The 144179-nt window shown below is 40.2% G+C and overlaps 1 protein-coding gene across 1 annotated transcript; it reads left to right on the top strand.

Annotated features, from left to right (window-relative positions):
- The first annotated feature begins 9424 nt into the window (after positions 1 to 9424).
- LOC126106218 (uncharacterized) lies at positions 9425 to 90738 on the top strand. The gene is made up of 6 exons (XM_049912448.1): positions 9425 to 9584; positions 9664 to 9809; positions 10942 to 11027; positions 38956 to 39341; positions 72060 to 72167; positions 89856 to 90738. Exons 4-6 carry the CDS (start codon positions 38974 to 38976, stop codon positions 90736 to 90738), a joined length of 1359 nt encoding a protein of 452 aa, XP_049768405.1. The 5' UTR covers positions 9425 to 9584; positions 9664 to 9809; positions 10942 to 11027; positions 38956 to 38973.
- Positions 90739 to 144179: the final 53441 nt, after the last annotated feature.

The following is a 144179-nucleotide window of genomic DNA, read 5'->3' on the forward strand; positions in this document are numbered from 1 at the left end:
ATTTCAATAAGTATTTTGTTGGGCACACATTATGAATGGTACACAATTCTTTTTGTAAGGTCTATTTTTGAATAGATCGCTTTAAAAATGTTTGCCTTTAAAATTTATACAGTTCTGAATGCATTCAAACCGATTCTAGAAACATTTAATTCTGCTCAAAAATCTGGTTTTGGAATGGTATAACTGCTTCTCGAACTGATGGAAATCTTTGTGCATCTTTTGTTTGAAGTGACAAAACAGAAAGAAGTCATCCAATGATAAAACAGGTTAATATCAGCAATGAGAGTGATTACATTATTTTCTATGTAAAATAATCAATTGCTTGAGATGCCGTGTAATGGATGGCATTGTAAAGATGAAGAATGATGTGACATTTTCAGTCATTTATTCTGATTTTATCAATGACTTGTGGCAAATAAATTACTGTACCATTCAGCATTAACTGTTTTTTTCATCATCGAAATCACTGCGGGCAAATAGTGACCCATTTTTGTGTAACAATTTTATACCTTTTCTGAAATGCAAAATCATTTTAAAACATATGGTCCTCTACTGGGCTCTACTTCCACAAAGTGGCTCATGAACCAAAACTACTGGTCACCCCTGATTTAAAACAATGATCGTGAGATGTCCACTGCAACAAAAAAAAAGAGTAACCATCTTTTCTGAAAGTGCTCCTCTAACGAATAACTTTTGTTGGTTTCAGGTATCTTTTGAACACCCAAACCACTGAATGCTGCTTAGTTTCAGGTTCATATAAAATGCTTTTTTCCAAAATGAAAATAAGTAATCAGTAGCACAAAATTTTTTTAATTTTACTTTTGTGGTTTCAGCAGATTAATCTTCTTCAGAAGTTTGATATGGGCTTAAATCACCGTTTCATTGGCTGTTGAGCACCTGACCTAACATATAACTGTCTTTTTACATGCTTATGTTAAACACCTTACACGGTTTTAAAAGGGTCTATGGATGCAAGCACTCCTATCTCACATATAAGCGTGATCATTTCACTTAAGTTATCAATCTGTTGGTTGCTGTTCATTGCATATAAAGGATATGCAATGCAGTCAAATGGAAATGAGACAGTGTGGAAAGTAAGTAAGTAAACTGTAAATTATTTCAAAAGTAATCACCATAACTTTCAATACATTTATCCCACTGTGAGACAAGATAGTCAATGTTTTTGTGGAAAAATATTTGCAGTTGGCTATGGAATCATGATTGTTCCCTGGTGTGCACCTCGTTGTCTGAAGCAAACGGGCAGTCACAAATGTCTTTCTCAGGGCTCCAAAAATATGAAAATTGTGTGGAGAGATTAGTATTGTATGGGATATGTGCAAGGGCTTCCAGAGAAAATTGTGTGGCATAGTCAAAACAGCCTTGGCAACATGTGGACGGGCATTATCCCGCCACACAGAATAATGCTGTTCATCAACATTCCTGGGCATTTGGACTCGATGGTGCTGCAGAAGTTTTGCTAGGAAGCCTTTACACATCCTCCACACACTCCCGATCTCTCACTGCGATTTCCATATTTTTGGAATGCTGGATAAAGACTTTTTTGTTGTCAATTTGCTTCAGACAAACAGGTGCATGCCTGGCAATCACAAACATTTTTCCATAAAGGCACTAACCATCTTCTCTCACAGTGGGATAAAGATCACTTTTGAAATAATAATTACTTTGTTTTCCATATGCCTTATTTTCATTTGACTGCCTCTTGCACTTTTTGCAATGCGCCACAGTTTACTATTCTTTAACAAAGGTATACGATTTTTCTAATGTTCACCTAATGTAGATTCATGTCTAACAAACCTTTTTACTTTAATGATTCTCAACTATTATTCATTTGCTTTTAACAATCTTTTACATATTTTTTACTTGGTTTCTGTAGGATACCTATAATCTGACCCTTATTTTATGTTGGCTTACCTATGATTCAAGACTGTATCAAATTTCTGAAGATAACTGATTAACCTGTTGAAAATGGTAGACTGAAATTAATAATTTTTATGCAACTGAGAACTAATTTTTATTTTGGTGAATAATACACACCGCAGCTGCTGAACAATTTCTATGAACAAATCAAAAATATATAGAACTTTTTGTCTCCTGTTACAATGATTCGTAAGAATTTTTCATTTCCACAACCGAAATGTTTGAGTTTCAGTCAATTTGTGCAGAATCAATTAGGAATGTATCTTTTTCATTCATTCAAAATCAACAGTAATATCCTCTTCAATACCAATGGGGCTCCATCCATCCCACATCATCAAGTTGCTGATTCTGAGTGTTACAAAGGGCATCACTGTTTCCTTTTTTGAACAATGAGTGATTTTGGTTAAATTTCACAAAATTCATTGCTGACAGAAGCAAAAAGAAATTCTGGAAACCAACGGTCAGCTATCTTTTCTGGAGATAACTGATTACTAAAAGTTGAACAAAGCAATTTGAGACACTTGTCTGCATGGGCCTTTACAAAGAATGTAAAAATGTCAACCAACAATGTTACATGGAATTTCCAGTTTTTCACAGCACTTGTTTCTTGAAGTGCTCACTGTACACAAACTATTGGACCAATGTCTGAGCTGTCATTGTTTTAACGGTCTCCTCCCTACAAACCAACCAACCAATCAATCATTGTTTTAACAACACATTTTGAAATGATGATAACGTCATATCACAATAGTACCAACCAGTCATTTGTAAAATCTTAAACGGCTACGCTGTTATGTAATGAACATAACTTAGGCTATCTGAACATGAGAAAAAAATCTTTTCAAAATAATTTGTGGTTGGTTGTGGTTTCAATAATCTTTAATGGTATACCAGTCAAGGAGTTCATCGACATCTATCGCAAATAAAAATGGTGCCCCTGACACTGTCAAACTAAATTATGAATTGCAGTGCTATAATATTATTCTCGAAACTTGCTCAACTGCATTCTTCCTGTTGACCCAGAAGATTTAAATCCGCAAGAGGTTCTTGAACAAAGAACTTTCCAAACCTCTGAAGAAGCATCCTACACTACACAAAATGCCCAGTGGTGAGAATGTGAGATGGATAATTTGGAGGAGGCAGAATTGCATCAGAATGGCCACTGCGCCAGTAAAGGGAAACTGGATCATGTAGAGCCTTAGAAATAAACATGGCAACAGATGAGATTGAGGCAAATGTCAGAATATGGAACTTCTCCTGATCTGTCCCAACTATTCCAGTAACTATGCATTCAATCAAATATGGCCGTGGAGCAAGGAAACATTGGATGCACCCCAATTTTAAGGTCAAAAACTTTGCTCTCCGGACACAAAAAAGTGCAGCATTAGCCAACTTCAAGAAATGATTCAGTAGGATCAAATTTGTGTAATGAAGAGCTCATCAATTTTACACAACCTAAGAATTGTATTGTAGAAAGCGACCACAGTGTGTGGTTGCCACGGTTGTATTGGCCTTGGAAACCAAAGACTGTGGTCACGTGTGTGTCAATTGAGTTTGCATGTCTGCATGCACTGTTTGATTCTTTTTGGCTGAAAGTTTACTCATTTGATAGTCTTTTTGTTGTGCTTATCTGCGACTCCACATCTCTGCTTTATGGTGAGTAGAAATCTATCCTTTTCATAATATTGTCATTATCCCATCCTGGATTTTTCATTGTTTGATTCAACAAAGCTTATGCTGTTTTTGCGACCTAACTAGTTTTTTTTCGACTGAAAATATATCACAGTTGCTGGACCGGGGACACAGAGTGGGAGAATTTATAAATTACATACAGAACATAGTATTTAGCTTTTCTGCTTCCTATTTTAACTGCAGATGGTATGGGGGAAGAATTTCTACCAGTAAAGTGCCCTGGAAGCCTTTCCTGATGCATACTGTCCTCCAAATGCCAACTTGCACTAAACAAAAGGAACACATTCTTTCTGATGCGACTTAGTACTTCTGCGGTAACGTGAGATGGCACAGGAAATCTACCTGTGAAAAGCATGGGAAGCTAACTATAAGAAGTGGATGCAAGTGTAAATATGTTAAAGAGAAGTTCTTGACTTCTTAAGTAATAGAACCCAGTACGTTGTCCTCGATGGTGAGTGTTCATAGGAGGTGGGGGTATCATCTGGAGCGCACCAGGGAAGTGTGGTAGGTCCGCTGTTGTTTTCTATCTACATAAATGTTCTTTTGGATAGGGTGGATAGCAATGTGCGGCTGTTTCCTGATGATGCTGTGGTGTACGGGAAAGTGTCGTCGTTGAGTGACTGTAGCAGGATACAAGATGACTTGGACAGGATTTGTGATTGGTGTAAAGAATGGCAGTTAACTCTAAATATAGATGAATGTAAATTAATGCAGATGAATAGGAAAAAGAGTCCTGTAATGTTTGAATACTCCATTAGTAGTGTAGCGCTTGACACAGACACGTCGATTAAATATTTGGGCGTAACATTGCAGAGCGATATGAAGTAGGACAAGCATGTAATGGCAGTTGTGGGGAAGGCGGATAGTCGTCTGGTTCATTGGTAGAATTTTGGGAAGATGTGGTTCATCTGTAAAGGAAACCGCTTATAAAACACTAATATGACCTACTCTTGAGTACTGCTCGAGCGTTTTGGATCCCTATCAGGTCGGATTGAGGGAGGACATAGAAGCAATTCAGAGGTGGGCTGCTAGATTTGTTACTGGTAGGTTTGATCATCACGCGAGTGTTACGGAAATGCTTCAGGAACTTGGGTGGAAGTCTCTAGAGGAAAGGAGGCGTTCTTTTTGTGAATCGCTACTGAGGAAATTTAGAGAACCAGCATTTGAGGCTGACTGTAGTACAATTTTACTGCCGCCAACTTACATTTCGCAGAAAGACCACAAAGATAAGAGAGATTAGGGCTCGTACAGAGGCATATAGGCAGTCATTTTTCCCTCGTTCTGTTTGGGAGTGGAACAGGGAGAGAAGATGCTAGTTGTGGTACGAGGTACCATCCGCCATGCACCGTACGGTGGATTGCGGAGTATGTATGTAGATGCAGTTCTGGTGGAATGTAAATAATTTAAGGAGTAAAGGTAAAAGGCTACTGAACTATAGAGATGTTGAGTCATGAGAGAAACAAGGAGATAGGGAGTGGAGAGGGAGGTTTGGAGAAGGGTGGCTGAGAGTTGGGAAAGGCAGTAGGTATAGGAATGCAGCACCAATGGGCGTGTCCTGATCACAGGCAGGGTGAGTTGTGCGCAGTCCACAATGATGTGGAAGAGAGGATTGGGGAGGGTAGATACAATAGAAGAAAGGGGAGGCTGTGGGTGCAGAATGAGTGAAGTTTGGGTCCTGGGGCACAGTGGAGGTGGGAGTGGACACGGGGCTTGTGGAGACTATAACAGGACGATTACAGGATCAAAGGACATGTTGCGAGTAAGGGCCTAGATGGCATGGGCCGTGTAGCAACCACTGAAATCACTTTGTTCCCACCAGCTTGTCCTTCCACTGGGTGGTGAACACTGTTCTCTGAAACAGTTTGGTGGTGGTTGTTCCACATAATTGCAGCATACAATGCAGAAATTGCAGCATAGCTCATACATGTAATGACTGCTTTCACAGGTGGCCCTGCCCCTTGACAGGGCAGGATAAGTCCTTGACGGGACTGGAGCAGAATGGAATGGGTGGGTTTAGCAGACAGGTCTTGCAACTGCATATTCACACGGCTGTGACCCCACACGGAAACGGACTGGGAATCGGTGCAACTTACGAACAGACTAGAATACTGAATAGATTAGCTGACTATTGGAATACTATTTGGGAGAGGTGGGAAGGATTGTGGGCAGGATCACCCACATCATGCACTGCACACAATCTCCCTGCCAGCGGCCAGAACTGCTCACCAGTACCACATGCCCATTTCGAGGAATTGCTGCCTCTCCCTCCCAGCTGTCAGTCACCCTTCCCCTACCCCACCCTCCCACCTCCTTTCACCCCTCACCCACTCCACCTGACAATCCCCTCATCATAGACACACTTTAGGGTGGGATGGGACGGTGTGGCAGAGAGAGAGAGAGAGAGAGAGAGAGAGAGAGAGAGAGAGAGAGAGAGAGAGAGGGAGAGAGAGAGAGAGAGAGACTGCATAGTATAGCTCTGAAAAAGGATTTGTCCCAAAGATAGAAAAATTTCCCTTGGTCAGAGTAAGAGCTGATCAGATTGCTTAGCTGTTGACTATAAGCTGGAAATGTGATGGGTTCTGTAGGAAATGGAAGATTTGTTTTAACTATCTCATGAGATGCAAGAAAAAAGGTGATGTGTCTTTAGCACAGAAACTGAAAACTGGCCTGGAGATTGCATTTAGGAAACTTATCTGTAGCATAATCTGAGGACTGGGTTAGGTGGGTAACGTGACAATTTGGTTATGGGCTTGCAAACTTTGACTACACTTACCAAATATGAAGGAATTACATTTTCCTGGAGACATATGAGTCTCAACTTTACCTTCGATAAAGATAGAAGCTGAAGCAATGAATTAAAATTTGTGCCACAGCAAGGACTTTAACCTGGGTCTCCTGCTTACCAGGCAGATTTCTAACCACTGCAGCACCGTCACACTGGCCACAGCAGCTGCATGGGCTACCCTAGTCAAACACCCTCCCTGGCACAAAACTTCACTTCACACCTTTAGCCCACTTTCCGCTTCTTATATTGTCAGTATAGCCAAGTCTCTCCAACACTGGAATAGCACCTCAGCTTTGTACGTAATGGGGCAATGGACTAGTTGCAGGTGCAGCTGTGGTAGCCACAATGCTGCACCACTGTACTGGTTACCACATCTGGTTGGTACGCAGGCAACCCAGGTTCACTCCCAGTCATGTCACAAATTCACTACTTCAGCTTCTGTACTTGCCAAACAGTTCGAGTAATGATTTCATACAAAATATTTAGATTTTACTTGTTTCTCACTTACAGTCATCGTTACACTAATGGCGATTAGGTCAGAACTCATTCGAATCCCTTATTAGTTCTACTCTAGCTGCTGCAGACGGCTGACCACCATGTTAGCAAATACTTTGCACACTGTGAAGTTGTGGTCATGTTTAGACATGAGATGTTAGCTTAAAATACTGTCGTCTTATTTTACACTTCGTTCCTGTCATTTTCGAGCATTCTGGCAACCCCACAGTTTTTGATATTTTACGATGTGGAAGTTTAATTCTCAGAGTGCTACAAAATATATCCTCCTCCTGTGTCGCGACTCCACGATTAAATTAAGTAAGCAATTACAAAGCAACCTTAGTTTCAATATATGGAATAATGGAGCAACTAAAGGGTGCAAGAGAATGGTTTACAGCTACTGACAGTGAGTCCTATTCCCACTTTATTTTAGTCTGGGAGTGAGAGACAGAAACTGTATCAAAAACTCACTACAAATTAAGTAACGTATGCACAATTATCACACCCTGAGACTCGCTTTCTGTGTCTATGAAATGTGGGAGAAAGTATTGGGAGAAGAGGTTACTTACAATTTGGCCTACAGTGGGGTTTGCAATATCACAAGGCAGTATACTACCTAACACCCATTACACCAATAGTGTTCCATACCTCCCAATGATACACTATGAAAATTTAGTGTTAGTACGTGTATGGTACAAACTATTTAGGCCAAGAAATTTTTCACAGTTCAAGAGGAATGTTCTATACGGGTCATCGGCTTTGGCCAGTGACAATATTTAAAGGCTGTTGTCACGTCACTTTTTCGTGCATATATTCACAGTTTTGTTTTTCATTAGGGAAGCGATCAAATACAAAGCAAAAATTGGATGTGGTGATGAAGCTAAAGTTGATTGTGGCGATATAATGAACTGTCTCTCAGCCCGAGGAATAGGTTAGGTTGGGTGGTAATAGTTTGGTTGTGAATTGCCAAAGACAACGAAAGCAATACAAAAAAAGCTGGTTGTGCTGAATGACTGTTTTGTAGCTTAGCCCATTTGAAAAAAATCACTAACAACATCATGTTATAGTCGCTGTATTGTTTACAGAATTTGTTGCATGTATCGTGCGTCACATGCCAAAGCTGACAACATGTATCAAACATTCCTCTATATCCATTTTTTTTTTTAAATTGGTGGGCCTATTAGATCTCAATCTGCAAACGCCTAAGATGTCTGACATATACCGTATAATTTTCTGTACACATATTGGCAAACTTATAAATCTTGCAATATAGTGTGGGCCCTGTAATAGATACTATGTAATTAATGCCGTGTAGTATGTTTACTGTTTATTCATTTCTTTATTTGACTCGAAACTAGAAAAAAAAAACCTCTTGAACTTTATACCCAACAGAGGATGTAACAGATTATTTTATTTTAAATTACTAGAAGCTTGTGTCTTAAATAAAACTGCTAGCGCTCTGACACACACACACACACACACACACACACACACACACACACACACACACACACACACACACACACAAACGAGAGAAAATACTTATCTGTGTAGTTACTGGTTCTGCATAATTTCCGAATCTCACACTACTTAGTAACTTATGTAAAAACTTCGTATGAGCACGTACGAAGGTATTAAAAAAAAGTAAACAGAGCTATCACTACAGTGCTTTTGTCTATCACATTAATAATAATGCATATTTCAGTTGTATAACAACTCGAATAAATGAACCGAATGATGATTTACTGATTACTGCAGACAGTAAAATTTAAAGTTTTAATTCACCCTCTAACGTGGAGGTTGGTAACAATCGGCATATGCTTCCTTCAAGTGCACGTTTATTATCTTATTTTTCAATATTAGATGCAACAGCTCCTGTTTTGAAAATCCATATCACTAATTCTTAATAGTGTCTATACAACAATCTAAGTTTAATACATATTAACTGTTTCAAGATATAACATACCTTTTCTGTCTGGTTTCGTACACCTTTTCACCAGACGGATTGAATCCTTCGCAAATTGGCGTCCAGGTTCAATAAACTTCGTTACTTGATCCATTTTCTTTAATAATGTAGATCCTGCTAACAAATATTTCTATTTAGTGACTATACTATGTACCACGAATGCGCACGAAAAGTAGAACGCAGAAGCCTCAAGTAGAACGCAGAAGCCTCAACTTCCCTTTCACGAACGGCGACACGCTCCTACAATACGCTTCCACGTCTCGACAGCTTTGGCTAACGTCACTTCCTACAGCTGTGTCAGAGATGCCAACTAACTACACATCTGCACTTGAGAGTCATTGGATCAGCCACAATAAACAAGGAAGCATCAATTGACGTTAACCGTAGTTACTACCACAAGCGGTAAATGTAACAAATTGCAGTGTCAAGTGAATACTGCATTACGGATGGTGAAATCTTTAACAATGAAGAGGTAATAAATACGGAATAGGAAACTCAAGCTTACAGGGCGGCGAAATTATTTAATTTCTCCGAACCCATTTCCTGACTACATGAAATAGTGGGTGTGATATCTGAGCAGGATATAAGGATTGTAGAAGTATCAAGAAGTAGTGAATCTAGATTCGGTTTTGACTTTTTATGCGCCTCATTTTTCCACTCAGAAACAGTCGTTGCAGATAATGTTCTTCGATTGTTTATCGGACAGCGGTGAATACAGTAACATAACTAATTATTTATTGCTGTGGTACGGCTAGTTGATGCTCTCAATATACGCCCTTTTTTTTAGGTATGGAAACTCGGATCTAAGTTCGACGAAAGCAGTTCTAAGAAATCGAACTGGAAGCACGTCCTTTTTTATTTATTTTTTTAAGTGTCGTTTGAACCTAAAGGCAACAATAGTTGCGAAGAATCCACAACCATGCCCGTTTCCCGGTAGGTCGTTCCGTAAGGAAAGTTTCTTGTATGAAGAAAAGAAATGTCATCATGTATAAAACAGAAGGAAGTGGCGTAGCAGGTTAAGCCTGTAATATTTTGTTACTGTCAATCAGTATTTCGGACCCCTCACGTTATTGCAAACACTATGAGAACGGTCCAACCACACTTGAATGCAATCAAGTGATCAAGTCGCGTATTGTGTGCCAGTATTCTTACTGCTAGGTGTGTGTGTGTGTGTGTGTGTGTGTGTGTGTGTGTGTGTGTGAATCCTTTGACAAGTTTGTTCTTTCAAATTCTCAGCTCTTCTACTCAAGAAGGCTATCTACATTTATTACTGATCACACAATTTTGTAGGAAACTGGATGTCATTGCATAAGACTGCAGTTTTCATGAGTGACTGATTATATTACTAGCTCAATAGACTGTTTCTTGAAGTTGATCATAGTTTATTACTTATTTTGGTAAAAATGGGGTAGTGATCCTCCCAAAAATATTGGTTGTGATGACATACTGATTTGTAGCAGAGCTTGAGGTCTACGTTTGGTTGGAAAGTGGTAATTCGGATGAGTTGGGTGAATTCAATGAATGTGAATGCAAAATAAAGATTGTCGTAACATATTGTTCTGGAGTATAGTCCAGTCCATGTCTTCATTCAGTATGTAACACACTTTATCTTGTGGGAATTCAAGCCCTAAGGTACGAATACCATGCAGTCTTTGACAGCTCACTGAGCTTGTTTGAGTTTGATACTACTATGAGTGTCTTTATAGCATCTGATTATGTCTCCAGTTTTCAGCAGTGAACTGTTAGGTACAGAAACATGCCTAAAGCCCATGTAAGAACAATCACAAGGCTACAAGGTAAATTCTGAAAATTTGTGTAAGATGACAGGCAAATCTGTGACAGGTATTTTGGTGCATGTCATTCACATATATAACTCTTAACAGTCATTTGGAATTTTGGTTTTTGGAAGTGTGTTTCATGTTGGTGTCAAAAAGTTACAAAGAATGGTGTAGAGTACACTAGATGTGTAGATATATCCAAAAATATGTAGTTGTGTACTATATTTGTATATTCTACATATTCTGATTGGATACTATATTTTGATTTTGATCCATATCTCTTTCAGCGAATGTGAATGGGGACCGAGTGGACAGAAAGTGGTGGACATTACCAAATCTAGGAAGGAGAAAGTATAGCTGCCAAGGTAGGACTGTAAGTAAAGAAAGAAAGGGAAAAAAAGACAGAGATCTAGAAAATAATTTTTATCATGAGATGTTTTATACTATCTGAGAGGTCTTTGTATAATTTCCTTTAGATCTGTTAAGTCCTTGTTGGGGGAGAGGGGGGGGGGGCAAATATTAGGTTGTAGTTTTTTGGTCAGGTATTCCTGTGCAGAAACATTTTCCCACTCTAAGGCTCAGTGCTACAAAGCAAACGCACATTATTGGAGCTAGGGAAGGAGTATGGAAGATCTAGATTTATTGGGAAAATTCTGGGAAGGCATAATGCGTCTGCAAGTTACTGCTGCAACCTGCTCCAGCACTTGTAGACAATTATTAAGTTGACCTGACAGCAGTTAAAGAATTGTTGAGGGAACTTATGTGGGGATCACAGGGAAAAAGGTGTGTTGTTCCCCATGAAAATGATTTACTTGGGACATTGAAGGGCTCTCAGAAATGGGGGTGGTTGCTGATAACCCAAGTATGCTGATAAAGTGCCCAAACAAGACCATTCCAGCCACAGCCAGAAGGTGAGTGGAATGTCCTTCCAACTGGTTCATAGCTAACAGCTTAATTCTTCATCTTTTAGGCTCATATCGAGCAATCTCAAACGCAAGGCTGTATAGTTACTGAAAATAGAGATCAATGAGCACACACTGGGTGTGGCTCATTGTGTGAAGTTCTTAGGCATCTAGATTGGTAATGAATTGAGGTGGCACAAGCACATGGATAGGCTTACCACAAGGCTCAAGTCTGCTTACTTCGAACTTGCTTATCTTTCATTGCATTGTCTTGAAGACATGACTGTTACCATACTTTCACTTAGTACTGTCCTATGGTATAATCTTATGTGTAGTGCAGCTAAAATAAATAAAAAAAATTTTTTTTGTACAAAAGCTGTAATTGTTATTGAATAGCTTGCAGAAGCCTCCTCAGGGATCATGTGATTCTTAACACTGATGTGCCATTACATTTTCTTCATAATGGTATTTGTGTTTAATGACAAGAGTGAATTGAGGATGAACTTCAAATTTCAATTACGATACTAAAAGTATAAATAATTTCCATATAGACAATACATCCCTTTCTAGGGCCCAGAAAGGAGTTGTGTGTTCTGATACAAACATCTAAAACAGGTTGCTGGTAGATGCCAGGCAGAAAACTGAAAGTCCTTAGATACTGAAAAACAAAATAAAAGAATACATAGTTAGCCACTACGTCCACCATTTATGAGAATATTTGGCCTCAGGGATCCAAATTCCACTTAACAATAATGTCTGTATGAAACAGGTCATAACTCTGTTAGTATAAAAATGTTGATAGCGTTCTGTGTCAAGAAATGTAAATGCTTTTATTAAAATATTTGGATAAAACAGCAACTCATTAGCTTAAGAGGAACAGGCGTGACTTTTTAAAGTAATTGTTTTTCTCCTAACAGCAATATGATTTGGGTAGATAGCTACTCACCACTTAGAGTACACATCAAATGGCAGACAGACACATTCAAAAGTAGACTAAGCTATCAGACACAGGCATCCTTCAGACATTGAAAAACTTGGACAAATGCATACTCGCACATGTGCCCTCGGTTATATCTGGATGCTGAGGTCAAGCTCGTGTGCTTTGAAATGTGTATGTCTGCTTCTCAGTGCCTCCTGAATGTTGGGAGTAGCACTCTGTCCTAATTTATAATGTTGTTATTACGTTGCAGATTTTTCATTAGTTGTTTCTTTCCTAATATATGTAATGTAAAGAAGATCCCTTTTCATACCAGATATCACCTTCATTCCACATTGCAGTGATGATGTGGAGTGTGGCATCATAGTGTTCAAACAGAAAGGAGACCACAGGAATGACAATATTCATTTTGTGTCTGTTGTATAGGTTTTAGAAATGTAGATTGTAATGACAGATTGAACTGTAGTATAGTCAGGGGTCTACGTAAGTTTGGAAGATGATAGTGTGACTGGGTGTTGGTAAAGCCAAGCCCAAGCCAATGTGATAGAGATCTTGTGTGTGTGTGACATACTGATCTATAGCATAGCCTGAGATCTAGGTTAGCTTGGATGGCATGATGAAGTGGCATTAAATGCTTCAGGTATTCAATATCACAATTATCAAGGTGAGTAGACCAGCATGAATCACAATTTGTTGTTTGTATACTTGACAGAAGTAGCCAGAAATGGCTGCTGTGTAACTGGACTTGTTCCACACCCCTTAGTGCCCTATTTCTTGCTGAGATTTACAGAACACGGCGTGTGAGTGATGAGTAAATGAAAATAGCGTGTCTATTGTAAGAGACTGTAAGGTTACAACAAGAGTAGAAGAGGGAAGGATGTGGCGAATATGACAGCAAAGTACCCTCCATCCTTTACTGTACACTCCAGCCTTTACGGTACACAGGATTGTAGAGTTTATACTTTTTTTGTTTCATTCATACGTGGAGCCTGGGATATGTAACACTTAAATGTCTTGTCTCTGTATGCCCTGCAGTCTGGTGGTTGTAGTCAATTCATAGATTATTCACTTAATACATGGTGTTCAGACTTAGTAAGTAGTCTTTGGCGGGATAATTGGCTTCTATCTTGAATTCCTGCTGTTATGTTGACACTGTATCGTGGCAGTTTTAGGATGGCGTGGTTTAATCAAAGCTCACTTAAGATATCAGTAGAGGTCGTGCCTAAACTGCCACATTCTACCATTGCCGACCTCAGCAAGTGGTTGCACAGTAGCTGTTAGCAAGTGCTGCGTGTATTCTGCTTTGCTATGCATTGTTCATTGCTCGCCTTTCTTTTGCAATGAATGAGGAGACCAGTACTGGTCCATGATGGGGTTCAAATACAACCCTCATGACACCATTGTAATGACTGTTATATCAGTTCTGCTTCCACTAGAGCACAGAATTTGGAAGTAGACCACCAGTGCTGTGAGAGGAAGGTGGGGCTCGTGCTCTGCTGCACTTCTTTTCCCTTGGGCAGTGCACGTTCTCATTTGTTTACACCGTGGCAGACTGACACAATATACAGGGTGTTACAAAAAGGTACGGCCAGACTTTCAGGAAACATTTCTCACACACAAAGAAAGAAAATATGTTATGTGGACATGTGTCCGGAAACACTTACTTTCCATGTTAGAGCTCATTTTATTACTTCTCTTCAAATCACATTAATCATGGAATGGAAACACACAGCAACAGAACGTACCAACGTGACTTCAAACACTTTGTTACAGGAAATGTTCAAAATGTCCTCCTTTAGCGAGGATACATGCATCCACCCTCCGTCGCATGGAATCCCTGATGCAGCCCTGGAGAATGGTGTATTGTATCACAGCCGTCCACAATACGAGCACGAAGAGTCTCTACATTTGGTAGCGGGGTTGCGTAGACAAGAGCTTTCAAATGCCCCCATAAATGAAAGTCAAGAGGGTTGAGGTCAGGAGAGCGTGGAGGCCATGGAATTGGTCCGCCACTACCAATCCATCGGTCACCGAGTCTGTTGTTGAGAAGCGTATGAACACTTCGACTGAAATGTGCAGGAGCTCCATCGTGCATGAACCACATGTTCTGTCGTATTTGTAAAGACACATGTTCTAGCAGCACAGGTAGAGTATCCCGTATGAAATCATGGTGGTGAATCGAGGAAGTACAGTACATACTGACGAAACTAAAATGAGCTCTAACATGGAAATTAAGCGTTTCCGGAGACATGTGCACATAACATCTTTTCTTTATTTGTGTGTGAGGAATGTTTCCTGAAAGTTTGGCCGTACCTTTTTGTAACACCCTGTATTGTCAGGCTTCTCAGCATTTCTGTGGAGCTCTCCCAGGAATCAAACTAACTACTGACCCTTGGAGCTGTGCCTCTTTGTACATATTCAGTATCTATTGTTAATCCTGATATGTACGATCGCTCACATTTGGGCAGTGTTATGTCACAAGTATAAGAATTTGGGGAGAAAAATGATGTGGATGGGATGCGCAAATGTTTTGTAATCAGTCGCATTTGTGAACAGATTGCAATTTCCCAGCTTTGTACCAGTGAACTGAATTCTGCCTGCTGCTTTATTTACAACTAAACCTTTGTGATAATCTCATTTTATATTCTCACATATTGGTACATCCAAGCATTTGGGTCATTCTCAAAATCATTCATATTTTGTAAAAAAATTATTTTTTTTTAAATTTTGAAAGTAATTTTTATACATTTTTACATTAGCACAATCAAGTAAATCATTACTTCAGTAGTGATTCCAAAAAAATACTTTTTTTTTTTCAACTAAAAAATTTATCAGCGCAGCTGGAGGGGAGCTTGGTAGTAATGGAGGTGAGAACTGCCTAAAATATCTGATTATTGGGTAAGTTAGAGGGTAGTAATTGTCACTGAAACATAAAATGAATCATTATTTATTGTTTATACTCATTACAGTACAAATAGTTCAAGATACAAATAGTACATCAGACCAAAATATTACAATTTTTCAAAATCATCAAATTAATACTTTTCTTGGTTATTGATGTTTGGCGGATTTAAAAAGTCATGATTTCACATCATTCCATATGAGAGACATCCTCTTTTTCAGGGAATACAAACAAAGTGGCCTAAAAATCTCGACCTATAGCTTGAAGCAAATTTGTGAAAGCAGCAAACAGTTTTAAAAACTAAAAAAATTAATGCAATTTTGTCATATGATGACATGTTGGAGACCGTGGCTGTTGTTTGAAGACAAATGTTTATGGTGTTAGGACAGCAACCAGACACAAATTTACTTTGAGTTCCTTTATTCAAAGGAAACCGTTACCGGTTTCGAATCGTTGTGATTCATCATCAGACGGTTTACACGCTTTCTTTCTGACATCTATAAAAATACACCAAATGTCAGAAAGAAAGCGTGTAAACCGTCTGATGATGAATCACAACGATTCGAAACTGGTAACAGTTGCCTTTGAATAAAGGAACTCAAAGTAAATTTGTGTCTGGTTGCTGTCCTAACACCATCAACATTTGTCTAAAAAAATTAAGCTACTATATGAAACATTAATGTAAACCTTCTCAGCAAGCATACATAAGCTGCATAATTCCAGTACTACTTTTTGAAAAGTAAATAAAGTAGAATCATTTCAATGCATGAGGCTAATCTTTTAATATTCTGAAAATCATAAGTTAGAGCTTAAGCCATCTTTTAAAAAAAATGTCACTGCCTAGCTAAAATATAAATTTCTCATTTATATATGGACATAGCTTTTCTAATTTGATAAATACAAGAGCTTATTTTTATCATTTAATCACTAATGAACACTCCATTACTACATTCTCAACTCTGTGAAGATCAGTTTTCAGTGAGGTGTGAGTAATGGAGGTGACAAACATTCACAAAATTAGATGTTTAGCTGCTTCTTTTGAGGCTGGAATTTCCTATCCCCTTAGTGTTAATTTACAGCTAATGTGTAATCGGTTTATAAAAATAAAAATTATAAATGACTATAACTTAAACAAAACAATAGTGTAATGGAGGTGATGATTATTAAAGTTAATGTTTCTTCTTGGCACTGTAATAACTTAACTCAAACTCTACAGTCATACAAGCCACACTATAACTGCCCAAGAATTGACTATTTTCTCATGTTAAAATTATTGTTCAGATCTTTATTATTCTGATTGATTACAACATTTAAGTAGAATATTATTACAAAATATGTTATTTTTATGTAATTAAAGCTTAAAAACTATTAACTATGAAGATCTGGTCACTTGATCAAAAACAGTCTTATATTGGCTGATGCTCTGGTGACGTCACAGGCTAGGAGTAAGATGAAGCTATACTTGTGTTACAGTAGCTTTAACTCAAGTTACGACATTCTTATGTACTTTTTCTACAAATAGTTTAGCTATTTAGTGATGTAAAATGCAATTACAACTTTTAAGTAACAGTTGAAAGGAATTTTGTGAAAGCTGATATTGGAAGCCTTGCGAAGGTTGATGCGTTTATGTTCCACCCATTTAGAGTGATGACATGCAATGACAGACATTCTTTTTCCTGTAACATCGTTAAACTCACTTAAAACTAAGGAACTGTAGAACTTTTGCTAATGAGTCCATGTATTATGACTAGATTGTTGACTATCGGTCATAAGCTACGACCCAAAGCACAAATTGTTCTTGGTAAAACTCAGTGTTGGTTTCCTTTGTAGGAGGCACTCACCAGAGATACTGCATCTGTCAGACATTCTGTGGTGCAACAGACAGCATATTCGACCGCCGTGCGAGAGGGCCCATGTTCAAATCCTGGAAGGGTCATACACGAAATAAATGTCCGCCACTCGTGGTCTCACTGTAGTGTTCTCGCTTCCCGAGCACGGGGTCCTGGGTTCGATTTCTGGCGAAGTCAGGGATTTTCACCTACCCCGAGATGTCTGGGTGTTATTGTGTCGTCTTCATCATCATCATTATTCATCCCCATTATGGCCGGAGGAAGGCAATGGCAAACCACCTCCTTAGGACCTTGCGTAGTACGGCAGTGCGGGTCTCCCGCATCGTTCTCCTATGCTCTGTCAAGAAGCATGGGACTACATTTCCATGCGAAATACAAAAATAGCATTAGCAAGAACTGATTGTAACAGTTGTTAAGATTGTCGGCTGTATTATACATAGCTTCTCATTAGCCTTAGTCTGAGAAAAGGAGAACAGGATAACTGCATTTGCTTTGCAAACAATTCACTTTTTTGGAAAGCATTGCTAGTAGTTAAGATATAATCATGCAGTATTGAACAGTAGCCACAAATTTTGCCTGTGCTGTGCAGTGTCTTCTGTGATGTTAAGTTTTCTCAAATCCCTTCTTGTCTCTTCCAACCACTTTGTAGTGTTTTTTTTAATTTGGAAATGAAATTAAAAATTTTCTTCGTTATCCTATTGTCATTCATTCTACAAATTTGCCTGTTAAGCAATAAGGATCTCAGCTAAACAGTATGAAGATAAAAAAACATAGTTTGTAATGTAGTAAAATGTGTGTGGTCGTATTAACTAGAAAATACCTTTTTGAACGTGATGTGGGGGAGCATATCTTGGAGATAAGTTAATGGTTAACTTCACAGTCCAACATATTTTTAATTAAGTTAGCGAACTTGTGTGTTGACATGGCGGCGGTTTGCCGGTACAGCGCAATCACATTTTAAGCATCTTTTCATTTTCTGAAACACTTAAAAACAGTGTTTCAGGAGTTTCTGTAGATGTATTTGTACAGTATGGTACTACACACCATTTGTGACCAATTTTCCAAAATGTAAATTCCAAAACATGACATCAGCGTGAATTAGCATTATGACACTAGGCGCAAAGAGCTAGCCAGTGATGTCACGAGCATCACGTGACTTGAATGAAGTGTTTTAGGCGACATTCAAATTATTTGAATTTTATTTCCATTTTTATAAAAGAATACTAAAATTCAAGATGAACAAAAGCATGTTAGGAACAAAAAAATGACATAATTAATCTTTTAAGACAATTTCCAGAAAACGGTCAAATATCCTAGTGAGATGGCTGCTTGCACTTCCCCTTATATGAAGAAAAAAGCTACTAGAACACTGTATGAGACATTTATTGAACTAATAACTCTCAATCAAGGAGGTGAGGGCTGTAGTGTGGGACCGGGTTTGAAAATTTCTGAAAGAACTTTAAAAAATACTTTTTTAAAAAAATACAGTAATACCATGTTAAAATTTTCTAATTGTTAAACTGTTTAAAAATTAAAACCCATTATAATGCCTTATACAATTTAACATGATGTGATTAAGATAGGTGTAGGGAACAAGTAATGGAGGTGAGATCTCACATACTGTTGTTCAAATTTTTAATAAAATTGAATAATTTTATTTAAAAATAAGTAAATTAATGATTTAATATAGCTTTAAACTAAATTCAAGATATTTGAAAAAAAAAAACTTAAATGCATTTAAATAAAGCATGTTATGACCTGAGACCCAAATACGCCCGATTTTTGAGTATGACCCATTTGCGTGAATTGTCCGATTCCAATTGTAGTCATAGACTGCTACTTGCTTGTGTATTATAAAGTGCATAATTTTATATTTCTGCACATTTTAAGCAAGCTGCTAATTTTTGCATCTCTTTGGAATGTTATCAAGATCTGCATGGAAAGATTTGCAACTTTCTTTTATTCATGTAGTACCTCACTGCACATAACTCTGTCATCTGTAAAAGGTCTTAGGTTACTATTAGTATGGTCTTCCAGGTCATGAAACAGTGAGCTGGTGAGGAGGGAAAATAGCTGGTTCAGAGTTTGTATCCTTTCAGTGTGAGTGTGACTTTCCTAAGTTAATCAATTGAATTCCACAATGTTGCATCATATTATTAATTTTCTTTTCAGGTAATCAATCTTCTGACTGGTTTGAAACAACTCACCATGAATCCCTCTCTTGTGCCAAATGTTTCTTCTCAGAGTAGTACTTGCGTGTGAAGTCCTCAATTATTTGTTGGCTTCATTCCAATCTCTGTCTTCCCCTTTAGTTTTTATTCTGTACTGCTCCTTCTAATAGCATGGAAGTTATTCATTGATCTCTCAACATGAGTGCCACCTTCTTGCCCTTTATCTTGTCAGTGTTTACCATATATTTCTTTGTTCGTTGATTCTACAGGGAATCTCCTCATTCTGTACTTTACCAGTTCATCTAATTTTTCAATGTCCTTCTGTCTCGAATGCTTTGATTCTCTTCTGTTCAGGTTTTCCCACAGTTTGTGATTTACTACTATAAAATGCTGTGCTCCAAATGTACATTTGCAGAAATTTTTTTCCTCAAATTAAGGCAGACGTTTGGTACTAACAGAATTCTCTTGGGTTGGAGTGCTATCTTGGTGTGTGCTAATCTGCTTTTTATGTTGTCCTTATTTTGCCTGCTGTGTTATTTTGCTTCCCAGGTAGCAGAATTCCTTAACTTCACTTGCTTTGTGGTCACCGATTTTTATATTTAGTTTATTCCCAATCTCATTACTGCTGCTCCTTGTTATTTTTGTCTTTCGTCAGTTTACTCTCAATCCACATTCTATATTCATGAGATGGTTCATTCCATTCATCAGGCCTTACATTTATTCCTCAATTTCACTCATGATAGCAGAGTGATATCTTCTCTTTGATGTCTTTTCACTCCAAATTTTAATCCCACTTTTGAATCTTTCTTTTCTTGCTGTAATTGCTTCTTTGATGTATATACTCGACAGTGGGGACAAAAGACTGCATCTCTGTCTTACACCAATTTAATCTGAGCATTTCACTCTTAGTCTTCCATTCTAATTTTTAACTCTTGGTCCTTGTATATATTGCATATTACCCATATGTCCCTATAGCTTACTCCTATTTTCCTCAGAATGTTGAACAACTTGTACCATTTTACATGTCATACGACATGGAAGAATTTTGGTACATCCAGTTGTTTAAAAAGCTAAAATAATCTTAGGAAAAGGATAGATTGCTACTCACCGTAAAGATGACACGTTGAGTTGCAGACAGGCACAACCAGTTGGGTGCATCGGCAGAGGATGGCACACAGTGAAGTTGAGGGGACATGAGTGAGGAGAAGATGAAAGGACAGGGGGAGGCGGAAACTGTTGGGTGAGAGGTATGGGGGCACAGCACGTTGCCACAGGTTGAAGCTGGGGTAGCTGATATCAGGAATGAAGAATATGTTGCAAATAACTCCCATCTGTGCAGTTAAAAAATACTGGTAGTGGAGGGGAAGATTCAGATGGCCTGGATTGTGACGCAGCCATTGAAATTGAGCATTTTATGTTCAGCTGCATATTGTGCCTCAAGGTGGTCTATTTTGCTCTGGGCCACAGTTTGGCAGTAGCTGTTCACCCTGGTGGACAACTGGTTGGTAGTCATACCAGTATAAAAAGCTGTGCAATGGTTGGAGCAGAGCTGGTATATGATATGGCTGCTTTCACAGGTGGTCCAGCTTTTGATACGGTAAGATAAGCCTGTAACAGGACTGGAATAGGAAGTGCCTGGTAGGCAGATTTGTCGAGTCTTGCACCTAGATCTTCCACAGGGATACGATCCCTGTGGCAAGGGGATGAGATTTGGAATGGGATAGGGACAGACTAAGGCGTTACGGAGGTTGGATGGGCAATGGAACAATGCTTTAGGAGCAGTGAGAAGGATCTCGGGTGTGATGTCCCTCATTTCAGGAATTGATGATAGGTTATCAAAGCCCGAGGAAGGACGTGGTTCAGTTGGTCCAGACCAGGGTGGTATTGGGTGAAAAGGGAGCTTACCTTTGTGGCTGGTTCTTCGGGGTGGCTGGAGAATTGGGGTGTATGGGGAAATGGCATGGGAGATCTGTTTGTGAACTGTGTTTGGGGGTTGTGCTCGCTTGTGATGGCCTCGGTAAGACCTTTGGCGTACTGGGCAAGGGAGTTCCTGTCACTGCAGATATGCCATCCCCAGGTGGCGAGCCTCTGTCAGTGCTTTGATTACCTATCGTCACGCCCTGAAATGGGGGACATCCTACCCGAGACCCTCCTTACCCTAACTAAAGTGGTGTTCCATCGCCCATCCAATCTGCACAACATCCTAATCCAGCCCTGTGCCACTCGCATTCCCAATCCCAACTCCTTGCCACAGGCATCGTCTCCCTCTGGAAGACCCAGGTGCAAGACTTGTCCAATCTACCCCCCAGAACTTCTTATTTCAGTCCTGACCGAGAGCAAAGGAGACCGACCTGTGTATGCAACTATATGCAGCTGTACGTATTGTGCTTGATTTAAATGACTGCTTCAGTACCTAGACCATCTGGATCCTCACCTCCACCACCAGTTTTTCAGAACTGCGCAGACGGAAGTTATCATCACAACTCATTCTCTGCTTCCGAACTTAGTCGTCCCAGCCTCAACCGATGGTGACCTACTGTCCCCACACCTCCCACCCGACAGTTTTGGCCCCCACTGTCCTACCACCTCCTCCCAATTCGCATCCCCTCACTCTCGTCGTGTGCCGTCCTCTGCCGATGCCCCTGCCCTACTTTCCCTTTCTCTGCTCCTCGCAAACAAACCAAAGTCTGCTGGTGGCTTTACCCACAGTTGAGCCTGTGTGATCGTTCCATTTCACTTTGGTAAAACTGTTATAGCCGAGCATTTGTACGAAGTGTCTAATTACAGATGCGATTAATTGATGTTGTACTCGTAGGATACTACTTTTCTTCGTCTTGTGAAGTCTTTACATTTAAAACAAGTTGTAAATCTTTGCGCCACAATGAAATCTTTTCAAGACTGACTGGGTATTAGTGCAGCTTGCAGCTTTATTTGCGTACTACTTCGTTATAGAACACTGTATCAATTGTAAAAAGTCTGAAGTTAGTACTAATATTGTGTGGCAGGGCATTTTTATAAATCTCAAACAACAGTATTCCCAACATACTTCCCTAGGGCGTGCCTCAAGTTACTTCTACTTCTTGAGATGACACTCTACCCGAAATAACATGCTGCGTCCTCCTTTTGCAAATATCCTCAAACAAATTACAAATTTTGTCTGACGTCCCCACATAATTGTATATGTATTAATAAATGTTGCAGAGGTATTGGATCGAATGTTTTTTTTTTTTTTTTTTTAAAAAAAGGGGTGTTATGCAAGAACAGTGCAAGTTAGGTTTTGCCCAATCAGTGTTTTCAGAATTTGTGCTGGGTGACCTGGAGACTATAATTCTCTTCAAGGTAGGGAGCTTTCTTTTGGGAGCCAGGGGAGAACTTCATCAGGCCATTTGCCACCCATTTACTAATCTGGTTCATGTCCCACCTACTGCTGTAGTAACAAATTCATTTTCCTCTGCAGTCTGTTCCCTGTTTTCCTGTCTCTCGTGGGAATTCCCAACGTTATCCCTCCATTGCATGCCCAGCGAGCTTCAGTTTTTAAAGAGTTTTCACATTAAAAGCCCAGGTCTCACTATTGTAAATAAAATCTGGTAATACACGCTGATTATAAACTTTCCTTTCTGTAGGCATTGAAAACTTGTCTTTGAAAGATCTGTTTAGTTTAGCAAACATATTGCAGGTAATTTGTACTCGTATGTTTACTTTCTTACCATTTCAGTCAAATTCTTGTGACTGAACAGTACTATCTTTCACTATGATGGCTCGCTGCCTACTCTGTGGACTGTCGCTGCTTGTATTGATAAACAAACCCATTATTGTGGCCTGATATGCACTTTTACTCTTTCTTGTAAAACTGCCAATGCAGTTGCCCTCTAGTCTTGTATGCTGTAAGAACAGTAATCTTATGACAGGCTCTATGACTTTGTTGGTATTTTGTACTATTTTCTTTTCAGTACAGTGATTACATATTATTTTACTTGTATTGTAATTTATTTTCAAGGCTACTTTCAAACACCACGTAATATTGCCAAATTAATTGCAGCACCTTTGATACAGTTAAGGTTTTTTTCTGTTCCTCTCATCAGTATCCCTCTCCTTCATCTCGGATTAACACTTACATCCAGTGTCTTCAATTATGAGGGCAATGTGAAAGTTTGTGGAATTAGTGCTAACACAATGAGTTTCCCATGTAATAATAGTTTATCCTCCACGAAAAACACGTGACACGTCAGTGCTCTTGACGGAGATCTGTAATGCGGACATCTCTGCTGTTGTTCCTGTGTAGTGATATGTGAAGACGGCAAAAAAAAAAAAAAAAAAAAAAAAAAGATTTGAGCAGTGGTTAAGTACCATGTAAAGCAAGGTACGGAAGCAAACAAAATCCATGACAGTTTTCAGAACACAATGGGGGCTGCTCTTCTTTGTATTCAACTGCTGTCAAGTGGACAAATGAGGTTAAATTTGGTCAGGACATGTTACATGATGATCTGCATAGTGGTCTGCCAGAATGTGCCACTACCCCTGAAATTCTTGCAAAAGTACATAAAATGGTCACGGAGGATTGCTGACTCAAAGTACGAGAAATTGCTGAAACTGTAGGGATGTCATCTCAACGGTTTTATCACATTTTAACAGTGGAACTAGATACGAGAAAATCATCTGCTGGATCCGGTGCCGCAAATATTGATGCAGGATCAGAAATGCTTCAGAATGGAAATGTCCAAACAAGGTTTGACCAATTTTCAGAGTAACCGACAAGGTTTTTTGCGCCAGTTTATGGCCACAGGTAAACGTGGGTTCGCTGCTCTATGGCAGATACACAACAATAGTCAAGGCAGTGGAAATGTGTTGATTCACCACCACCAAGGGAAGCAAAGGAAATACGGTCTGCCGGGAAGGCCGTGTCAGTTTTCTGGGACGTGGAAGGGACTCTGCTTATAGATTGTCTTCTCACCCATTAAACAATTTCGAGACAATATTATGCTAATCTCTTGTATCTACTACACCAAAAGGTAAGTGAAAAAGACCAGGTTTGGCAAGGAAGAAAGTAATCTTTCTTCGAAACAATGCACGCCCACACACAGGTGTCATTGCTGTGGGTAATACACAAACTAAGATACGAAATGTTGCCATAGCTGCCTTATTCACTGGATTTGACTCCATCAGACATCCTCTCTTCCTGAAGCTCCAAATTTTTCTCAGTGGATGGAGACACTCTTCAAACAGAGAACAGACAGCCAGAGTCAATAGGTGTTTTACAGTCTGTAGGAATCTGACTTTTGAGTTCGGATTGGGGCACTGGAACATTGTTGGGAATGAGTGAATTAGTGTACTGGGAGACTACATTGAAAAATGAAGTTTCACTGAAGTAAGTAATTTGTTCTTGAAGGAAGTCATTTGTTTATATTCTATTCAAATAACTTTTCAAATTATCCTTGTATTTGTTTAGTGTCTTGCAATCTCTATCTTCCCCTACAGTTTTTACCCTTTACATCTCCCTCAATAACCATGAAAGTTATTCCGTGATGTCTTAGCACAAGTCCAATGACCCCACCACTTCTTCTTGTCAGTGTTACAAATGTGTTCCTCTCCTTGCTGATTCATCTCTTGGTCTCCCTCTACGATTTTTACCCTCCACTCTGCCCTCCAATACTAAATTGGTGATCCCTTGATGCCTCAGAACATGTCCTTCCAACCGATCCCTTCTTCTAGTCAAGTTGTGCCACAAGCTCCTCTTCTCCCCAATTCTATTCAGTACCTCCTCATTAGTTATGTGATCTATTCATCTAATCTTTAGCATTCTTCTGTAGCACCACATTTCAAGACACTATCCATTCCGTTCAACTGCTCTTCCAAGTCCTTTGCTGTCTCTGACAGAATTACAATGTCATCGGCGAACCTTAAACTTTTTATTTCTTCTCCGTGTATTTTAATACCTACTCCGAATTTTTCTTTTGTTTCTTTTACTGCTTGCTCAATATACAGATTGAACAACATCAGGGAGAGGCTACAACCCTGTCTCACTCCCTTCCCAACCACTACTTCCCTTTCATGTCCCTCGACCCTTATAACTGCCATCTGGTTTCTGTACAAATTGTAAATAGCCTTTCGCTCCCTGTATTTTACACCTGCCACCTTCAGAATTTGAAAGAGAGTATTCCAGTCAACATTGTCAAAAGCTTTCTCTAAGTCTACAAATGCTAGAAACGTAGGTTTGCCTTTTCTTAATCTAGCTTCTAAAATAAGTCGTAGGGTCAGTATTGCCTCACGTGTTCCCATATTTCTATGGAATCCAAACTGATCTTCCCCGAGGTCGGCTTCTACCAGTTTTTCCATTCGTCTGTAATGAATTCGCGTTAGTGTTTTGCAGCCGTGACTTATTAAACTGATAGTTTGGTAATTTTCACATCTGTCAACGCCTGCTTTCTTTGGGATTGGAATTATTATATTCTTCTTGAAGTCTGAGGGTATTTTGCCTGTCTCATACAGATGGTAGAGTTTTGTCAGGACTGGCTCTCCTAAGGCTGTCAGTAGCTCTAATGGGATGTTGTCTACTACCGGGGCCTTGTTTCGACTTACGTCTTTCAGTGCTCTATCAAACTCTTCATGCAGTATGATATCTCCAATTTCGTCCTCATCTACATCCTCTTCCATTTCTATAACATTGCCCTCAAGTACATCGCCCTTAAATAGGTTCACCTAATTTTCAAAATCCTTCTGCAGCACATCATCTTAGATATTTCAACTCTCCTCTCTTCCGTATTTCTCGCAATTCGTGATTCACATCTATACAATGCTGTACTATAAATGTACAGTCTCAGAAATTTCTTTTACTAATTAAGGTCCACTGAATAGCAGACTTCTTTTGGCACGGAAAGCCCTCTTGCTTGTAGTAGTCTGCTTTTCGGTCTTCCTTACTCTGCCCGTTGCATTATTTTGTTTCAAATATCAAATAATGGAAATTCCTTAATGGAATGTAACAATATTATGAGAAGGAAAGTTGCCACTCAGCAAATAGCGGAGATGCTGAGTTGCAGGTAGGCACGACAGAAATCCTTCCGTTTGTCTACTTAATGGTCACCAATTTTGGTGTTAAGTTTGTTGCCATTCTCATTTCTGCTAGTTGTCATTACTTTCATCCTTCTTCAGTGTACCTTGAATCTAAAGTATGTGCTCATTAAATTGTTCATTCCGTTCAACAAGACCTGCAATTTTCCTCATGTCCATTGAGGATAAATTTTGTACTTAGCATATTCTCGTCTCCTGGTGTCAAATGAAATAATATTTCGGAGGAAGTCAGGTCGGGCACAGAGGTGACTTTTGGTCCGAGAAGTGTCATCTGGATAGAATGCAAGTAATGAAAGGAGTAGAGGTAACAATGCAGTTGAGGCACTGAGTGGTCAGTAAACATATGAACATGACTGAAGACATTGCTAAGCTTTTGGGCATCTTTCTTCTCTGTCCTGCTCTACCCTACACAATTCTTCGCTGCAATCAAGTTGCAGCAGTGGTACACTGTAGTCGCTCAAAATAATACCATCGCATGTGTGTATGCCGTGTCTGTGTTAGCTTGGAAGAAAGAGGTTGTCAGAATGCTAGGTGACATTTTCAGTCTCATTCGTGTGCTTATCAGCTGCTAACTGCCTCAGCCATATCTTGTATCATCATCTTATTCCTTCCATTATTTATATTCCACCAAAGACTTCCCATTGTCAAATATATGGTGTTAATTGAATAATCTCATGTAGACCACTATTTGATGAGCTGAGAATACTTTCACTCATGCCATAGAAAATATGCTTTCTAATTAGGTTTCTTGTGTGAAGGATAAACAACTGCTTTCTAATTAAATGAGTTGTGTGAAGGAAGCAGATACATTCACAGAGTTAATGCAAGACAGAGGAGCAGTTTGTGTGCATGGAGGAGGGGAGGGAACGGTTGCTTTGTTTTTGTAAAATGTGTATCACTTTGTAGCATACATTTTGAATGAGCTCTCTCGAGAACTGGTGACAGTTGTAGGAAAATGTCCTACTTTCATGCTCAAGTAGAGACCTTTCCTGTAGACAAACTTTATTCTGTCTGCAAGGATACTTAGTCATTTCAGTTGTGAAATAATTATGACAGACTAAAACTGATGGAATCCAGAAAATATTGTTCTTCAAATAACTTAAGGGAATGCAGCCATGTGACATCTTTGACAATACCAATATTTTGACAGGTGCACACCCCATTATTTTCAAGGCTAAAATGCAATGAGAGAGCGCTGTGCATGAAATGTAATACCTCGGTATGTGGGAAAACAACACACACACACACACACACACACACACACACACACATCTTTGTTGGCAGAAATTTATTCAATAGGTGACAAAATTGTATAGCTGATATTTTTTTATATAACTGACACAGTGAATTTGAAGACATATTGTACACCAAGAGTTACATCTGGCAAGAAGCTTGATAATCATCCAGTCATAGTGTAGTTAAAGTTTTACCAGAATGAAGAATGCTCCTATCATAGCCCAAAAACATGTGAATATGTCCTCATCAGAGTTAGGTTTGTAAAGAAAATGAATGAGCTTTTTGACGTATTAGGCAGTTGCAAAGACACTTAAATCAAATCATCTTGACATATTTGTGCTTTTTGATGTATTGGTATTAGTATCCGTGTCATGTAATATAGTGCATCATGTCAAGTAAAGTAATATTATACATGATGTCATGTCATCCAACATGGTATTTGTCATATAGTGCAGTATGACACAATGTGTCATTAAAGTTAAGAATGCATGCATCCCCACTCCAGGATACTTCCTATTATACCATATTGTACGCACTGTAAAACACAGTTTTCTGTGAAAAATTACCTCCAAAATTCAGGTGCTTCTTATATTGAAATTAATATAAAAATCTCCAGTTGAAAGTGAGAGGTCATCTGTATGAACACTTAAAAAAAAGAAAGACACTGGTAAATTTCAGTTACATGATGAATTGCGCAAATCTAAAGACTTTAAACTCAACTAAATACATGGAGATTACAATTACAAATAACTTGAAATGAAATGATCACATAGATAATGTTGTGGAGGAAGCAAACCAAAGACTGCAATTTAGTGGCTGAACACTTAGGAAATGTAACAGGTTTACTAAAAAGACAGCTTACATTACACTTGTTCACCCTCTTCTGGAGCATTGCTGTGCAATGTGGAATCTGAATTGGATAGGATTGACAGAGGACATTGAATAAGTTCAAAGAAGGGCCACTTGTTTTGTATTATTGTGAAATAAGGAAGAGTGCCAAGGATGTGATACGTGAACTGGGGTGGTATCATTAAAACAAAGGTGTTTTTCACTGCAACAGGATCTTCCAGAAATTTCAGTTGCCTTCTTTATCCTCAGAATGTGAAAATATTTTGTTAGTACCCACCTACATTCGGAGAAATGATCATCATAATAAAATAAGAAAACCGGAGCTCGCACAAAAAGATTTAAGTGTTTGTTTTTCCCACATGCTGGTCGAGAGTGGAACGGTAGAGAAGTAGATTAAAGGTGGTTGATGAACCCTCTGCCAGGCACTTGATTATGAACTGCAGAATAATCGTGTTGATGTTGGTGTAGATGTTAAGCACAGGCCCAGTCCAGATATGATAGAACAGAGTGAGGAGTAAACAGGTGGAGAAATAAAACGCATAGTGCAAGTAACATGTAGGAGGAATCAGAGTTGGAGTGGGGCCAGGGTAGATATAAGAAAATGGGGAGAAATGAACATGAAAACGGAAAAGCAATATGGAGTTCAGGGCAACTAGCATCGAATGGGAAGAACCAAAGCTGGCCGCTGGTGGCCGAGCTGTTCTAGGTGCTTCAGTCTGGAACCGTGGGACCGCTACGGTCGCAGGTTCGAATCCTGCCTCGGGCATGGGTGTGTGTGATGTCCTTAGGTTAGTTAGGTTTAAGTAGTTCTAAGTTCTATTAATATCAATGGGGGCTACTGTGGGAAGAAGGTAGAGCTGGCAGAGGCTGCAAGTAAGATGGGGCTGGACGTTTTAGCGGTTAGTGACATTCGGGTAAGGGGTGAGAAAGAAGAGGAAGTGGGAGAATACGAGGTCTACCTGTCAGGAGTCAAAGCAGGAATAGCACAATGGGGTGTAGGGCTTTACATCAGGATAGAAATGGAACCCAGCGTAGTTGCAATAAGGTATGTAAACGAACGACTGAACCGAGCGAGGTGGCGCAGTGGTTAGCACACTGGACTCGCATTCGGGAGGACGACGGTTCAATCCCGTCTCCGGCCATCCTGATTTAGGTTTTCCGTGATTTCCCTAAATCGTTTCAGACAAATGCCGGGATGGTTCCTTTGAAAGGGCACGGCCGATTTCCTTCCCAATCCTTCCCTAACCCGAGCTTGCGCTCCGTCTCTAATGACCTCGTTGTCGACGGGACGTTAAACACTAACCACCACCACCACGAACGACTGATGTGGATAGATTTGACAGTGTCTTGCAAGAAAATTAGGATTGTGTCAGTATATTCACATTGTGAAGGGACAGATCAAGATAAAATGGATAGTTTTATGAGGCACTCAGTGATGTAGTTGTTACAGTAAAGGACAAGGACAGTGTTCTGCTCATGGGTGATTTTAACGCCAGGATTGGAAATCGAACAGGAGGGTATGAAAAGGTTATGGGTAAATTTGGAGAGGATATGGAGGCCAACAGGAACGGGAAACAACTCATGGATTTCTGTGCCAGTATGGGCTTAGTAATCACAAACTCCTTTTTTAAACATAAGAACATTCACCAGTATACTTGGGAAGGCAGGGGAACCAGAACTGTCATTGACTATATAATAACAGATCAGGAATTCAGGAAGGCTGTGAGGGACATGCGTGTATTCAGGGGATTCTTTGATGACACTGATCATTATTTAATCTGCGACATCTATTGGCGAAACACAGGAAACAGCACATAGCGGACAGTGGACTGCTAGTCACGTAGCGACATCTATTGGCGAAACGCAGGAAACAGCACATAGCAGACAGAGACAGACGGAAGAGACACCTACAGGATCTGAGAAGAACTTCAACGGAGACATCGGTGTGGGTAGCTTTCTGGAAAAAGCAAAAAAAGACGTAAATGGGAGAACTTAGGCATAAAGTGGAGGAGATAACTGATTTCCTAAAAAACCAACTAGGGATATTAATAAAAGAGCAAATAAAGAAAACTCTAGAAAAGGAAAGCCACCTAGACGCAGAGAAAACCAAAACTGATGGAAACAACATACAAACTAAATACAACAACAAAGTTAAACCAGAGGGAACGACAATATACAGAAATCCTCTGCTCCAGCAACAAAATCGGCTACAAGTCCAAATCAATGCACATGAGCAACATAATAAAACCCGAAATCAGGTTAATGAACTAGAGGAACCGACTTGGAGTACTGTGGCAGGGAGGAGCTGGTACAGAAGAAACCAGAGTAATTATAAAACCATAATGGGTACCAAAAAAGACGAAGAAATGCAAGCAGCAGAAACAACAGTGTGGCTATACATCGGTAACTTAAAGAGAACCACCACAACTGCTACAGTAGTGAAATACCTTAACAAGAACGGAATACGGGGACAACTAGAATGTGAAGAACTGCGCACACTGGGCGACAAAAAAGCTTTCAAAGTAGGCATTCCGTTTGAAAAGCTACAAATCACACAAGAACCGGAATTCTGGCCAGAAAACATGAAAGTACGTCGATTTCGTTTCCCAAGCCGATCAATGGAAGAGGGAGCAGAGCTCAACTAAACTAAGAAGAAAACCAGAAGAGCAGTAGTAAAAGCAGTCTTGTGGAATACAGAGGGAGTAAAAAGTGCTCTTAACCTAACACCAACAGACATTCTGCAAAACTCGGATCTTGCAATTCTAACAGAAACCTTCCTGATAGACAGCTCGCAACATAAAGATTTCTATAATTATCACCTAATGGCAAAGAAGGGAGAAAGAGGACAACCCATGGGAGGAATGTGTCTCCTACTGAAACCCTGGATGACGCCCACCAAAAAAATCATAAAACAAGAAAATAGTATGCTAATAGAAGCGGCAAACATAAATATAATTGCAGCCTATTTTAATCCACGCACAAATGCTGTAGAAATAATTGACGAAATAGTCACACTCATCAAACAATGCGACAGCAAACCCATCATTATTGCAGGCGATCTCAACTGCAGAATAGACACAGAAAACTATAAAACAAAACTAGTCGTTGAAACCCTAGAAGAAGATGGTTTCACCCTACTTAACGATAGACAAATACCTACATACATATGCCACAATGGGAAGAGGACAGATACCTACATACATATGCCACAATGGGAAGAGCACCATTGATATCGCATTAACAAGAGGAGACATAGGAGGAAGTATTCAACCAATATGGCATGACTCCATTACTCCTATACGAAAGCACATTCCAATGAAGATAAAAATAAATATCGTCACGTCACCGCCAGCAAGAAAGACCCACCAAATCACGCAAAGAAAAATTGATATAGAAAAATTAACAAACCAGCAAGAACAATTAACACAAATAGAAACTTTCATAGAGGAAGGAGACCTTGAAAAAGCAACAGACCAAATAGAAGACCTCCTAAAAAATTCAGTGATACAAACAATCCCCAAAACAAGGACGGCCAAAAGATGGTTCGATGCTGAATGCTACAGCAAAAGGAACACTGTTCTAAGAACCCTCCACAGACTAAGAAACCAGCATGATGAGGAAACATACAAACTGTACGCAGAAGAGAGGAGAATCTACAAAAAACTAATAGAAGAGAAGAAAAAAGAATACATAGAAAGAGAGGCAAAAAGAGAAGTGGATGAAGCAGAGAAAGACCCATACATAGCAGCAAGACCAAGAAAAATGGCTCATACACCAAGTATAGACCTGAAGGAGTGGGAAGACCACTTCAGTAAGATACTGAACAAACGAGGACTCAAAACACCCCCAAAGAAAGAGAAACAACATCAAACTAAGGAAAAAGACAATACATGGGAACCCCTAAATGAAGATGACGTGAAAGAAGTAATAAAAGCACTGAAGAACAAGAAAACAGCAGGACGTGATAATATATATAATGAACATATAAAAGATGCAAAAGAGGCCCTCCAACACATATGGACCAAACTGTTTAACAAATGCCTGGAACTTGGAAGAATTCCGACACAATGGAGACACTCGACAATAAAAGTTCTCTATAAAGGTAGAGGAGACCCAATGGACCCAAACAAGTACAGAGGCATATCCCTGGAAAATACTCAATTCAAGATGTTTTCAAAGATAATAACACAAAAAATCCAAGCCTCTGTGGACAGTCATCTCCCAGAACGACAAATGGGTTTCAGATCTGGGAGATCAACACTTATGGCAGTCAGGCTTCTTCTAAACAACATCGATGATGCGCTACAAAAGAAACAAATGTTCTACACAGTGTTCGAATACAACTTAATTAAAATACCAGACAACCTCTCTTTTTCGAACCCCATTCTGCAATCAAACAGAGTCTTACAGGGTGACCCAATGAGCCCTTTGCCGTACATTCTTGCCACTGAAGAAGTACTCCGAATTGGAGAAAATGAAGAAGATGTGTATGTATATGCATACGCTGATGACATAGCCATAGGTTCAACAGATATACAGAAGCTGCAGAGAATCATTGAGAGAATAGACAGATGGTGCAGTGAACACAAACTACACATAAACATAACAAAGACAGAAATGGTAATTTTCAGAAAAGGAGGCAAAACACCCAAGAATGCGGAAATCAGTATCAGAGGACAAAAAATAAAAATCTCATCAGACTTTAAATACCTAGGAGTGACATTGCAACCAACAGCCAAATGCTTCACAAAACATACAACAGAACGTGCAGCCTAAGCAATAATAGCAATACAGGACATCAAAAACATCCGCCTACTCAGTCTAGAAACAGCCATGAAATTATTCAACACAAAAATCTTGCCAATCCTGGCCTATGGGATGGAGGTTATATGGGACCACCTGACAGAAAAAAATCTAGAAACACTAGAAAAGGTAAAATCGACCTATCTAAAAAGAGCACTAGGTCTCTCAAAGACAAGATCTAGACTAGTGTACCTGCTAGCGTGAGAGACATTCCTAATTGAAGACATCAGACTTCGATATATGATGCCACACACCAGGGCTTCCAGAAAGCAACTGAAGATCATGGAGGACAAACGAGAAAAAATATGGCCGGAGTTTTATGGCACCGAAGCAATGACGAACCGCTCATGGACAGCACCAAACTTCGAACAGCGACACGTCGTAACTAGACTTTCTATTCACGGCTGTCATCATCTAATCTGCAAAAACAACACTTATCATGACCCAACTGCAACATGTGTATGTGAACTGTGTAACGAAGCCTGTGAACAATATCACATAGAACTGTGCAGTAAAAGAGTGAAATCGATAAATGAATATGCAAAAATTTAAAATGTAAATGTAAATGTAAAATGTTAAGCAAAGTAACTGTATATGGCTATTTGGCTGCAATTTTATTAAATAAAATTTAATCTGCAGTGAAATTGGGATTGTGAGGCCGAAAGTGCAGGAGGTCAGGTCCATATGTAGGAGGATAAGAGTGGAGAAACTTCAGGATAAGGAAATCGGGCACAAGTACATAACAGCGATCTCAGAAAGGTACCAGTTAGTTGAATGTAGTCAATTACAGTCATTGGAAAAGGAATGGACAAGGTACAGGGACACAGTACTAGAAGTGGCTAAAGAATGTCTTTAAACAGTAGTGTGTAAAAGTAGGATGAAGCAAACAGCTTGGTGGAATGACACAGTCAAGGCAGCCTGTAAAAGGAAAAAGAAGGCGTATCAAAAATGGCTACATACTAGATCTCAGGTAGACAGAGAAAGTTATGTTGAAGAAAGAAACAAAGCCAAACAGATAATTGCAGCATCCAAGAAGAAATCTTGGGAAGACTTTGGAAACAGGTTGGAGACTATGGGTCAAGCTGCTGGAAAACCATTCTGGAGTGTAATTAGCAGTCTTCGAAAGGGAGGTAAGAAGGAAATGACAAGTATTTTGGACAGGTCAGGAAAACTGCTGGTGAATCCTGTGGATGCCTTGGGCAGATGGGGGGAATATTTTGAAGAGTTGCTCAATGTAGGTGAAAATACGATCAGTAATGTTTCAGATTTCGAGGTAGAATGGGATAGGAATGATGATGGAAATAGGATCACATTTGAGGAAGTGGAGAAAATGGTCAATAGTTTGCAGTGCAATAAAGCAGCTGGGGTGGATGAAATTAAGTCGCAACTCATCAAATACAGTGGAATGTCAAGTCTTAAATGGCTACACAGGATAATCGAAATGGCCTGGGAGTCGGGACAGGTTCCATCAGACTGGACAAAAGCAGTAATTACACCAATCTTTAAACATGGAAACAGAAAAGATTGTAACAACTACAGAGGCATCTCTTTAATCAGCGTTGTGGGTAAAATCTTCTCAGGTATTGTTGAAAGGAAAGTGCGAGTATTAGTTGAGGACCAATTGAATGCAAATCAGTGTGGGTTTAGGCCTCTTAGAGGTTGTCAGGACCAGATCTTTAGGTTACAGCAAATAATGGAGAAGTGTTATGAGTAGAACAGGGAATTGTATCTATGCTTTATAGATCTAGAAAAGGCATATGACCGGGTTCCTAGGAGGAAGTTATTGTCTGTTCTACAAGATTATGGAATAGGAGGCAAACTTTTGCAATAAAAGAAATTATTCAGGTAGTGAAAGGAGACGAAAATTTAATAGTCATGGATGACTGGAATTCGTCAGTAGGAAAAGGGAGAGAAGGAAACATAGTATGTGAATATGGATTGGGGGGAAGGAATGAAAGAGGAAGCCGCCTTGTAGAATTTTGCACAGAGCATAACTTAATCATAGCCAACACTTGGTTCAAGAATCATAAAAGAAGGTTGTATACCTGGAAGAATCCTGGAGATACTAGTAGGTATCAGATAGATTATATAATGGTAAGACAGAGATTTAGGAACCAGGTTTTAAATTGTAAGACATTTCCTGGGGCAGATGTGGATTCTGACCACAATCTATTGGTTATGAACTGCAGATTGAAACTGAAGAAACTGCAAAAAGGTGGGAATTTAAGGAGATGGGACCTGGATAAACTGAAAGAACCAGAGGTTGTACAGAGTTTCAGGGAGAGCACAAGGGAACAATTGACAGGAATGGGGGAAAGAAATACAGTAGAAAAAGAATGGGTAGCTCTGAGGGATGAAGTAGTGAAGGCAGCAGAGGATCAAGTAGGTAAAAAGACGAGGGCTAATAGAAATCCTTGGGTAACAGAAGAAATATTGAATTTAATTGATGAAAGGAGAAAATACAAAAATGCAGTAAATGAAGCAGGCAAAAAGGAATACAGACGTCTCAAAAATGATATCGACAGGAAGTGCAAAATGGCTAAGCAGGGATGGCTAGAGGACAAATGTAAGGATGTAGAGGCTTGTCTCACTAGGGGTAAGATAGATACTGCCTACAGGAAAATTAAAGAGACCTTTGGAGAGAAGAGAACCACTTGTATGAATATCAAGAGCTCAGATGGCAACCCAGTTCTAAGCAAAGAAGGGAAGGCAGAAAGGTGGAAGGAGTATATAGAGGGTTTATACAAGGGCGATGTACTTGAGGACAATATTATGGAAATGGAAGAGGATGTAGATGAAGACGAAATGGGAGATAAAATACTGCGTGAAGAGTTTGACAGAGCACTGAAAGACCTGAGTCGAAACAAGGCCCCGGGAGTAGACAACATTCCATTTGAACTACTGATGGCCTCGGGAGAGCCAGTCATGACAAAACTCTACCATCTGGTGAGCACGATGTATGAGACAGGCGAAATACCCTCAGACTTCAAGAAGAATATAATAATTCCAATCCCAAAGAAAGCAGGTGTTGACAGATGTGAAAATTACCGAACTATCAGTTTAATAAGTCACAGCTGCAAAATACTAACACGAATTCTTTACAGACGAATGGAAAAACTGGTAGAAGCCGACCTCGGGGAAGATCAGTTTGGATTCCGTAGAAATGTTGGAACACGTGAGGCAATACTGACCTTACGACTTATCTTAGAAGAAAGATTAAGAAAAGGCAAACCTACGTTTCTAGCATTTGTAGACTTAGAGAAAGCTTTTGACAATGTTAACTGGAATACTCTCTTTCAAATTCTGAAGGTGGCAGGGGTAAAATACAGGGAGCGAAAGGCTATTTACAGTTTGTACAGAAACCAGATGGCAGTAATAAGAGTCGAGGGGCATGAAAGGGAAGCAGTGGTTGGGAAAGGAGTAAGACAGGGTTGTAGCCTCTCCCCGATGTTATTCAATCTGTATATTGAGCAAGCAGTAAAGGAAACAAAAGAAAAATTCGGAGTAGGTATTAAAATTCATGGAGAAGAAGTAAAAACTTTGAGGTTCGCCGATGACATTGTAATTCTGTCAGAGACAGCAAAGGACTTGGAAGAGCAGTTGAAAGGAATGGACAGTGTCTTGAAAGGAGGATATAAGATGAACATCAACAAAAGCAAAACAAGGATAATGGAATGTAGTCAAATTAAGTCGGGTGATGCTGAGGGAATTAGATTAGGAAATGAGACACTTAAAGTAGTAAAGGAGTTTTGCTATTTAGGGAGTAAAATAACCGATGATGGTCGAAGTAGAGAGGATATAAAATGTAGACTGGCAATGGCAAGGAAAGCGTTTCTCAAGAAGAGGAATTTGTTAACATCGAGTATAGATTTAAGTGTCAGGAAGTCGTTTCTGAAAGTATTTGTATGGAGTGTAGCCATGTATGGAAGTGAAACATGGACGATAACTAGTTTGGACAAGAAGAGAATAGAAGCTTTCGAAATGTGGTGCTACAGAAGAATGCTGAAGATAAGGTGGGTAGATCACGTAACTAATGAGGAGGTATTAAATAGGATTGGGGAGAAGAGAAGTTTGTGGTACAACTTGACTAGAAGAAGGGATCGGTTGGTAGGACATGTTTTGAGGCATCAAGGGATCACAAATTTAGCATTGGAGGGCAGTGTGGAGGGTAAAAATCGTAGAGGGAGACCAAGAGATGAATACACTAAGCAGATTCAGAAGGATGTAGGTTGCAGTAGATACTGGGAGATGAAGAAGCTTGCACAGGATAGAGTAGCATGGAGAGCTGCATCAAACCAGTCTCAGGACTGAAGACCACAACAACAACAACAACATGGATAGTCAGGCAGCAGTTAGAGTTGACGGTAAATTGAGTTCATGGTTCAGAGTAGTTTCAGGGGTAAGACAAGGCTGCAACCTGTCTCCACTGTTGTTTATATTATTTATGGATCATATGTTGAAAACAATAGACTGGCTGGGTGAGATTAAGATATGTGAACACAAAATAAGCAGTCTTGCATATGCGGATGTCTTAGTTGTGATGGCAGATTCGATTGAAAGTTTGCAAAGTAATATTTCAGAGCTAGATCAGAAATGGAAGGACTATGGTATGAAGATTAGCATCTCCAAAACGAAAGTAATGTCAGTGGGAAAGAGAGATAAACGGATTGAGTGCCAAATAGGAGGAACAAAGTTAGAACAGGTGGATGGTTTCAAGTACGTAGGATGCATATTCTCACAGGATGGCAACATAGTGAAAGAACTGGAAGTGAGGTGTAGCAAAGCTAATGCAGTGAGTGCTCAGCTACAATCTACTCTCTTCTGTAAGAAGGAAGTCAGTATCAAGACTAAGTTATCTGTGCACCGTTCAATCTTTCGACCAACTTTGTTGTATGGGAGCGAAAGCTGGGTGGATTCAGGTTACCTTATCAACAAGGTTGAGGTTACGGATATGAAAGTAGCTAGGATGATTGCAGGTACAAGTAGATGGGAACAATGCCAGGAGGGTGTCCACAATGAGGAAATCAAAGAAAAACTGGGAATGAACTCTATAGATGTAACAGTCAGGGCGAACAGGCTTAGATGATGGGGTCATGCTACACGCATGGGAGAAGCAAGGTTACCCAAGAGACTCATGGGTTCAGCAGTAGAGGGTAGGAGGAGTCGGGGCAGACCAAGGAGAAGGTACCCGGATTCGGTTAAGAATGATTTTGAAGTAATAGGTTTAACATCAAAAGAGGCACCAGTGTTAGCACTGAATAGGGGATCATGGAGGAATTTTATAAGGGGACTATGCTCCAGACTGAACGCTGAAAGGCATAATCAGTCTTAAATGATGATGATGATAAGTTCTAGGGGACTGATGATGACCTGAGATGTTAAGTCCCATAGTGCTCAGAGCCATTTGAACCATTTTGAAGAACCAAATAGCCCATGTGTTGTAGCAGGCAATCGGGTCACTTGAGTAATATATATAAACCAACAAACGAAAACACACACACACACACACACACACACACACACACACACACACACACACACACACACACACTTGAATAGGAGGGCTAACTGTTGTTCTGTACACAGTTCGCAGTGAGGAAGGACATGGCAGCTGGCAGCGGTGCAGGAGCAGCCAGTGTGGGCATTGCGGGCAGTGCCGTGGTGGGTGCCTCGAGCAACATCCTCAGAGGAGCTGCGGCGATCGCCTCTTGTGTGGCGGCCCCCACCTCCAGGATAAGTCCGGAGAACTTCAAGCTGTGGGCAGAGCACCTGCTGCGGGCGCGGGGCGACAACGGCATCTGTCGCGACCCCGTCAACTCCCACTACCTGGAAGGCGACGCAGTCGCCATGGGGTACTTCGGTCAGACGCCGATGTACGAACGTTTTGCCGGGCCGTGGCGCTCGTCTCCGCTGCAGATGCACGATGTCGACTGGGACCCTCCTCCGGAGTATCGCATCAATTCCACAATTAGGTACAATTTATGCTGTAGTTAATATTGTATTGTTTTGGCGTATCTATTTTCAGTGTTCCTGTTATTGATGTTCGATTTGTAGGTCTGCCTTATTTCTGTGTCTTCAAAGTTCGGCTACAAAAAATTATGGTACATCTTATTTGCGCACTCCTATAAAATACTGATTTATTTTCACATTGTAGAAACTTCGGCTGTAATGCTTGCTCCTTAGCAGTTTGGAGCGACAATATCACTTGTGTTTGCAAATTAATTGTTCTCTATGAGGTAATACTATAGCTGCCTTTGATTGTTGATGTTACATTTAGCTAGAGACTATTATCATGTACACAGTTCCTCTGTTTACATGCAGAACAGGCAGTTTTTTCTAAGCCAGCATCGATGAGTAGTAAGAATGAAACAAAACTGTTGCCAAACTTCAGATTTTGTATCAGTTACAGAGCAGATTAGGAATTCATATTATTTTTTTGGCAAGGGTACATCTAATGGAAAAGCTTTCTAAAAGCACGCTTCGAGAAGTGTTGCACGTCCAGTTCCTGATGAGATCAGTGTTCTTTGGGTAGAGGTTGATGAAAATCCTGACAGTGATGAAGTGATAAGTTAATAGCATGTCTGTGACCGCAGATAGAAAGCTGCTATCTCTATGTAATTCACCTACATTAAACCATAAAAAAATATGATTAAGTGTGACCATATTATGAATAGCTTTTATAAATGAATGTTGTGTTTCTCTGCTGACAAGGGGAATTTTTTATATCGAAAGAGAAAGTTCTTTCATCACACACAACCGTGAAAAACATCCCAGACAATATGATAGGTTGTAGCAATGTAATTGCATGTGTAAAATCTTTTCCAGCATACAGCAGTGTCTATTCCAGAACAGATAATCATGACAAAGTATTTGCATACTGAACCTTCAATTCACAAAATGTACCTCCTTTGTTTGGGGGGGGGGGAATGTGAATCGTAGGCAGTAGAACAAGTAAAAGAGAAAATGTATTAAAAGATTTTCATCAACAAGTTTAATTTGCACTTTAAGCCTCCTAATGAAGATACAGGGTTATTACAAATGATTGAAGCGATTTCACAGCTCTACAATAACTTTATTATTTGAGATATTTTCACAATGCTTTGCACACACATACAAAAACTAAAAGTTTTTTTAGGCATTCACAAATGTTCGATATGTGCCCTTTTAGTGATTCGGCAGACATCAAGCCGATAATCAAGTTCCTCCCACACTCGGCGCAGCATGTCCCCATCAATGAGTTCAAAAGCATCGTTGATGCGAGCTCGCAGTTGTGGCACGTTTCTTGGTAGAGGAGGTTTAAACACTGAATCTTTCACATAACCCCACGGAAAGAAATCGCATGGGGTTAAGTCGGGAGAGCATGGAGGCCACGACATGAATTGCTGATCACGATCTCCACCACGACCGATCCATCGGTTTTCCAATCTCCTGTTTAAGAAATGCCGAACATCACGATGGAAATGCGGTGGAGCACCATCCTGTTGAAAGATGAAGTCGGTGCTGTCGGTCTCCAGTTGTGGGACAAGCCAATTTTCCAGCATGTCCAGATACACGTGTCCTGTAACATTTTTTTCACAGAAGAAAAAGGGGCCGTAAACTTTAAACCGTGAGATTGCACAAAACACGTTAACTTTTGGTGAATTGCGAATTTGCTGCACGAATGCGTGAGGATTCTCTACCGCCCAGATTCGCACATTGTGTCTGTTCACTTCACCATTAAGGAAAAATGTTGCTTCATCACTGAAAACAAGTTTCGCGCTGAACGCAACCTCTTCCACGAGCTGTTGCAACTGCGCCGAAAATTCAGAGTGTTTGACTTTGTCATCGGGTGTCAGGGCTCGTAGCAATTGTAAACGGTAAGGCTCCTGCTTTAGCCTTTTCCGTAAGATTTTCCAAACCGTCGGCTGTGGTACGTTTAGCTCCCCGCTCGCTTTATTCGTCGACTTCCGCGGCCTACGCGTGAAACTTGCCCGCACACGTTCTACCGTTTCTTCGCTCACTGCAGGCCGACCCGTCGATTTCCCCTTACAGAGGCATCCAGAAGCTTTAAACTGTGCATACCGTCGCCGAATGGAGTTAGCAGTCGGTGGATCTTTGTTGAACTTTGTCCCGAAGTGTCATTGCACTGTTATGACTGACCGATGTGAGTGCATTTTGAGCACGACATACGCTTTCTCGGCTCCTGTCGCCATTTTGTCTCACTGCGCTCTCGAGCGCTCTGGCGGCAGAAACCTGAAGAGCGGCTACAGCCGAACAAAACTTTATGAGTTTTTCTACGTATCTGTAGTGTGTCGTGACCGTATGTCAGTGAATGGAGCTACAGTGAATTTATGAAATCGCTTCAATCATTTGTAATAGCCCTGTACTTATTGACTGTATGATTCTTTAAAAATGAAAATCAGTGTAGCAGATGAGGCTGGGAAAATAGCCCTCGCTACATAGAAGGAACTTCACATTCGGTGAGGTGAGCAGGCCCCACTGACAGGAAGAAGACCTCAAACAGTTGACGCCTGCACAGTGGAGCTACAAAAAGGCCTGGCCTTTTCTCAAGTTTACAACTTCTCTTGCTTACTACAAAAGAAACATCTGCATGTACAATTTGGGAGTCCATTGCTTCAATACGGATTAAGGATTTACATTTGTGTGGGATAAGATGCATTGTGGAACGGGATCTCGAGATATTGCCAGTTCTGGCAAGAAGCACTTAAAAAAATAATGACACTAACCACAGACATATCATTTCGTAGCATGCAAAAGTTAAGGAAATGTGGAAGCTTTTGGAGCCAATGGTTCCTTCTTCTAGCAGAAGGGTTGAAGAGGGATGAAGGAAAAGGACTGGTGAGGTTTAGGAAATGGAGAGAGTTTGGAAAAGTCAGTCAAAACACCAGGCCGAGGGAGACTTACAGAATGGGACGAGAAGGAAAGACTGATCGCCGAGGACTGCACCGGACGAGACTTGAAATACTGAGAGCTGAAAGTTGGAAGATAGGATAATAAGCAAAACCAAATGTCGTGCAAGTGTTAATAAGAGCGGTAAGCTGAGTACGTTATACGGGGTAGAGTGGGGTGGGGGAGGGGGGAAATAGACACGTCAGAAAATAAAAGATATAGAAAACTAAAAGGGAATGAAGAACTGGTCGGTCCAAAGAAATTAATGTAAATTGAGGCAAAATAGGTAGCAAGAACCGAGGACACGTTTTGAGGCCAGTTCCCGTGTGTGGGATTCTAAGAAACTGGTTTCAGGAGAAAGGATCCAGAGGACACGTGTGGTGAAACAGGTACTGATGTTACGACTGTCATGTTGTAGAGCACACTCTGCAACAGGACAGTGTGTGTTACCATTATACGCCGTTTGCCTGTGCCCGTTCGTCCCGACTGGTAACTCGGTGGTAGTCCTACCGGTGTAGAAGGCCGAACAATTTTTACGTAACAGCTAGTGTACGACATATGTAATTTTACAGGTGGCTGTCCTGGTAGTTACAATTACAGGGTGTGAAGGGCAAGTTCCTACAGTGAGAATGGTGACGGGTAGCAGCCAAAGGCTAGGCAAGTAGGTGCAGAAGGAGCATTGGACCTGACCGGGATATTGCGGAGATTTGGAGATTTTTTTGGGGGGGTGTAAAGCTATTCTCTTGTCAGAGTAGCTGATTAATACATTTAAGACCAGGATAGTACTGAATGACAAGAGTTGTACTCCTATGTCAGTTTTTCTTGGGATCAGTAGTACCAGAATGGGATGCAGTAGGCTGTGAAATCTGCTTTTGGTCTAGGCTTGGTGACGTAATTACGTCCAGTTCTAACGGTTTCTAACGACAGGAGCCAGTGTGGTACTGGTGTGCAAGACTCGAACATATTGTGTGCAGCCGATCTTCTTCTCGGGTCAGACGAATGCGTCGATCTTCACAAACTCTTCTTCCCCGAAGAATGTAGCTGGTTAAAGGAATTTCAAAATAGATTTCTTTTCTACTCTTTAAATGATTCTGTACTCTCAGGATACTTTTTGTTCAACTCCGTTACATTTTCATCTCCACAATAAAACAACTTCACAAGTTTCACATAATCATTCAACTCCCACAAGTCAACCCCATCTTGGACCATTAGACGCAAACAGATACAATTACAATATGTTTGGTTTAATAACCACCATAAAACCTGTTCTTACTTCTAGCAAGTCCAACACCAGAAAATCAAATGTAAGTGTCTTTAGTTCAATACATAATTCATTTGTTCACAACAAATACAATCGTTACACCATCAAGGAATAAAGTGGGCTCGCTTCTTGTACTGGACATACAGCTTCTATGGCGCAAGTGGCAAACAGTTGCCCGCACAATCGACCGTCACTATTGCAGTATTCTCCCGATACACGTCCATCCTGCACACACAGAAACTGGTGGCGTGGTAGACACATCTCCACTCTTTCACCCTCGTACTTAAAATATCGTGTGTTAGAGACGATGGAAAGCCGAATGTGTCTAGAACTTACACTGAAATTCTCGAGGCACTACATATCCCTCCCCTTAGCTCTAACACGCGATATTTTATACATAATTATCATGTACAGTAAGGACACACAGGATGACACTTCATCTTTCAACAATAACAGTGAATATGCCTGTTCTCATTATTTATTCCTCTTTTTTTTTTTTTTAAGGCATGAATCTTTCATTCCCTGTTGGAGTTAGCTCTTTTCAATTCTCTGACAATTCGTGCATACCAAATTTTTGTTTTCTACCTTTTTCCACTCATAAATTCCAGGTGCACATAGCTCATGAATACTCTACTGCTTTGTTCTTATTTCCCGTAGTACGTTTTCTTAGTACTTAAGTACTGGAGGAACTCTGGGTAAAATAAAAGTGTTCCCTTCTTCTGACTCTTGTAAATCCAAAACATAAAAATGCTAGTGCTGCACATAATTCAAACCTACCAGACTCATCCCTTTAAATGTGTGACTTCCGTCATGATACTGTCCTTTTCCCCTTGAGGAACAGTACCTATACCTTACATGGGTTGATCCTACGAGTACCCTTTCTCCTTACATTTTGGTAGGTACACCCATTTCTTATTCCTATCCTTCTATGGTACAGGTCAATCCCCTTCTTGTTGCCCCTGCCCGCGTAGTATAGGTCAGCCTTCCATAGGTCTGCCTCCCCCCCTTTTTCTCATCGAATAAATGTCGAGTGCGCCCTCCGTATCCTTCTTGAGTAGGTCTCCTGGTTCATTGCCCTAACACACATCTTTATGTATACTATTCTTAAACATTCTCTGGTAAAATTAAAAATCTACTTTACACCTCAACTCCACTTTCCGAAACTCCATCTAAGACCCTAGAGTCCTCTTTCAGTCCTCACTCCTACTGTGTAAACAGGTATCATGCCTACACATAGTAGTTGCTATGACTACCTGTATTTACCAACTCCCAGTGGATACTATGCTTTTTCTCAAATGACTAGCACAACTAACTCCAATTAACTTATCCCTTTTTTATACTTATTGCCCCCGTTCTCCTGCTCCTGCTTCTCTAAGGACATGCGTTGATTGCCATTCTCATGTCTTTATATCCATGTAAATATATATGAGAGCTATAAAAAAAATAACAATGCAGGACTGTCACATATCAACAATGTGATATGTGCATTACTCAGATGTACATATGTCTTTATTCCCCTACACCCCTTGGCGGTTCGGACATCACTTCAGTTTCCTAATCTGTAAATTTCATGTTTGTTTGTAAGTTTCTCTTTGTGTGTATGTCTGTGTGTGTTTTTTGGAGCCTGATTCTTTAGCCTACTTATGTGAAATGAGTTGTAGGTTCTTTGTAACCACGGAAAAAGAGCTGTGATAGAAGTATATGAATATAGAAAGAGGGAAAGACAGGTAGGTACTCAGATGAGAAGTAAGAAAGGAAAAGTAGAAATGGTTGCTAAGATCGAAGAAGAGAAAGAAGATAGCCCCAAAGACAGGAAACCCTTCCCATCCCCCTTCCCCAGGATCCCTAATTTGCCGGTACTTGAGTGAGAAGCCTGAGGAGGTATGATGCTAAACGTCTCCTACAGTATGGACATTTTCACCTTCACCTTTGAAGTCCCCGAAGAAAAATCTTAGCAACCCCTATGGAATGGCAAATGGTGAAATCTGCGAGGGTTGTGTGAAAGGTGTGTTGTGTGTTTAGTGTTAGTCATGCTTGTACTTACACTGCCCAGCCCTTCCCAACTAATATAAACCCTCCCTTATAAATCCCATCTCATAAAATGTATAAAATGTTCTATAAAAAAATAAAAAATTGTATACTACGATAACATAGTTGTTTAGTCATTCAGTTTGTACTATACTTTTATGCACACATAAAATCCTCTATTCAGTTTATGTCATCTCAGCATCACTCGGTTTAAATAGTACCATCATATTATACTTCCCACTAATATAACATTCTGTTTGTTTCACTTCATGTCTAGAGATCACTGTTCATCCGTGATTCTCTTAAATTGCTCTCAGTCTTGTAGTCATATCCGTTTCCTACATACTAAAATTATAGGATAGTTTAAGAATTCAAGAATAGATTACAGAATAGTTTAAGATTTGAAGGGAATTCGGTACAGGAAAAATAGTACAGAAGAAACACCGAAAACAACTAGAGATCCAACAGTCGTCACTCCGCCTGTTAACTCAGAATGTTAACGTTCCTGGGAGACAAATGTGACTCCGCCCGGATCCCATGGATCTGACATTAACCTCACTCGATTACTTACAGACCAATACTCCTCATTAAATTTTGTGTGAAAGCTTCCCCACAACAAAAGAATTACCACTTTACTAGTTATTCTATTTTCTACTTTGTCATGGACAAGTTTGAATTCTTCACACAAGACGGCCCTAACCTTGATTGCATCAATAAGTTCGGAAAAAAGCAACAGTCGTAATGTTTCTGGAGATTATACTCTCGGTAACTTCTCGAACTTTAATTAGTTGAAATGGTTCTGCCAAACTTCTTACATTTATAATATCAAAGTTGGCTATTTTTCCTTTAAAACTTTGTCCTATATTATCTACTCGTGAACTGACAACTTGTGTACTGATACCTGTAATTTGTGATTGAACTATTGGTAATACTTTGTCCCATTTCTCAACACTCTCCTTTATCTTCAATGTCAAATTCTGATTTTTTAGAAAATATTGAAGTTGCTCATCCTGTCTCTGATTAAATTCAGTAAATAGTTAATTAACGTGATCATTCAAAGAACTAGTGAGTTCACTCTTTAAATCTAACTTCAGAGTTTCTACCTTACTGTTTAGAGTCAAATTCAGTCTTAAAAAAAACTGAGCATCTAATTTTTCACTTAGCATTACACTTGTTGCTTCTAGTTTTTCACTTACATTCACACTCAGTTCATCTCTATAGGAAGCATTTTGAGCATTTAAATTTTTACTTAGAGTAGTAATAATTTTAGCATTTGACTCTGTTCTTACTGAGTCTAACTTTAGACTTAGTTCATTGATTAAATTTGCTACTTCAGCCCAGTCTGGCATTTCCTTATTCACTGTCAGAGCCATGGCTGGTTCTGTTAGTTGCTGTTCTTGATGCATAACTTTATTGATTTTAAACCTAGTAATCAACTAAACAAAAATTCACCACTGAGTACAATAACTACACTGACAGTTTATCATTCAACAGTTTCTTCAACTTTACCCGGCACGGAGTTCTAGCTGCGTTGGTGAGCAGATGTGTAATCAGCAGCGGTTGACAGCACTAGCGCCAACGGCGTCGAATGTCGGTTTCAGCATCGTCGGCGGCGAGCGTACGCAGAGTCGGCACCAGTGAGCAGCAGCTAGTGCGGTTGGCATTGGTGGCTGGTTACTGAATTGGCATCGGCACGGTGTATGTGTGTGAAAACTGCTTACTCTCCACACCCAATCTTCTTAGTCGAAAAGTTGGGATCTTCTCTCCGTTAGTTCTCCCCCCCCCCCCCCCCCCATTACTTTATCATATCTTTTACTGCGTTGCACTCGCATCTTTCTTCCATTGGTTTATTGGACTCAATACAATTACTGGAAACAGTTCCCACATCTTGTTAGGCCTGGTTACTATGGCAACTCATAGTATCTTTTTCCAGTTTCTGTCTTAAAATTCCCATTTTCTTTGGGTCCTGTCACTTAGGTCGCCATGTTCTAATGGTTTCTGACGACACAAGGCAGTGTAGTACTGGGGTACAAGACTCGCATGTCTCTCGCAGTTGACTTACGTATTGTGTGCAGCCGATCTTCTTCTCGGGGTCAGATGGCTGCGTCAATCTTTACAAACTCTTCTTCCCCGAAGACTATAGCTGGTTAAAGGAATTTCAAAATAGACTTCCTTTCTACTCTTGAAATTATTCTGTACTCTCAGGATACTTTTTGTTCAAAAATAAGACCAGTTCTAGCTTCTATCGAGTCCAATGCCAGAAAATCAAATGTAAATATCTTTAGGGATATAGTGTGCTTGCTCCTTGTATTGGACATATAGCTTCTATGGCGTGAGTGGAAAACACTTGTCCGCGCCGATCGACCGTCACTATTGCAGTATTCTCCCGATGCACGTCCGTCCTGCACACACACAGAAACCGGCGGCGAGGTAGACATATCTCCACTCTCTGACCCTCGTACTTCAGATATCGGTTGTTCGAAATGGTGGAAAGCTGAGTGTCTCTAGAACTTAAACTGAAATTCTCGAGGCACTACACAGTAAAGGGTGAGGGGAGAATCATATGTACTATTTCTCAAGTCAACATCCCATTTTTGAGTCATACTAATCTTACAGGGCTGAGTGAGGTACAGTAGAAAGGTTTGTTAACCAGCTTTTGACACAGCATACCGATTTTGTGCTAAAACTTACAATTTGTGGAAAATTTTAACACGAAGGAGACTTTTAACTATCATAGGCAGAAGGTCATCGTGGATATCTAGCTTCATACCTATATTTTATGAAGCTAACTTATTAACTGCAAATAAGAGACTCCATTTTCATATTATCTTATTACATATACCATTTTATTCATTTTAAAGTACTTGTTGAGTTGATAATTTATGTACAGCACTGTCACAGATAATAATTGTGATAGTCCATTATCTCTGCCCATTGTACAAGCTGACTTTTCTAAACAAATATACTTTCTGAAACAACAGACATATGTCATTATTGGCAAATAGACTTATCCCAACAATGACACTCATTCCAAATACTGTCATTATTTACAACATTAAAGGTGTGAAAGTTTTGCTCATGTTCCCTGTTTACAATTAATACTCAGCTGGTCGACACCAGGAAAACTGTTGTAATACCACAGATGAACTTAACACCATATGATCTTCCACATTGAAGCTCAAGTGTTATCAGTTCTCATATGGTGCAGTCCCCAGCAATCAGTCTTTCCTTCTCTTTCGCTCCAGTAGGTGAAGGAGCCACTGGCTTCAGAAGAATGCACATTTCCTTAACTTTTTTATGTGTTGCTCCTTCCACTGCTTGGTGAACAGATTTTTTGTCTTTCCAATTGTTATACATTTTTAAAACAGATTATTTTCATCTTATATTCTGATAGGTGTTGTGGGCAGAACAGAAGTATAAAAATGTTATTCATTCATTTGAAGCTAGTTTATGGCCCAGATTTTTCAGCAAGTGTAATAGATAATAAGTTCCTGGTATCTGGTCATTTGTTTCTCTCAAATGATTCTGAATTTGGAATAATTGAATTTGCAAGCAATAAGGTGCAACATATCTACACGCTGGAAGACAGGGTCCAAACTATGAAATCCTCAAAGTGGAAGATTCCATATTTAAAAGGTTGTTAATATGAAGGGAGATGATTTCTTATCCACAATGGCTTCAGAGGAAGTAATCACCAACAGAAAAAAAAAACTTCTTAACAGTCAACCCTTCAACTGCCTAGACATAAGATGGTAAAAGTTGGTGAAAAATTCCCCCATTCAGAATATTTTTCAATGAAACTATGAGTGAAGATATTTCTGTCTTGGATTTAAACCTCAAGCAAAACAAGAGTGGATGATCATTATTATTGTTATCACCTTTCATTCAGGAGCTGCTATATGGTATTCAACTAAAGATCTCTGCAGCTAATAAGGACATGATGGATCTCTTGACCCCCAAGTCAACACCACTTCTTGAAGAATCTTCCAGTTGAGATTGCTGCTAGATCAGGTGATACAATAAAAAATGAAGAAGATCAAAATGATGAACATGTGTAGATTGACAGACTTTGTACTGATATGGTTGTGTGGAAAAAATGTCACAAAATCTCTATTTTTGTATTAAATTCTATTACAACCCTAAATGTAATGCTCTGACTTATTTCTATTACAAAATATGCACATCATTTAAAAATACTGCGTAAATTGAATTTTTTGTTTCATCTGATAAATTAAAATTCACTACCAGATTGAACCAAGCCCATGTTTTTCTTTTACTTAATTCTTAGTCAGGGTTAATAAATTGTTATTTCATATATGTGCAAAATTTAAGTTAAAATATGCACTAGTTACTAAGGATTTTTGAAAATAAATTTAAATTTTCAGTAATTGTCAATGAGCCAAAAGTTTTAGGACTATTTCTGTAAACTGTTCCAGAACTGTGATGTAATGTTCACTGATGATTATTTCTCGCATGAGAAAAGGGCAAATAATGCCTCTCTGCACACTGTAACCCAAAACAGTAACTTTGGGAGAATACAGTGGTTTTGCTACACACAAATGGGGTTTTTTGGACCCCCAAAATAGTCAGTTTTGTCTGTTCGTGACTCCACTTAGGTTGAAGTGTGCTTCACCTGTGAACCAGATGCAGCCTCTGCTGCAATTCTTTGGACAGATTTCCTTGGATTTTGCTGAATAATCCCAGAAACTGTGGTGACATTTTCAGGAACAACTAAAGTTTCCTTAGGTTGAATATTCCACACCAGATCATCAGCCACACTGCGTGTCTGTTCAAATTTGGTGAAGAGCTTGCAAACAGTTTTAGTACTGGGCCCATTTGGAACATTAAATCGTGTTTGAAAACTGCACCTTGTTGGTGCTGTACTGTGTTCTAACATGTCGTATTGCAGTACCAGAAAACACGTCGAATGGAATGCACGGTTTCGACCTCTTCCTTTGGTGCACTAATCTCGTTTCGCGTTTTGACAGTGGAAATGATAGCACTGAGCTGTGGTGCATTATTTATAGGCACTACATATTGTGATTACAGTGCCATCTGTTAGCAGCTTTTTGAACTATTTCGAAACTTCTGCATAAAATTCTTACAGCTTTCATAATAAGTGTACTGTTTCTTCTGTTTCTTGCGATTGTCTATCATTCTTAGTTTTCAAGGACTTAATTTTGATATCGGGTACTCCTTCACTGGAAATCCTGTACAAGGGTGTCGTTAGCTAAACTGCAAATGAAAATCGATGACAATAATTAAAATATGGCAATTTGTATTACTCTGTTGTTATTACCCTAGTAGGACAACTGTGGTACTGACAATAGTGATGTGACAGCCTATTGTATTTATGTCAGAAAGAGAGAGGGTGCGGGTGGGGGGGGGGGGGGGGGGGGCAGAGACAAAAATGAAGTACACTCCATTATTATTATTTCAGCTGGAGCACTGCTACTTGTTGTACAGTTGTCACAACATGCCAGAGACAACAGAGATTATTTTTTCCGCTTCTCCCTGTGCTCCAGTGGCAGTGTTCTCACAACTATTTTTGATGACAGTTTTATTAGCTGTGACAGTGGACTACCGTCTACCAGTTCAGTTGTGACTGATAATCATTGTGATTCATTACTTGCATACACAATGTGGTTCGATGTTACAATGTTTCCAGTTACATTGCGTGTCGCAGTGTGTTATGTCCTATAATCACCACTAACTTTTTAAATGCACCCCCCCTCCCCCCTCCTCCAATCCTATTATATATGGAAAAGAACTTCCTTAACATTGTGAGTCCTGGCCTGTAGCATTCAAACCTATGCTAAAAAATGGTGATTTTTCTCATATTTTCGGCAATTTTAACTCTTAGAAGGTTTTAAATCTTAGTACTAAAGCTTTACGTTTATGGGAAATGTAGACTTCCTAATTTAAACTGGTGTGCGCTATGTTGTTCTTGTATGGATGTGTACTTTTACAAAGCAAGTTCCTTATGCCATTGTTTTTGAAAACGGGGAAAAATTGGGCGATGGTGCTTTAATAGAGTTTTTCGGAATCCACAATTATTTCATGCAAAAATATTTAACAATGAAACATACAGCTTGTTGTATGTACTGTAATTATACTTTGGGATCTTTTTTGTTGCAATTTAAGCCTATGTACAATTTATCTTATAGCACAGTAATGCACACATTGCGACTCGGCACTCAGTTTACTTTTTCGAAAATATGATTTTGAGGGATACTGATGTTGAGGGATACTGATGTTGATTTTTCAGAATGTGATTATCTAGAAAATACAGCAGTATCTGGCTTACAATCAGTAGTTTTCCAGTTTTCTTCAGAGTTTGTAAGGTGCAAATTCTTTCCACAGTTTGCAATCTGCGAGGGCAGTATCTGGAGGAATATTGCCACTGTTCATCCCCAGTGTCTCGATGAGCACACTCTTCTCGTCAGTCTACTGCAAAAAGTCATATTTGAAAATAAAAGCACAATGAAACTCCATACTGAAAACAATGTTGACGTAAATATAAATAAGAATATCGAGAATTTTGTACCGTACATTTGTTATGGAACTGTCTGAAATTTATTCTTTAATATAGTTCATGTCATCAACAGAGTTGTCTACAACATCTACATCCATACTCCACAAGCCACCTGACGGTGCGTGGCGGAGGGTACCTTGAGTACCTCTATCGGTTCTCCCATCTATTCCAGTCTCATATTGTTTGTGGAAAGAAAGGTTGTCGGTATGCCTCTGTGTGGGCTCTAATCTCTCTGATTTTATCCTCATGGTCTCTTTGCGAGATATACAGAGGAGGGAGCAATATACTGCTTGACTCCTCGGTGAAGGTATGTTCTCGAAACTTCAACAAAAGCCTGTACCGAGCTACTGAACGTCTCTCCTGCAGGGTCTTCCACTGGAGTTTATCTATCATCTCCCTACCACTTTCACAATTAATAAATGATCCTGTAACGAAGTGCGCTGCTCTCCGTTGGATCTTCTCTATCTCTTCTATCAACCCTATCTGGTACGGATCCCACACTGCTGAGCAGTATTCAAGCAGTGGGCGAACAAGCGTACTGTAACCTGCTTCCTTTGTTTTCGGATTGCATTTCCTTAGGATTCTTCCAATGAATCTCAGTCTGGCATCTGCTTTACCGACGATCGACTTTATATGATCATTCCATTTTAAATCGTTCCTAATGCGCACTCCCATATAATGTATGGAATTAACTGCTTCCAGTTGCTGACCTGCTATATTGTAGCTAAATGATAAGGGATCTTTCTTTCTATGTATTCGCAGCACATTACACTTGTCTATACTGAGATTCAATTGCCATTCCCTGCACCATGCATCAATTCGCTGCAGATCCTCCTGCATTTCAGTACAATTTTCCATTGTTACAACCTCTCGATATACCACAGCATCATCCGCAAAAAGCCTCAGTGAACTTCCTATGTTATCCACAAGGGCATGTATGTATATTGTGAATAGCAATGGTCCTACGACACTCCCCTGCGGCACACATGGAATCACTCTTACATCGGAAGACTTCTCTCCATTGAGAATGACATGCTGCGTTCTGTTATCTAGGAACTCTTCAATCCGATCACACAATTGGTCTGATAGTCCGTATGCTGTTACTTTGTTCATTAAATGACCGTAGGGAACTGTATCGAACGCCTTGCAGAAGTCAAGAAACACGGCATCTACCTGGGAACCCGTGTCTATGGCCCCCTGAGTCTTGTGGACGAATAGCACGAGCTGGGTTTCACACAATCGTCTTTTTTGAAACCCATGCTGATTCCTACAAAGTAGATTTCTAGTCTCCAGAGAAGTCATTATACTCTAACATAATACGTGTTCCTAAATTCTACAGCTGATCGATGTTAGAGATATAGGTCTATTGTTCTGCACATCTGTTCGATGTCCCCTCTTGAAGACGGGGGTGACCTGTGCCCTTTTCCAATCCTTTGGAACGCTACGCTCTTCTGGAGACCTATGTTACACCGCTGCAAGAAGGGGGGCAAGTTCCTTCGCGTACTCGTGTGTAAAATCGAACTGGTATCCTATCAGGTCCAGCGGCCTTTCCTCTTCTGAGCAATTTTAATTGTTTCTCTATCCCTCTGTCGTCTATTTTGATATCTACCATTTTGTCATCTGTGCGACAATCTAGAGAAGGAACTACAGTGCAGTCTTCCTCTGTGAAACAGCTTTGGAAAAAGACATTTAGTATTTCGGCCTTTAGTCTGTCATCCTCTGTTTCAGTACCATTTTGGTCACGGAGTGTCTGGACATTTTGTTTTGATCCACCTACCGCTTTGACGTAAGACCAAAATTTCTTAGGATTTTTCTGGCAAGTCAGTACATAGAACTTTACTTTTGACTTCACTGGACGCCTCTCACGTTGCCCTCCTCACACTACATTTCGCTTCGCGTAATTTTTGTTTGTCTGCAAGGCTTTGGCTATGTTTATGTTTTCTATGAAGTTCCCTTTGCTTCCGCAGCAGTTTTCTAAGTCTGTTCTTGTACCACGGTGGCTCTTTTCCATCTCTTACGATCTTGCTTGGCACATACCCATCTAATGCATATTGTATGATGGTTTTGAACTTTGTCCACTGATCCTCAACACTATCTGTACTTGGGACAAAACTTTTGTGTTGAGCCATCAGGTACTCTGTAATCTGCTTTTTGTCACTTTTGCTAAACATAAAAATCTTCCTACCTTTTTTAATATTTCTATTTACGGCAGAAATCATCGCTGCAGTAACCGCTTTATGATTCCCTGTTCTGCGTTAACTGTTTCAAATAGTTAGGGTCTGTTTGTCACCAGAAGGTCTAATATCGCCACGCGTCGGTTCTCTGTTTAACTGCTCAAGATAGTTTTCAGATAAAACACTTTAAAAAATTTCACTGGATTCTTTGTCTCTAGCACCCGTTATTAACGTTTGAGGTTCCCAGTCTATAGCCGGCAAATTAAAATCTCCACCCAGAACTATAACATGGTGGGGAAATCTACTCGAAATATTTTCCAAATTATCCTTCAGGTGCTCAGCCACAACAGCTGCTGAGCCAGGGGGTCTATAGAGACATCCAATTACCATGTCTGAGCCTGCTTTAACTGGACCTTCACCCAAATTATTTCACATTTCGAATCTCCGTCAATTTCCTTTGATACTATTGCACTTCTTATCACTACAAACACGCCTCCCCCTTCACTGTCCAGCCTGCCTCTGCGGTATACATTACAATCTGAGTTTTGAATTTCATTACTGTTTGCATCTGGTTTCAACCAACTTTCTGTCCCTAATACTATGTGGGCATTGTGACCATCTATTAATGAGAGCAGTTCTGGGATCTTTCTATAGATGCTCGTGCAGTTTTGCTATTACCACATTAATATTGTTATTCCCTGCTGCGTTTTGCCTACTACTACCTTGTCGCGTCTCAGGAGGCATCATGTCGGGCCTAGGGAGGGAAGTCTCTAACTTAAAAAACCCACATGTGCAATCCAGACGTACTCCGCTACCCTTGTACTCACTTCCTGCATGTAGTGCACAGCTGACCTATTCAAGGGGACCCTACATTTCTCTACCTGATAGCGGAGGTCGAGAAATTTGCACCCCAGATTTCCGCAGAATTGTCTGAGCTTCTGGTTTAAGCCTTCCACTCGGCTCCAAACCAGAGGACAGCGATCGGTTCTGGGAACGATACTACAAATAGTTAGCTCAGATTCCACCCCACGAGCGAGGCTTTCTGCCTTCACCAACTCCGCCAACCGCCTGTATGAACTGAGGATGACCTCTGAACCCAGACGGCAGGAGTCATTGGAGCCGACACGAGCAACAGTTTGCAGTCGGGTGCACCCAGTGCTCTCTATCGCCGCCGGCATGGCCTCCTCCACATCTCGGATGAGACCCCCGGCAAGCAGACAGAGTGAACACTGGCCTTCTTCCCCGACCTTTCCGCTATTTCCCAAAGGGGCTCCATCACCCGCCTAACTTCCAAAAAATCCACATCACTAACCTCAAGATCACAAGATAACTTGTGAGCAGTATCATCCTCAGTCAAGCTGTCTCATCAAATTGATGCAATTTAGGTTACAAGAATTGAATTCTCCCCCCCCCCCCCCCCCCCCTAATGCACAAGCACAAGCACAAGCACATGTGCACAACTGCTTGCTTCTACAGCATGCCTGTATCATCTAGTGTCCATTACTTGTACTCTACTAAGAGTCATGCAGGAAACGTAACACCTAGCGCATGAAGGTAAATATCAAGAAAGCCCGCCTATAAAATGTTTTGTTGTCAGAATTCTTTACCTGAACTGCCAGAAACTACTTCTTGAACATAGTCCACACCATCATCAGACTCATTTACAATATCTTCCTCTGACAAATCAATGTCACTTTCTTCTAAATCATGATATAACTCGCGAGCAATTTCTTCGTCCGTCAAGCCACGCTTCGCCATGTCGATGCTACTGAGACCGCGCGGGAAAAAATCGCCGCTCACAAAACCCGACAAATAAAAAGGGAAGCACACCCTTCCACAGCATGCCCGCACCATGTAGTGACCAATACTCGAACTACAGTCCGTGCAGCGCCTCCCAGACAAGCGGGATCCGTAAGAACAGACAAAGGAAGGAAGGGGAAGAATGAGAACACGCGCCCGTAAAATTACGGGCACCAGACTTTCGAGCAGGCCGCTCACGCCCGTATTTTTACGGGCGTCGACATCGAAGTTTTAAGCAATCTCTACTACATCTACATCGCTCCTCTGCAAACCACTGTGTGAAGCACATGGCAGGGGGTACCTCCCATTACACTGTTTGTTAAGCCTCCTTCCTGGTACATTCACTAATGTAATCAACTAATATTGTTGATATTCCAACCAGGAGTTTTCATTGTTTATTAAAGGTTGTGAGTTTACTCTCATTTAGAGTCTAATGAATAAGAAAATAGAAAATTTCTAATTATGTTGTTTTAAGGTGCCCCTCAGAAACTGAAAGAATCATTAGATAAAAGTTGTTACAGTGATCTTTTGTACACAATGTTAACATGTATGTATATTGTCATCTCTGGATAAATGCTGGTGCTGATGGGCTTGAAAATACTGAAGATCATCTTTTGTCTCTGCACTAGTATTTCAGTTCCTGTGCGTTAATTGTGGATCGCCCAACACGTCTTGTATTGTTTCTGTGGAGCCTGGATTCAGTGATCGGATGTACTTTTGCATTCTGTTGTGCCGCGGCTTTTGTACACAAATAATTCTTCCCTTGTAGTTTCACAGAGGAATAAGTAAAAAAGTTTTGCTTATAACAACATTGGTAATTACATTTTCCACGTAATTATTTTCGTTACAGAGGAATATTATGTCTGTCTGGCACAGCTAGCTCTCTCAACATCTCATCACAGACAGAAGGAGATAATTAATAAAAATTAAATGTAGTATACTTGTCAACTTTCGTTTGCTATTTCACAGAAGTCATGCCTTTGGTTCTTATTACTCTGTGCAATTTACCATAATCTGTTATAAGCTAGTAAAGTTTATTGTCAAAACTAAAGGGAAAAAATATTACTCTTTCTTCTTTCATTATATTTACGTCAGTTGACTGAAAAGTAATGCCTCCACCTTCATTACTCTTAAACAGTTGGCAGGTACTGGCTTGTTCCGTAGCCTCTTCTCTACAGCTCTAGTTGGCAGGAAGCCTTAGAATTGAACGGTTGTGTTGTTACAGTGTAAAGTATGGAACCCTTTGCAGATGGTCAGTCAATGCGATTTAAGCAACTTGCAGTTATTGAGTTATTGACAGCAGAAGGTGTCACCCCAAAGGAGATTCATCAGAGAGTGAAAGCAGTTTATGGTGGTTGTGTCAATGTGAGTATTGTGTGTCATTGGGCGAGTAAGTTTAAAGATGTTGAGGCAGGAAGATCTGACCTGCATGACAAACAAAGAGTTGGACGTCCTATGACAGCAACCACCGAGTTTCACAACCAAAATATTGACAGATTGATTCAGGACGATCATCGTATCACTCAGAGAGAAATTGCAAGCACAGTCGGCATTTCACAAGAACGTGTGAAGACGTTGAGATAACAGTGAGACTGTGGTTGCGGAAACAGATGGTCGACTTCTTCAGTGACGGTTTCAGAAAACTTGTTCATTGTTGGCAGAAATGTATCCAGTTGGCTGGTGATTATGTGCAGAAGTGGATATTGATAATTAAAGATCACATTCTAAGGATTATTTCTGTGTTTGAATTATTAAAATATTCCCATCCAAACCCAATTAACGAAGGTGGAGGCATTTACTTTTCATTCAACCCTCCTAGGTACTACATTACGTCTGCCCTCACTGCATACTGGCATTGATCACTACAGTTCCTTCGATGACACTATACAGTTTAGATATTATGGCATATTCTATATGAAAGTCACATGCAATCTTACAGTATAAAATCTTATTGTCCATGTAACATGGTCCAGGAATTTAATCTGTTATTGCTGGACCAGAGGATGACATTGGTTGTTAGGGTTTTGATTTGTATATATGTTTTTGACTGGACGAGGATTAGCCCTTATTGCTAAATAAATTTTAAATCTTCATTACTGTACAAATTACAGTTTCTACAACTCATAGTTACATATGGTTATCTTGCGTTTACTATCATTTTTACAATTTGGTAATTACATAAATTGTTGTCCTTGTTTCTTAAGTCATCTTTATTAATCGTACTTCGTTTATGGAAGCTTTTATCACTTTTCGTTCGCAGTGGGGATACATTTTTTGTCGGCTGGTGAGCCGTATTGTTAGGCTTTCATTCTGTCAAGCCGTATTGTTTGGGTCCAACTGCCAGAACTGCAGTTTTGTCAGCGCATTGGCTAACAGGAGTAAGCTCGCATCTAACAGTGCTAGCCTGTCCGATGGAATGTCGGTAGTGTATGGTGTCCAATAGCTATTTCTTTCAAGTGATGTGATGTGTCATCTGTGGCCAAACAACCCAAAGAAGACACCAGAACTGGTCCGTACAGTCAAAACCTTCATAAGGTAGGTTTGCCACACAATTACCAGCAGTTTTCTGAAGTGAGAGTTTGCCCCCTTCCTAATGGTCATAGGTCTAACTGCCATCCAGCACACACTTTATTGTACATACCTTGCAGATTGTATCATTGACTTTTGTGCTCTATAATTTGAACCAAGTAACACATTTTTGATATGAATCATGTCACAATGTGAATTTATTGTTCCATTTCCTTCTGTAGGCATAAGAATTGTTCCACATTTTCCATGCATCTTTACACCACTTTCACATGCAAACCCATTAAAACACCGTTTTCAGTACATGTTTACTCTAAAATATGTACTGCTATATACATTTTACTGCTATATACATTTTGTATCACAAACATTTTGAAACGAACATTTTTAAATGAGGAAAGAGCTTTCCACGCACCAGTCTTCTTTATATTACATTGTTTTAAGGGTAGAAGGAAATTTGAAAGTTTATTTGCGGTAATTCGAGGTGCTTTCCTATTTCAGGCAGATTGACACACATTATTTGGTCAGTTCTCCAATGCATATCATAATTTTCATCGGAATTCTGTCACATCTGTAACTATTGTATATTCAACAGCATCTACTGGAGGATTTCTGCAGCACCTACTTAGAAGCTGCAGTAGAGCTGCATGTGTCAGAGTGCACATTTCAGTAGTGTGTGGTTGAACTGCTAAGAAAAAATATTTTGTAAAAAGATTAAACAAAAAAATCAGTAAAGTGTAACTTAATCTCGAATTACTCTACGGCGTTTGTATATCAACTCGATAAGGAATTGGCACTCTCTCCTCCTTGTTGCATTGTCAGAGTTTCATTGTTTCTATTTACAGAGTGACATGTTTTAAATTGTCCCAGTTTTACTGCTCTTGTTGTATATGCACAAATGTTTATTCTTATTTGTTCATGCTGATACAAGTGAATATTTGTCTTCAATCAGTTTTACTCTAATTATTCTTATTACTACAGATATTTACAGATTTACGCCATTACTTATTTGGCAAATTGTCTTAAAGCAAATTTCAGATTCATTTTCGTACAACATGCGTGTTTGATTATCCTAGTACATTGATATTTTTTTATACTGATAGTAAATAATATTTGAATTTGCATAATGTAACGAACACTGCAAAACAGAAATGTCTAATGATAACTCATCTTGAGGAATACATGATAGTGGTTTTACCCATTCCTCAATAGTTTAAGACTTGTGGAACATTAGTTCCCTCGGTGTAAGACCACTGGAAGTATGCGATAAATTATTAACAACTTATTGAAAATAGTCAAATATTCTATCATTTAGTTTGTGTATTTGGGATGTATGTCCTGATTAAATTACTGAATTCTTTAATTACATGTTTCACTGGGCTGGTTTCATCGTGGAGTTTTGAAACCAAAATATGTTTAATTTGCTGTTCCTTTACAAAATTTATCCACTTATTATTCATAAAATTTGATGCAGCATATGTCATAATCATTACCGGTTTACCAACTCTGGGGAAATAATCACTCATAATGCTTCTAATAACAGGAGCTGAGGTCACTGATTTTACAAAGTACATACGGAGGTACTTAGAGAAAAACATCATACAGTGCAGTTACATGCTTTACCCCACCCCTGACCTCTAGATGTGGGCTGGTTGTGTCAAATGATACTGACCCTAGGGGTTTTGTGGGGATGATTGGACGTAACTGTAGTAAATAGAATTGGTTTGAATGTTTTGCTTTCTAGCATATGACACATCTTCTTATTACCTGTTGTACTTTGTGGCAAACATTGGAAAAATAGCTGTTTGACACAATTTAGTTAGTACACTTTGATACTTAATGGCTCCAGGTGGTGGAATTAAGCACCACCTGGATGATTCCGCCATGTGATGTTGAAAGAGTACAACTTGATTAAATTGGAGTACTTACCGAAATCTTCTTTATAATTTTCTCGAATTCTCTGCTTGACCTTCTGCTTGCGCAGATCTTCTTCTTGTAATTATTACATGTTGTGACATATTTTTAAGTAGTAGGAACATATGTGCCATAGTTCATCAATGAAATGCGAAAGTCTGTTCCGTTAGTATGGCAAATTCATTGAAACCTCATGGGAGCTGTGAAAGTGTGACTGCTCTTATGTTCTGTTCTCTTTTTATGTATATGACCTCAAAACTATATACTTGTAGGAAGATGCACCCCCTTGCTATTTGTTTGTGAGATAGTTTGCGTGTGAAGAGAAATGACAGGGCTTGGCGATCACAAAATACTTTTGTATGTTTCCCTCATGGGTGATATTGGAATTTTCTGAACACCCAAACCACTGCCAATGCTTCCAGCTCTGTAACTGAATACAGTCTCTTGCATTCTGTAAGGGTTCGACTCGCAAAACTAATTACAGATACAGTTGGTTCCCCTTATATTTCTCTGATCAGAAACAGATACCCCCACTCCTTATCATGTAGCATCATAAGAAGAATTCTTCAGGTGGCATAATAAATTAGCATTTACTAAAGCTTTTTAATAGTATCAAAGTCCTTGGCATTGTTTTATTCGTGACCATTTGTTGTTGTTTAATAGTAATTTAGCAAAGCACCAGTGTTCAGTAGTTGATTCGGTATGAATTTCCTAAAAAATGATGTTAACTCCAGAAATGCCATCAGCTGCATTTTTGTTTTGAGGTACTGTAAAGTGTTAAATCCCATAAATTTTTCTTCATATCTACATAGAAATACTCCGCTAGCCACCAAGCAGTTTGTGGCGGAGGGCACTATTCGCGCCGAAGTCATAATCCCCCCCGTTCCGCTCACGGACCGGACGAGGGAAAAACGACTGTCTGAATGCCTCAGTACGAGCTCTAATTTCCATTATCTTTGAATGGTGATCATTGTGCGATATGAAAGTTGGTGGTAATAATATATGCTCTACATCCTTTGCGAAGATCGTATTTTCGGATTTAGTGAGCAGCCCCTTCCGTTTAGCGTGTCGTCTATCTGCAAGTGTGTCCCACTTCACACTTTCTATGAGATATGTAACGCTCTTGCGATGGCTAAATGTACCAATCATGAATCTTGCCGCTCTTCTGTGGACTTTCTGAATCTCTTGAATCAGGCCCAACTGGTAAGGGTCCCATGCAGACGAACAGTACTCTAAGGCTGGACGAACTAAGTATTGTAAGCAATTTCCTTTGTTGAAGGACCACATCGCTTCAGGATCCTACCAATAAACCACAATCTAGAGTTCATCTTACCCATTACTTGTGTAATCTGATGGTTCCATTTGAGATAATTTCGAATAGTCACACTTGGATACTTGACGGATGTTACCGCTTCCAAAGACTGTGCATTTATTTTGTACTTGTACATTAATGGGGATTTTTGCTTTGTTGTATGCAGTAGGTTACTCTTACTAATATTGAGAGATAACTGCCAGTCATTACACCACACATTATTTTCTGCAAATCCTCACTGATTTGTTCACAACTATCATGTGATACTACTTTCCTGTAGAATACAGCATAATCAGCAAACAGCCTAATGCCGCTGTCGGTACCATCAATCAGATTCTGTATGTAAATCATAAAAAGCAGCGGACCTATTATGCTGCCCAGGGGCACACCTGATGTTACGCTTGTTTCTGTTGAAGTCTCCCCATTCAGGACGACGTACTGCTCTCTGTCTGTTAGAGAACTTTCTATCCAACCGCACATGTCATCGGCTAGACCACAAGAGTGCAATTTTTGGAGCAAACGACAGTGTGGAACTGAGTCGAACGCCTTCCGAAAGTCAAGGAATATGGCATCAACCTGGGAGCCGGTATCTAGAGCCTGTTGTATATCATGCACAAAGATGGCCAACTGTGTCTCACATGATCGCTATTTCCTAAAACCGTGCTGGTTTCTGCAGATGGGCTTATCAGAGTCCAGAGAGATCATTATGTCTGAATACAAAATATGTTCCATGGTTCTACAACAAATTGATGTCAGTAAATTGGCCGGTAATTATGTGCATCCCATTTACTTCCCTTTATATAGATTGCTATGACCTGGGCCTTCTTCCAGTCCCATGGGACTTTCTGCTGTTTCAGTGATCTCTGACAGATGATGGATAAGAATGGTGCTATATTTGTAGCATAGTCAACATAAAATCTTACGGAGATACCGTCTGGGCCAGATGCCTTCCTGATGTCTAAGGATCTTAACTGTTTTACAATCCCAGATACACTAAACACTTTGTCAGCAATCCTTGTGTTTGTTTGATAATTGAAAGGGGGTTGGTGCTGCAGTCCTCTACTGTAAATGAGTTTTTGAAAGCTAGGTTTAGAATTTCAGCCTTCTGTATTCCTGTATCTGATAGTTTCCCTTCTGACGAGATGAGATGACCTAACCAGCACATTGATTTCCCTTGCATCCGATGCGAGTCTGATATACTCATTAGACTTTGTAATGGCATCTGTGGTGTAGGGATAGCGTCTTTGATTAGTAATCAAAATGTCCAGGTCCCAGATTCAAACCCCATGACTGCATAAATTTTAAATAAAAATCATTAGTAATGGGGGCCAAAGATTTCCAGCTTAAGAAGTCACCCTTATTCAGCCAGCAGCTTTGTCAAAGAGGGCAGAGGAGCAGAAAGACATACTGGGCACTCTCTTGCTCTTAGGATGGGAAACTGCCCCTAAGGCAGAAGAATCAGCAATGATCAACAGCATGAGGATGCAGAAGCCAATGGGAACCACTGTATTAAAGACATATAATGTGTTTCCACAGGTTATGTGGCCTCTAATTGAGACAGTGTTATGATGATGTCTCCATTGTCAAAAAATTCTGGAATAGTTCCCCATTTGGATCTCTGGGAGGGGACTACCAAGGGGGTAGTCGGGGTGTGGAATATCAGAAGTTTGAACATGGCGGAGAAGCTAGAAAATCTGAAAATGGAAATGCAGAGGCTCACTCTAAATGTAGCAGGTGTCAGTGAAGTGAAATAGAAAGAAGACGAGGATATCTGGCCAAATGAGTATAGGGTAACATCAACTGCAGCAGAAAATGGTATAACAAGAGTAGGATTCATTATGAATAGGAAGTTAGGGCAGGGAGTGAGTTATTGTGAACAGTTCAGTGATAGGGTTGTTCTCATCCAAATTGACAGCAAGTCCATTATTGCAGTGGCCAAAATTAATGAATTAAAGTTTGAATTGCTACCTCATACACCCTATTTGTCAGATTTAGCCCCCCTTGGATAATTTTCTGTTCCCAAACTTGAAAAAATGGCTCAGTGGTTGAAGATTTTCAACAAATGAAGACGTGATATCGGCAGTTCAAATTATTTTGAGGAGTTAGACAGTTCTCATTATAAAAAGGGTATCGAACTTATTGAACATCACTGGGAAAAATGATAGAGGTGAAAGGATATTATGTTGAAAAATAAATACATTCTTTTCGAAATTTTTTGTGCTTTCTTTGTTGGGTCGGGTACTTATGGGACCACCCTCATAGACTCAGATCACAATTTAGTAGTGATGAAGAGCAGGCTGAAGTATAAGAGACTAGTGAGGAAGAATCAGTGCACAAAGAAGTGGGATATGGAAGTACTCACTAATAAAACGATACGCTTGAAGTTCTCTGAGGCTATAGATATTCTGTAAAGGTATAGATCAGTAGGCAGTTCAGTTGAGGAGGAATGGACATCTCTGAAAAGGACAGTCACAGAAGTTGGGAAGAAAAACATAGATACAAAGAAGGTAACTGCAGAGAAACCATTGGTGATAGAAGAAATACTTCAGTTGATCGATGAAAGAAGGAAGAACAAAAATATTCAGGGAAATTCAGGAATAAGAAATACAAGTCACTTAGGAATGAAATAAGTAGGAAGTGTGGGAAAGTTAAGACGATAAGGCTCCATGAAAAAGTGAGGAAATCAAAAAAGAAATGATTGTCAGAAGGACTGACTCGGCATAGAAGAAAGTCAAAATAAGCATCAGTGAAATTAAAAGAAATGGCAGAAACATTAAGAGCGTAACTGGAATTCCACTGCTAAATTCAGACGAGAGCGGACAGGTGGAAAGAATGTATTGAAGGCCTGTGTGATGGGGAAGACTTGTCTGATTATGTGGTGAAGGAGAAACAGGAGTCAGTAGGGAAGAGATAGGGGACCTAGTATTACAATCAGAAATTAAAAGAACTTTGGAAGATTTAAGATCAAATAAGGCAGAAGGGATAGATATCAGTCCCTCAGAATTTCTGAAATCATTGGGGGAAGTGGCAACAAAATGATTATTCGCATTGGTGTGTAGAATATATGAGTCTGGCAATATACCGTAAGACTTGAGGAAAAATATCATCCACATAATTCCGAAGATTGCAAGCGCTGACAAATGTGTGAATTATCGCACAATCAGCTTGACAGGTCATGCATCCAAGTTGCTGATAATATTAATATGTATTAATATGCAAAACATGGAAAAGTAAATTGAGAGTATGTTGGATGACGATCAGTTTGCGTTTAGGACAGAAAAGGCACCAGAGAGGCAAATCTGATGTTGCGGATGATAATGGAAGCAAGACTAAAGGAAAATCAAGACACGTTCATAGGATTTGTTGACTTGGAAAAAGCATTTGACAATGCAAATGATGTAAGATGTTCTGAGAAAAATAGGGGTGAGTTATAGGGCACGATAGGTAATATACACTATGTACAAGAGCCACAGGGGGAAAATAAAAGTGGAAGACCAAAAATGAATCACTTGATTAAAAAGGGTGTAAGACAGGGGTGTAGTTATTCTCCCCTGCTTTTCAATCTATGCATCAAAGAAGCAATGACAGAAATGAAAGAAAGGTTCAAGAGAGGATTTAAAATTAAAGATGAAGGCTAGCAATGATAAGATTCACTGATGAAATTGCTGTCATCAGTGAAAGTGAAGAAGAATTACAGGATCTGCTGAATGGAATGAACAGTCTAATGAGTACAGAATACGGATTGAGAGTAAGCCAAAGAAAGATGAAAGTCATTAGAAGCAGCAGAAACACGAACAGCCAGAATCAACATCAGGATTGGTGATCATGAAGTAGTAGTAGTTAAGAATTCTGCTACCTAGGCTGCAAAATAACCCATGATGGATGTAGCAAGTGGGACATAAAAAGTAGACTAGAACTGGTGAAAGAGGCATTCATGGACAAGAGAAGTCTTACTAGTATCAAATACAGGCCTTAATTTGAGGAAGAAATTTCTAAGAGTGTATATTTGGAGCACATCATTGTACATAGTGAAACATGGACTGTGAAAAAATCAGAAAAGAAGAGAATCGAAGCATTTGAGATGTGGTGCTACAGAAGAATGTTGAAATTGAGGTGACTGTTAAGGTAAGGAATGAGGAGGTTCTCCAGAGAATGGGTGAGGAAAGGAAGATAATGAAAACATTGACAAGAAGAAGAAAGAGAGTGGTTAGACATCTGTTAAGACATTACAGAATAACTTCCATGGTACTAGAAGGTACTTTGAAGGGTAGAAACTGTAGAGGAAAGCAGAGATTGGAATACATCCAGCAAATAATTGAGGACTTGGATTGCAAGTGCTTCTCTGAGATGAAGACGTAGGCCAGGAGTGGAATTTGTGGCAGGACACATCAAACCAGTCAAGGGACTGATGACGCAAAAAGAAGGGGCTAAAAGAGGACTGCAATATGGTGATTGTGAGGTCTCTGTGATCTTTCAGTTTACTATTCATTCAATTTCTTTTCTTACTGCTTCCTTTTTTGACCATGGTATCGCATATGATGAATGACAAAATGCTGTGTGAGGGCAAACATCTGTTTTATAATCATAATCATTGATAATCCCACGTGGCTTCTCAGACACCTGTGTATGTTGTAAAAGTAATATACATAACACATCTTTTTGTGTCCGAGGTAAGTAGGGAGAATCCTTTACCTTATCTCGTAACATTTGCATGTGTATATGTGTATCTAACAACTGGTCGTTACATTGTTCATTTATAAAAAATAAGTCAGGGTAAAAGAATTGCAAATCTACGTTGCTTTGTTTTGTGTTATGACCTGTTCTTGTTCTAACTAGTTAAAATTAAATCATATATTTGCCCAACTGTAAATAACACTTGCCATTACCCAAATCTATCTTTACTTCACACTGTCAAAAGAAATACATTCCGAGAATGTAATTAACTATTAATTTCCCCACCACAAGAAATGTACATTTGATTATAACCTTGTTAATGGTGGCAGGTTTGCATGTTTATAGTTTCACTCCTCTTGACCTGCCACCCACTGCAGTCAGAATTTTACAGTTTTGAACAGGTAAGTTTGGTATACGCATCTCTTTTTGATCTCGTTAAATAAACTCGTGATATTACATTGGCTGAAACCCTGTAAAAAAAAAAAAAAAAAAAAAAAAAACACGTTTTGTGAATACATACCCCCACGTTCCCTTTCGGTTATCGTCAGCAGGCTTGTTTTATGGTGGTGGCATCGGAATAGCACCATTATTGTCAACCACCTCGACTATATACACTGTGTGCCCTGTGTCATGCCACTTTGTTCTCCTTCCCTAGTTTCTCTACCTTGTCTATGACCAACAGTTATTGGTGTGTACTCGTTATAGTTCACATTATTTGGTCTCGTATGGTCTGTAGTGCCTTCCCAATCATTATGCATGGCTTTTGTTCGGATGTGGTGGGTTCCGGTAGCTTGGTTCATACCCACTGCCGCCTCTCTTTTGGTAACCATTATTTCCCTGCATGGGACAGGTTTTACACCGGGGGCGGTTACAAGGGTAGGAGCCAGAGGGTAGGGAAGGAATTCCTTATACACAAATATTCCACACGTCCAGGGCCTCGCTGCGATGGAGCACTTCCTTTCACGCCGATCACCTGCCACCCTACCTAAAACCTCTTTCCTCATTACCTAAGCCAGCTTCATCCTGACCCACAACTTCTTCACTTTTGAAGGCCAGACATACCAACAATTAAAGGGAACAGCCATGGGTACCAGGATGGCCCCCTCGTATGCCAACCTATTCATGGGTCGCTTAGAGGAAGCCTTCTTGGTTACCCAGGCCTGCCAACCCAAAGTTTGGTACAGATTTATTGATGACATCTTCATGGTCTGGACTCACAGTGAAGAACTCCAGAATTTCCTCTCCAACCTCAACTCCTTTGGTTCCATCAGATTCACCTGGTCCTACTCCAAAACCCATGCCACTTTCCTTGACGTTGACCTCCATCTGTCCAATGGCCAGCTTCACACGTCCATCCACATCAAACCCACCAACAAGCAACAGTACCTCCATTATGACAGCTGCCACCCATTCCACATCAAACGGTCCCTTCCCTACAGCCTAGGTCTTTGTGGCAAATGAATCTGCTCCAGTCCGGAATCCCTGAACCATTACACCAACAACCTGAAAACAGCTTTTGCATCCCGCAACTACCCTCCCGACCTGGTACAAAAGCAAATAACCAGAGCTACTTCCTCATCCCCTCAAACCCAGAACCTCCCACAGAAGAACCACAAAAGTGCCCCACTTGTGACAGGATACTTTCCGGGACTGGATCAGACTCTGAATGTGGCTTTCCAGCAGGGATACGACTTCCTCAAATCCTGCCCTGAAATGAGATCCATCCTTCATGAAATCCTCCCCACTCCACCAAGAGTGTCTTTCCACCGTCCACCTAACCTTCGTAACCTCTTAGTTCATCCCTATGAAATCCCCAAACCACCTTCCCTACCTCTGGCTCCTACCCTTGTAACCGCCTCTGGTGTAAAACCTGTCCCATGCACCCTCCCACCACCACCTACTCCAGTCCTGTAACCCGGAAGGTATACACTATCAAAGGCAGAGCCACGTGTGAAAGCACCCACGTGATTTACCAACTGACCTGCCTACACTGTGAAGCTTTCTATGTAGGAATGACCAGCAACAAACTGTCCATTCGCATGAACGGACACAGGCAGACAGTGTTTGTTGGTAATGAGGATCACCCTGTGGCTAAACATGCCTTGGTGCACGGCCAGCACATCTTGACACAGTGTTACACCGTCCGTGTTATCTGGATACTTCCCACTAACACCAACCTGTCAGAACTCTGGAGATGGGAACTTGCCCTTCAGTATATCCTCTCTTCTTGTTATCCGCCAGGCCTTAATCTCCGCTAATTTCTAATTTCAATTTGCCGCCACTCATACCTCACCTGTGTTTCAACAACATCTTTGCTTCTGTACTTCCGCCTCGACTAACATCTCTGCCCACACTCTTTGCCTTTACAAATGTCTGCTTGTGTTTGTGTATGTGCGGATGGATATGTGTGTGTGTGTGTGTGTGTGTGTGTGTGTGTGTGTGTGTGTGTGTGTATACCTGTCCTTTTTTCCCCCTAAGGTAAGTCTTTCCGCTCCCAGGATTGGAATGACTCCTTACCCTCTCCCTTAAAACCCACATCCTTTCGTCTTTCCCTCTCCTTCCCTCTTTCCTGACGAAGCAACCGTTGGTTGCGAAAGCTTGAATTTTGTGTGTATGTTTGTTTGTGTGTCTATCGACCTGCCAGCGCTTTCGTTTGGTAAGTCACATCATCTTTGTTTTTAGATATATTTTTCCCACGTGGAATGTTTCTATTATATAAATCTCAAATAGTAGGTTGGTTAACAGTTTTTTAGAACAGGAGGCTAACTCAGAAAAAATTTAATTGCAATTGCTTTTTCATTGCTGTCATAAAATGAAGTCCAGTTTTTTTTATTAATATGTTAATATATTTTCTCCATTTGTGTTACATGTTGGCCAGCAGAGATAAATTACATGTCCCCATTCCTTTCTTAGAAAATTCTTCCAATGAAACAAGAAAAAACAATTAACAATAATTAATGTTAAACAAAACAGCATCTACATAGTGTCTTGGAGCCCATCGTATCAACATCTTTGGCCCACACAGTAGGCGTGACAGTGACTGGTCTGCAATAGAGTGGATGAATCCCAGCCAAGTGTGGCATTCTCTTGCTCTGCATGAAATAAGAAAACAATAACAACGACAATCAAATACTAGTGAAATAAAAATTAATTGTGTGAAATAATGGTGCACTTTAAGATACAGAAACAATTTGTAGGTAAATGTGCCTTTAACTGGGATTGTGGGTATAAATACATATGTCAACAATTCTGTGACACTACAACTGACGCTTTCCGTGCCAGTGACCTCAGGTGGTATTTCCATTGTGACCTGTTAACTCAGTGGACGCACGGAGTCCCCTGGCTGTCATCTGCAGGTGTGGCCCCTGCGAGTGCCATATAGGCCATGCGCATAATGCTGGGTTGCTGGTAGAGAGGGTGAACACAGCAACAACTGCCTTAATTTTGGTTAATGATTTGTTTTGTTTCACAGCTTATTATTTCGTTAACTATTCCCCTCTATTCCGAGCCTTTTTACATTCGAGGTAAGGAGGTGGTATAAAAATTCTTATTAACGTTTAAAAACCCTCAAAGTGACGTAGATGATGCTGAGGCATGTAATGTAATGTAAGATTCACGGTGCCGCAGATGTCGGGAAATACCCAAAAGAGGGCAACAAATGTTGAACGTGTGACGTTGCCAGGTGGCATACCTCGCCACACGTGCAGCAGTTGGGAATGTGACATGTTGTAAATGTATATGTTATGAAATTATTGTCCTTGCCATAACCGAGCAAAAACTGTTCTTACTTTGTATTTCTTTCCAGTTATCCCTGTCCCCCTCCAGCTTTATTTAGTAAAGAACATGTAGATGATTTACTGGTTTTGATGCAATCAGAAGCTTATACTTGTTTACTCGTGATGCAGTATAGGTTTTTGTTGTACTGTACTCTGCAATTAACCAGCGGTGACTGCAGAAGCTGTAAATGATTATCATCTCATTGTAAACACATAGTTGTCCACAGCAATGGGAAAAATACTGCTAGCCAGATGTGAGACTAAGAGACCTGAACCCCGCGCACTTAAGTTGTGCACTTAGGCCCGGAGCCACGCAAAAGTGAATACTCGACTTGGGTCGTGATGATCGAGTGAGAGAGACTGATAGGTTCCACCACTGCACATGCGGCAAGGTATGTCGCCTGGTGACGTCACACGCTCGACATTCGCCATCTGGTTAGAGTTATCTAAGTCACTTCTGGGGTTTTTAACCCTACGTTGCTCGTCATCTACATGATTTTCTTTCCATTAACTCCCCATCCATTAGTGTCAGCCATCATTGGCATTGTTTATGAACCATTATTAGTGCTTGGAGGACATTGCTCATCTGCATGAGCACTGGTGCTACAATTTGGAACAAAGTAAATGTATGTTACTTTACTGCTTTCCTACAGTCAATCCAGCTTTCATGTGCGCAATTTTAGGTGTATCGAAACTAATTGCAGGTAATTTGCTTTTCACTTAGAATACTTACCTGCAAAAAGTAAATATTCTCTATACCTTTAGTTTGTGGAATAGATTGCTAAGGCAAAAGAACCTAGGACAAAGTTTAGCAGAGATCTTGATGTACGGCTGGAGTGGTTCCATGCGATGAGTAATGGAGATCCTGACATTGATATTACTGACTCAGATAATGAGAACTGTGTGCATGAAAGTGGTAACAATTCAGTAACAGAAAATGAAGTGTCAGAAAATATTGAATATGAATCGCAGGAAGAAGTAATTCACTAGCATGTATTTCTTTTAGGGAAAGATAGAATATCTAAATGGAGGAAAAGTAAATATCCTATCCATGGCAGAAAAAAGATCTTGTTATATTACTACACCTAAATATGAAGCTCAGACAACAGAGAAATAGATATTACAATGTCATTTTCGGTTGAAAATGTTACACCCATTATTGCAAAATGTATTGATGCTAAATAAATTAATATTTACTTAAATGAAGTTCATGGTAAATTTTCTAGGAAAAGGATTGGTTTTTAATATCCGTTTGGACCTCGGAGACATTCTAGAAAGAGTTTATCAAAGTTGCGAGGTAAGTCAGATGGCAGTGGATTTGAATCGTGCTACTTATGCACGAGTGAAAAATGATTCAGATTGTGCACTTGAGATGTCTGAGGTTAGATAGTATCCCTGATAGAGGTGTTTGTATCAAGAATGACAAGTTGACGGCTATGAGAGAGGTACTGGAGCTGTTTACAAACACTTGCCTAAAATAATTACCACCTGTTGTATACCTTACTGAATATGTGTATTAAGTGTATTATATTTGGATTTAAATAAAACACTTCTAAAATCAGTCATATACACCATTCAAACTGTCCAAATTCACCATTTATGTTGTGGACACATGTCATCTGCGCAAGTAACTGTGTCAGAAATTATCATAGAGAACTGAGGATTAAATGTTAATAAGAATCACACTGTATATAATACTTTAGAGTGCCATAATGTTGAAGTGTTGATTTTTGAAGATGTTCATTCTTTTCTTTATTGTGATTGTTCTAAGTGTGTTATGTGAAGCGAAATATTTTTTCAGGGATAAACTGGCTCCTGTCGATTTACGCCTGTACGGGGACGACGTGCTGTTTTATACATTTTATGCATTTGTCTCCGAAGCACTGCAAATACTGGCTGCTAATGAGCTGTAAGTAATTTACAAATGTGTGCTCTGCTTTTGGTATGGTATGAGAAATAGGTTTTAAGGTGCACTTCATGTTGTATTTGATTTTTTTGTTATGATCTCTGATTGCCTTTGAAACATATTGTCTTGTTGGATCTCATTTTTTGTGGCAGCTATTACCTGTAGTTTGACGACTTCTTGTGTGATGTTTTTTTTTTACATTTTCGCTTGGGAATATTAATGTCTGTATTAAGCATTGTAATGAAAACAGAGTAGTTTCTTAATGATTATCCTAAAACAAAAAGGTGGTGCAGTGGTTAGCACACTGGACTTTCATTTGGGAGGAAAACTGTTCAAACCCGCATTTGGCCATCCTGATTTAGGCTTTCCATATTTCCCTAAATCGCTTCAGGCAAATGCCGGGATGGTTCATTTGAAAGGGCATGGCTGATTCCTTCCCTAACCCAATGGGACTGATGAGCTCACTGTTTGGTCCCTCCCCCATATCAACCAACCAACCTAAAACAAAGTGAATGGTGAAAACTTGTTTTTCTTTTTCCGAATCCTATCATATTAAAAATGTAATAAGATCATTGTGAAATGGTTATTTGTTTAATAAGTGCAATAAAGTAACAATATGATTTTAGTAGTTGCATTAAATGTCATCCATTTCTTAACATTTTTCTACCATTTTTTTATTATTTGTATCCTGCACATACAAAAAAATCACAAGTAGACAAGTCATGTGAACAAGGTGCCTAGGAACCTATGATTATTGTGCAACCTTCTGTTAAATAACTGTGATACAAGACAGTGCCAGGTGAGATATGTCATAGCACATTTAGCTCCATCTCGCTGCAAAAAATCGTACATTATTATATGCTCCTTTAACTGAGAGTACAAGTTCTCAAAAATTTTAAGATAAACATCTGTATCGACATTGGTTTCAAAGAACATTGAACCAAATAAATTGACAGTCAGAGACCACACGTGAAACTCATTATCGTGAAGAGGAATTTGTGAACAGTGTGAGGATTTCTGGTGAACTGGTAGTAATTAGCTTGGCTATTCACATGCCATTAAGTTGAAACTGACCTTCATTACTTGTACAATACAATTGCTGTCCCCTTGCACCACTCCTTTCGCTATAAGCTTGAAGTAATGCCCAAAAACATGAAACGTAAAAAACTTTCAGGTGTGATAACTAAAGTACAGAATGACAAGATATACATTTGACACCTGTCTGTTGTGAAAGCCGTCTGTCATATCTTTTTCGGTAGTTTTTTCAGTGCTTCTGAACCTGAAACTGAAACCTCACATTTACACTCTGAGTAAGAGGCATCATTTTATCAATTTCTGAATGCCACGTTTTGCAGGAAATTTGGAGTTTGGGAATCTTCGTGGAATAATTGCTTAAGTCTTCTTAAATGAGGCAGTATGGATTTAAACTTGAACTCTACACACACCTTCATTCACAAAATATCGTATACTTTACTTGAATGAATGACGAGAAGACATTAAAAGCACCTTCAAGTGAGAGCTGAATCTGTGGCAATTAATTTCCCCATCATGAGACTGGGCAAGTGAGAAACATTAAAATCATGTTCCTCACAGAGCAGAGCTGCTTTTATCTCGGATGTATTGTAGCGCCATCAATGTACCTGTGATAATATGTAATTTTTTGTGGAGGGGCTGACAGAAGTAAGTAGTTAGTTCTCAAGATAGTGTCTTCCTGATTATTTGCATGTGGATTGTCTAGTTTGCAGATTGTTTGTGCATCTGAAAAGCTTGCAATATTTTTCTCCAGTAAACTGGAATAAACAACACTTGGCAATAACTGTCATTTCCATTGTTTAAACGACTGCCATGTGGCAACAGAATACCATTTCCATTGTCACCAGGTAGCCTGTTCTGTGTAAATCGAAAACAAACTCAGTTTTCTGATGTTAATTGATATGCAAGTGTCAATGAAGCAAGTTAAAAGAACATTGTAAAACAGATGATGGAGAAATGAAAGAGATACATGTTGATATTAATATTAATTGAAAGATTTGAGAATGGGGAAACTGCTACAAAACTATAATTCCAGAATGAGATTTTCACTCTGCAGCGGAGTGTGCGCTGATCTGAAACTTCCTGGCAGATTAAAACTGTGTGCTTGACCGAGACTCGAACTTGGGACCTTTGCCTTTCGCGGGCAAGTGCTCTACCATCTGAGCTACCGAAGCACGACTCACGCCCGGTACTCACAGCTTTACTTCTGCCAGTATCTCGTCTCCTACCTTCGAAACTTTACAGAAACTCTCCTGCGAACCTTGCAGTTCTGCACACACTCTGCTGCAGAGTGAAAATCTCATTCTGGAAACCTCCCCCAGGCTGTGGCTAAGCCATGTCTCCGCAATATCCTTTCTTTCAGGAATGCTAGTTCTGCAAGGTTCGCAGGAGAGCTTCTGTAAAGTTTGGAAGGTAGGAGACGAGATACTGGCAGAAGTAAAGCTGTGAGGACCGGCCGTGAGTCGTGCTTCGGTAGCTCAGATGATAGAGCACTTGCCCGTGAAAGGCAAATGTCCCGAGTTCGAGTCTCGGTCGGGCACACAGTTTTAATCTGCCAGGAAGTTTCAAAACTATAATTGCTGATTATGGTATTGGAATGCAGATTGTTCGGTTATGGTACTGGAATGCAGACTGTTTGGCACATTAAAAAGAATTGGTAGAAAATACAGGATTTTGTCAGGAAATGGGATTCTAATTCTGAAGGACTATCTGCAAGAAAAAGCATGAAGAGATCTACATTTGATGAATGAGATACTGTTCTTTTGCAATGACTTAATCAAAAATGATCACAAGGTGTCATTGTTTAAGGTCGATGTGTGCCAAAAAAGCTAAATTTTGAAGCTGAGTTAGAGGGAGAATTTAATGCCTCATCTGGATGACTAACCAGTGTGAAAGATCACAGGACTCACAAACTTACAGTGCAAGTAATTCAAATGTTGCAGCAGCTGATTCCTTCTGGGAAGAGTTCAAGAAATTTGTGCAAGAAAACAATTTCACACCATACCAGATACATAATGCAGACAAAAGTGGTCTGTATTGTAAATGTCTAGCAACCAAAACCACTGCCTTTAAGAGCAAAGTTTGTACTCCTGGATATAAGTCATTTAAGGAATGCATAACAGTTTTTTGCACTACTAATGCTTCTGGGAACCAGAAAGTGAAACTAAAGTGCGCGTCGTTTATGACGGCAGCCGAGTTTAGGTTCGTTCTGCGCATCTAACGTCACAAAACACAGTCAGCCAATGAACAGAGAACGACGTTGCCAGAGCTCGACTGCATTCAGAGCACAGACGAGTGTCTTCAGTTTTAGAAACTTTCAGTCATAAATAAAGTAACTTAATGAAGTCAATATCTTGATAGCAGAATTTCTTTTATAGAAAGTTTGGAAAAAACATTCTTTATACCAATTTCTTCATATATTATTAATTAATTAAACCAAACAAGCAATAAGCCTCCTAATTCAGGCGATAGCAAGGAAAGGTGTTTGTATCATCCTTACTAATTGCTTTTTTGCAATAAAGAACAGCGGTAATGTTTATTTCCTATTGTACTTCGACAAAACGTGAGTAATTCATAGTCATAACAGTGTTTGGCGGTATTTTGCATCCCAGTTTAAAGTCCTCCAGGATCTATATTGAATAATGAGCTGCGTTAGCATAATGGTTAATGTGTTTGGCTGCTAAGCGAAAGGTTCAGAGTTCAATCCTTGTTCTGTGCTTAATATTTTCTTTGTTTAAAAACAATATCGAAATGTCTTAATTCATGAATTTTATTCGTTTGAATGTAATTTTTTGAAATTTCTAGTGGCAACTGAAATCAACCATACGGAAAGTATACGCTATGGACTTTTACCTCTGCAAACTCTTAAAAATTTCGTGCAGTGGTTTACTACATTTAATGCTGCACAATAATTGTGTTGAACATCGAAACAAAATTAAGTCATTTATGGGGGGAAGGTATCAGTCAAGATGATGTGTAAAATTCTAATTTTTGGGCCAAATAGTTTTTGTGAAATCGAATGATAAGTGTGTCAAAGCAGTCGGAACACCAGTGTCTGCACAGGCGAGCAGTGCAGTGATGACAAAATCGCGCACAGTGCGGAATGTGGGGAGCACGTCTCTGTAGCACCGAAAGGGCTAATGTGGCCGTGGTGGCTTTACTTCATAAACTGCGCGCTCCCCCCTAAACGTATGTTTGCTTGGCGCTCGCAGCTGGCAACGGAGCAGTCTCCCGCGTCTGGGCGGGCATGCGCGAACCGCCAAGATAAAAGAATTGAACTATAGTAGTGATTGAAAAATCAATAAAACCTACGTGTTCAAGAACGAGGGTTGGAAATGAAATAGTGCCAACTTTTTATTCACAACCGATACAAAAGAGTTACATGTTTGCACCTGTTACTGTCCTTCAAAGTAGTCACCAGCGTTGTGTAGAACCCATTGACAGCGATGTGGAAGGCGTAGTATACCCTTAGCAGAGCCTGTTCTGTTGATGGTGCAAGTGGACCTGTCTAAAGTTATGGTGATTCTTGTGTACGACTGTGATGGTGTTATCCTAATGCATTACCAGGGTTTATATGACCCGGGACAACCGGAAGAAAATTGGGAAAAACCCGGGACTTTTTTAGAATTCCGGGATTTTTTTCATTTTTGTTCTCAGTCAATTTTTTGTTATTTTGACTGGTAAGAAATAATAATCTAACAAAGGATATTACTGCATCCCGATACAGCAGAATAATACTGCAGTAATAAAACATGAACGAGAGAAAAAAACTAAAATAAAACTTAAGTTGCAAAAGAAATGTGCCATGTACACAACAAAACACAGTGCTCATAGAAGCTTCGGCCAATAGCAAAGTGTGTCAAAGGCTTTAGGAAGACTACGCAATGCTTCATGACAACAAATCGCCTCCGATGAGCGTGACGTCATAACTGTTTACATTAGATTCGTGTGAGCAGTTGCGAGCGGGCCCATTGCATGCGCAGTTGATTCGCGTATGTACCTTCTCCCGCTTCTGGCTACAAAACTGTGGCTATTAGCTGTATAAGCAAGCAGAAAGATGCTACCCGGAAAAATTTTACTGGCGTGCGCAAGTTGCCATATTCGCTGGGAGCAAACTGCGGTATCTGCCCCAGGCAGCAATTTCAGTCAAGCATTAATCGCCTTGCAATACAATGAAGTTATTTTTGTTAGTTTGCTAAAGAATTATGGCTTTATTAATCTTTTTGGCTGAGGTAGTCAATTTATTTGAAATGAAGTCTTTAATTCTACACTGTTGGCTAGTTTCAACTGTTCGCTGCATTTCAAAAGAGCATGTTTTCATCTTACAGCACGTATGGTATTATGCCATAATAAAGAACCAAAAATGAGATAATACAGTACTGCTAGTCCAATAAAATTTACAACCGAATCTGGACATACGAATGGGCACTTTAAGCCGAATTATGCATTTTAGTATGGTTCACGAAATTTCTCTGATGTCTTGGTTCTTTTATCGCACTTAGTTCATTTAAAAAATCAACTATTTGAGGACAACCATTTAGAAAAAATTTTGAGCCCAGATGATCAGCATTTAAGTCCATATTAAAAATTTTACTGGCACATTTGTGTGATGTATCCTAAAGTGTAACACGCGCATAAAAGATCAACGTTATACATGAAAGTTTAGCTTCTCTTGCAGCTTAATAGTCTCTGAGACCAATATTACATGTGAAAGCTCTGCTTTTCTTCAAGCAACACTATGTATATTAATTTACACCATTAACTTTTCCTGTTTGTGTGTACACGCTACTTAACAGTGATAATGTTATTGGCTGAGTACATCGCGTGTCCTAAGCTCTGAATATCCGCTGTATCGTCTGGCGAGATCACGTTACGCAATCTCGATTTCAATGCTTCGGAAAGTAACATGAGGTGTTTGGTCGAATTTGAATTTATATTTTCGTAATACGAAAATAAGCAGCGTACATTATCTTTTTTTCTGAGTTTCGTTTTCTAAAGGGCTGAGAAATTCTATGCCGGTGTATAAAACAATAACCATTCAAATGATTGATAAGTTTTACAGTTCCGAGGAAAAATATGTCACATAACACAGAAAAAGTGTATTTCCACCCGGGAGAAACTGTGTTTTTAACTGGGAAATCCAGGAATTTTTTTTCCTTGTCCACGTATACACCCTGATTACGTTCCTCCACGGCAGACCGTCAATGCACTGTACTACTGCTTGTTTTTGGAGCATCACTTGCGACCAGGTTTGTGAAAGAAGCAGCGACGCTCTGTGCGCAACCCACCCATTATTTTGCACATACAGTGCAAACTGTGGCTGTTCTGTTCGAGCGGTGGGACTGGGCAGTACTGTACCATTCACCATACTCCCCAGACTTAAGTCCTTGTGACTTTGACTTGATTCCGAAGATGAAGGAACCAGTTCGTGACATTCGCTTCAGAACTGTTCAAGAGATTCGACAGGAAGCAGACCGCTCCATTGGAACCATCAACAGAACAGGCTCTGCTAACGGTATACTACCCCTTCCACATCGCTGGCAACGGGTTCTACACAACACTGGTGACTACTTTGAAGGAAAGTAACAGGTGCAAACATGTAACTCTTTTGTGTCGGTTGTGAATAAATAGTTGCGACTACTTAAGTTCCAACCCTCATATATCACAGCTGAGTGTCACCCTATGGATTATTACAACTGAAAAGGAGCATGAATGGATAGTGAAATTTTCAAAAACTGGTTTCACACACATTTTGTACCACAAGTTTGATGATCTCTAGAAGAGAAAGAATTGCCACAGAAGGCTGTTTTATTGCTTAATAATGCTTCTTCACAACCCAATGAGAGGATTCTCATATATGATGATGGTCTCATTATAACCAAGTTTTTACTGCCTAATGTGATGGTCATTATAAAGCCAATGGACCAAGGCATAACGGAGTTGGTAACAACAGCACTACACGGCTTGCCTACTGAGAATGCATGTTAATGAGGATGATTTGGTGGTGCTATGGAAGAAGTTGACAATTCTGGATGCCATATGTAGGATTTCTGAAGTCAAGGGAAGAAAATTCTTCCAGACATAGTAGAAAGTGATTTTCAGGGTTTCAGTAATGAAGAAATAACAACTGCACAATTAATGAATATGGCAACTGGGTTATGGCTTTGAAGATGTCAAAGAGGGTTATGGCTTTGAAGATGTCAAAGAAGAAAACTTGAATGAGTGGCTGAAGATCAGTGCCTGTGAACCTGGCTTCAAGTACACTAGTGATGTTGAAATTGTGGTCACTGCTTCACAACAAAACAAATAAGAGCACAGTGAATAGGAAAATGGAGGTGAAGACATGACCTTGACAGTCACTGTACTGCATTGCAATGTGTGGATACTTTTCTAGCTTATATGCCCAGAGGGGTTTTAGTATAATGTTATTACTGCTACAAGAAAAATTCAAACTGTCGTGCAAAAAACCAGTCAGTTGCTCTCAGAAGCAGTCTAATATCACAGACTATTCTAAGAAATAAACAGGCCTACAGTACCTACTCACAGAACTTGAACAAACTTTCAAACAATGAACACATGTTTGAAAATATATCAATTATTCATTTTTTCTGATTATTTGTACATATTCTCCCCCACATTACCCTGAATAATCAGGAGTATACTGTAGTTTTTAAATATATATGATAGGTATCTTGAGAGACTATTGCCCATGATTGTCAAATTGTTGGTAGACTTTCTGATTACATGTGAATCATTTGTGTGGCAACAAGAATTCATAATTCCACATTTGAGTAATTTTTGGATTTGAAATTTCATTATACCTAGTTTATGAGGGGCAGTCGCTGCACTTGCCTTGGAACATTCATTGATAACATCTGCCACAAGCAGTTACAGGCATTGACGTATGGCAGTTTAGTAGCTGAATTGAGCAGTCAGTGATGCATTAATGAAATGATTTTCTTCCAGTCACAGGAAACCTGAGTATTAGTTTCCATCCAGTATATTGGCAGTTCCTTAAAGAATCGAATTCCCTCATCTAAAACAACTTCAAATGCCTGTTTACTTTACAAATGAGTTAATGCATTGAATATTTGAAGTTTAGCATGTAAGCGAGTAGTAGTTTAGAAAAGGTTTGAAAGTGTGTTTAAAGTTTGTTGTAAGTTGTTAAGTGCTTTCTTTATGAAATACTGAACGAATATAGTCTGGGTTATTTTTAACCAAAGCTAGCTTTTCATCCATCTCATAAATCCTGAACTATGTGTTGTGCTGTTATGTAATTGTGAAGGTACATTAATTGGTACATACGGGTACTGTCTGGGAAAGTGTTGTAAATAGAGTTAGTAGTAAAGAAGAAACAGGTTAAAAGTCATGTGTTACGCAGTAGTTTTATTCCAAGAACAGCAAAAATGTAGTAAGTGATAAACTTTTTCCTTTCACCATTTTCTTAATTTTCTTGCTCTCATTCTGAAATGCGGGATGAATACAGTCAGAGTAATTTGAGACGTACTCATATATGCAGCTTCTTAATGTAATACTTGTCTCACGATGTACTTAGACCTTTAACATACGATTATACCGCTCAACAAGTAAATTATGACAGCATTTCAAATTTTTTGTCACCATATAGTGGACACACCGAGTGGAAAGTAGGCACAACAAAAAGACTGTCAGACAACGAGCTTTCGGCCAATGAGGCCTTCGCCAGAGAGAGAACATACACACACGTGTTCACGCAAACACAGCTCACGCACAAATGAACACAGTTTCTGGCTGCCGAGACTATGTCGTGAGCAGCTGCACGTGATGGGAAATGCAACTGGGTGGTGGGGGTAAGGAGGAAACTGGGGCGGGGAGGGGGGGATAGGAGGGTAGGGATAGGGGTACGGGGATGGTAAAGTGCTGTTTGTGGGAGCATACAGGGACAAGCTGAAGGGAGGGTAGGGCAGCTAGGTGCAATTAGGAGGTTAGATTGAGGACAGGGGTGGAGTTTGCAGAAAAGGAGAGGGGGTAAAAAGACATTGGTAGAATAGAGGACTGTCTAGTTCAGGGATGGGAACACGGAAGGGGCTAGAAGGTAAGGACAAAGACTAAGGAAAGTTGAGGCCAGGAGGGTTACAGGAACTAAGGTATATTGCAGGGAAAGTTCCCACCTGCAAAATTCAGAAAAGCTGGTGTCAGTGGGAAGGATCCTGTTGACACAAGCTGTGAAGCAGTCATCGAACTGAAGAACAGTGTGTCGGGTAGCGTGTTCAGCAACGAGGTGATCCACCTGTTTGTCGACCACAGGTTGTCGGTGGTTGTTCGTGTGGACAGACAGCTTATCAGTTGTCATGTCTGCGTAGAATGCAGCACAGTGGTTGCAGCTTAGCTTGATTGATTGATTGATTTCTTTATTAATCCATGTAACGATTTACATTGTGTGGATTTCGTCAGCAAAAATCATATACAATACAATATACCTACAATATACCTAAAAACAAAGGTGATGTGACTTACCAAATGAAAGTGCTGGCAGGTCGACAGACACACAAACGAACACAAACATACACACAAAATTCAAGCTTTCACAACAAACTGTTGCCTCATCAGGAAAGAGGGAAGGAGAGGGAAAGACGAAAGGATGTGGGTTTTAAGGGAGAGGGTAAGGAGTCATTCCAGTCCCGGGAGCGGAAAGACTTACCTTAGGGGGAAAAAAGGACGGGTATACACTCGCGCGCGCACACACACACACACACACACACACAGACACAAGCAGACTTAAATATGTCTGCTTGTGTCTGTATATGTGTGGATGGATGTGTGTGTGTGTGTGTGTGTGTGTGTGTGTGTGTGTGTGTATACCCGTCCTTTTTTCCCCCTAAGGTAAGTCTTTCCACTCCTGGGACTGGAATGACTCCTTACCCTCTCCCTTGAAACCCACATCCTTTCGTCTTTCCCTCTCCTTCCCTCTTTCCTGATGAGGCAACAGTTTGTTGCGAAAGCTTGAATTTTGTGTGTATGTTTGTATTCGTTTGTCTGTCTGTCGACCTGCCAGCACTTTCATTTGGTAAGTCACATCATCTTTGTTTTTAGGTATATTTTTCCTTCGTGGAATGTTTCCTTCTATTATAACAATATACCTACAATTATACACATAAAATTAGTATTTACACACATTTTTGAGGTATCTTAAATTAGTTTTATATCCTTGTGTAATTTGTAATTTTCTTATAGTACTATACAATTTTGGATTTCATATTATAATTATTTCCTCATGTATTACAATGCAGGCTACTATAATTACACTACATGTTTTAATTCAGATAGTCCATTACTGCGTAATAACTTTTATTTAATAAAAAAAATTTTAGTTTTGTTTTGAACTGTCCGATTGTGTCAATATCTATTATTTTTTGGGGTAATTTATTATATAATTTAACGGCATTGTACAGATCACATGATTGGTTTCACAATTAGACCTGCCTTTGATGGGCTAGGTGATGCTTGTAACTGGACTGGAATAGGTGGTGGTGGGAGGATGTACACACTGTTCTTTAATTCAGTGACTGCTTCACAGCCTGTCATCAGGATCCTTCCCACCAACACCAGCTTTTCTGAATTACGCAGGTGGGAACTCTTCCTACAGTGTGTCCTACGTTCCCGTAACCCTGCTGGCCTCGACCTACATTAGTCCAGCCCCTTCCCTGATCCCATTCCAGTGCTACACAGTCTTCTATTCCACCAATGCACCTAGTCTTTTTACCTCTCTCCTTTTCTGCTGTCCCCACCTCCCCCCTGCCCTCCGTCTAACCTCCCAACTGCACGTACTGCCATAACCTCTCTGCATGTCTGTGTAGGCTTTCACAAGCAGCACTGTACCATCCCCCTACCCCTACCCTGCTGTCCCTTCCCTTCCCCATCCCAACCTCATCCATACCCCCACCCCCAATTGTCTCACCCATCATGTGCAGCTGCTCGCAGTGTGGCCTCTGCAGCTAGAGACTGTGTTAGTGTGTGTGTGTGTGTGTGTGTGTGTGTGTGTGTGTGTGTGTGTGTGTGTGTGTGAGAGAGAGAGAGAGAGAGAGAGAGAGAGTGCGCGCGTGCGCGTGCGCTCATTTTCTGACAGTCTTTTCTTTGTGCCTATCTACCACTTAGCATCTCCATTGTATGGTGAATATCAGCTATCCTTTTCATAATATTGTTTGCTGAGGCAAATAAACATTAGCACGTAGGACATAAGATAACAGTGTACAGATGGCTCATTGTCATCTTTAGGTATCACTGGTCTAAGATTTGTATTATCAGCACGCTATCTTATCTCACTTCACTCATACAAATATAGATACAACCTTTTCATATTCATGAGTTTTGCTAATTCACAACCAAACTGTCACTTTCTGATCTAGACTCAGGGTGTATACGACCCGGGACAACCGGGAGATCCGGGAAAAACCCAGGAATTTTTTCATCCGGGAGAAAACCGGGAAAAACCTGGGAATTTTGTAGAATTCCGGGAATATTTCATTGTTTTAGTTTTCAGTTAAATTTTTGTGATTTTGACTGGTAAGAACCAATAGTCTAACAAAGGATATTACTGTATCCCACATCTGCAGGATAATACTGCAGCAACAAAACATTAACAAGAGCAGGAAAAAACAAAAATAAAACTTAAGTCGCAAAGGAAATTCGCCATATACAACAACAAAACATAGTGCTCATACAAGCGTCTGCCAACAGCAAAGTGTGTCAAAGGCTTTAGAAAGACTATGCAATGATTCATAACGACAAATTGCCTCCGATGAGCGTGACGTGACAGCTGTTGACATCAGGTTCGTTTGAGCTGTTGCAGGTGGGCTCTTGTGCATTCACAGTTGAGTCGCGTATGGGTGGTACCTTCACCTGCTTCTGGCTATGGATGTGTGGGTGGGCGACACTATCTAGTATTGCCACGGTTCGGAAATATAGTGGATCTGGGGCTGATGCACAGAGCAGTCTGAGTTCTTGTGCGGAGGTGGGTAGTCTCCATGTGATCGGTGTTTACGTTTAGTGATTTTGCTGTTTCCTCTTCATTTATTACTCTCACATCAAATGAAAACAAAATGGATTTCTCTGGCCGGGAGCTATCAAATGAATTAAAATACGTTCGCATAATTACGGAAGGCTAAAATATGTTGTTATTTTTAGATTTTATTTCCACCTTTCTGACAGTCAAGCCTTAATCACCCTGCAGAACAATGAAGTTATTTTTGTCGCTTTGCTAAAGAGATTTGACTTTTATTAATCTTTTGCACTGAGGCAGTCAATTTATTTGAAACTAAGTGTTTAATTTCACACTGTTGGCAAGTTTCAACTGTTTGCTGCATTTCAAGTGCACGTTTTCCATCTTCTAGCTTGCATGGCATTATGCGATAATAAAGAACCAAACATGAGATAAAACAGTACTGGTACTCAAGACAATTTATATCCGAATCTGGACATACGAATGTGCACTTTAAGCCCAATTATGCATTTTAGTATGGTTCACGAAATTCCGATGAACTTGAAGTGTCCTCTGATGCCTTGTTTCTTTTGTGACATAGTGATAGATCTTTTAATGTTTTACACGTACGAACATACGGGCTTCCTGTGTCATCGTAGCTGCGCAAGAGCGATGACGCCTGTTATCTGGCGCTCTGTGGCCACTGCTGAAACGAATCAGTCTCTAACAGGTCACGGGAAAAACATTGTGGATGGTGGTTTGAAAAGCGTTCCTTTCAAAGTAAATTTCCTTTTACACAAGATGAACTATATGCGAGAATGTATGATGAATTTCTTAAATCACAGAGCGTTTGACTCTCAATTAAAAATCAGCTCTTTGAGGACAACCATCTAGAAGAATTTCGAGCCCAGAAGATCAGACATTTACGTCGTTATGAAAAATTTTACTGGCACATTTGTGTGATATATCTTAAAGTGTAACATGCGCAAAAAAGATTAACATTATATGCGGAAGCTTAGCTTCTCTTACAGCTTATTAATCGCCGAGACTACGATTATATATGAAACCTCTGTTTTTCTTGTAGCAACACTATGTGTATTAATTTGAACCATCAACTTTTCTTATTTGTGTGTTCGCGCTACTTAAGAGTGATCTTGCTATTGGCTGACTACATCAAGTGTCCTATGCTGTCATCCGCTGGCAAGATCACATGACCTGAGCTATGACTGGCTTACTAAAGCGCGTCGCAATCTCGATTTCAATGCCTTGGAAAGTAACATGCGGTGTTTGGTGGAATTCGAATTTATATCTTTGTAACACGAAAATATGCAGCGTACATATTGCTGCTGCACATCAAAGATCTTTCCAAAACGTGTCCCCCCCCCCCCCCCCCCCCTCGAGTTTCATTTTCTAAAGTGCCATAAACATTCAAATGACTGATAAGTTTTACAGTGCCAAGGAAAAGTATACTCTCACATAACATGGGGAAAAATGTATTTTCACCCGGGAGAAAGTGTATTTTCAACTGAGAAATCCGGGAAAAATCTGGGATTTTTTTTTCCTTGTCCATGTATACACCCTGAGACTAGACCTGAACAAAACCTTGGAGTAATCTCTCGGCACAGATGAGATTCATAAGTTTGGATGAGTTCGTCAATTATATTGCTAATATTTGCAACCATTCTTCCTTAGATGAATATATTTCAAGTCATTAATAGTTTTTGCAACACAGTAAGTACAAGAAGACTGTCTAATAAGTACACTGGATAAGAAATTAGCCACCATCAGGAGACTTCACACCAGTAGTGTGTGACACCTTCTCTACACTTCATAGAAGCCTCTGTTCAGCAAGTAAGAGAGTCCGCAAATTTCTCGAGGTGTGCACTATCTAGCTGAAGCCACTCATTGATGGTAAGACCCCAAAAAGGTACAAAATTGTGGGGATGTCGATTGTCGTGTTTGACCCACTGTTCTATATAGTGTCAGAAATTTTTGTGCAGGATCAGTTGATTTTACGGGCCAGTCAAGATATGGTAGGGTGCCTAATTGTCGATCAAACTGGAACGTACGTGTAAGATACTGCTGTCATCATCTTGGAAGGTGGTAACATTGGCAGCATTCTTGTTGTGAAGATACAGAGGAAAGGGCAATACTCGGTCACTGGGAATGCTGAAGTAAACATCCCAGTTTTAATTGTAAGTAATTTGAACAAGTGGGCCCGAATGACGGTGCAAAAAACACAACCTCGATGTCGCAGAACCACTTCCAGCGTTAAGTACACCCTGCACACAGTGCAGATTTAACACCTCATTGTGCCGTCGTTGGATTCAAAATCTCGATGGCAGTATATGCCACCAGTTTGCTGCTGTCCAGTTTCTGTGTTGTTTGGTCTGTCAAAAGACTTGCCATTCTCTGTGCTGCAGTGAGCAGTGCATTTTGCAAGGTACCTGACTGCAGGTATCCATTGCATGCATTTCTCTTCTTAGTGTTCACCCATAATCTGGTGGAAATGGGCTTGTGTTCACAAGCAGTGGCAATTTGTGCAGATTTGTAAACTGTTGTCACTGACAAGGCATGAGACTCGACCTCAGGTCCCTGCCAGTTAAGATCCTTTCACAGACACTTCTGTGGAACTTGTCACATGGCTACAAGTGTTGTACTATTCCTTGTAGGCACATTGGACAGTCTGCATCAATACACTGACGAATTGAACAACTTCGTTTACTGTGTTGTACGGTCAAATCGAACCACTATAGGAGAAGAAAGTATTACCTATCCAAAGATACTAATTGACACTTTGCTGTAGCCAAATTGTTGGGTATATCAAATTCAAACATCTACATTCAGTAATTTCTGCATGGTAGAGGCCTGTAGCATAATATAGGTCACAGTATGATATTTTAAATGGCAGTTGATTCGTGGTAGGTCTTAGAGTTTATTATTCTTTCACACTATAAGCTTATTTCAGTCTTATTGCCATTTTATAGTACAACCTGCAATTATGATATATGGTATAGATGTTGTCACCCAGATGGTAGTTTACATTTAATATGCACAAAGGTGTATTTATGTTAAGTTGTTCATAGCGTATCTACAGACTGCACCTGTGCCTGGTCACTATTTTCTTGCTGCTTTGTATTATGAACAATTGTGTAGTTTTCACAAGGTATGACAGTTGGCTCTACTTTGACAGCTTATTAACTTGATCCAAGTTTACTTACGTTAAGTTATTGTAACATACTTACATACTGGATATGTATATGGTGGTAATTTTCTTGCTGTCTTACGTTGTGAATAATTTCCGATTTTTTTGTATGATTTGACAGCTGGTTCTATATTGACAGCTTTATAGCTACATATGGTCAAATCTTACAAAAATATGTAAAAGCAGCTAACCGAAATTTACTGTGCATTGAAATTTATATTCAGTTCTTTCATATTCTTGGAAGCTATAGTAAAGTAAATCTACCACAGTAGTGTCAGATTACCTCAAAACATAAAACCCTTGATAGCTAAACTTCTATGAAACTATTTGGGATGTATGCGTATGACAGCAGATCATTACTCAGGGATAGAAGAGGCATAGTCATAGAAGGGACACGTGCATGCACGCACACACACACAAGCATCCCCATCACCTCACTGTCCCTACTCCGACCCATTTTTGTCATCACTACTGGATGCTTTCCTCAACTCCTTTTCACCACTTCTCTAATGGCGTTCCCTTCAGTCTCTTGCTCTACATCTTCATATTGTGCATATTACTAGACATCTTCTTCTCATCCATTCTGTTAACATGCCCATACCATTTTAATATTTGTTTCTCAATCTTATCTCACCAGTGTTTCTTGTTTGTTACACCTACCCAGCTTCTCGGAAACTTCATTTCACTTGGTTGCACCTCACTTTGTTTCTTTTCCTCAGAACCCAGTTTCCTCCAGTGTACAAGGCAACTGGTATATAATATGTTTAGTACATCACCTTTTTAACGTTTCTGGGGGACTTTGTTGTTCGGTAACATTCCTCTCACACTTCTCGTGAGATTAAAGCTATCAGCTTGCCTAGCATGTTTGGTGATTTCTCTGTCGTATCTTCCATTTTTATATTTTATACTCCCCAGGTTTTGGAACTTTCCATCATTTTCTGCTGCTTCCCACTAAGTGTCAGGCATCCTATACATCTGTCATTTTTCCTTGTTGTGCCCCCTCATCCAGCAGTTCTTTACATTAAATGTCAGGCCATTATCTTAAACAACTTCTGTACCTCGTCCTCATTGATCGCCCACACCATCAAATCTTAAATAAAGGAGAGTGCTCGATTCTCCAGGCATTCCAGTAAATAAACACAGAAGTCCTCATAGTGTCTGTGGAAGCACATATTCAATGTATCTCTGAACTTGGCAGCATCTATTGTTCACATTTCTCCTTAGAACACAAATTTGTCTGGGTTAAGTACTAGACCTCCATTTCCCAATCTTCTAATATCAGTATTGTAAAATTGTGGATGGAGATAGTTCAGTAAGGGAATGTAGTAATACTTAATAGTTAATTGTCTTTTTTATTTTATTTATGTATTTATTTATTTTGTCTTAAGCATATTGTGATTTAGTCAGTTTTTACGGTAGACCTTTACACTTTCATTTACAATACATCATCAGTGGTTCTTCTGTAAATATAAAATTCATAAATCGTTTCTAATTTTTTCTGTTTATAGATTAATTACATTATCCTTTCTAAATTTGATATACTGTGTTAATTATGCCTTTCTGCATATTCTGAAGCCAATATACTTTTTTCCTCGTGTTGTTAGAAAAGGTTGAACTAAAACAGGGAACTTCATTGCTCATTAACGCAACTTGATTTTTCTTTTTTTCCTTTTTCTGCACTTGTAACCTTTACACCTCATTTCATTTTTGTAAGAGTTACATGAAGACAGTTACATCTTCCTTTGCACACTGTGCAGTTCTTTAGTGGATACAGGAGCAAGGAACAGATGCTGTTCGTGAACAGAGTGTTCAGATACTAGTTTATTCGACATATAATATCGTGTAGTAAAAATAATACTTAACTTTGTCGTCGAATTTGCAGTGTCAGTTGCTAACAGTTGATCTGATTGTAGAAATATATACAGATACAAGAGATTTATAAATCTGTCACAATTCGGCACAATGCCTATTCGGAAGATGTTGAGCCCTGGCCACTATGAAAATCTATAAATGTTACTCAGCTGGCAAACACACAAAACGGGCTCAGTGCACAAATGTTTGAATGTAAGAACACTCACCACCGTAGCTCGAGAGGGCGGGACACTCGCATATTGTAGGCAGCAGCGTAACCGTTCACGGCAGGATCCTCGAGCTGTGGCGGCGGATGTAGGAAACACGACAGCGTAACTGGCAGCGCAGGTGTCGGAAAGTGCCACGGAGATTAATTGTACGAAATTTTACAGAAGTGAAGTGCAAATAATGCGAAAGCAGCAAAACAAAAAGTCTGTTTCTAAAAGCGAAAACGTTGTGACGGTCGAATGTCGATTTGTTAGGAAAAAGGTTTTTAATCTATAAATGGAAAAATGTAGAAACATACTATGTTATTATATTTACAGAACTACGAATGATGACACTTCGTAAATACAATACGAGACTACACTTTTGCGGATAGGGGAAACGAACGCCGGATTATCGATTGGCGGAATTGTGTGTGCAGTTACCTGAGAGGCTGGCGGTTCCACATACAGCGACGAGTGTGGCTGCGGCAGACTTCCCGCAGCTGGGCGATATTCGAGCCGTGGTCGTGGCAGGTGGTGGAGCGCGACCTGGACGTGGACGTGTCACTGCTGGAGGGGCGGCCCTTCCCTCCCAAGTCGTACTGCGCCCGCAGTTCGGCCTCCGAACCCGAGCGGGAGGTGCCGGGGGTCGGGGCGGTGCCGGGGCGCGTCCGGCCCGGCGTCCCCCGTGCGCCGTTCCCGCAGCACTGCCACAGACAGGGGGCGCAGGCCACCCGCCACCACCACTGCCACCGGACGCAGTTGGAGCGGCGGCAGGGCGAGTGCCCAGAGGACGGGCACCGGGAGGCGCACCTCGAGCTCGAACTATTCCGCGAGCGGCCGCAGCCGCAGCACCGGCACGAGTCGCAGCAGGATCTGCGGCAGCGTCGGCAGCTCGAGTTGCAGCAGCAGCAGCAGCAGCAGCAGCAGCGCTGGCAGCACGAACTGCAGCAGCAGAGGCAGCTGGAACAGCAGCAGCACCACCACCACCACCACCATCACCCTCAGGGCCATAGCCGACAGCTGTGCAACCACCACAGCTACCAGCAGCAGCAGCAGAATCTCCACTTCCATCAGACGCTTCAGCTGCAGCTGCAGCAACACAACCAGAACCAGCAGCAGGCGGTGCTCCCGAGTGACTACCACCACCCCCAAGCTGTGCACCGCCAGCTGCATGTGCAGTATCACCAGTTCGGTGGCAATGTAGTAGTGGGCCTGCCGCCGGTACACCACGGTGTCGCCGTGGCGGATGCCGCGGCAGACGGTCGGACGTCGGTCGTGGCGGCGGCGGCAGTACCTCCCGACTGCCGTGTCACGATATGAGTGCCCGGCTGCAATTCTGCACGCTCCTGTCTGCCGGTGGCTGAATAATTGCCGCATTTCTGACTGTACGCTTGAGCTGTGGAAGATTCTCGTTTGTTATAGTGCCTCGTGGATAGATAACGAATATGTTTGTTCGGATGGCCACCTTCTGTGGTGGGGTATATATCTCAATTATTATTCCTTTTTTCTGTCTTAAGTGATCTGCAATTTATAATGTTCTGCAATGTACGTGTTTGCTTTTATTTACAGAGCATCATTAATGGGGGTTCTGTAAATATACTGTAAGTCGGACTTTCACATTTTGCCATTTATAGACTAAAAATAGTTTTTCCCTGTGAGATGCTGTATAGTATACTTACAGTGTTTGTTACTCCTCTCAACTCATTCCAAAGTCTACTGGTTTTTCCCATGCCATCAGCAGAGGCTGAAGGGGGGTGAGGGGGAGGGGGGGGAGGGAGACCTTGGTTTGACTTTCACCCACCCCAATTTTTCAGCTTTTAGGAACTCACTTTTTCTTTTGATGTATTTGCATTTTGCGCACTGCCTAAAACATCCTGCTACTGATGTGTACACTACATTTTACAAAAGTAAGTGTAGTGTAAAAACTACAAATGTAGCAAAAGAATGAGCAGGTTTCTAAAAGCCGTAAAATTGTGATAGTGGAAGTGCACTGAATATATTCCCCGCCCCCCCCCCCAGCCTTTGGTAACAACAAGAGGAGGAGCATGTTGACCTGAGAATACGTAAAAAGAATTACTTAACACTGTTTGCCAGATACATAAGGAAAAATGTTTTTAATCTATAAACAGAAAAATTTAGAACTATTTTACATTTACAGTACCCACACTTATGCTTTGTAAATAAAAGTGAAATGCTTCTGATGTATGAATCTATGAAACTGCTGTACACTTAAGACATAAAAAGCAAATAATAACTGAGGTAAGTAATTGCTACGTATTACATTCCCTTACTGAACTATCTCCGTCTACTTTCTCTGTAGTTCCTTTAGGAGAATTATCTCATCGATGCCTCGTGTGGAGGTTGTAGGCAAATAGGTGACTGACCTAGTAAATATATAGCCAAAATGTGAAAATGCTCAAAAAACACTTTCTCTAGTGATTACATTAACCAAATGCGCACACAAAAGCAATAGTGTGAAGAGGAACGTAAGTGGACTGGGGTGTGACACCAGGGTGTTTTGTTGTCCTGTTGTATGTGTGCTAGTGTCCTTTGCTAGTCATTAGTGTAGGAATACCAGTCTGAATTGATACCCAATGTCTTTCTTTAACTAGTTATAAATTCTTTCTTCCTTTGTGTGTGTGTGGGGGGGGGAGGGGGGGGGGGTCGTGGTCTCACCTTTGCACAGAAAATGAAATGTTACACTTTCTTTTAATTTGCATTGTACCTGACAGTTGATGTTTGCTGTAAGCTCACATTTTAAACTTGACAAATAATGTATCAGATCTGTTGGCTTATTTCATTGTTGGAACATTCACACTTGAACAACTTCCGATATTGTTGCTAGATGTGTAATTAATTGGAGCTGTTGGCAGCTTGGAAGGAAATAGATGGCTTTTGTTCAAACATTTTTGCAGTTTTTTCTGTATACTTTTCTAGTCCTGATAAGCTGCCACCAAATAATAATTGTATTTAATTCAAGGTTATCACATATTTTAGCAATATGTGTGTGGTGCTGACATGGAGGGGCATTGTGCATCATAAAAGAATCGCTTTTCAGCATATTGAGTTATTATGTATTGCTTACTACTCATTTAATGCTCATGGCTTCTGTCAGCAGTTCAATTCGTTGTATTCTATTTTGAGGACTAGTCATGTCGATTTTTTACTAGTTTTCAGTGTGTGCCTCGGTCACTGACTAGTTGCGATAACATAAATTGCTCAGTCTCGATACGTAATAGAATGGAGATAGAGAAAAATAATATATGTTAGTAGTATCGGCTTCTCCGAGTAACTGAATGGGAAAGAGGACTGTTGAATTTACAATAAGGCATACACAAGAATAGTGCAGAATAGTTTATCTCTAACTTTATTTCATAAATAAGAAGAAAAAGAATAATATTTAGTAATATGTAGGATATTGACTGTATATTACATATTTTATGGTTTCTTGAAAATGAGTCCTCTTTCAGATAAGAAACTGAAGGAACTTTCTCAGTATTCGTTTATCGTCATCGTATTTTCTCACATATCATCACATATTTGAATGTAGACCACCGACAGGCCCTCTCAGAATGTGCAATGTCTGTTCAGTACTGTTACTTTGCATTTGGCAGTTGTGTCTTCTGTGGTCAGATTTTGAGACAACATTTTAAGAGACTTGTCGGCTAGTATTAAAGTACTGATCATAGGATGTCAAACTTGTGTTGTGTCCAGTTTATCTCTTTCGTACGGTAATGATAGGCAGAGCAGGGTTTAATCTTCAATCCGATTGTCTTTATTCTGTGAAAACTTTACAACAAACTGCAATTTACATATGAAAGTAGTTGGTTTAAATTTCCCTTCAGTACTCTTTAGGATAGTTACAGTTCATCAGATATTGTGCTATAAAATAAGGCATCTGCAGATATGACATCAGAAAAACATTTCATTAGCAAAAACAACTCCTAAGTATGTAAACCATAGACTTTTTTTGTGTAAAAAAAACTCCTGGCAGTCAATCTTTAAGTTTTTTTAGGCAGTGGAATATGAGATAAAGATCAGAACAAATCTTCCTTAGCTACTTGTATTCAAACTCTACCATATGGCAGATGAAATTAATTACCACCTCACAAAACTGCCATTTTTTAAATGTAACTCCATGCAATAGTTGCAGCAGTGCCCAAATATGTAACAGAGTTGTGGTCTAATTGATTTTTTGGAAGTGAATGTGAATCGTGGTGTTTCTTGCCTGGTAGGCCAGTCACAATTTTCATACCTAAATAGTTTTAAATTAACTTTCAACCCCACGTTTCAAGTTTAACTGTATCTGCTTTCACAATTTCATTAGAGTCTGTGCTTGTAGCAGTTAGTGATGTGTTCGAAACAGAAGGCAAATGAAATTTTGTTCCTTGCTTTAGCAAGTAGAACAGAAGATTCTGGAATGAATATATCAGTTTTATTTTTATTCTTTTGTTGAGTGGAAGCAGCACTCATGATAGTAGATGTGAAATCTGATTGTGTACAATCAAGTTCCCCTTTCACATAAAGGAAACGCCCAATCACTAATTAGCTCTTACTGAAATGATAGCCAGTTTGGTCTGTTTAAACAGATATGTTTAATCTTTTTGGGTGTAGAAAATTGTAAAGCAAAGTAAAGGAAATGTGTGTGTGTGAAGCACTTGGACTTCATATGAGAAGTTGACATCAGGCATGTAGTATGCTTTTGTTAATGTCAGTGTTTTGCAGGTGGTGTGTGTGTGTGTGTGTGTGTGTGTGTGTGTGTGTGTGTGTGTGTGTGTGTGTGTGTGTGTGAGAGAGAGAGAGAGAGAATATGACATATTATTTTCCATTAATTATTAATATCACCAAGTGTTTTTGGGACCATGTTTTTTATTATTACAATAACTATTAATCCTAGTACTAGTAGCTGCAGCATTATGAATGAATGAATGAGTGAATGGAGTGAGTTTAATAAACTGTAGGAAATACTCAGTGTTTAATACCTGGAAATCTATTTTGTAAACAGAACTGTCTAAACTTCTGTTATGTGTATTTAAATATGCAGTCATTTGTTAAAACTGAAATAGAAACAAAAAAATATATTTTCATACCTAGTCATAAGTACAGTTTAAAAACAGAGAGATTGAATTTATAAGCACAATTTTTATCAATACAAAATAGAAAAAGGACTATATTAATTGTTTGTATAATGTTTCATATTTTAATACTTTGTGTAAAATCTGTGAATGCTGTTGTGTTGTACAATATATCAGAATGCATCCTGATTGGACACATTAGCTTTACAGTTGCTTTAATAGGTATGTAATGTTGTGACGTTTACAGGCATATTTGCTCTGCTTATATGCTTTAATTTTTTTTAAAATCTCAGTATCTCATAGTAATGTAATCTAGAATTTCAAGAAAGTGATAATTACGTAGAAAGTGCAAGCAATATTTTCATTGTGAGAGAAATACTTTTACACCCCCTTGTTGTAGTAAAAAGGGGATTGTGTATGCAAACATTTGGCTGTTTGCAGCTTCTAGAAAACTATAGTGTTGCAGTATGCCAGTTCTGTGATAATCCTAACCATTGCAGATATGTAACACTGTACAGTACCTGTATATTGTATTGTATTATTCCAACATAATTTTTTTGCCTTAGTGGTGTGTCTGGTGGCATTAAGATGTATAAACATTGAACAGTGGCACTTCACACAAAAGTTACCCTAAATTTTTCTCATATTACATATATCTGCATTCCACAACTCCTTGTTATTGGACTCTTCGACATATCTGTGCTTCATTTCTAGATATTTTTTGTATAAAAAAAGGAAAAGTAAGGCTCTTCAGGAATAACATGGAAAACAATGTTTCATCAGAATGCATCCTGAGGTCAAACTGAATTTGTCCAAAAAAAAGAAAAAAATTACGAAGAAATCGACAAAAGAATAAATAATTAAGTATATGATACAGATAACTCTAGCTGCTATTTACATACCTGTAGCTTGTGTTTTTGTTATTACAGTATCAGCGGTTTCTTCTTATAATCATTTAGAACCTTACATCCTATATTATATTCACTGTGTGGAGTTGGGCTTTACAGGCCTACAAATAGCTAAAATCTTCACATACTTAGTGTTTTATATTTATATTCAAATTGTGTTAACACAATTCATTTACTGTGTGACAACATATGTATCAAAAATTATCTGTTTTATGTTTGTTGAAAAGTATTAAATAGTTTTGTTTATGACCACAATTTCAGTTGGAATATTATTTCATGTTTTCTTTAGTACAGCTGTGACTCTAGGCAGAGTGACAAAACTGTTACATCCATGTCTATGGAAAGAAAACCATACCCGTAACTTAATTGGTAACTGAAATAACCAGTCAGTTTTTATGCATAATACTCTGTTGGCTGTTATTGTGTATAAAAATGGAACTGTCAACCTGACTGTAAACAGTTAATTATATATTCTCAAAAGACAAGATCAAACAATGGAAAATTCAGGATGGAATAACAATACGTATTAGGATAGATAGCTACTCACTACATAGAGAAGGCGTGGAACAATGCAGAAGTACATTTAAAAGTAGACTGTTGGATATTATTAAGTTGTTATACTAAGTCCTGACACACCATACTGTAGCAGATGGGATGGATATACACAATTTATCGAATAGCATTTAAAATGAGCTAAATATTTAGAAGGCCTTATTAGGACATATTTTGGAAGTGTAGGGTAAGGAAGAAATTGCTAGTCAATGATTGGAGCAAGGACGCTTACCTACTAGATATACTTGAGCAGTATATCCACTGTGGATAAGTTCGTTTTGGTACTAGGAAGTGTTGGATACATATGTAGATTTTATTAATGTGTTCCGAAAGATTAAATAAGTTATTACGACCATGTTATACACTGAAGTGCCAAAGAAAGTGAATAGGCATGTGTATTCAAATACATAGATAAGTAACCAGGCAAAATACAGAACTGCAGTTGGCAACACCTAAATAAGACGTCATGTGTCTGGTGCAGTTGTTAGATTGGTTACTACTGTTGCAATGACAGGTTATCAAGATTTAAGTGAGTTTGAACGTGATGTTATAGTCAGTGTGTGAGCGATGGGACACAGCATCTCTGAGGTAGCAATGAAGTGGGGATTTTCCCATACGACCATTTCACAAGTGTACCATGAAATCAGGAATCTAGTAAAACCTCAAGTCTCCGACATTGCTGTGGCCAGAAAAAGATCCTGCAAGAATGGTACCAACGAAGACTGAAAAGAATTGCTCAATGTGACAGAAGTGCAACACATCCACAAATTGCTGCAGATTTCAGTGCTGGGCCATCAACAAGTGTCAGCGTGTGAACCATTGAATAAAACATCATCGATATGGGCCTTCAGAGCCGAAGGATCACTCGTGTACCCTTGATGACTGCATGACACAAAGCTTTACGCCTTGTCTGGGCCTGTCAACACCGACAATGGACTGTTGGTGACTGGAAGTATGTTGCCTGGTTGGACAAGTCTTGTTTCAGATTGTATCGAGCAGATGGACATGTATGGGTATGGAGACAACCTTATGAATCCATGGACTCTGTATGTCAGCAGGGAACTTTTCAAGCTGGTGGAGGCTCTGTAATGGTGTGGGGCATGTGTAGTTTGGGCAATTCCAACAGGTAATGCGACACCCCACACATCCAGAATTGCTACAGAGTGGCTCAAGGAACACTCTTCTGAGTTTAAACACTTCTGCTAGCACCAAACTCCCCAGAGATTAACATTTTTGAGCATATTTGGGATGCCTTGCAATGTGCTGTTCAGAAGAGATCTCCACCTCCTGGTACTCTTACGGATTTATGTACAGCCCTGCATAATTCATGCTGTCAGTTCCCTTCAGCACTATTTCAGACAGTAGAGTCCATGCCACATCGTGTTGCGGCATTTCTTCGTGCTCGCAGGGGCCCTACACAATTTTAGGTAGGTGTACCAGTTTCTTTGGTTCTTCAGTGTATATCAAAACACTGCACAAACTACATCAAGAACAAGTACACATTCATACCTTGTTATCCCAATGAGATTGTGGGATTTAGTACCTTGGACATGTATGATCCACTGTCTAGAAGGTGGGAGGAATGGCATATTTATATGTCCTTGTTGAATGTTGGTCAAAACTGGTGTTTTCCCATATGAAAAACTGACTCGTGGAAAATAGTAAAAAGTTCAAGGGATCATTTATTTCAGAAAGATGAAAAAACCTAAATTGTTGTTATGAGATTATGGATCACAATTTATAGAAAACCATTCAAATAATTTTTTGCTTGGGACGGAATTAAACATATATTGATTTTGAGGTATTGTCCTAGGATAAGGAGTTATTGTGGAAGTAGACATTCAAATTTGGTGGAATTTCTGCTCGAGTTGGAGGGAGTTTTGAATGACATTTGACGGTCGTATTCACTAATAGAAATAGTGGGCAATCAGAACAAGTATTAAAGTCTGTAAACTGTCCCACTGAAAATCGAGGAAGGAAGAAGAATTTAAAAAAGTATAAGGCCAGAAGGGAACGACAGAAAGAAGAAATGGGAACACTGTGTGCCTTTAGAGCAGTGGTTGTCAAAATGCAGTCTGATTTGGTTATTCTTGCAGCCTGTGGTTCTCAGCCGTATTTTCCAAGTGCGTCTGAAAAGTTCGGTGAATGATCTCAGAAAATAAAGAAAACAAGAGTTATAAACAAAATAGCTTTACTGGCCTTTCAAGCAATCACCATTAGCCACAAACCCTTCTGACAATGGCTGTAAAGAAGCTGTTGAAAACTGTCAGCAAATGCTTCTCGTGGAATCATTCGAAACACCGTGGTCACGCTCAACGTCTGCGAAGCATAAGCCTTTCTGGACCCAATAGAAGGCGGGCAAAGGAAGAGAAGTCTACTTGTGACAAATCTGGAGATAAAGACGGTGTTGAAGAAAAATCACAATTCCACAAGAAGTGTTTGCTGACGGTTTATAACAGCTTTACAGCCAGAAGTGTGTTGTATAAAATGGTTATTACTTTGAGGCCAGTAAAGGTATTTTGTTTGTAACTTTTTGTTTCCTTTATTTCCCCGAGATCACTCACTGAACTTCTGATGCACCTTGTATAATAATATTCATCTATAGCTGGGTTCACAAATGAGGCAGTAGAGTTTAGGCTTATTCTGCACACCTGCGTCACACATTCTCTGACAGCTAATGAGCAGTAGCGTTCCGAGTGCTCTGCCATGATTTTCGTAACAAATATGAACATTAAACATGATGGTAGCAAGTTATTTAGTGAATTTTTATTCATTTGTTGCCAGTTGTCATAGCTAATAGTGGTGTTAATCAACAAATTTTACGTAAGCAAGTGAGAGACACGATTTCCAGAATACACGGTTTCTTCGAGTGTAAAGCCTGCGTATGAACGTAACACAGGTGTTGCTTGTAACCGGGAACAGTGCATTTCCCATCTGTAGCTTGACCTGTGCAAACTGATGTCATTCATGAATTGGACTGCAGTAACTAGCACCTAAATTTTAAAAAAAAGTCAACTAAAATTAAGAGATTCAAGTAGGTTTGCTGCTCAGCAACAAATAAAAATTGAGAGGTGGTAATATTTTAAGGTGTGCTTAATTTTAAGTGATGCTGATGAATTCGGCTGTGAGCTAAGAATAGTTGGCCACTTACCACAAGGGCAAGAGGTTAAGTAGCGCAGCTACTGTGGGGTTAGAGGATGTGAGAGTGGGGGAGAGTATTTTATTGTTTGTCTTCCAGTAAAGACAACTCACGAGCATGTGCAGTTTGTACCAATCAGCTGTTACGGTGTAAATTTTGACACTGAAGTAACACGGATTCGTGAACCTCACACATTATGTTGACAATTAACTTAAAATACAGTACACATTTGTCGCAAAGAATATGAAGTTAAATTAAGGTGGTTGTAGTACAACAGAATGTGTAGAAGAATAATGACATTCAAAACATTTAGTAGACACGTGATCACATCTCATCTTGTGTAATGTATTTAAATATAAGTACGATTACTGTTATTAACCAATGTGGCGACAGGAAGGGCATCCGGCCACCCTTTAAATCAGGGCTTAACAACTGGCCGGTTTTGAGCATGAGTACTCGCGTCTGCTCAGGCACGTGCTCACGAGCAGGTGCAAGGTCGCGGAGTAGGGAGGGAGGGGAAATGCGCGCGCACGTTTGAATAGGGCCGCAGCGTGCCTATTGAATTTGCGCCAACTGTGTAACGTTTTAAGTACTACGATCAGCTCTAAGAATCACTTCGCTGGTTAAGAATCATGTCAAGTCGCCGTTGTGTAACCCCAACCATGCTTTCGCAGTTCAACCCCCATTGGGAGGAATTGTATCTGTTTACAGAAAAAGATGGTGTTGCAAAATGTCTAGTATGTCACAAAACGCTTAATTCTTTTAGGAAATTTAAGTTGCAGCAACATTATATGTCGTACCACGCGAAAGACTACGGAAGTGGAAAATGTGATGGACCAGATCGTGCACAGGAAGTTATTAAACTTAAAAGGAAGCTATCCGAAGAAGATCTGGACGACGAAGAAAAATCAACTGAGGCAGCTCTCAGAGTGAGTTACAAAATTGTTTTGCTTTTAGCGAAATCCCTGCGCTCCTTCACTGATGGTGATTTAATAAAAGAATGTTTGGTAGTTGCAGTGGTACATTTGTGTCCATCTCAAGTTGAACAGTTTCGGATTGTGCCATTATCTAACATGACCATTATGTGTCGCATACAGGACATGGCAGACGACGTCCAGGGCCAGCTTGCAAATATCTGTAAAGATTTTATGGCGTATTCTCTAGCTCTGGACGAAAGTGCTGATATCACTGGAACAGCTCAGCTTGCCATATTTATTAGAGGTGTTACTAGAGATCTTCAGGTGAGGGACGAGCTCCTCGATGTAGTAGCCATGAAGAACACTACAACCGGAGGTGATATTTTAAGTAGTGTTGAAGAAAGTGTTGAAAATATAGGATTGTCGTGGAATTCTTTAGTTTCAGTGTCTACAGACGGTGCACCATCGATGACAGGAAAAAAACCATATTTCGTTGCGCTGTTGAAGGTGAAAATGCAAAAACTGACCGTGCCGAATGAAATAAGGGGCGTTCACTGTGTGATCCACCAGGAAAACTTATGTGCAAAGAGTATCACTCTAAAAAATGTGATGAGTGTTGTTGTTCGTACAACCAATTATATAAGGAAGCATGGGCTACAACACAGGCAATTTAAAAGCTTTCTTGAGGATGTAGAAAGCCGGTATGGTAGCCTGCCTTATTACAGCGAGGTCCGCTGGCTTAGTCGTGGCGAATTATTAAATCGATTTTTTTGCCTATTAGATGAGATAAATATGTTCATGGAAATAAATAACGTGTGTTCCTGAATTGAAAGAGCCTTCATGGAAATGTGATCTCGCGTTCTTAGCAGATTTAACTAGCTATCAGAATGCTTTGAACATTTCGCTACAAGGTAAAGATCTGCTAATTACTCATTTCATTGATCGAATACGAGCTTTTAAAATGAAACTGGCACTTTGGGTGAGTCAGCTGGAAACAGAAAATCTAGTTCATTTTCTTAAATTATCATCCATGCAAGATGTTCACAAAGACTGTGAACATTATTCACATAGTTTGGTTGCCCTTAAGGAAGAATTTGATCAACGCTTTCAAGATTTGACAGCACTAGACAGTGATTTTGATCTGTTCTCCTCTCCATATTCAGCAAATATTGAAGAGATTTGTCCTGAGCTGTAACTAGAAATTATTGACCTGCAGTGTGACAGAGAATACAATTTCCAGAACAAGAAAAACATTTTGGAATTCTACAGACACTTCCCTCAGGATAGATTTCCTCGTTTGCACAAACTGGCGGCTACAATAATATGAATGTTCGGTTCCACGTATGTTGGTGAACAACTGTTCTCTGCAATGAAATGTAACAAGACGCGCCTGAGAAACGCATTGTCTAATTGAAATTTGAACTGCACACTGCTCGTACAATGCACAAGAACAATTACACCGAACATAGACGCAATTGTAAAGGGCAAAAAGTACAAGATAACCGAGAATCCCATACTTCAGGGACACCTTTTATTGTGTAACAGTTCACAAATTAATACGAATGTAGAGGCATACACTAAGCTAATAAAATTATGTGGCACGTGTACATTCTCCTTTATTTGTCGCAGTAATCATTCGTGAGTGATATCCGTGCAGGTGGCCGCGGATTTACATTGACTGGCGGCAGCTGTTGTGTGCCCCACGTGACTCTCCCCACTCTCCGCTCTGGTCCGGTAGTGGGGGTAGCGTGCTCGCGCTGCTCCGTGCTCGCGCTGCTCCGTGCTCGCGCCTTGCTGCTCACAGCTTGCTCCACGAGCACGTATGTTGTGAAGCCCTGCTTTAAATTAACATTGCCAAATCTAGCCACAACCGTGCCGACCCCGCGAAAGTACGGGACAGCAGCACTAGGCGAGAGACTGTTATTAATCAATCATCCTTTCACACAGACAACAGAGCAACACTTCATCAGGCAGTGTAGTGTCACAACCTTGGGATCGATGAGCGCGGCAGCTACCTGAAATGAGGGACAGTCTATAAGAAGCACTTGAAAAGGTGCTGAATTTTAATGATAATTACTTGGGGGCCAGCAGCCTACTTTTTGCACCTTTACTATAGAAAGTCTGTTGGGAGCTCATAAAATACCAACCTATGCAGGTTACTTATAATAAGATAGGTACACATGTGGCCCGAGGTGCTGCTACATAATGTCAATATTGAGTCGGGGCAAAAAAGTTTGATGACCACTGCTTTAGAGTATCAAGTGAGACAGTGTTCAGTTCTTGTCTTTATATGGATGGCCATTCAAAATAAAAAGGATAGCGCATCCTGAGCCAGCTGTACTGGCACATCCAATCCCAGGTAGAGTAGAAGGATTATTCAGTATCCAGATATTTGTAGGCTAACTATGTGTTTTAGAAACAATGATTTGAATGTTAAATAAGACACAAACAGTGCATGTCAAGATTCTGAGTTAAGATTTTTATTAATAAATAGAATAATATTCTAAAAAGAAAGTGCGTATTTTATACAGTGTTGATAATGATGCGATAAGAGGGTTACACTACTTTGTATTAGGTGGGTCATAATAGTTTTATTGGACAGTGATTTACAAATTTTTGTTTTGTGATGCTGTTATCACTGTATAACTGTTAGTACGTCTCTGACAGTTATATATGTATCGTATACCTTCAGTTCATGTGCACAACTCGATGCATCTGATGTGTGTCTTTATTTGTAAGCTGTGGATAGTTTTGTGAAGTGCCATGGCAGTGCTGTTGCTGTACTGTGTGACTTCATATCATTTGTTTCACAGGTATCTGAGGACAGTTTATCCTGAAATACTCAATATTAAAATCATTCATTCACCAGCTGATAATTGAGAATATGAGCAGCCATATTCCGATTATACGATACGGTCGTGAGTTTCCTGTAAGACTTTCATCGCGTCTGCAGTTAACTAAGTATTTAGTGGTTATGTAATAGTATTTTCAGTACTGTGGAGTCTCAGAACATCAGGGTGTCACTGTTGCAGGTGGTTTACCACAGGAGGATGAAGAAGGTGCCCAGTGGGTTGATGTCATAGATTTCCACAATGAGGAACCAGAGTCACTTTCCAGGTCCTGAAGAGTGATGCTGGTGATGTCCATTCTGTAGGACTGACAAACTCAAATATCTCCAATCAAGTAGCCCCCACTCCCTCCTCCTGGGAGGGATACTGGGGTGGGGGGTAGGAAGGGTTTCTATCTTTGTGGTCTATTGTCTTCCATTCTTTGACTGTGGTCAACTCAGTTATTATTTTCTTTTTCTTTCTTCACTCAAGAGACTAATTATATGTAAATCCAAGTTTATATATGCAGTGGTGTCACCTTTCTCTTTTCTGTACAGTTTGAAACTGTTTTAAAGCTCCTTGGCAATGCAACTCCCGAGGTAGACTTCCTGTGGCCATAGGATGTGCAGGGACATGAGGTCTGTCTGGCCAGTTGTAAGGACTTTCTTGCCACTGCAGCCGAGTGGTGTACGGTTACTTGTGACCCCACTGTTCAAAATATTTTGATTATTGAAATCGCATTCTGTGACGAACTGTTACTTTTATTGTGGATTTGTGTTGAGGACGCCTAAACAACCGTAGGAGCTGGAGTGTCGTGCTCTTGTGAGCAATAGTTTCAAGAGTTATTAGAATTTTAACTGGTGTCTGGTTAAAATTGAGTTCAACTGTAGATTAAAGCTATGACCACAAAATTTGGTACGGGAGTTTAATTATACAGGGTGTCCCAAAAAGAATGACCCGATTTTAACTTGTAATTATAATATTGAGACAAATGTCACTAGGTAACTGAAACAGCTCTAGATGTAATTGGCACGGTCTAGAGTTTCAGAAAAAATCCACTAGATGTCGCTATGAGCGCTGACCTGGAGCGTGCAGCCAGTCTCGCGCAATATTGCATCCACCCAACAGAAGGCATATTGTGTTATTGAATTTAGTCATACTCAATCAGTGATCGCAGTACAGCAGTCGTTTCATATCCAATTTCGTGCTAAACCACCATCACCAAAGAACATTCGACGGTGGTATAAAGAGTTTGAAGAAACAGGGTGCCTCTGTAAAGGCAAACGTCCTGGCTGGCCACGCCTTCCTGAACAAACAGTGGAACAAATCCGACGAGCATTTGCGTGGAGCCCCTGCAAGTCTACGTGTCACGCTAGCTGAGAACTTGTGTTACTGCGCATGACAAGTGAGGCGTGTGTTACGGCATCGTTTAGCCCTCAAACCATACTGATTACAACTGATACAAGCTCTTCAAGATACTGACAAAGTGAAGCGAGTGGACTTTAGCAATGCTATTCTAGAGGACATGGAAGATGACACTTTTATGTCACAGTTGATATTCAGCAATGAGGCAACTTTCCGTATTAGCGGTAAGGTTCGCTGTCATAATGTGCTCATGAAAAAAATTGAACACAAACGTGATCCACCAAAAGTGATTGTGTTTTTTGTGCAGTTTCGCAAAGCAAGGTTTATGGACCCTACTTTTTTGAGGAAGAAACCATAACAGGACAATCATATCTTGCAGTGCTACGGGACTGTGTATTCCCGCAACCTGACTCTGACAATTTCGTCTATCAACAAGATGGAGCACCACCGCACTGGCACAACAATGTGCGCAGTTTCCTCAACGCCAATGTGCCTCAACATTGGATAGGGTATACAGGACCGTGAGACCAGGCTTTACACTCTTGGCCTCCTAGGTCCCCTGACGTAGCACCATGTGATTTCTTCCTGTAGGGATATATTTAACAATGTGTTTACATTCCTCCCTTGCCTTGTGACACTGATGAACTAAAAACCGGAATATCAGCTGCTGTAGCTTCAGTGACAAAAGACACCTTACGCTCAGTTTAGGATGAATTCGGCTATCGGCTAGATGTCGTCCGTGCAACCAATGGAGGACATATTGAACATTTATTATGGATTTTTTTAAACTTCTGTCTTTTCTGAGTAATTTAGTATGCAATTTGTTGGTGTTAATACCTTCTTCCTAATAATTCTATTTAAAATCATTCTTTTTGGGACACCCTGTACATTATATTTATTGGATTAGTGCCGTAATGTAATTGGAGTAGTAGTTGATTGCTGTAGATTACCTTGTATAAATTTTGATGGGGGTCAAAATTATTAATGGGATTGTATAAGTCCATGTAAATAGTGAAGCTGTGCCACATTTTAGGTCCTACAGACTAATAACTTTGGGCATACACGGTAGGTTATAGCTGGTACCAGAGTGAGACTCGGGGTTCCATCTTGAAGGTGTTAATTGTGAAAACTATGCTGATATGTATAAACTTTTGTGAGCGTGCTGGATCTTGTAGATTCTACTATTACAGCAATTCTGGATTTTTAATACTTTTGATTGACATATTTCTGTGTGGCACACAGAACATTTTCATAAGCCTTCTGTTCTGTTCTGTAAAAACGTCTTGTGGCAGCACTAGCATCTTTCTCACAGTTACATGCATTAGTGCTTTTGGCTGAGCAAACATTTTATTAACTTCTATTACTTTTCATTCATCAACTGATGGGATGTTATGATTTTGATACATCTATATCTACATCTACGTACATACTCCACAATCCACTATACTGCGCATGGCGAAGGGTACCCTGTAACACTAGTAGTTATTTCCTTTCCTGTTCCACTCGCAATTAGAGCGACTGTCTATATGCCTCTGTATGAGCCCTAATTACTCTTAACTCATCTTCGTGGTCCTTAAGTGGAATAGATGTTGGCAGCAGTAGAATAATTCTACAACCACCTTCAAATACGTGTTCTCTAAATTTTCCCGAAAAGAACATTGCCTCCAGGGATTCCCATTTGAGTGCCTGAAGCACTTTCGTAACACTTGCATGTTTGTACCTACCGATGACAACTCTAGCAGCCCACCTTTGAATTCTTTCAATGTCTTCCTTTAATCCGATGTAGTGCAGATCCCAAACACTTGAGCAGTAAGCAAGAAGAGGTCGCAGTAACATCCAATATGCAGTCTCCTCTACAGATGAACCACACTTTCCAAAAATTCTCCCAATAAACAGAAGTCAACCAATTGTCTTCCATACCACAGTTCTCACTTGCTCATTTCATATCATTTTGCAATGTGTGTTGTTGTTGTTTGAGTCATCAGTCTTTTGACCGGTTTGATGCAGCCCGCCATGAATTTGTCTCCTTGCCAATCTCTTCATCTCAGAGTAGCACGTGCAACCTACGTCCTCAATTATTTGCTGGATGTATTCCAGTCTCTTGTCTTCCTTTACAGTTTTTGCCTTCTACAGCTCCTTCTAGTACAATGGAAGTCATTCCCTTGATGTCTTACCTGATGTCCTATCATCCTGTCCCTTCTCCTTGTCAGTATTTTCCACATATTCCTTTCCTCTTTGATTCTGCACAGAACCTCCTCATTCCTTACCTTATCAGCTCACTTAATTTTCACCGTTCGTCTGTAACACTATATCTCAATGCTTCGATTCTCTTCTGTTCCGGTTTTCCCACAGTCCATGTTTCACTACCATACAATGCTGTGCTACAAATGTACATTCTCAGAAATTTCTTCCTCAAATTAAGGCCTATGTTTGATACGAGTAGACTTCTCCTGACCAGGAATGCACTTTTTGGCAGTGCTGGTCTGCTTTTGACGTCCTTGCTCTGTCCATCACTGGTTATTTTGCTGCCTAGGTAGCAGAATTCTGTAACGTCTTCTACTTCATGACCATCAATCCTGATGTTAAGTTTCTTGCTGTTCTCATTTCTTCTACTTCTCATTACTTTCATCTTTCTTCGATTTACTCTCAATCTGTATTCTGTACTTATCAGGCTGTTCATCCATTCAGCAGATCCTGTAATTCTTCTTCACTTTCACTCAGGATAGCAATGTCATCTGCGAATCATGTCATTGATGTCCTTTCACCTTGAATTGTAATTCCACTCCTGACCCTTTCTTATTTTCATCATTGGTTCTTCAATGTGCAGATTGAACAGTAGGGATGAAAGACCACATCCCTGTCTAACACTCTTTTTAATGTGAGCATCTCATTCTTGGTTGTCCACTCTTATTATTCCCTCTTGGCTGTCATATATATTGTATATTACCCATCTCTCTCTATAGCAGAATTTCGAACATCTTGCACTATTTTACATTGTCGAACGATTTTTCCAGGTCAACAAATTGTATGAATGTGTATCGATATTTCATTATTCTTGCTTTCATTATCAACCATAATGTCCGAATTGCCTCTCTCGTGCCTTTACCTTTCCTGAAGCCAAACTGATTGTCATCTAACACATCCTCAATTTTCTTTTCCATTCTTCTGTATATTTTTCTTGTCAGCAACTTGATGCACGAGTTGATTATGCGATAATTTTCACACTTAGCTGCTCTTAGTTCTCAGAATTCTGTGGGTGGTATGTCATCAGATTCATTTATTCTACACACTGACGTGAATAGTCATCTTGTTGCCACTTCCCCCAATGATTTTAAAAATTCTGATGGAATGTTATCTATTCCTTCTGCCTTATTTGATCTTAAGTCCTCCAAAGCTCTTTGAAATTCTGAGTATATTACTGGATAACCCTGTGTCTTCTGAATCGACTCCTGTGTCATCTTCTGTCGCACAGACAAATCTTCCCCCTCAGAGAGGCCTTCAGTGTACTCTTTTCACCTATCCGCACTCTCCTCTGCATTTAACAGTGGAATTACAGTTGCACTTGTAATGTTGCCACCCTTGCTTTTAATGTCACTGGATGTCATTTTCAGTTTCCTATATGCTGAGTCAATCCTTCCCACAGTCATTTCTTTTTCAATTTCTTCACATTTTTCATGCAGCCATTTCATCTTAGCTTCACTGCACTTCCTATTTATTTCATTCCTCAGCGACTTCTATTTCTGTATTCCTACATTTCCCCGAACATTTTTGTACTTCCTTCTTTCATCGATCAACTGAATTATTTCTTCTGTTACCCATAGTTTCTTCGCAGCTACCTTCTTTGTACTTATGTTTGTCTTTCCAACTTTTGTGATTGTCCTTTTTAGAGATGTTCATTCCTCTTCAGCTGTACTGCCTACAGAGCTAGTCTGAAAGTCTTAGAGAACTTCAAGCGCATCTCATCATTCCTAAGTACTTCCATATCCCACTTATCTGTGTAGTGATTCTTCCTGACTAATCTCTTAAACTTTAGTCTGCTCTTCATCGCTACCATATTGTGATCAGAGTCTATATCGGCTCCTGGGTACACCTTACAATCCAGTATCTGATTTCAGAATCTCTGTCTGACCGTGATGTAATCTGACTGAAACCTTCCCTTATCACCCAGCCTTTTCCAATTATACCTCCTCCTCTCGTGATTCTTGAACAGAGTATTCACTATTACTAGCTGAAATTTATTACAGAACTCAATAAGTCTTTTCCTCTCACATTCCTTGTCCCAACCTGTATTCACCTGCAACCTTTTCTTCTAGTCCTTGCCCTCAACTGCATTCCAGTCCCCCACGACTATTAGATTTTCATCTCCCTTTACGTACTGTATTACACTTCCAATATCCTCATATACTTTCTCTATCTCCTTATCTTTAGCTTGTGATGTCGGCATGTATACCTGAACTGTTGTTGTTGGTGTTGGTTTGTTGTCAATTCTGATAAGAATAACCCTATCACTGAACTGTTCACAGTAACATACTCTTTGTCCTGCCTTCCTATTCATAACAAATCCTACTCCTGTTATACCATTTTCTGCTGCTGTTGATATTACTCTGTACTCATCTAACCAGAAATCCTTGTCTTCTTTTCATTTCACTTCATTGACCCCTACTATATCTAGATTGAGCCTTTGTGTTTCCCTTTTCAGATTTTATAGCTTCCCTACCACGTTCTAGCTTCTGACATCCCATGCCCTGACTCGCAGAATGTTATCCTTTGTTGATTACTCAATCTTTTTCTCACGGTCACCTCCCTTTTCGCAGTCCTCTCCTGGAGATCCGAATGGGGGCTAGTCCAAAATCTTTTGCCAACAGAGAGCTCATCATGGCACTTTCTCAATTGCAGCCCGTGTGTCCTGTGGAGACACATTACGTGTCTTTAATGAAGTGGTTTCCATTGCCTTCTGCACCCTCATGCCATTGATCATTGCCGATTCTTCCACCTTTAGGGGCAGTTTCCTGCCACTAGGACAAGAGTGTGCCCTGAACCTCCATCAGCTCTTCCGCTGTCTTTGACGAGGCCATTGACAGAATGAGAATGACTTTTTATGCCAGAAGTCTTTGGCTACCAATGCTGATTATTAATCAAAATTTAAGTGGTAGCAGGTTTCAAACCTGAACCAAGGATGTTTCGATCACTAATAAAAGACGTTACCTCAAAACCATGTGTATTTAAACAATGTGACTGTGTCAAGCAGGACACTACTAATGCTGTATCCAAACATTACAGGTTTGTTTTTTTCCATTCATCCTCAGTAACTTAGCTATTTTTACATTCAGAGCCAGCTGCAGTTCAGCACAAAAAACTAAAAATGTTGTCTAAGTCATCGCGTGTCTCCTCTTCAACACTTTCCTGTACACTACAGCACAACCAGCAAACAACTGCAGATTGCTGCTCATCCTGTCCAACAAATCATTTATGTGTATAGAAAATAAAAGCAGTACTATCTTGCTATCCTGGGCCATTCCTTGATGATACCGTTGTCTGTGATGAACACTCAGTATTGAGGAAACCATACTGGGTTCTCTTACTTAAGGAGGCTTCAAGCAACTCACTTTTCCATATGCTCGTACCTTCTTTAACAGTCTGTAGAATGGCACCGTGTCAAATGCATTCTAGAAATCTAACATAGGGAATCTGCCTGCTGCTCTTCATCCACAGTACACAGCATATTGTGAGGAAAGGGCAGGCTGGGTTTCACATGAGCGATGATTTCTAAAGCTGCGTTGATTTGTGGAAAGAAGATTCTCAGTGTCAAAGAAAATTTATTATATTCAAACTGAGAATATGTTTAAGGGCTCTGCAGAAAACCAACATTAGGGATATTGGTCTGTAATTTTGCAGGTCTGTTCTTTTACCCTTCGTATATACAGGAGTCACCTGTATATTTTTCCAGCCGCTTGGGGCTTTGTGCTGACTGAGAAAACCCCAATGAATGCAAGCTAAGTAAGGGGCCATTGCCATAGAGTACTTCGCAAGACTACCTGTCTGTAACCCATTGCAATGAATCCGTAGATGTCGGTGTGTTAATACTTCCTCAAACTAGTATTCCATGATCTGAGTACTTACGTGCTACTGACTGTAGGCTTTCTTTGAATAACTCTAGAACTTTCACAATGGATTCAGATGGCCAGTAAAAACATCCACCAATTAACTTGGTTCCACTTAGTCTTGTTATATGCAACCATATAACTTCACTGTCACAATCAACCTCGGCCTCTATCAAGACAATACTTCTGTCAGCTACAATGAACACTCCCCACCCTATGGCATCTAATGTGTTGTTCTGAAATACGTTTAATGATTCGCTAAATATCTCAGAGCTTTCCACTTTGGGTTTCAGCCAGCCCTTTGTCCCAAGACTAATTTGAGAACAAGAACCTTCCCGGAAGGCAGTAAATTCGGGATCCTCATTACGAATACTTACTGATAAAATTTTGACGATTAAATTATCTTTACTCTGAACATTGTCTGACTGCCCTTCTTTTATCGACTGGCAAGTGTTCTTCAGAGCACCTCAGACCGCCACCTAGCCTAAAAAAACACCACGTGCACTCCACAAGTACTCTGCTGTCCAAATAATTGCTTCCTTTTAGTGCATCTAACCTTTCAAGGGGAGTCCTACAAATTCCCACCCAATAATGCAGGTCTAGAAATCTGTAGCCGCGACTGTTACAGAGTCAATAAAGTCTTCGGTCGTAACCCTCCACTTGGCTCCAAACTGAAGGACCTCGATGAACTCTGGGAACGATGCTGCAAATTGCGAGCCCAGCACGCACACCGCTTGCAAGGCCAGCAACCTTCACCACCTCCGCCAGTCACCTGTGTCAACTGAGGATGTCCTCAGAACCCGTGTGACAGGTGTTTTTGGTGCCAACGTGAACCCCAACATGCAGGCAATTGCACTCCACACGCTCGATAGCTGCAGGCGAGGCAGTCTCCATATCTCGGATGAGGCATCCTGGCAGACATACTGAGTCTACAACGGCTTTCATTCCAGCTCCGAAAGCTATTTTCCCAAGGTGTTCCATAGTGCAGCTAGTGCTGGAGCTCCCGATACCTAGCAAGCCCTTGCCCACGTGTAGCTGCTCGGACCCTTCTGAAGGAAACACCACCTGTTCAGTCACGGGGCAGACAGATAAGGCCAGTTGGCCGACCTTCACACTGGCGTTCCACCTCGTGTGACGCGTAGCCGTACCATCCGCCACTCACCCTGCTGTGAGGGCGGAGCCACGTCAACGGGTACACTAGAAGGAACCTCGAAAGCAGAGCCCTCGGGTGAAACAAGCGACACCTGGGGTGTCCCAACAATGTGCCAGATTCTCTTCCCCCACTACACCCCAAGGCAACAGTCTGAAGGCAGCTGACTGTAGCCAAAAGCATTTTCAGCTATTGATAAACTGTGGACAGCTGCTCCTGTGTCTACACACAGTGTGCACTCATCCTACCCATGCTAGCAAGACTAACTGAAAAAGTATACTATAAAAACAGACAGAAATCTAGATACGCAACTTACTACCCTCGTAATGTCACCAACTGATGCTGATACATTAATGATCTGCGTAGCTAGCTATTAAGAAGAAATGAAAACTGCTACAGGCTGCCTGAATTTACACTTACAAAATGCGAGCTTAAACCTCTTAAAATAAAAAAAAAGAAAAAAAAAAAGTAAAAAAAAAAAAAAAATACCAGCACAAAATTTAAGAAATATGCTACGTGTAATACACAGAAAAAGCTAAATACATAACTTTCTACTTGGCAGATGTGACAGGAGATGACAGGAGACAGGAGAGTGCCCGACTGACTGGCTTACTAAACAAACTGACGCTTACCTTCAAAACAAAACAAATTAACAACTACTGTGCTACAGATTGAATGAATTTACATTAACAAAACACAAGATTAAACCTATTAAATAGAAAAACAGGCACAAAATTTTAAAAAAATGCTGCTAGTGAGACACAAGAAAAGCTAAATGTGTAACTTGTTTGTATTGGGTTGTTCTGTGGAAGAACTGGTCTTTTAGAAAAAAATACACCATTTACTAATCATAAAATGTGTTTTCAATCACAAATTTATGTAATTATCTGTATTCTGATCAACAGAATCAGAGTGAGCATGGATGTTCTGGCTAGGTGTAGTGTTCTGACATTCCTTACTATTCCTCTGTCAGAAGTCAGTCAGAATACATTGCACCCTTATGAGGTGGCAGAGAATTAACTGAAATAAGAATATTTAACTACACTCCCAACGGTAGAGCCATGTGCAACTCTGAATAATAATTTCAAATATTTCATCAAAGTAATATGAACCGAGGGCAGTGTTACGCCCACCAGGGTGTACAGGTAATAATATGATGGATAAGGATTTTAAATATCTTGGTTTAGTGTAGTTGAAGTAATAAAAAGTATTACTAATAAAGAAAAGAGCACAGGCAGAATGCTGCCCGATTGAAATTTTTTAAAAAATAGTTAAGTTTTAAAGATCGAGCACTCTCAATTATGTGGGCGGTGTACATGGGGCTACAAATTTATGAGTGTAAATTATGTTGCAAATACCATCAATACAATGTCACAGTAATGTATAATCAAGTGCACCTCAAAACAGTTGTGTTCAGAGGCATTTCAATTAATTAACTGTGGGATGATTTTGGAGGGCAGCATGGAGGGTAAAAATCGTAGAGGGAGACCAAGAGATGAATACACTAAACAGATTCAGGAGGATGTAGGCTGCAGTACGTACTGGGAGATGAAGAAGCTTGCACAGGATAGAGTAGCATGGAGAGCTGCATCAAACCAGTCTCAGGACTGAAGACAACAACAACAACAGGATGATTTTATGTTAGAAAAGCTACTGCTGGCAGTTTGTATGATGTTTTAGATGTCCCTGTGTGTTGGAGAAAAAAAGTAGCATGCTCAAGTAGTAGTGACAGACATACATATGCATTTCACTGTTCTCTGATTTCAGGCCACTGTGGAATGATGATTGGAAGGCCTGTGCTATTGCTGATGGGTCCACAGAACATAAAATAATAAAATAAATACTCCATATTACAATTATGCACTGAAAAATAATTAAAAATACGTTAATCGTGTAGGTGATCATGCTGAGACAATATAGGTTGGCACCAGATTTCACTTAATAAACTTCAGTTATAAGATGACTTAGGCATCTTATTGCAGTTGTTTGCAAACTGTAACCCTAACAATCTAATCAGTTTTATTTGCCAAGAAGCAAAGTTAGTTATGAGAGTTACAGCCGACTTTGTCATTGGGAGTTACTAGTCTGCCACCCGCAGCAGGTCAAAGTTAATTAAAAAGCAATATGTCTAAATATTATCACATACATTGAAATTCCATTGTCACTGATTTTGACGTTTCCTCGTAGCACACACAACAGATACACTTTGATGTAAAATGTTGTTTGGCTGTACAGTGGAACCTTATTTGTCTAGACTAGGTAGGTCCATGGGTCATGCAGATTACTGTAGAGCTGTATGACGTGGGAGGGGGGGAGAGTGGGGGGGGGGGGGGGGCGGAGGGTAGCTGACATGGCATACAGGGACGTAAAACACACACGTACACATTAAATTTATTTTCTTATAAACACACAGATTATACATTATTTTGACATAAATATTGACTAGATACTAAGAGGGAGAAAAACCAGTGAGTTTTATAGACTGACATAATCAGTAAATTTCTTTGAGCAAGGTTTGTGTCTTATTTATGTGCAACAAGATCACGGAGGTGTTTGAATGACATTAGTTCAGGTGAACATCACTTCCTTTGCCGTTTAATATCTTTATCAATTTCATACACATTTCCATCATGTATATGCACAGTAATGGTGGAATACCACAGATATTGAACAGCAGTTTACATGAGTTTGCATCCAAACATGATTTTACTGACATGTTTCTGCAATTTGAAACTGATGATTGATGCTCTGCAGTTTATCCAAAATGTTATCCTCCGCCTATTAAAGCTAAGAATGGAAGAAGTAATAATATAAACTATACTGTTTTCTCACTACAGCAGAATTTTAGCGAGCAAAGAAAATAGCAAAGTTTGCTTAGTTTTGTGACAATACTGTGAAAAGGAAAGTTGCTACTCACCATATAGCAGAGATGCTGAGTCGTAGATAGGCACTACAAAAAAGACTGTCACAAGTATAGCTTTCGGTCAGTGAGGCCTTCTTCAAAATTAGACGACAAACACACAGACACTCGAGCAAATGAAACTCACAAACACGTGACTGCAGTCTCTGGCAACTATGCCTATCGGCAACTCAGCATCTCTGCTATATGGTGAGTAGCAACTTTCCTTTTCACAATATTGTTACATTCCATCCTGGACTTTTACCATTGGCACTGGTAACAGCGGCGATGCATCGTGGTGTGGAAGCAATGAGGCTTTGGCAGATTGCTGGAGGGAATAGGCGCCACATCTGCACACACAAGCCGCCTAATTACCATAAATTCTGGGGAGGTGGGTGATTAGCTCTGACTCTATGTTCATCATGTCCCAAATGTTTTCTATCGTCTTCTGATCTGGCAAGTTAGCGGGACAGCATATCAAGTGGAATTTTCCACTGTGTTTCTTGAACCACTCCATCACACTTCTGCCCTTGTGACATGGTGCATTGTCTTGATGGAAAATGCCACTGCTGTCAGGAAACATGATCGTCATGAAGGGATATGGAACTGGTGCCACGCGGCTGGGAGCAATATGAAGCAAGGAAAATCCATAGTGCGCACTCGTAAGAGTGCATGGCACGTGACTTGTTCATCTGCGACTTAAACGTACGCATAAAGCGTTCAGCCTCACCGTTCGACTGGGTGAATGCCACGAGCAGCACAGAACGTTTCAAACTCGGAGGACACAAATTGGGGGCCAATGTCAGAGACAAGGACTTCAGGAAGGCCCTCAATGCAGAAAATAGACATCAAGGTCTGAATAGTACTGGCAGATGTGGTAGAAGACATAGGTACAACAAAAGGAAAGTTGCTGTAAGCATCAATGGCTATCAACCAGTGGGGGTCCCAGCAAGGACCCTCAAAATCAATATGAACGCACTGTCAAGGCGCAGTAGGAGTCGGCCACGCAAAGAAGTGCTGGTGGGGAGCAGACTGATGCTCCGCGCAAGAGCGACAATTAGCAAGCAAATTCTCAATTTGGTTATCAATACCAACCCAAGTGCAGTGACGACATGCTAAAAGCTCCATCCACACTGTATCCCAATGACCAGCGTGCAGTAATCGGAGGATTTCTGACTGCAAAGAATGAGGTACAACCACAAAGAGACTGATCGGTGTTTTTAACAAAATAACACCGTGGTGTACAGACAAGTTGTGACACTGCGCAAAGTAATGTCAAGCAATGGTATCACTAATCTACGTAGCAGATGGAGAGCATCGAGTACGAATATACTGCAAACCAATCTGCAAAGACATATCGGTGGCTGTCGTGGAAGCAATGCAATGAAAATCCACTGGAAAACCATCAGCTAAATCCTTATCTTGCGAATCAATGAACATGCGTGACAATTCGGAAGAATCAAACACTTCATCAGGACGGATAGGTAGATGAGACAAAGCATCGGCATTGCCATGCAGGGCTGTAGGATGAAACAAAATTTCATAATTGTAGTTAGACAAAAACGAAGACCAATGTTGCAACTTTTGTACAGTATGGGCTGGAACTGGTTTTGATGGGTGAAACAACATCAAAGGCTTATGGTCGGTGACCAAATAGAACTTGGATATCCATTTACAACAGCTAAAGCCTCTTTCTCGATTGGAGTATAGTTTTGCTGGGCAGAATTGAGCAATACAATGTAGCAACAACAATAGTGGATTTCAGTAAATCATTTAAAGGGGGCCAAAGACGAATTACAAGGCAGAAGAATGTTCGATAGACGGGACGAAGGAAATTTCTGCCGGTCCTACAGAAGTGCGGAAGGAAGACAAGCCGACGGCTCGGGCAACAGACTGGAGTGGATGTGTTGGGAATGAAGAGGAGGTGGGGTCAATACTCAGAAAGGAGAGTGTGTCAGATAAAGTGTGGGGGAATTATTTGCTGGGCTCCCTGTGTAGGGGTGAGGTGACAGCTGTTGTCCCAGCAGCACCACACACGGGTACAGCATCCATTGTTTGTGTATTACTTTTACAAGTTTCAAACGGAGGCAACTTATTTTCATTCACCTGTACGTGCAGTATTTTAATTTTGTAAATTTCTCACACATAATTTTCTCATTAGGTACAGTTTTGAATTTTCGTAACTGTCTAGTGTAGAGGTCCGCCACCTTTCATGCAGATAGGAACTGCGACCGGTGTATTCGGTTGCGGGCCCAGTCGGCGACCCTCAACTCACAGCTCCAGACGGCCGGCAGGCTCCGTTCGTGCAGCCGGACACCGTCACATATGGGCTCCACTCTGGGGCGGGCAGACCCACAGATCTGAGGGGCACCGAGCACGTCTCACACGTCCCCGTCGCTTCACCACTGTGGCCACCGCAGCCACTCCCTGACCCGGGTTCACCTCCCACCTGTGGTAGAGTGGACGGCCATTCTGACGGACGGTAGGCGGCCAAAGACTTCCAGGGGAACGACCGAAAGGCCTGACAGACGGGAGTTTTAGAAACGTACTGTAGCTGACGAGACCCTGAATCGGATGCAGTCACTCACCTCGTTGCAGAGGAAGCCTCTAGCTCACATCTACATCTACATCTACATTTATACTCCGCAAGCCACCCAACGATGTGTGGCGGAGGGCACTTTACGTGCCACTGTCATTACCTCCCTTTCCTGTTCCAGTCGCGTATGGTTCGCGGGAAGAACAACTGTCTGAAAGCCTCTGTGCGCGCTCTAATCTCTCTAATTTTACATTCGTGATCTCCTCGGGAGGTATAAGTAGGGGGAAGCAATATATTCGATACCTCATCCAGAAACGCACCCTCTCGAAACCTGGCGAGCAAGCTACACTGCGATGCAGAGCGCCTCTCTTGCAGAGTCCGCCACTTGAGTTTGTTAAACATCTCCGTAACGCTATCACGGTTACCAAATAACCCTGTGACGAAACGCGCCGCTCTTCTTTGAATCTTCTCTATCTCCTCCGTCAACCCGATCTGGTACGGATTCCACACTGATGATTAATACTCAAGTATAGGTCGAACGAGTGTTTTGTAAGCCACCTCCTTTGTTGATGGACTACATTTTCTAAGGACTCTCCCAATGAATCTCAACCTGGTACCCGCCTTACCAACAATTAATTTTATATGACGTCCGGTCGTTGACAGAGGGTGGAATTATCGGTAGCCGGTAGCTCCGATGTGGCCCTTTAGGAACACGGCAGGCAGGGAGAATATGTGTATTCTGTGAGCACACTGCTGACAGTCATCCCAGATGTGGAGCAGGTCCTTCTCGATGTCACAAAGAGCACTATTTGCAGCCCACAGCAGGTGGTCGCTTACGTCAGCACTAATGCCGTGTGTCACGTTAGATCTGAAGAAATTTTGGTTGACTGAAGTGATAACAACTGCTAGTCTCGTTCACGAGATGATAGCAGAGCTCACCTTCCGGCACCGTCGACAGGACAGATTGCGGGCCTCCACTACGGAGCCGAACCCGGAGTCCGAGACGAAAGCCTCACACAGTTCTGCAATCGTGTAAGCTGCAGATTCTTGGACTAGCACCGAAGAGTGGCGCGTATCGATTACTCTCAATGGTCGTGGGTTCACTACACGTAGGAGGCAACTGTACGGGTAGTGTGGAGTGGGCCGAATGGTTTTTTATGTTAGAGGAACCTGGGAAGGAACAAAATGGGCTCCACTCTCAAATGGCACATGCCGAAGAGCAATAGAGTATACCTGGAAACTGTATGTGTCATTGTAACAAAATATTGTGGTTATAATGGGAAAGAACCTCAGCCCACAGCGCTAATAGAAAACACTGATGGTTAAATCATCACAGGTACCAAAAGTGGGTTGAAGCTGGAGGTTAGTTCACACAGAATTTTTACATAGGACCTAATGGGTTCACAAAGTAGAGATTAAATACAGTTCATCACAATGTGTTTCTTGCTGTTAGTAGTAGTTTATCTTGTACCAAAATTGAAATAGTTCCTGTTGAGTTAGTATAGATGACCAGAACAAATTAATAACTGGTTCCTTTCACCACTGCCAACTGATTACACACCTGTCAAAATGTTCAAAGTTAAATTGAGTCTTATTTCAAATAGGTACTCCACTCATGCAATCATATTTGTTGGTGATTTAAATCTACCCTCAATATGTCGGTGAAAACAAATGTTCAAATCCAGTGGTAGTTACAAAACATCGTCCAAAACTGTACGATATGCTTTCTCCAAAATTTATTTTGAGCCCATTCAAAGTGTAGAGACTACTAAAAATATACTCAACCTCAAGGCAACAAATAATACTGAGCAAATAGAGAGTATCTCAACAAAAATAGGAAGAAAGGTGTTTGTACTGAGACTGAACAGCTTAATATCCAGACCCACCAAAAGTAAATACAAATATATCTCTTTAACAAACCAAATAAAAACTCACTTTACATCATTCTTGGAGAGTGACTCTCCAAACTAAGGATGTAAGTGTAGATTAGAAGTGACTTAAATTCAAAGGAATAGTACTGACAGCAGTTGAGAGAGATATGCCAAATAAATTAACAAGCAACGCAAATAACCCTCCGTGGTACACAAAACAGGCCAGACCCCTGCAGCAGAAGCAATGGAAATAGAATAGAAAATTTAATGGAACCCAAATACCCCGAACAATGGTGAAATTTTACAAAAGCTCTAAATTTAGCACAGATTTCAGTGTGAGGTGCTTTCTATTTTCCACAATGAAACTGTCTCGAAATCTGGCAGAAAATCATCTAACATACACCAGCCATAAGTAGTGTCATCATTGTGTGACTGTGATGGTAATGTTGCCAATAACAGTGCCACTTACACAATTTACAAAATAACATTTTCTTAATCTCCTTCACCAAAGAAGATGTAGTAAATTCCAGAATTCAAACTAAGAACTGCTGCCTACATCAGTAACATATAAGCAGATATGCTCAGTATAGTGAAACAACTCTTATCACTTAATAAATGCAAGTTTTCACATCCAGCTAGTATACCAGTTATATACCGTTTCAAGTAAGCTGAAATAATAGCTCCATATAAAGCAACCGTATACAACTGCTAACTCATTGAAAGATCTGTACCTAAAGACAGAAAGGTTGCACAGATCACACCATTACTCAAGAAACGGAATACGAGTAAGCCACTGAGTTACAGATCCAAAGTAGGATTTTGCAGCATTTACTGAATTTGAACATTATCTCAAAGAAAACAATCCGTTGACATATAGTCAGCATGGGTCCAGTAAACAACATTCATGTGCAATGCAACTAGCTCTTTATTCTCCTGAAGTAATGACAGAGGCTCTCAGGTTAATTCGACATCTGGGTTTCCTGAGGGCTTTTGATACCAGTCCACTCAAGCACAACTTCTAATTTAATAGCATGCCTACAGAGCAGCATCTCAGTCACGCAACAGGGTTTGTGACTTCCAGACAGGAAGGTCACAGTTCGTAGTAGCACATGGTACATCATTGAGTAGAACTGCAGTGTTACCTGGTGTCCCCGAAGAAAGTGTTACAGGCTCTTTGCTATTCTTAATCTATATAAATGATTTAGGAGACAGTCTGAGCAGCCCTTAGACTGTTTGTTCATTTATTTATTTGTTTGTCCATATAAATCTCTTCTTCAGTACATATATTGTACACAGAATATTGGACAGAAAACCTGTTTAGCTATTGGTTTTTCAAATGTGAAACATAAATTTTTTAAATTTTTATGTCAAATTGAATCTGTACGGTTAATAACTACAAATTTTTGAAATACTGTATATTTAAAACTTATTTCCTACAATTAAATAAACAAATTACATTTTTTCTTGCATAAGACAGCATGAGATTGAATAGAAGCAGTTTTTCAGAAGGTAGGCTGTCACAGACTTTTTAAAGCTTCGTAGTTCAGGAAGAGATTTTACATGTCTTGGTAATCTGTTGTAAAGTTTTGTTCCTGCATGATATACACCTTTTTGGCATAATGTGGTGTTACAATGATTAACATATATGTCACTGTCTGACCTGGTACTGTAATCATGGACACTTTTGTTTTGAGGAAAAAGGTTTTCTTTTCTCAGTATGCTTTTTTTGACATGCATGACTACTTCCAGTATATAAATGCAGGGAAGGGGTAGGATCTTTAGATCTTTAAAGAAAGGTTTGCATGGTTTTCTGCTGCTCACTTGTTTCATTAGTCTTATAAATGCCTTTTGTTTCCTGAAAACTGTTATGGCCTGGTGTACATTTCCCCAGAAAATGATACCATACTTCAGTATTGAATGTACATGAGCAAAATATACAGCTCTAACTGTTTCTGCACTAGTATTGTTGCAGAGAATTCTTACTACATAGCTCATTTTTGCTAGTTTTGAATTTAGGGATGTGATATGGGAGCTCCATTTACGACTTTCCTGGATATGAATCCCAAGAAATTTAGTTTCATTAACAGCACTAATGTTTTGGTTATCTATGCATATTACAGGTTGTGCTGGATTTTTATTTTGATCGGTGTGGAAATTCACGAGTACCATTTTTTGGGGATTAACTATTAGCCTGTTGCTGGTAAACCATTAGACACTCCTTTTGTAATATCTTTTGCAGATGCAGTAAGATTTTCTTCTTTATTCCCTTCAATCAATAGACTGGTGTCATCTGCAAATAATACTGGTTCAGTATCCCTAACGTGTGATGGGAAATCATTAATGTAGACCAAAAAAAGAAAGGGACTTAAAATGAAGTCCTGTGGAACACCATGACTTAGTCCACATGTTTCTGAAAGGTGTACCTGGAGTTTATTTCCTTCCATGTACTTAATTTCAGTTACCTGAGAGCGATATTCCAAATATGATTTAATCCACTGATTTGGCACACCTCTTACACCATATCATTCAAGCTTCCTCAGGAGTATAGAATGATCAATCACATCAAAAGCTTTTGTTAGGTCCAAGAATAAACCAGAGATATTTCTGTGGATGTCCAATGCATTTAAGACATGGTTTATCAGACTGAAAGTGACTGTTTCAATTGATCGCTGTGGTCTAAAGCCATGTTGACATTCAGAAATAATATTATTCTTGTCGAAGAATGTAATTAGTTTTGAAAGGAACACTTTTTCAATAATTTGCGAAAACCCTGACAACAGAGATACAGGCCTATAGTTACCCATACATTGATGATCACCTTTTTTATATAGTGGTATTACTTTTGCCATTTTCAGTTGCCAAGGGAAGACACCACATGATAATGATGAATTGCATATATCCAATAAAGGCGAAAGTATTTGTCTTGCTGTTATTTTTATAATATAATCTGTAATATCATCAATACCAGTTGAATACTTACTCTTCAGTGAAGTAATGGTATTTAGAAGCTCTGTTGGGCTTATTGGACTGAGGAACACGGATATATTATTTATTTCAAAAGATGAAAGTCCTTTCCATGTTGTATTAGGTGGATTTCCAAATTTTTCCTTCACTAATTTTCCAGCAACAGTTGCATAATAAGAATTGAAACTGTTTGCAACTGCCCTAGGGTCAGTGACATTCTTGCCATCATGTGATATCACAATATTTTTGTGAGTTGTCTTCTTCCCCGTAAGATCTTGCACAGCTTTCCACAAGGACTCAGTTTTATTGGATGACTTCATAATATATTTGTTATTTTCCTTAATTTTTTCCTCTTTTATGACACGTTTCAAAACTAGCTTGTATTTTTTGAAAAAAATAATAAATTCTCGACTGGTGTGAGTTTTTGACTGGAGAAAAAGTTTCCGCTTCCTTTTACAAGATACTCTAATGCCTGATGTAAACCAGTTTTTGAATCTATCTGTGCTTTTGGAAATCACTTTCCTTTGTGGAAAACCTATGTCAAAGTTATGCTTGACAATCTTCAAAACATTTTTCATCTTTTCGTTGGTAATAGAGGTATCATCTCTCCAAGATTGTTCGCTGATTAGGTACTGGAAGTATTCAATATTTTTCCTACTATAAATCCTTTTATGGAAAACATTTTCTATACTGGTCGAAATGTGATTTACAGATATGGCCAGTAATTGCGAACGGTGGTCACTTCTGGTGATGCTGTCGTTTACCATCTAGTTAAAGTCCTCACAAGGCCAAAACCAATTGCATTATCTAACAGTGGCAATTCACCCTAAATAATGGAATGAGTGAGGGCATGCAAAGGAGTACTGAAAGGAATCCATTAAATACTGGTGATGTAATAAATGACACAAATCTATAGGATGCCAATTCAGCGAAGTACCTGAGGATAACAATTACAAAAAAATTAAATTAGAATAGTAACATAGATAATACCATTGGGGAATGTGAACCATAACTGCATACTATTGGCAGAATGCTTGGAAGATGCAACAAACCTGCAAGAGAGACTGTTTAATCTATGCTGGTCCATCCTCTGCTAGAGTATTGCTGTGCAGGATGGGATTACAGTCTGTACAGTGCAGCAGAAGCAGTAATGTAGATGTAAACAGACGGGTGAGGCAACAGATTGGAGTGGCACACTTAATGGGAAAAATGTCAAGTGGGCATACGTGCAAGCAGGAGAATGTGTCACATGTGGGGGCGAGAAAGTCCTCTGCCATATTTCCTACAGAGAAGTGGGGAAACGCAGAAGAAACTTTAGGAGTGATATGATCATTCGTCGGGCGTTACAAAGCACTGATGTCATCTGAGATAACATTGTCGTAACTTTTGAACGGTTTACGTTAGGATCTTCAAACTACACGATTGGCTGTGGGGCGTGACGGTTTGGTTTAGTGACGAAACCCACTTTAATGTAGATGGGTCCTCAATAAGCAAATTTGGCTCATTTGGAGGACTGAGAATACGCATTTAGCGATCGAGAGGTCTCGTCACCCTCATCGGGTGACTGTGTGGTGTCCGATATCCAGTCACGAAATGATCGGTGCGATACTCTGACGGCACTGTGGCTACCGAATTATCCAAAGTGACAAGATGTGGTTCGTGCGAGACAGAGCTAGAGTCCATCAAAGCAGGAGACTGTTTGATGTCCTGGAGAAGCACTCTGGGGACTGCATTCTGGCTCTCGAGTACACAGAGGTCACAGGCACTGACCTCGATTGGCCGCAATATTCTCCGGATCAGAACACATGCGATTCCTTTTTGTGGGGCTATATTAAAGATGAGGTATACAGCGACAACCACAAAACCGTTGCAGAGCTGAAAATATACATTCAGGAGGTCATAGACAGCACCGACATTCCAACACTTCAGCGGGTCGTGCAGAACTCCGCTATTCATCTGTGCCACATCGTCACTAATGGTGGCAGGCATATTGAACATGTCACAACCTAAATCTGAATATCTGTAGTGGCATTTACATGTTGAATAAAGTATGTGCATGCCATAGTTTGTAAATAATTTACGTTTATTTTCACATAATTCAATAATTGTCACCCTGTACCTTTTGTTGTTATGGTCTTTAGTCCAGAGACTGGTTTGATGCAGCACTCCACGCTACAGTACCCTATCCTGTGCAAGCTTATGCCTCAGAACATGTCCTACCAACCGATCCCTTCTTCTAGTCAAGCTGTGCCACAAATTCCTCTTCTCCCCAATTCTGTTCAGTACCTCCTCATTAGTTACATGATCTATCCATCTAATCTTCTGCATTCCTCTGTAGCACTACATTTCGAAAGGCTTTATTCCCTTCTTGTCTAAGCTGTTTATCGTCCATGTTTCACTTCCATACATGGCTACACTCCATACAAATACTTTCAGAAGAGACTTCCTGACACTTAAATCAATGCTTGATGTTAACAAATTTCTGTGCTTCAGAAATGTTTTCCTTGGCATTGCCAGTCTACATTTTCATCCTCTCTACTTTGACCATCAATTATTTTGAACCCCAAATAGCAAACACATCTACTATTTGAAGTGTCTCATTTCCTAATCTAATTCCCTCAGCATCGCCTTATTCAATTTTACTACATTCCATTATCCTTGTTTTGCTTTTGTTTACGTTCGTCTCATAGTCTCCTTTCAAGACACTGTCCATTCTGTTCAACTGCTCTTCTAGGTCCTCTGCTGTCTCTGATAGAAGTACATCATCGGCAAACTTCAAAGTTTTCATTTCTTCTCCATGGATATTAATTCCTACTCTAAATTTTTCTTTTGTTTCCTTTACTGCTTGTTCAATATACAGATTGAACAACATCGAGGATAGGCTATAACCCTGTCTTACTCCCTTCTCAGCCACTGCTTCTCTTTCATGTGCCTCGGCTCTTTATAACTGCCATCCGGTTTCTATATAAATTGTAAATAGCCTTTCGTTCCTTGTATTTGACTCCTACAACCTTCAGAATCTGAAAGATAGTATTCCAGTCAACATTGTCAAAAGCCTCTACAAATGCTAGAAATGTAGATTTGCCTTTTCTTAATCTATCTTCTACAATAAGTTGCAGGGTCAGTATTGCCACAGTCTAACATGTATGTTAGAATGTGGTATTGCTTCGCATGTTCCAATATTTCTATGGAATCCGAACTGATCTTCCCTGAGGTTGGCTTCTAGCAGTTTTTTCATTTGTCTGTAAAGAATTCGTGTTAGTATTTTGCAGCCGTGACTTATTAAACTGATAGTTCTGTAATTTTCTCACCTGTCAACACCTGCTTTCTCTGTGATTAGAATTTTTATATTCTCCTTGAAGTCCGAGGGTATTTCACCTGTCTTATACATCTTGCTCACCATCTACATGGATACTCTGCAAATCACATTTAAGTGCCTGGCAGAGGGTTCATCGAACCACCTTCACAGTTCTTGATTATTTCAATCTCGCATAGCTCACAGAAAGAACGTACACCTATATCTTTCAGTATGAGCTCCGATTTCGCTTTTTTTTTTTGTTTTTTATCGTGGTCGCTGTCAACAAAATATTTATTCATTTGGAGGGGAAATTTGGTCATTGGAATTTCGTGAGAAGATTCCGTTGTAACGAAAAACGCCTTTCTTTTAATGATGTCCAGCCCAAATCCTGTAGGTATCATTTCAGTGACACTCTCTCCCATATTTCGCGATAATACAAAATGTGCTGCCCTTCTTTGAACTTTTTCGATGCACTCCGCCAGTCCTATCTGGTAAGGATCCACAACGTGCAGCAGTATTCTAAAAGAGGATGGTCAAGCGTAGTGTAGGCAGTCTCCTTAGTAGATCTGTCACATTTTCAAAGTGTCCTGACAATAAAACGCAGTCTTTGATTAGCCTTCCCCACAAGATTTTCTATGTGCTCCTTCCAATTTAAGTTGTTCGTAATTGTAATACCTAGGTATTTAGTTAAATTTACGGCTTTTAGATTAGACTGAGTTATCATGTAACCGAAGTTCAACGAATTCCTGTTAGCACTCATGTGGATGACCTCTCACTTCTCGTTATTTAGGGTCAACTGCCAATTTTCGCACCATTCAGATCTTTTCTAAATCGTTTTGCAATTTGTTTTGATCTTCTGGTGACTTTATTAGTCGATAAACAACATTGTCATCTGCAAACAACCGAAGACGGATGCTCAGATTATCTCCCAAATCGTTTATATAGATATGGAACAGCAAAGGGCCTATAATCCCATATTGGGGAACGCCGGAATCACTTCTGTTTCACTCGATGACTTTGCATCAATTACTATGAACAGTGACCTCTCTGACAGGAAATCACAAATCCAGTAACGTAACTGAGATGATATTCCATAAGCAAGCAATTTCACTACAAGCCACTTGTGTGGTACAGTGTCAAAAGCCTTCCGGAAATACAGAAATATGGAATCGATCTGAAATCCCTTGTCAGTAGCATTCAACACTTCGTGCAAGTAAAGAGCTAGTTGCGTTTCACAAAAACGCTGTTTTCTAAACCCATGTTGAATGTGTGTCAATAGGCAGTTTTCTTCGAACACAATATATTTTCCAAAATCCTGCTGCATATCGACATTAACGATACGAACCTGTAATTAAGTAGATTACTCCTACTACCCTTCTCGAATATTGGCGTGACCTGTGCAACTTTCCAGTCTTTGGGTACAGAACTTTCGTCGAGTGAACGGTTGTATATGATAATTCAGTATGGAGCTAATGCATCAGCATACTCCGAAAGGAGCCTAATTGGTATACAGTCTGGACCAGAAGACTTGCTTTGATTAAGTGATTTAAGTTGCTTCACAACTCTGAGGATATTTACTTCTACGTTACTCATGTTGGCAGCTGTTCTCGATTCGAATTCTCGAATATTTACATCGTCTTATTTTGTGAAGGCATTTCGAAAGGCTGTGTTTAGCAACCCTGCTTTCGCAGCACTGTCTTCAATAGTATCTCCATTGCTATAGCGCAGAGAAGGCATTGATTGTTTCTTGCCACTAACATACTTCAAATACGACCAGGATCTCTCTGGATTTTCTGCCATGTTTCGAGACAAAGTTTCGTTGTGGAAACTGTTATAAGCATCTCGCATTGAAGTCCACGCTAAATTTCGAACTTCTTTGAAAGCTCACCAATCTTGCGGATTTTGCGTCTGTTTAAATTTGGAATGTTTGTTTTGTTGTTTCTGCAACAGTGTTCTAACCTGTTTTGTGTTCCAAGGAGGATCAACTCCATCATTTCTTAATTTATTTGGTATAAATCTTTCAACTGCTGCCGATACTATGTCTCTGAATTCGAGCCACATCTGGTCTACACTTATATTATTAATTTGGAATGAGTGGAGACTGTCTCTCAGGAAGGCGTCAAGTGAATTTTTATCTGCTTTTTTGAATAGGTACATTTTTCGTATATTTTTGGATGATTTGTGGATTACAATATTCGGTCTCGCTACGACAACCGTGTGTTCACTAATCCCTGTATTGGTTTTGATGCTCGTTATTAGTTCAGGATTATTTGTTGCTAAGAGGTCAAGGGTGTTTTCTCAATCTTTTACTATTCGCGAGGGCTCATGAACTAACTGCTCGAAATAATTTTCAGAGATTGCGTTTAGCACAATTTTGGATGATATTTTATGCGTACCTCCGGAGTTAAACATGTATTTTCGCCAACATACTGAGGGTAAGTTAAAGTCACAATCAACTATAATCGTATGAGTAGGCTACGTGTTTGAAATCAAACTAAAGTTTTCTTTGAACCTTTCAGCAACTGTATCATCTGAATTGGGCGGTCGTAAAAGATCCAATTATTCTATTCCGGTTGCCAACAATGACCTCTGCCCATACTAACTCGTAGGAAGTATCTATTTCAGTTTCTCGACAAGTTCAACTACATCTAACAGCAACAAACATGCCACCGCCAACCGTTTTTAGCACATCCTTTCGGGACACCGTTAGGTTCTTCTCGAAAATTTCGGCTGATCTTATATCCGGCTTTAGCCAGCTTTCAGTGCCCATAACGATTTGAGCATCAGTGCTTTCTATTAGCGCTTGGAGCTCTGGTACTTTCCCAACATAGCTAAAACAATTTACGACTGTTATACCAATGATTTCTGTGTCTACATTCTTCCTGTGTTAGGCCTGCACCCTTTGTAACAAGCCCTTCTTGCGTTTTCGTGAGACCCTCTAACCAAAAAATCGCCCAATACATGCCACACAGCCCCTGCTACCCATGTAGCTGCCTCCTGCGTATAGTGGACACTTGACCTATTCAGCAGAACCCGAAACCCAACCGCCCTTCGGCGCAAGTCGAGGAATCTGCAGCCTGGTGGTAGAGTTCTGTCAGTTCTCCCAAGGCTATCAGTAGTTCTAATGGAATGTTGTCTACTCCCGGGGCCTTGTTTCGACTCAGGTCTTTCAATGCTCTGTCAAACTGATCACACAGTATAGTATCTCCCATTTCATCTTCATCTACATCCTCTTCCATTTCCATAATATTGCCCTCCAGTACATCGCTCTTGTATAGACCCTCTATAAACTCCTTCCACCTTTTTACTTTCCCTTCTTTGCTTAGAACTATTTTGCCATCTGAGCTCTTGATATTCATACAAGTGGTTCTCTTTTCTCCAAAGGTCTCTTTAATTTCCCTAGTGATGTATGCCTCTACATCCTTACATTTACTCTCTAGTCATCCCTGCTTAGCAATTTTGCGCTGCCTGTCGATCTCATTTTTGAGACTTTTGTATCTCTTTTTGACTGCCTCATTTACTGCGTTTTTATATTTCCTCTTTTCATCATTTAAATTCAGTATCTCTTCTGTTACCTAAGGATTTCTACTACAGGGTGTATACGCAGACGAGGAAGAAAAATTCCCGGATTTTTCCCGGTTAAAAATACACTTCCTCCCGGATGAAAAACACGCTTTTTCCGTGTTAAGTGACAGTATATTTTCCCTTACCAATGCTTTGGATGGTTAAGGTTTTGATAGACGGGGGTAGAATTTCCCGGCATTTTAGAAAACGAAACTCAGAGAGAAAGATACGTTTTGGGAATATCTTTGATGTGCAGCAACATGTAAGTTGCGTATTTTCGTATTACGAAAGTATACATTGGAATCCCACCAAACACCATACGTTACTTTCCGAATCACTGAAATCGAGATTGCGATGCGTTTCTTTAACCCAGTCATAACTCATTTCATGTGATCTCGGCAGCCGATGACAGCGGATATTCAGAGCATAGGACACGTGATATAGTCAGTCAACAGCAACATCACTGTTACGTAGCACGAACACACAAACAGGGAAAGTTAATAGTTTAAATTAATATACATAGTGCTGCTACAAGAAAATCAAAGCTTTCACATATGATATTGGTCTCTAAGGTTAATAAGCTGCAAGAGAAGCTAAGATTTCACATATAATGTTGATCTTTTTTGCGCGTATTACACTTTAATGTATATCACACAAATGTGCCAGCAAAATTTTTAATAATGACATAAATGTCGGATCTTCAGGGTTCGATATTCTTCTAAATGGCTCGTCATCAAAGAGCTGATTTTTAAATGACAGTCACACGCTCTGTGATTTAGGAAATTCATGGTACATTCTCGCACATAGTTCAACTTGCGTAGAACGATATTTACTCTGAAACTATCGCTTTTCAAACCACCATTCGCAATATTTTCCCGCGACCTGTTAGAAATAGGTTCGTTTCAGCAGTTGGCACCACGCGGGAATAGCCGAGCGGTCTCGTCTGTGTGGCTGGTCCCGCCGGAGCGTCGAGTCCTCCCTTGGGCTCGGGTGTGTATGTTTGTCCCTAGGATAATTTGAGTAGTGTGTAAGCTTAGGGACTGATGACCTTAGCAGTTAAGTCCCATAAGATTTCACACACATTCGAACATTTCAGCAGCTGCCAGAGAGTGCAGATAACAGGCGACACTGCGCTTTAGCAGCTACCGTGACGCAGGAAGCCCTTATGTACGTACGTGTAAAACATTGGAAGATCATACATTATGTCATAACAGAAACAAGACATCAGAAGATACTCCAAGAGCATCGGAATTTCGTGAACCATATTAAAATGTGCACATTTACAGTGCACATTTGTATGAACAGATTCCCCAATGAAGTAGACCTCGACCTGATATTAAGCTTTTCAGTGTGGTTTTCGGGATGTAAATTTTCTTGGAGAACCAGTACTGTAGGCCTATTATATCATGTTTGGTTACTTATTATGGCATAATGCCATATGTGCTAAAAGATGAAAACATGCACTTGAAATGAAGCGAACAGTTGAAACTAGCACTGTGGAATTAAACATTTCGTTTCAAATACATTGGCTGCCTCTGCGGAAAAAGGTTAATAAAAGTCAAATTTCTTTAACAAACAGACAAAAATATCTTCACTGTTCTGTAAGGCGATTAATGCTTGACAGTCAGAAAGGTGGAAATAAAATAAAATCTAAAACTAATGACATATTTTAGTCTTCCGTAATTATGTGAATATATTTTAATTCACTAGATAGCTCCCTGCCACAGATATCTGTTTTGTTTTCATTTGACGTGAGAGTAAACGAAGGGGAAACTTAAACATGGGTCACGTGGAGACTACCCACTATAACTCAGACTGCTCTGTGCATCAGCCTCGGATCTACGATATTTGCGAACTAGGTCAATACCAAAAACAATCGAATTTTTAAAAATATGTTCATCTTGTAGTGCACATCTTTCTGAAAAGTCTGAAACACGAAACATGTGTAGGAGGAAATGAAAGACATGTTATTTCGTCTTAAGTGTGCCAAAGTGCAGTGCCACGCCTCTTCATAAAGAATTCTTCTATCGCACGTCACTGTGTTTCGCTCTGTGGAATTGAAACGTGTATATTTTGTAATGGATGTCATCGAATTATATTCAGGACAGTGGAAATTGAAATGTCCTGTGGTGCCTCTCCTGCTCCCAGTCGGCTGGTTTGATATCCAAGCAAGAAAGTACACATTTCTTCAATCCATAGTTCCCAGCATTTTTTTCTCTCTAATCTTACTACAGCTTTACATGGTGTGCTTTCCTTTCTGCGAAAGAATCTATTACGTTTCGCTACATGAAAAATCGAAATGTCGTTATCTAATACTGAAAAAGCTGTTAACACAAATAATACCCAAGACTGGAGAGGTTTCACGATATGATTACGTCTGTTTTGTCACTGTCTGCTAGATAAAACAAAATACGCCTTTCTAATATTGAAGCAATTTTGTAAGACACACCAAATAAACGAGACTATTTTGGCACAAATGGTCATTTTTATAACACGGCATAACATAATTCACGAAGTGCCAATATCAAATGCCTATTAGGCCTACCACAACCAAAAACCCCTCCCATGAACCATGGACCTTGCCGTTGGTGGGGAGGCTTGCGTGCCTCGGCGATACAGATAGCCGTACCGTAGGTACCACCACAACGGAGGGATATCTGTTGAGAGGCCAGACAAACGTGTGGTTCCTGAAGAGGGGCAGCAGCCTTTTCAGTAGTTGCAGGGGCAACAGTCTGGATGATTGACTGATCTAGCCTTGTAACAATAACCAAAACGGCCTTGCTGTGCCGGTACTGCGAACGGCTGAAAGCAAGGGGAAACTACAGCCGTAATTTTTCCCGAGGGCATGCAGCTTTACTGTATGATTAAATGATGATGGCATCTTCTTGGGTAAAATATTCCTGAGGTAAAATAGTCCCCCATTTGGATCTCCGGGCAGGGACTACTCAAGAGGATGTCGTTATCAGGAGAAAGAAAACTGGCGTTCTACGGATCGGAGCGTGGAATGTCAGATCCCTTAATCGGGCAGGTAGGTTAGAAAATTTAAAAATGGAAATGGATAGGTTAAAGTTAGATATAGTGGGGATTAGTGAAGTTCAGTGGCAGGAGGAACAAGACTTCTGGTCAGTTTTAACTTGACCAGGAAAAGGGATAGGTTGGTAGGACATGTTCTGAGGCATCAAGGGATCACCAATTTAGTATTGGAGGGCACCGTGGAGGGTAAAAATCGTAGAGGGAGACCAAGAGATGAATACACTAAGCAGATTCAGAAGGATGTAGGTTGCAGTAGGTACTGGGAGATGAAGAAGCTTGCACAGGATAGAGTAGCATAGAGAGCTGCATCAAACCAGTCTCAGTACTGAAGACAACAACAACAACAACAATAACAAGCAAAAAGCTTTATGTTAGGAAATAGTTTCATATTTCATTTATATGCACCAACTTCTGAAACGTGAGATGGAAAAGTAGTATTAAGAAATTTTTATATAAAATTGGAATCGTCATACTGTTCCATAATTTGTGTGATGCCCCCGTTTCTTCTCCTTCCTCGTTCTAACAAACAATCTTGCCGTCACCAATTCTGCAGCTAATTCCTGCCATTGTCAATATTTGTTTGCCGAGTAATTTCACTAACCCTGCCAGAATCATAGGTTTAGTTAGCCCGCTATTGCTTTCCAGTTATGCGTTATTACATGTTCGTACAACACGTTTACCACGTTACTCCCAGAATAGGATTTAAGCAGCTGCTAGCCAGGGACTGTACAACTGGTCCTTATTAGTGTAGCCACCTGGCCAAAAATTTTCTGTCAAAATTTCATTTCTTGGGTACACCGAGAAGATAGTACGTAATCTTGATTTAGCTGTCGACCGGGGTGGCCGAGCGGTTCTAGGCGCTACCGTCTGGAACCCCGCGACCACTACGGTCGCAGGTTCGAATCCTGCCTCAGCCATGGATGTGTGTGATATCCTTACGTTAGTTAGGTTTTAGTAGTTCTAAGTTAGGGGACTGATGATATCAGAAGTTAAGTCCCATAGTGCTCACAGCCATAATAAAACTAAAACAATGAAAAATTCCCGGAATTCTAAAAAATTTCCGAGTTTTTCCCGGTTTTCTCCCGGATGAAAAAATTCTTGGGTTTTTCTCGGATCGCCCGGTTGTTCCAGGTCGTATACACCCTGTAATATAACAGGTCCAATTCCACATTTACACAGATGTGGCCTTAGAATATGAAGTCTCCCAAAACATAAAAAAACAACACTTAACTCCACTCAGGTGTGAAGAAGCCTTGACGTCCAGGAATCCAGACTAGTGTGTTACTGCCTTCAATCTGTACAGCCGGTCTTCAAGGTGCCATAAAATTTAAGCTCGCAGAGTAGGCCGGGAACTTTCTGACCGGGTTGCATGCAACATCCACTGCGCTTCCTACAGCTCCGGGGCCTGTCAAATCCTTAAGCGAGCTGGCACGGATTGCCTCCAATTGATTTAACCACACGAGGCATGTACCAGACAACCAGAGTCTCCCAGAAACAACAACTTGCAGCTACGTGCTCGCCTGAAAACTGTTAGTATCACGACCCACTAAACCGACAACATACGCCTTGAAGAATACCTTGGCTCCCGACATCTTGTGATCATTAATCTCTGGACATTAACAACTCTATCCGAGCGCCAGTAGCCAGGATACCAACGACCAGTTACGACACTTGTGGACTAGCTTGCCTCAGGAGGGACACAGTTGCTGTATGATACCCTTCCCAACTGAATCACAGCAAAGACACTGGCCATCATACTGATAACTGGTCTCATATTGCCAACTTCTTTGTAGATTTGAATCAATGCTGTAATCACTTAAATACATCACACACTCTCTCAAACAGTGAATTTTCATTTTTTTTCTCCCTCCCCTTCTGGGTGTGTCACTAGTTGGTCTCTTAGGGTGCACTGAAATTAGGATCACATTGGATAAGTTCTTACAGTTGAGAACTAAGTACTTAGGTCTACTTCCTACATAGCCTCCTATTGATTGACAAAGACAACTGGACCACATGACCTGTCAGGTTCTACAGAGATTGCTCCACTTTAAGTTGTAGCGAATTCTAGGTTGCTGGAGCAACAAAGAAAAGCTAGTAATTGGGAAAAAGTGCAGGTCATTTCCGGTTTGAAAAGGGTTGTTAGACAGATGTGTATGACTATAGGCCTACATTAGGTAATGGCTGTCTGTTGTAGAATTATGCAACACATTACATGCTCACACATTGTGTAATTTTTGAAGGAAAAAAAAAAAAAAAAAAAAACACAGCTGGATTCTGCAAACAGAAATCTTGCGAAACAAAGCTGTCTCTGTAGATGCACTCTGGTTAATGTGTTGTTCTTTGGATTTTGCAAGGCATTTGATACTGTTCCACACTTTTTAGTAAATAAGATACGAGCTTACTAAGTATTGGGACACATTTGTGAGTGGGTTCAGGACTTACTTCCAGATACAGTTCAACATATAATAGTGGATAATGTTGCAGCCTCTAAGAGGCAATTCATGGACGATGTGGTAATCAATGCCAGAATGTGGTTACAATGTCAGATGACTAAGGAAATGCAAAATGACTTGTGGACGATTGACAGTTGGTGCAGCTGCTGCCAGTTGAATATAAATAAATGTAGTATGATATACATAAACTGGCAGAGATCCACTGCTGTTCCATTATAATTATGGTGACAAATTGCTGGAAACAGTCACTACTGTAAAATACTAAGGAATAAACCACCCGAGAAAAATAAAGAGAAGTTAAAACTTACTGGCAGATTAAAACTGTGTGCCGGACCAAGACTCGAACTCGGGACCTGTACCATCTGAGCTTCTGTAAAGTTTGGAAGGTAGGAGACGAGATACTGGCAGAAGTAAAGCTGTGAGGACTGGGCGTGAGTCGTGCTCGGGTAGCTCAGTTGGTTGAGCACTTGCCCGCGAAAGGCAAAGGACCTGAGTTCAAGTCTCGGTCTGGCACACAGTTTTAATCTGCCAGGGACTTTCATATCAGTGCACACTCCGCTGCAGAGAGAAAATCTCATTCTAAAGATGTTATCGCATAAAACAAATACTAGGAAAAGCAAATGCCATGCTCACTCTACTGAGAGAAACGTAAGGAAATGATACTTGTACAAGAAACAAGTAGCTTACAAAACACTTGTTCAATCAATTTTTGAGTACTATTCATCAGTATGGGACCCTTACAAAGTATGATTAATAACAGAGTGATAGAAAATCCAATGAGTATTTGCATGTTCCATTATGGCGTTGCTTGTTGTTGTTGTGGTCTTCAGTCCTGAGACTGGTTTGATGCAGCTCTCCATGCTACTCTATCCTGTGCAAGCTTCTTCATCTCCCAGTACCTACCGCAGCCTACATCCTTCTGAATCTGCTTAATGTATTCATCTCTCGGTCTCCCCTCTGCGATTTTTACCCTCCACGCTGCCCTCCAATACTAAATTGGTGATCCCTCGATGTCTCAGAACATGTCCCACCAACCGATCCCTTCTTCTAGTCAAGTTGTGCCACAAGCTCCTCTTCTCCCCAATTCTATTCAATACCTCCTTATTAGTTATGTGATCTACCCATCTAATCTTCAGCGTTCTTCCGTAGCACCACATTTCGAAAGCTATTCTCTTCTTGTCTAAACTATTTATCGTCCACGTTTCACTTCCATACATGGCTACCCTCCATACAAATACTTTCAGAAAAGACTTCCCGACATTTAAGTCTATACTCGATATTAACAAATTTTTCTTCTTCAGAAACGCTTTCCTTGCCAAATTGCTTAGTAAGCACAAAAGCATTATGTGGATGCTCCACAAACTCCAGTAACAGACACTACACGAAAGGTGTTGTACATCATGGAGAGGTTTACATGTGAAATTTCGAGTGTGTGTGTGTGATCCACATGGACTGGGAAACATACTATCTCATCTCATGAAATAACCCCGACAAGAAAATTAGAGCTCAAACAGAGCTTTGACAACAATCATTCTTTCCTTGCAGCATTTCTGAATGGAACAGAGAAGAAGTGTAGAGATAGTGGTAGCACAAGTACCCTCTGCCACACACACACACACCAAGTGGCTTGCAGAGGATAGATACACATCTAGAGGGTTCAGTATCCCACATACTAACTTTTTGTTTACTTACTTGGGTCTTGTAGACTAGCAGCACTGTAGAAGTCAAAGGCCAATGCAGGTACACAATCGACTGCCTTCAGGATTTCAGGGACAAACAGCGCAAGCGGAACTTCAAACGATATCTAATTGGGGACTCTCCAAGTCTATTACTTCATTTTGTTTTCTTGGAAATTTAAAGGTATTAAATTATTCTACAACAATCTTGTTAGTGAACTAGGCCCATAGTTAAATAATCTTTACATTCTTTTTCTCCATCACGTTTGATTAATGAGCAGGATTAATGTGATGTGTTGTTCTTTTGCTTCTGGGAGGCATTTGATACTGTTCCACACTGTCATTTAGTGAATAAAATATGGACTTACAAAGTATTGGGCCACATTTGTGAGTGAGTTCAGGACTTCCTTCCAGATACAGTTCAACATATACTAGTGGATAATGTTGGAGCTCTGTGAGGTTATTCACAGATGATGTGGTTATCCCAAGCCTTGTTGTGTGGTATCAATTGGTATATGTAGAGTGTGATTACATTCAGTTTGGCAGGGGGATTACGGCTGTCTCCCCTTTGACGTTATTTGTTCTTTCTTGTGATTAGGAAGGAGGGGGAGAGATTAGACCCACAAACTCTTGCCTCTACCAGCTGGATAGTGGTGCTTTAAGTTAAGTAATGTTGACCATATGATGCGTGCTACAGCGGAGTGTCACCGATTAATCAGGAACTATTAATCAGTCCTATTTGGTGAATCCAGTAAGCTTTTGAGGTTTAAGGTGCGTTCTGCAAGCCCTAATTTATTCCTCACTATACCTGCTCGTTAACTACTCATTTAAACCTTGCACTCTTATTTCTACTTCTGGAGCACATTAAGTTTTAAGGCGTTTTACTTATCAGTGTGAACTGTTGAGCCTTTCTGTTGATCCACAGTCATTAGCTAACTCAGCTCACTGTGAAACTTACTTGCTTACTTGTTCCCAATTGGCTGTGACTGCCGCCTACTGTATTTCTCAGCTTATCTTGTATTTTGGGCAATTGTACATTTATTTAAGGATCATTGTCAATGTTTCTGCAGGTGGGTGCCAATTGGCAGAGTCACATTTAAATTGCAGGTCTCCTAGATTATCTTGTATTTTTGGCAACTATGTATTTACTTAGGGGTCATTGTCAATATTTCTGCTGGTGTGTACCATTTGGGAGTCACATTAGCTTCCCAGCTTTGCTTGGTTTTGGGGGACTGTGTACTTTATTGCTTAAAGGATTTTTATTAAGGCTTATACGCTGTCAAGGGCTTTCAAACAGCCACAATCAGTGGCATGACTCGTTATCCTTTCTGTATTTTGAATGAGATTTATCCACTTGTTTAATGTGTCATCCATGCTTGGAAATTCTTAGTACATTTAGTAGCAGTCACTGTAATTCATTTTACTGATAAGATTCAGTTTGTTGAACGACTTTCAGCCATGCCTAGTTGGTGTGACTTCTTACTTCTATTTGGGGACAGTATACTCAAGACTTGCTGTTAATGGTATAAATTGTTTTAGTTTGTTATTAGTGAATTGAGCCTGTTCAATATTTTAATGATTGTGGACATTGTTATTCTTTTAACAAGATTTTTAAATTGTAATTATAATATTGTTGTTAAGCAGTAGAGCGTATTCCACGAAACAATAAACAACAAAGTGTGTGGGTCCATCTATATTTTTCCTTAAAATTATCCCATCCTTTGTTGTGTGGTATCAATTGGTATATGCAGAGTGGAGTTACATTCTGCTTGACATGGAGAGTGGGGTTAGGGTTGTCTATCCTTTCATTAACTTCCAACTGAAGGTGGCATCCAGGTATTGTCAATCAGGTTGCGTGCAGCATTGGGCAGGGCACTTAGTCTTTCTGCAGATATCATCAGGGAGGTAGGTACTGCTCTTCATAACATTTCAGCTATGTTAGATGAGGTATGGCCAAATCTTACCTTTCTGGAGGATAGCCAACCCACAACTAGGCAGGTCAGTGGGATTCAAGCACATCTGGTGCATTTAAGGAATCGCTTGTTGGACGTGAGCTGGATTGAGATTAATGATCACGAGAGAGTGAAATTCCTAACTTTATCCCTGAAGGTTAAGCAGTTGAGTGATCGGGCAAGGGATTTGCAGGTTAGGGTGGCATCACTGAGTTTAGAAAGTGATGATGTAGGGTAGGGCAGGAAATTTTAAGCTGTAATCAACTCAACTATGATAAATGCTCTGAGGCCTGAAGTCAAGGTAGTTTGCCCTCTGATCACTTTGTGAAGTTACCCAATTCGATTGTGTGTCTCCTGACCAGTATTTCACAATTGTCTGTTGATAGTTTGAATCAAGTGGAGCAAATCTTCTGGCTGCTTGTGCAGTTTGAGTTTCATGCTGATGCCTTACACATACCAAACCACACGATTCTCTCGTCGCATTGTCCTTTAGCTAAAAGGAAATTGGGCACTTTGGTCTCAGTACTGTATAGAGCAGCTCAGGGCTCTTACTATAGGCAGAAAGTAGTCGGCACATATGCTCAGTGAGCCTGAGCGGAAGTATTTTTGGCAGGAACAGGGATCCTTGGAGACGTTGAGCCACTATGTAGAGCAAGTGAGCATTTGATGTTTGCTTGCTATCCCACCAACTTTGACGAGTTGCAAGACCTAGTAGATTCTATTGAGGCTCTTACTTTTGGTGATGAGCAGTGTAGGGTAGGTGTGGATTCAGCACTGGTGCCTTAAGTTCCAGGATGACAAACCCCCTCTCAAATTTGATTTACTCCTGCACAGGCATCGTTTTTGTTGTGGCACGTACGACCATCTTGCACACGACTGTCTGAATGTGCAGCCCGCAAGGCCTAACAGCTGGTGCCATGTGGGGAAGGGAGGTGGGGTACAGTTTGGTGAAGGTCAACCCCTTTGTGCATGTGTATTCGTGCTGTGACAAGATCGTCTCTCCTTTGTCTTTACACCCGTGTCGGACAGGAACCTCTGTGCGCACTATTGGACTCTGGTAGTTCTGTATCATTAGTTGACTAACTGGTATTTAGAATTTGGGCATTTGTACAATCTCTCTCCCATCTGCCCTTGCCCCCAGAGATGTGTGGCCAGAGGGCAAGAGTTGCCTCTGTGTATGGTAGCTTGTCATTTAGCAATTTCTCCTGGCCGGTTATTCTCCTGGTTATAAAGGACCTAGCAATTAATTTGTGTGCTCGGATGCAATTTTATTCGAAGAACTGGATTGGTCTTTGATTTTGCTGGTCATGCCTTCTTCAAATCCTTGCCAGGCAAGAAGATAGCCCTCCGTCACCATTTGAGCACGACTAATTCTAAAAGTGGCGAGACTGGGAACTTTGACATGGCTCATCTTCAACTGGAGCAGGCTACACATTTGTTGGGGAAGTTTCCTGATGTTTCGTCTAATAGCTAGGAGTGACTAGTGTGATCCAGTACGATATACGTCTGGTTGATGTTCCTGTTCGGCAGGCTCCTTATCGACTTTCACCCCCTAAAATGAAAATCTTGAGGCATAAGCTGGCTAATATGTTACAAGATGGGGTATCAGGTCTACTACTTCTCCTTATGCTTTGTCCATTTTTCTTGTCACTAAGGCTCAGGGTCAGGACTATACATTAGTTGTGGATTATATGCTGCTGAATAAAAAGGTTCTTTCAGAGTACATCTTGTCCAATCTTCACAATTGTTTTACGTGGTTCTCTTGGGCTAAGTTGTTAACAGTGCTCGACTTTTATCAAATCTCTCTCAGTGACAAAGCTAAGCACATCACAGCCTTTTGCACTGACTGAAGTCTCGATGAGTTCAATAGTGTGCCATTGGGAGCCACTATTCTCTCACATTTGTTGGCTCATATCTTGGGCGGGGGGATTTGAAATTCGTATGTGTATTTAACTACCTGGATGACATGATCATCTATAGTTTTCATTTGAGGAACACCTTTCCCATCTTAAGACAGGTGTTGTCATCAAAGTTTTGCCAGTTTGGGTTAACTGTCACGCCCTCTAAGAATAATCTACTACATGTCAGGTTTCATTTTTGGATCATCTGGTTTCTGAGAATGCCATTAGTATCGACCAAGGGGGAACGAAGGATTTAAAAGGTTCTCCCAACATAGAACTAGGAGGGAGGCAGTTAGGTTTATTGGAATGGCCAACTATTTCTGCAGGTTCAGTCCCACTTCAGCTCACCCTGCTCCCCTTTTAATAATATGCGCAGGAAGGGGATGATAGCCAACAGTATGCCTTTGAAGCTATTAAGTCTGCCATCACCAACCCCCACTATTGGCTGTGCCCGACTTCGCCAAGAGATTTATTGTACAGAGCAATGCGTCCAATACAGGGATTGTTGTGGTTCTCCTCCAGGAGGGTCAGGGTCAAAGACGCCCTTTAGCTTTAGCATAAAGGAGACTGTCCACCACAAAGTTGAATTATTTCATATATGAATGTGAGGCACTAGCCATTCTGCTCACCCTAGAAAAATTTCAATTCTATCTGGAACATAGGGAGTTCAATTCAGAGACTCAGATGTTAAGTTGGGTCCTGGCCAGGCCCAGGATAACTGGTAGAATTACGTGGTGGGCAGTCCACATTGCGGCCTTTCATTTAAACGCTCCAACAATCTGGTAGCCAATGCGTTCAGCTGAATGTTTGAGCAGGAAGATACCACTGGGGGAGATCAAGCCCATAGCTCTGATGATCTGGTTTGTACTGCTCTGAATGCAGTACCCCAATTATTTACTGACCTTAAAATTAAGCAGGACCAGGATCTGTTGTGGGAACCCATTAGGAGGCAAATGTTGTACAGAAAGGATGTGCCGCGGTTTCCACAAAAGAATGGTATACTGTGTAAACAAGTGGATGAATGCAGGGAATCAAGGATTTGCTTGCCTCTTGAGTTAGTCCTCTTCATCTCTCGTTACTTCCACAGTTTGTTGGTGGATGGTCATTTAGGCCTGTGCAAGACCTTGGCAAAGATATGAGCTCATCTCACCTGCCTGTCATTGTACAGGGCTAGCCGGTGATCGGTTGGTGAGAGTGACTCTTGTAGAAGGGGAAAACCCAATAACAACCCCTCCAAGGGAGCATGAACCTACCCTACGGATATAATCCTTATTGATTTTGTGGGAACCCTTCCCTGTACTAAGAAGAGAAACCATTATATCCTTGTGGTCAAGGACGTGTTTTTACATTTTGTTTGGCTCCTTCCTTCCTGAGGGGTTACTGCCATTACTACTGCCAGACACCTGATCAGCATCATCTCCTGGTTTGGTGCTTCAAGGGCTCTGGTAGGTTGGTAATGCTCCAGTGTTTGTTTCTAAGCAATCTAGACAGTTCTGTTTTTGCAATGCCATTAAGCACATCACCTACCACACCATATTATCCTCAGGCATCCTTTGCCACAAGAATGAGCTGTTATCTTACGTCGGCCTTGACTATATACCATAATAAGTCACTGAGTAAATGGGATACTACCCTTTCTTGGCTCAGCCTTGCATTTAATTGTACTCAACACAAAGCATTAAAAGCTGTTCCGGCAGCCCTTATGCTGTTTTATCTCTTCAATTCTCCACTATCTAACTTGTGGAATATTAATGATGATCTCCCCGTATCTATCACTCCTGATACCCTTATGGAAAATTGGCAACGAGCTAGCAACAATGTTGAATTCAATCCATAGTGAACAGAAAGCACTGTAACCAGAGTAAATGTCTCTTGCAGGGCAAGGTAGGGGACATGAACTTTGTTAGAAACATTACCGCACGAGCCGACAGTGGCGTTAAGACTTGGCAAGTTCACCCCCGCTTTATCGATCCAAGTTCCATTGTTATGGCTAAGGGGCCTATAAACTTGCATGTCAAAGATTTAGCCACTGGTAAGACCCTCAGAGTCCACCTTAGTCATGATAAGCCAGTTAACTGACCACACACCTTTTTCTTGCGTGGGGGGATAATTGGTTTAATTGGGGAGGTTCAGCCATGGCAGCTTCAATTTTTGCACCAGGGTACTCCACTGGCTTCACTACCTACTTGGTTGCCAATATCAATCTAATCATAATGTCACGAGCCAGGGTCCTTGTCGAGGCATGTGTTGTTGGTTTAGCAGGTCCTGGTACTCACAGCAGGAGGGCACGTTGTTTTTGGGAGAGACTGGCCATCCGGTACAGACCTTGAGTGGTTAAAACAGTTGGAGGCTAACCGTGCCAGGTCGCTTATGGATTGATAGGCCCAAGTTGCAGGAAGAGCAGTGGATGTCGCCTGCAACCCGGTCAGCAAGTTTCCAGCCCACTCTGCAAGGTTGAATTTTGTGGCACCTTGAAGACCGACTGTACATATTGGAGGCAATAACACCATCCTGGAAGTCTAGGCTTCTTCACACCTGAGTGGAGTTGTTTATTGTTTTGAGAACTTGATATTCTAAGGCCTCATCTGTGTAAATGTGGAATTGGACCTATTATATTAACATGGGTCTGAGTGGCTGTGTATGATCATTGGTCCATATAACTGATGTTAATTTTGTTGTTCCAGGCCATATTCCCTGTAAATGTACGAGTTTTCTCTGTTATAAAATGACACGATGAAATTAAATTTGTAAGATAATCTGTACTGGAGATAAGGGACCCTTTGTAGACGAGTATGCCTTAGTCATTGCATCAGCAGGCACTGATATTTCGTCTTGTAATTTACAAATAATTTGAAGGAGTGTTAAGCTTGTTACTCAGATGTAATCACTTCAGTGATAAGTTAAAATTTCCTACATAATAGGCATTCTCGTCTGTGGCCTTATTCGCACAGATTACTGTTCCTTCTGATGTTTGTTGGTAGGGTAGCTATGCCAGCAAACGATGTGTTCCTGTTCCCTAGGCCCAGAGCAGAGACGTTTTCTTTCTGCTGTGGCGTCCGTTCCGTCTCGTATGGGCTGGCCCAAAATCTGGTGCCTCTACCAGCCAGATCGTGGTGCCTCGAGTTAAGTAATGTCGATCATTTGATGCATGCCACAGCAGTGTGTCACCAATTAATTGGGAACTATGTCCTATTTGGTGAATTCACTAGGCTCATGAGGTTTAAGGTGTGTTCTGCAAGCCTGAAGTTTCTCCTCACTATACCTGCTCTTTAACTATTCATTTAAACCTTTCACTCTTGTTGCTACTCCTGGAGAATGTTACGTTTTAAGGCCTTATCAATATGAAGTGCTGAACCTTTCTGTTAAGTCATTAGCTAACTTCACTCATTTTGAAACTTGCTTGCTTGCTTGTTCCGTGTTGACTGTGATAGCCGCTTACTGTTTTTCTCAGCTCATTTTGTTTTTCGGGCAATTTTATTTTTATGTAAGGATCATTGTCAATGTTTCTGCTGGTGGGCACCAGTTGGAAGTCACATTTAAATTTTATGCCTTCCCAGCTTTGCTTGTATTTTGGGGGATTGTGTTTTTATTGCTGAAGGAAATTTTACTAAGGCATACACATTGTTAAGGGCTTTTCAACAGCCACAATTAGCAGTGTGACTTGCTCTCCTCTGTATTTTGAATGGGCGTTATACATTTGTGTAACGTGTCACACATGTTTGGGAATTTTAAGTACATTCAGTGGCAGTCATTGAAATTCATTTTACAGATAAAATATATTTTGTTGAACCTACTTGCAACCATGCCTAACTGGTGTGATTTCTTACTTGTCCATTCCTGGTTTCAAGCTCTGCTCTGAATGGTATAAATTGTCCGAGTTTTTTATTATTGTAAATTTTAAATTTTACTTATAATATTATGGTTAAGCAGTAAAGTCTAATACATGAAACAACAAATGAAAAATATGTGGGTTCCACCTTGTGTGTTTTTCCTTAAAATTATCCCAATCCTTGTTGTGAGGTATCAATTATAACATGTTGGCAAGGTGGTTCGCATAAAAGAAAAACATTTTCAGTTATCAATGACCTTTCTCCCATCATACACTACAACAGGTTTTTCTGTTTTTAACCCCCAATGCAAACAGATGGGTGTTATATGTTTAACGCGTGTGGCTGTAGCATCATATCTCCCAGATGAAAGATTCGATTTCAGTGGAGTTGTTTTTTGTTTGAAAGCCATTTTAATCTGGATGGCTGTCAGCTATGTTCCATAAAAGGCTGTTCAGCCATTTAAATTTATTGAGGTAAATGAAGTAAAAATGTTTTCCACCAGTGCACTTTCTAGGTATAGGCCAACACTACACAACACATGAGAGCTGCAGCAAGTTCGACAACTTGCAGTAGTAAGCAGTGCTGACTGAGCATAGCTCGTGCACAAACCATGATGCAAAATGTTCATTCGGAATGCTTGTCAAAGGACAGTGATCATGTTCTTAATTTTCTGCTTCTCTTCTTTTCTTGAACTACTTATGCCAGAAAGACACACAAGACCTTGACAGTTTGTTTTTTTTTTTTTAATT

Source organism: Schistocerca cancellata, chromosome 10 (assembly GCF_023864275.1).
Source record: "Schistocerca cancellata isolate TAMUIC-IGC-003103 chromosome 10, iqSchCanc2.1, whole genome shotgun sequence".
NCBI classification, from domain to species: domain Eukaryota; kingdom Metazoa; phylum Arthropoda; class Insecta; order Orthoptera; family Acrididae; genus Schistocerca; species Schistocerca cancellata.

What these genes read in the sequence shown, in the direction of transcription:
- LOC126106218 (XM_049912448.1), top strand. Translation starts at nt 38,974, where the DNA reads ATGGCAGCTGGCAGCGGTGCAGGAGCAGCCAGTGTGGGCATTGCGGGC. An exon ending in CGCATCAATTCCACAATTAG is followed by an intron (nt 39,342 to 72,059) that starts GTACAATTTATG and finishes ATATTTTTTCAG; the next exon opens with GGATAAACTGGCTCCTGTCG. An exon ending in ATACTGGCTGCTAATGAGCT is followed by an intron (nt 72,168 to 89,855) that starts GTAAGTAATTTA and finishes TTGTGTGTGCAG; the next exon opens with TTACCTGAGAGGCTGGCGGT.